Below are 144,179 nucleotides of genomic sequence, written 5' to 3'. Positions count from 1 at the left end.
TCCGAACACTTTGAGGGACAGAGTAGGTTTGGGGGACATCTAGGCCAACCAACATAACAAAGTTTTTTAAGAAAGTGTTCTGTATCCTGCTTTGGCAAGTGGCGTCTGGGGTCTTAAAAGCTTGTGAGCAGCCATCTAAGATGCATCAATTGGTCCCATCCCACTCGGAGCAAAGGAGAATGAAGAAAACCAAAGGCACAAGGAAAATATTAGTTCAAGAGACTAAAGGACCTCATAAACTAGAGACTCTACCAGCCTGAGACCAGAACTGGATGGTGCCCCGCTACCACCAATGACTGCCCTGACAGGGAACACAACAGAGTCCCAGAGGGTGTGGGAGAAAACTGTGGAGCAGAACTCAAATTCATGTAAAAAGACCAGACTTAATGGTATGACAGACACTGGAGGAAACCTGAAACTATGGCTTCTGGACCGTCTGTTAACCCCGAACTAAAAGAATTCCTGAAGCCTACTCTTCAGGCATAGATTAGACAGGACTGTAAAACAAAACATGATACAGGTGAGGAGTGTGCTTCTTAGTTCAATCAGATACACAAGACCAAATGGATGGCTCCTGTCCGGAGACAGGATAAGAAGGCAGGAAGGGACAGTAACTGGTTGAATGGACATAGGGAACCACTGGTGGTGGGGGGGGGGGTGCTGTCACATTATGGGGATTGCAACAGATGTCACAACCATATGCATATAAATTTTTTTAATGAGAATGTAGCTTGAGTTGTAAACTTTCACCTAGGGCACAATTAAAAAAATGTGAATTTTATTGCCTGGAAATGATAACTCAGTAAAGTCAATTTTAAGAAAGCATTGTCTGGATGTAGCATGGAGAATGGATTGGAGGGAGCCACAGATTAGATGCGGGAGCTCTAGGCTGGAGGCTATTGGGTTATTGGCTCCATCCAGGTGAAAGACAGTGATGGCCTGGACTGTAGTAATGGCAGTGGAAATGCAGAGGTTCTGAAGATATTTGGGATGCACAGTAGTGATGGAGTGGACATGGAAGATGAGGAAAGGAAGGAGCTAGAGATGCTTCCTGGGTTTTGGTTTATACCTCTGGTTTAGCACTGGCACCAATGTCTGAGAAAAGAACCACGAAGGGAGCCAGGTTTATTGTGGTGAGATCTGTGAAGGTCATAACTTTCGTTTCAGATGTGTTATATCCAAGGTGCCTGTGAGAAAGTCAAGCTTTTATGTTCAGAAAGGAGTTGAACCTGTATGTGTGAAAGTCAGAGAAATAAGGGCCAGAGGCATCAATTTGTGAGTCATTCGTACAGTCATTTGTTCAGTTACAGGTTTATAACGGAAGCCTTGGGAGTGGGTGATCTCACCTACGGAGAGAGAATAGAGTGGGAAGAGGTACTGGCCTGGGGTTGAACTTTGAGGAGCATCTCACCTGTAATAGGCAGGTAGAGGAAGAGGAGCAAGAAAAGCAGACTGAAAAAATAGCCACAGAGATGAGGACAACCAGAACGTGGAGTCGCTTGAATGTTATCCATTCATTACCTAGTTTTCCAGTGCATTATCTTGTTTTAAAATTTGGAGTCTTATAATGACCCTGAGAATTAGACAAAGCAGGTACTATTCTAATTTTATGGGTGAAGAAACTTGAGGTTCATTGGGTAAATGACTTTTCCAACAATCCAGCTGGTAAGTGGCTGAGCTGGGATGCAAACTCAAGTCTTCTGACTCCTAGATCCTGGGTGGCTCTGATTGTGAAGACGATCACTGAGCCACTAGAGTTCAACAGGTTTTTTAGAGTTGCTGTCTTCTGATTATGTAAGTATGAGTTATAAAAAATCGGAAGATATGGAAAAGCACAAAAAGGTAAATATCTGTAATAATTTCACGCAAAGACAACCAGCATTGTTTTTGTTATCTCTTCCTGTTGTATATGTGTATACACTGAGAACTATTCGTTTTGACATAATTGGGCACAAAGTGTGCAATTCATTTTATAACGTGATTTTAAAAACTTAGTACATTGTGACCTTTCCTCATGCCATTAAGTAATGAAAAACTGGTTTTGAATGAGTGGTATGGAGACAGAAAAGCAAATAAAACAGCTTGCCAGAAGCAAACAATGTTGAGCAGATGACTTGCAGTGCCACCCAGCTGCCCAGGCTTTTATACGTACTTTTTGCGGAAGCCAAAACATATATTCATTTTGGAAAGGAGAGTAGTGCAAGAACTTAAGTCTCCATGACAAAGATTTGTAATCCCCACCGTCCTGACTTAACCTCGGAGGGCCTGTGTTGCCTGCCTCAGCCTGATGTGATAGTCCCTGGGCCGTTTGGTGCACCTCACAGGCATGTGTTTCTAGTCTATGAGGACAGAATGAACACACTCTTCTCCAGGTCCCCAGGATGACATGCTGTCTTAGTGCTGCTAGAACAGAAATACCACAGGTGGGTGGTTCTAAAGAACAGAAATTTATTTTCTCATAGTTTAGGAGGCTAGAAGTCCTAATTCAGGGCACCAGCTCTAGGGGAAGGCTCTCTCTGTGTTAACTCTGAGGATGATCTCTTACAGTTTCTGTAGACCTTGAGTCCTTGCAGTCTCCACATGACATGTATCTTCAACTCTGTGCTTGCTTCTCTGTGCTTAATGTGCTGCTCTTTTTATATCTCAAAAGTGAGTAGGTTTAAAACATACTCTACAATGATATGGCCTCATTAGCATAATAAAGAAAACCCTATTCCCAAATGGGATTACATCTACAGATAGAGGAGTTAGGATTTCAACACATATTTTGTGGGACACAATTCATAACCCACACCATACTTCAAAGGTGAAGCCACAAATTGCCCTACTCTCAGTGGAGGGAATTACAACCAATAGGTCAGCGTGGTTGTCAGGATAGCTTCCAGGTAGGGTAAGGTTTCACAGCGGACAGGGACCCAGAAGCTACATACTCAGGTCCAGAGTGGGAGGGAAGCACATGCCCTAGAGGTCACAGAAAGCAGTGTTTTCCTGGTGCTCGGTCAGAACAGCAGATATGAGGCACACCATTCGCTTGAGTCTGCGACAGCAACCTGACTCCCTCAGGAAGCTTTCCTGAGACACGTTTTCTTAAGATGTAGTCTGTCCAGCTGTGGGATGCTGCAGCTGCTATGTCATGTGGGGAAAAGTAAACAGAATAGGGAAGCCGTGGTCAGAAGTCCTATATCCCTATCTGGATCCCTTCAGAATGAATTTTGTCCACCTCTTTCTTCACTCGCATTTTATATTTATCCAGGCAGTGGTTAAGCATTCGCCTGCTAACCAGGAGGTCAGCAGTTCAAATTCACCGGCTGCTCTTTGGAAACCATATGGAACAGTTCTGCTCTGTCCTATTGGGATACTATGAGTTGGAATCAACTTGATGGCAATGGGTTTGGCTCTCTCTCAGCTATCATATTTACTATGTCTGTCTTCTGTGTTTTATGAACTCTCAAACCAGTGTGGCCAAACTTGATACTGAATCTAGCTTCTCAACTTAGTCCAAACCTCGTTTTCCTAAGTTTATACCCAAACCTGAGCATGTACTCCTTATGGGGTTCACCTGTCCCACCTCTGCAACCCAAGTAGAGAGAAGAGGGGATCACCTGTGCTGCCTCTATGTCTCCCCTTCCCCCACTTTTGAAGTAACAGTGTATGGAATCCACCTGTACCACCCTCTCTGAATTACAGCTGCCATTGTATATGGCTTCCTAGAGCCCATTTTTGCTTTCACAGATAATTTCAGAACCAGGCGTTCACCTTCTCAGACCTTGTTATAGTGGACATATTGCTTTGGTTGGCCGCTATGCTTTCTGGTCACAAGGGGGACTCATATCCAGTACTGCCACCCTGGGCTAATGACTGCACTGCATTTCTCCAGACCCACTGATTATCCCAGCGGTGAGCAAGTGCACTAAGCAGGATCCATTAAAGACCTTTCATGATGTTTGACATGAAGATTGGTAGAGAGAAGATCACTTTCTTGTTTGGATCTTAAGCTGTGAATGTAGCTTGGGCCTGCCATTTGTCATATTTCCTGCCGCATGAGGGAGTATGTCACTTAGGAAGCTTCCAGCTTGAATAGTAAGAACATTTATCATCTCATATAACTTGAAGACTGAAGATAACAGTTTTAAAGTTAAACAGCTCAAAAATGTCATCGGTGCTTTTTCCATTTTTCTGTTCTTGCATCCTCAGTTTAAGTACGTGGTTCTTGGGTTGGTTGGCCTTCATGGTGGCAAGATGGCTGCTGCAGCCTGAAAAGCAGGAATATTAATCGAATTGGGAGGGAAGGTGGGGTTCTGGAGATATTGTAAATGTAGAGTTGGCACCTGTACTCTTTATGGGCAGGGCCTGTGTCATATCTTATGACATGTTTTATGACCTCCACAGTGAGGTGGATTGACAAAATAGCCACAGTGGACTCAAACATAGCAATGATCATGAAGACTGCAGTGTTCCCATCTGCTATATGCAAAGTCATCGTGAGTTGGAGCTGACTTGATAGCAGCTAACAACAACAACAACAGTATTATATAATGGGTGCAGAATAAACACTTGATGAATGAATGAGTGAACCAATCCTGGGTGGAGACAAGACAGACACATGGAAATACTCCTCATGTCATCTCTCAGAACAGGCCTAGCTCTGGGGCAGATAGAGACACTTTTCACCAGAAGGCACTTGAGTGGTTTATGAAAACCAAACCCGTTGGTGCCGAGTTGATGCCGACTCATAGTGACCCTACAGGACAGAGTAGAACTACCTCATAGAGTTTCTAAGCTGTAATCTTTACAGAAGCAGACTGCCACATCTTTCTCCTGTGGAGTGGCTGGTGGGTTCCAACTGCCGATCTTTGAATGAGCAGCCAAGCACTTAACTGTCACTGGGGCTCCAACTTGAGTGGTTAGGAAAGATTTAAAATGAGGTAAAGATGTTTCAGGAGAGAAAATGGCAGTTCATTGACGGGGGCAGGGAAGGTGTGCTTATTTTCTCCTTTCCTAAGGAGGGAAAGGCTCCTGAGAAGACAGAGCTGAAGGGTCGAGAGGGACTGAGGGATGGACAGTCCAGCTTTGCCACTACCAGTCAAGTTTAAGAAGCTTTTGTAAATCTGGTGAATGTGTCACCTCACTCTCCACTGAGAGCGTGAAAGATAATCTGGGAGTAGCCTTGTCCTATCCCAGGATCAGAGAGAAGAACCCCGGACAATCTACCTGGGACCTTGCCTGGCTTTGGAGTCGCAAGTGTGCATTCAAATCTGGACTCCATTCTATATCAACTGGATGGCTTTGGGCAAGTTAAACTACAGTTAACTTCAGATTGCTCTGAAAAGCAGAGGTGTCAGTTGAGTTAGAAGGGAAGGTGGGGTTACAGAGATACTGTAAATGTAGGGTTGGCACCCGTCCTCTTTGTAGGCAGGGCCTATGTCATATCCTGCTACTTATTTAACTACAATAAATATTTAAATAAGAAGTAGGACAGTTTTAAGCAATAGTTTAAACTGTAATCTCCTGAAACTACAGTTTTGTCATCTGTAAAACCCTATCTCATAAGACATGTTCATTTCTCAGAACAGTCCCTGCACAGAGTGACTAATTGGGGATGATGATAACTGATGATGATGGCAACAGCAGTGACAGTTTTCAAAGGCAGGCCTGTAAGGTCAGGAAGACACATGAAAAATTCCAGCTTTGTGCTAGAAACGCTCTGTGATTGGGAGCATAGACTAAAGTGTTCCGAAGGCCCAATTATGTGAAAGATGAAATTTGAGAACTGTGGACTAAGGGATTCAAAATAGAACACTGTGTAAATAGTAGAGGGGCTGAGGTAAATAAGAACTAAGAAGGTCAAAGGAACCCCAACAAGGTCATGTTAAGGAATTTGGAACTCTTTTATGAAAACCAGGGATCAGTACAAATAGATACTTGGTTTTGAGGCAGCCACATCTGGGCTTACATTTAATTTTGGGCCTGGCCCTTACAACCAGGTCTCAGTAGGATTTGGTTTAACAAGTATTTATCAGGTGGCGCAAACTGTTGAGGAATCAGGTAGTAACTGAAAGGTCGTTGGTTCGAATCTATTCAGAGGTGCCTCGGAAGAAAGTCCGGGTGATCTGCTTCTGAAAGTTCACAGCCATGAAACATTCCACATTCCAATTATTAATGGATGTTTGCAGCTGTTTCTTCTCATTTTGAATCATGCCACATCAGCAAATGAAGGTTCTGAAAGCTTTACTCCATCCATGTCATTAAAGTCAGTTCTACTTTGATGAGGCAGCTCTTCCCCAGTCGTATTTTGAACATCTTCCAACCTGAGGGGCTCATCTTCCAGCACTATATCAGACAGTGTTCTGATGCAACTCAAATAAAGGATTCCACTGGCCAATTTTTTTCAAAATTAGACTGTCAGGTCCTTCTTCCTGGTCTGTCTTAGTCTGGAAGCTCCGCTGAAACGTGTCTACCATGGGTGACCCTGCTGCTGTTTGAGATACCATTGGCATCACTTTCAGCATCATAAAAAAAACACAGTACAACAAACTGACAGATGAGCAGTGGACTGAGAACAGAGATCCTATCTAATAAGCACCAACATGCTTTTGTTTTTTTTTGAAAATTTTGATAAAAGATCACACAACAATTTTAAATTTGTGGGAGGTGTCAGAAGCTTCCCTTGCAGGAGGCTGGCCTGTCCATCCAAAGCTACTACTACTTTTCTTCCCATCTCCCAGGTTCAACAGAAGGCATTGGCAAAAAACAAGGCTCCAGAAATTGATAGAATACCAATTGAGATGTTTCAACAAACGGATGCGGCAATGGAGGTCCTCACTCATCTATGTCAAGAAATTTGGAAGACAGCTACCTGGCCAACTGACTGGAAAAGATTTATATTTGTGCCCATTTAAAAGAAAGGTGATCCAACAGAATGTGGAAATTGTTGAACAATATCATTAATATCACACACAAGCAAAATTTTGCTGAAGATCATTCAAGATTGGTCGCAGCACTACATTGACGGAACTGCCAGAAGTTCAAGCTGGATTGTGAAGAGGACCTGGAATGAGGGATATCATTGCTGATGTTAGATAGATCTTGGCTGAAATCAGAGAATACCATGAAGATGTTTACCTGTGTTTTATTGAGTATGCGAAGAGTTTGGATCGTGTCGATCATAACAAATTATGGATAACATTGCAAAGACTGGGAATTACGGAACACTTAATTGTGCTCATGAGGAACCTATACATAGACCAAGAGGCAGTCATTCAAGCAAAACAAGGAGATACTGAGTTTAAAGTCAAGAAAGGTATGTGTCAGGTTGCCTCCTTTCACCATACCTATTCAATCTGTATGCTCAGCAAACAATCCAGGAAGATGGCCTATATGAAGAAGAACGCAGCATCAGTACTGGAGAGATACTCATTAACAACCTGTGGAATGCAGATGGCACAACCTTGCTCAATGAAAGCAAAGAGGACTTGAAGCACTTACTGATGAAGACCAAAGACTTCAGCTCTCAGTTTAGATTGCACCTTAACATAAAACAAAAATCCTCACAACAGGACCAATAAGCAACATCAAGATAAACGGAGAAAAGATTGAAATTGTCAAGGATCTCATTTTACTTGGATCCGCAGTCAACGCCCATGGAGGCAGAGTCAAGAAATCAAATGACCTGCATATTGCATTAGGCAAATCTACTGCAAAAGACCTCATTAAAGTGTTAAAAAGAAAAGATGTCACTTTGAGGACTAAGGTGCACCTGACCCAAGCCAGGGTATTTTCAGTCACACATATGCATGCGAAAGCTGGACAATGAATAGAGGAGATAGAATTGATGCGTTTGATTTATGGTATTGGCAAAGAATATTGAATATAGCATGGGTTGCCAGAATGAACAAATTTGTCTTGGAAGAAGTGCAGACAGAATGCTCCTTAGAAGTGAGGATATTGAGATTTTGTCTCATATACTTTGGACATGTTATCAGGAGGGTCTAGTCCCTGGAGAAGGATATCGTGCTTGGCAAAGTAGAGTGTCAGTGAAAAACAGGAAGACTGTCAACGATATGGATTGACACAGTGGCTACAATGGGCACAAGAATAGCAATGATCATGAGGATGGCATAGGACAAGTCAGTGTTTTGTTCTGTTGTACATGGGGTCTGTATGAGTTGGAACCAACTCAACTGCACCTAACAACAACTGTTCTCAGTGTTCTTTCAGGGAAAAACAAACAAACAAACAGTGTTGTTCATTAGGTGGTTTAGAGTGAAGTGAATCTGGGCTTCAGTAAAGTCTGGGCATATCTTGTGGGCTGGTGGTGCATCCCAACAGAGAATTGATCCTGAGAAAGGAGTTAAGTATGAGGAGCTTGACTATACATCAGAACCTCAGGGTTAGAGTAGGCAATGGTCCTAAGTGGGACAGAATCTGTCTCTAGGATCTGCCCCACAGCCAGCCTCCGTGGGCTCATGGAGTCTTGGGGGGAAAGAGCTCTCAGAAAAATCTGGAGAGACATGGTGTACCAAGCAACCTTGCTTTGGAACTCCTCTAACAAGTATATTACACTTAATTCCCCTGCAGCCTGGGTACATTGTGACCTCCAGGGCATCAGTGGCAGTGGTGGTGTGAGAAGGAGGTGCCCAGTGGGTACAGTGGTGGCCCCAGAGACTCCAAGAAATGCTGGGGGTAGCGTTGTGAAGGTCTGGGGCCCTAGTTTTTGTATGTAGGGGAGGAACTGTGAAACATGAATGATGATTATAAATATGACCCTGCTTATATTCACAGGCTCTGTGACCTGGGGCAGTTTGGGTTTCACATGTGCTAGGGAGCAGTGTGAGCCATGGCCAGCTCCTTGTCCACAACTTAAGGAGCTGTCAGCCCAGCAAATCCCAGTGTGGTAGTATGTTGTGAGTGTAATATGAATAGTAGACAAAATCACGTTCATTTGTATGTTGTCTTTTACTTTCATTTCTTCGTGAACTGCACTGGAAGATAGTTGGAACAGAAATTGCATCCCCATTTGTTAGATGAGGAAACTGAGGCTACTTATCAAACAGCTGGTAGGTGCTGGAGGCAGGACGCCACCCTGACACTTGTTGCTCCAAATTCTCTTTCCGACTCTACCTGGATTCTGTCATAACATACACCCACAAGTCTTCTGTTTAATAAGCCTGTTTCCTTCCTAGTAAAATATTCTTGGCAAGATAGCAACGACTGTGCTCTCACAGAGACAGTAGCTCCATCATCTTTGTTGGCACAGTTTTACTATTGTGATGATTTAGTTCCTGGGTCTAAAATGCACCATATTTTCAAGGAAAACTGCGTCTTATCCCAGGAAAACCGTATACCGAGGCTATGCTACCTCCACCCAGATGATCAGGGGTACAGAAAGATAGAACGTTATTTAACTGTCTGTTTTTCAACAATTAGGTGGAAATTGAAACCATTTGAGCATGGTTTCTGGAGGAACTAAGAATGGAGCTTCTGTGGTGTTTGAGAAATAAGACGTCTTCTCCCAGGGAGGGAACTTTGTCGAGGCAGAGAGAGAGTAGATTGTTTTTAGAGAATTTGTCTCATTGTCCTCTGATCCTCTCCGCAAACAGTCCCTGGAGGGAGGGGCAGGTGTTTGGCCCTCAAATGAAACGTGTTTTTTCCTGCTTTTGATCAGGGATCTGGGTCAGAGTTCTCACCTATTGTTAAAAAATAAATTAATAAAAGAAGACCGAGTCCAAGAGTGAGGGACAGAGTCAGTATGATACAGTGCAGTGCACAATGTTTTGGAAGCTGTAGAAATGTTCTGGTTAGCAAACCGGCTCTGGGCCAGCCTCCTGGGTTCAGATTCCAGCTGGTGTAAAAGCTGCCTGCCTACACTCAGATCACTACCCAGAATTATATGTGTTTGGGCAAGTTATTTAACCCCATGAAACCTTAGTTTCTTCATCTACTAAACAGGAATAGTGACAGAACCTCTTTCTTTCAGTTGTGCAGATCAACTGATACAATATATGTAAAGCCCTTAGTACTGATATTGACATTATTATTGTCGTTATTAGTTGACTTTGAGTTGACTCCAACTCATGATGACCTTATGTATAACACAATGAAATGTTGCCTGGTCCTGTGTCATATTTGTGATCATCGATATATTTGCATCTTCCAGCACTCTATCGGACAATGTTCCGTTGTGATCCATAGATTTTCATTGGATAACTTTCAGAAGTAAATCACCAGGCCTTTCTTCCTTGTCTCTCTTAGTCTGGAAGTTCTGCTGAAACCTGTCCAACATGGATGTCCCTTCTGGTGTTTGAAATACTGGTAGCGTAGCTTCCAGCATCACAGCAGTGTGCAAGCCACCACAGTAGGACAAAGTGACAGATTGTTGTTGTTGTTATTAGGTACTGTCGAGTCGGTTCCGACTCATAGCGACCCTATGCACAACAGAATGAAAACTGCCCAGTCCTGAGCCATCCTTACAGTCATTGTTATGCTTGAGCTCATTGTTGCAACCACTGTGTCAATCCACCTTGTTGAGGGTCTTCCTCTTTTCCGCTGACCCTGTACTCTGCCAAGCATGATGTCCTTCTCCAGGAACTGATCCCTCCTGACAACATGTCCAAAGTGTGTAAGACGCAGTCTCGCCATCCTTGCCTCTAAGGAGCATTTGGGCCACACTTCTTTCAAGACAGATTTGTTCGTTCTTTTGGCACTCCATGGTATATTCAATATTCTTCGCCAACACCACAATTCAAAGGCGTCAACTCTTCTTCGGTCTTCCTTATTCGTTGTCCAGCTTTCACATACATATGATGTGATTGAAAATACCATGGCTTGGGTCAGGCGCACCTTAGTCTTCAGGGTGACATCTTTGCTCTTCAACACTTTGAAGAGGTCCTTTGCAACAGATTTACCCAATGCAATGTGTCTTTTGATTTCTTGACTGCTGCTTCCACAGCTGTTGATTGTGGATCCAAGTAAGATGAAATCCTTGACAACTTCAGTCTTTTCTCCGTTTATCATGATGTTGCTCATTGGTCCAGTTGTGAGGATTTTTATTTTCTTTATGTTGAGGTGTAATCCATACTGAAGGCTGTGGTCTTTGATCTTCATTAGTAAGTGCTTCAAGTCCTCTTCACTTTCAGCAAGCAAGGCTGTGTCATCGGCATAATGCAGGTTGTTAATGAGTCTTCTTCCAATCCTGATGCCCCGTTCTTCTTCATATAGTCCAGCCTCTCAGATTATTTGCTCAGCATACAGATTAAATAGGTATGGTGAAAGAATACAACCCTGGCGCACACCTTTCATGACTTTAAACCAATCAGTATCCCCTTGTTCTGTCCGAACAACTGCCTCTTGATCTATGTAAAGGTTCCTCATGAGCACAATTAAGTGTTCTGGAATTCCCATTCTTCACAACGTTATCCATAATTTGTTATGATCCACACAGTCGAATGCCTTTGCATAGTCAATAAAACACAGGTAAACATCCTTCTGGTATTCTCTGCTTTCAGCCAGGATCCATCTGACATCAGCAATGATATCCCTGGTTCCACGTCCTCTTCTGAAACCAGCCTGAATTTCTGGCAGTTCCCTGTCAATATACGGCTGCAGCCATTTTTGAATGATCTTCAGCAAAATTTTGCTTGTGTGTGATATTAATGATATTGTTCTATAATTTCCACATTTGAATGGATCACCTTTCTTGGGAATAAGCATAAATATGGATCTCTTCTAGTCAGTTGGCCAGGAAGCTGTCTTCCATATTTCTTGGCATAGACGAGTGAGCACCTCCGGCACTGCATCTGTTTGTTGAAACATCTCAGTTGATGTTCCATCAATTCCTGGAGTCTTGTTTTTCGCCAATGCCTTCAGAGCAGCTTGGACTTCTTCCTTCAGTACCATCGGTTCCTGATCATATGCCACCTCTTGAAATGGTTGAATATCGACTAATTCTTTTTGGTATAATGACTCTGTGTATCCCTTCCATCTTCTTTTGATGCTTCCTGTATCGTTGAATATTTTCCCCACGGAATCCTTCACTATTGCAACTCGAGGCTTGAATTTTTTCTTCAGTTCTTTCAGCTTGAGAAACGCCGAGCTTGTTTTTCCCTTTTGGTTTTCCATCTCCAGCTCTTTGCACTTGTCATTATAATACTTTACTTTGTCTTCTCGAGAGGACCTTTGAAATCTTCTGTTCAGTTCTTTTACTTCAACAATTCTTCCTTTTGCTTTAGCTGCTTGACGCTCACGAGCAAGTTTCAGAGTCTCCTCTGACATCCATCTTGGTCTTTTCTTTCTTTCCTGTCTTTTCGGTGACCTCTTGCTTTCTTCATGGATGATGTCCTTGATGTCATTCCACAACTCGTCTGGTCTTTGGTCACTAGTGTTCAATGCCTCAAATCTATTCAGGTTCGATATACTCAAGGTCATATTTTGGCTCTCGTGGACTTGCTCTGATTTTCTTCAGTTTCAGCTTGAACTTGCATGTGACCAATTGATGGTTTTCTGACTGATGATACTGAGTTTTTCCATCGTCTCTTTCCACAGATGTAGTCAATTTGATTTCTGTGTGTTCCATCTGGTGAGGTCCATGTGTATAGTCACTGTTTATGTTGGTGAAAGAAGGTATTTGCAATGAAGGAGTCTTTGGTCTTGCAAAATTCTATCATTCCATCTCCGGCATTGTTTCTGTCACCAAGGCCATATTTTCCAACTACTGATCCTTGTTCTTTGTTTCCAACTTTTGCATTCCAATCGCCAGCAATTATCAATGCATCTTGATTGCATGTTCGATCAATTTCAGATTGCAGCCTCTGATAAAAATCTTCTATTTCTTCATCTTTGGCCCTAGTTGTTGGTGTGTAAATTTGAATAATAGTCGTATTAACTGGTCTTCCTTGTAGGCATATGGATATTATCCTATCACTGACAGCATTGTACTTCAGGATGGATCTTGAAACATTCTTTTTGGCGATGAATGCAACACCATTCCTCTTAGAGTTGTCATTCGCAGAATAGTAGACTATATGATTGTCCGATTCAAAATGGCCAGTACCAGTCCATTTCAGCTCACTAATGCCTAGGATATCTATGTTTATGTGTTCCATTTCATTTTTGATGATTTCCAGTTTTCCTAGATTCATACTTCTTACATTCCAAGTTCCGATTATTATTATTCTGATTATGTTTGTAGCTGTTTCTTCTTATTTTGAGTCGTGCCACATCAGCAAATGAAGGTCTCGAAAGCTTTACTCCATCCACGTCATTAAGTTTGACTCTACTTTGAGGAGTCAGCTCTTCCCCAGTCATCTTTTGAGTGCCTTCCAACCCGGGGGGCTCATCTTGCAGCACTAGATCAGACAGTGTTCCGCTGCTATTCATAAGGTTTTCGCTGGCTAATGCTTTTCAGAAGTAGACTGCCGGGTCCTTCTTCCTAGTCTGTCTTAGTCTGGAAGCTCAGCTGAAACCTGTCTTCCATGGGTGACCCTGCTGGTATCTGAATACCGGTGGCATAGCTTCCAGCATCACAGCAACACACAAGCCCCCACAGTACGACAAACTGACAGACACGTGGGGAAGTGACAGATGGGTGGTGGGTATTATTATCATCGACAGTATACTAGTAGTTTGAGTTCATCAAACTAGACACACAGAGATATGTCGGCCTGCACAGGGCCTACCTTTCCAGAATTTTTTTGAATTTTGCAGTTGTGCTGCCTATGCAAGTACACAGCCAGATTTTTCCATCCCTGTGCATGAGCCGAAGAGGGGGCTACTGGAGTTTGGCAACTTCAGCTCCTTTTGGAGGCCCCATTTCTCCTCTCTCCCCAGGAAAGGCCTTCTCTCTGTCTCGTGTAGAGCCTGGCTGCATTTCCAGATGGCTGGGGCACCTGTCTCTTCACAGACTACACTCGAGATCCCCAGGGTGGCTGAGAAGGCCATCGAGTCCCAGGCATCCTCTTTGCAGCCCGGAGGCCCACTTCGGATCTTCTTTTCTCTGGGTAACTCAGTGCTTACCTTTGGACCATCTGGCATACCTCGTGGGAGCTGATGGGTTTTGGTAATTTTCAAGTCACTTTGATCAGAACTGTGCGCGCGCACACACACGCACACACACAATCTTTCTGGTTTTCTAAGACTCCTTACAACTCTAAAGGTTTGTACCTCGCTAGCAAAAACAGGAGGCTCCTCAGCCTGGCTTCATGACCATATGTATGCTCCCTGAAGGAACCGTGTGCATGGCCACCTGCTTGCTCCCTGCCCTGAACCTGTCCCCCCTCGCTGTTTGCCTTGGTGAGGTGCTGAGCTGCCTCATCTCTCAGCTGTGTGTGGTTATCACACTCTGGCTAGCCTAGGCTGGGCTGAAATTATAGTCCTTTATGAAAGTGAGTACGGCTTCCTGGGATCTCATCAAATAGCAGGATTATTCGTTGCTGTTATCTCAGACTCACATGTGTCAGAGTAGACTGCTTCACAGGGTTTTCAATGGCTGATTTTTCAGAAGTAGATTGCCAGGCATTTCTTCTGAGGTGCCTCTTGGTGGACTTGTACCTCCAACCTTTTGGTTAGCAACCACAGTGTAAACCAGCCCAGGACTCCAATAGCAGGTTTAGAGATGCCCAGTTTGACAAGGGGGCTGGCCAGCTGCCCAAGTTTGAGAAACTGGCAGTGTCAAAACAACAGTCAGCTCCAGGGCCTCCAGGGTGAGCCAAACTTGGCAACTGTCATTTGCCCCCAGGACAGGAGAGAACATTTGTTACGTATTTTAGAAGATTTATTTCATTTGTCATGTGTAGGTTATTTTGCCATTTTAGGCATAACCCATAAAGAAAGCGAGGCTTTAGTTTGTGTAATTACTTTGAGATTTTATTATACCATTGTTCTTAGAGTTGTTATAGAGGTTGATATAAATGTTCAACAAAGCACAGTTTGGCAAATGTGCTGACTAGGTGCTGGGTAAAATGTCTTGCCCTTGTGTATGGAATTTATTAAGAATATTTGGAGAGTGTGGTCAAATTGCTGAGCTCTTAGTTTCCAGGGTATCACAGACTCCCCCCACCAGGTTCCTGGGTGGTCCAGCTGCAATTCTGGCTGTGTAAGCTGGGGTAGTTTGAGAAGAGCTGTCCAAGGGTGTGCCTGCATAAACAAAGGAAAACAAAAGGGCAGACAAAAGGGAACCTGGGAATAGCCCAGGACTAGACCTTGAGTGGCCTATCGAGGAAGTGACCCCAGCGTACTTCCTTAATTACCGAATTACTAAAACCCAAGTCTGTATCTAAGGGCACAGTTGAAGCTGGTTTGTGCCAGTTCTCTTCATCCAACAGCAGCCGCCTCTCAGGCATTGTGCCAGGTTCTGGGCAAGGGAGTGCTAAGCAAGACAGAGTCTACCCTTTCTCTCATGGAGCTCTCAGCCTTGTCTTTTGAACCAATGTGTGTGTCCTCCTTCCTTTTGGGAAGGGAAGGCACGTGCAGAGCCCTGGGGAGGGCCTCTCCTTCCTGAGAAGATCAGCCATGACATAGAGATATAGGAGACTTGGGGAGCAATTAGAGCAATTGTGTTCTGTGACTAGGAGTCATGATCCTTTGAGTCTGTCACGTTCTACTTTGCTTCATTTTATTCTCTCGTTTTGCTAGCAATAACTGATTACCAAAATAATCAAAGAGGCTGTATTCTCATTTTAGGAAAAGAGTGAGGTTGGAGACCAGTTTGCTGATAGTGACCCCAAGCCAGATAGTCCTCTGAGCCCACACCCTCATGTGAACCAAGAAAATCCTGGGCTGTTTTCTGGAAAAGTGATGCACCCTCCAGCTCAGTTGTTCGCAGACTTTTGATTTTACCAGCAAAATTTCAGAGCAGACTTGGAAGACCGACTTAGATGTAACGCTTCTAGACTACCCCTCCCCCCCATTAACCCAATTATTTCAAGAAAGGTAAGACTTTAGTTCCAAAAAAAGCAGGAAAGACACCATCTCAACAAAGAACAATCCCTTGAATTGATCAAATTGAGCTTTACGACTAGTTTATTGTGTAATTCTTATTTTTTCAGTCTGATGGGCTGGTTGTTCTTAATTTCTTCAGTCTGATGGCCAAATATCACCTATATTTGTGGTTTGTGATTCATGGCTCTGCATGGCTTATTAGAGACACAAATGAAAATATCCATATATATATTTTTTAATTTTTATTGTGCTTCAAGTGAAAGTTTACAAATCAAGTCAGACTCTCATATAAAAATTTATAAACCCCTTGCTGTATACTCCTAATTGCTCTCCCGCTAATGAGACAGCACACTCCTTCCCTCCACTCTCTCTTTTCGTGTCCATTTGGCCAGCTTCTGTCCCCCTCTACCCTCTCATTTCCCCTTCAGACAGGAGATGCTAACATAGTATGTGTCTACTTGATCCAAGAAGCTCATTCTTCACCAGTATCATTTTCTGTCCCATAGTCCAGTCCAGCCCCTGTCTGAAGAGATGGCTTTGGGAATGGTTCCTGTCTTAGGCTAACAGAAGGTCTGGGGACCATGACCTTCAGGGTCCTTCTAGTCTCAGTCAGACCATTAAGTCTGGTCTTTTTATGAGAATTTGGGGTCTGCATCCCACTGCTCTCCTGCTCCCTCAGGGGTTCTCTGTTGTGTTCCCTGTCAGGGCAGTCTTCGGTTGTAGCCAGGCACCATCTAGTTCTTCTGGTCTCAGGCTAATGTAGTCTCTGCTTTGTGTGGCCCTTTCTGCCTCTTGAGCTCATAATTACCTTGTGTCTTTGGTGTTCTTCATTCTCCTTTGCTTGAGGTGGGTTGAGACCCATTGATTCATCTTAGATGGCCACTCGCTAGTGTTTAAGACCCCAGATGCCACTTTCCAAAGTGGGATGCAGAATGTTTTCTTAATAGATTTTATCATGCCATTTGACTTAGATGTCCCCTGAAACCATGGTTCCCAAACCCCCACCCCTGCTATGCTGGGCTTTGAAGTATTCAGTTTATTCAGGAAACTTCTTCACTTTTGGTTTAGTCCAGTTGTGCTGGCCTCTCCTATATTGTGTGTTGTCTTTTCCTTCACCTAAAATAGTTCTTATCTACTATCTAATTAGTGAAAACCCTCTCCCTACCTCCCTCTCTCCCCCCTCTCGTAACCATCTGTTTAAACTATTTCTCGAGTTCTTATAATAGTGGTCTTATACAGTGTTTGTCCTTTTGCAACTAATTTCACTCAGCATAATGTCTTCCAGATTCCTCCATGTTATGAAATGTTTCACGGATTCATTGTTCTTTACTGATGTGTAGAATTCCATTGTGTGAATATGCCATAATTTATTTATCCATTCTTCCGTTGATGGGCACCTTGGTTGCTTCTATCTTTTTGATATTGTAAACATTGCTGCAATGAACACAGATGTGCATATATCTGTTCCTGTAAAGGCTGTGGTTCTCTAGAATATATTCTGAGGATTGGGATTGCTGTATCCTATGGTAGCTCTCTATTTCCAGTTTTGTAAGGAAGTGCCAAATCGATTTCCAAAGTGGTTGTACCATTTTACATTCCCACTAGCAGTGTGTAAGTGTTCCAGTCTCTCCACAACCTCTCCAACATTTATTATTTTGTGTTTTTTGGATTAATGCCAACCTTGTTGGAGTGAGATGGAATCTCATTGTAGTTTTGATTTGCATTTTTCTAATGGCTAATGATCATGAGCATTTCCTCATGTGTCTGTTAGTTACCTGAAAGTCTTCTTTAGTGAAGTATCTGTTCATATCCTTTGCCCATTTTTTAATTGGGCTATTTATCTTTTGTAGTTGAGTTTTTGCAGTATCATGTAGATTTTAGAGATCAGGCACTGATCAGAAATGTGATAGCTAAAAACTTTTTCCTAGTCTGTAGGTAATCTTTTTACTCTTTTGGTGAAGTCTTTGGATGAGCATAGGTGTTTGATTTTTAGGAGCTCCCAGTTATCTGGTTTCTCTTCTGCATTGTTGGTTATGTTTTATACACTGTTTATGCCATATATAAGGGCTCCTAGTGTTATCCCTTTTTTTTTCTTCCATGATCTTTATTGTTTTAGATTTTATATTTAAGTCTGTGATCCATTTTGAGTTAGCTTTTGTGCATGGTGTGAGGTATGGGTCTCGTTTCATTTTTTTACAGATGGATATCCAGTTATGCTAGCACCATTTGTGTCTGACTTTGGACCATTTAACTGACTTTGGGCCTTTGTCAAATATCAGCTGCTTATATGTGGATGGATTTATGTCTGGATTCTCAATTTTGTTCCATTGGTCTATGTTTCTGTTGTACCAATACCAGGCTGTTTTTACTACTGTAGTGATATAAAACTTTCTAAACTCAGGTAGAGTGAGGCCTCCCACTTTGTTCTTTTTCAGTAATGCTTTACTTATCTGGGGCCTCTTTCCCTTCCATGTGAAGTTCGTGATTTGTTTCTCTATCTCATTAAAAAATGTTGGTGGAATTTGGATCAGAATTGCGTTATATCTATAGATAGCTTTTGGTAGAATAGACATTTTTACAATGTTAAGCCTTCGTATCCATGAATGAGGTATGTTTTTCCACTTATGTAGGTCTCTTTTGGTTTCTTGCAGTAGTGTCTTATACTTTTCTATGTATAGATCTTTTACATCTCTGGTAAGATTTATTCCTAAGTATTTTATCTTCTTGGGGGCTACTCCAAATGGTATTGATTTCGTGATTTCCTCTTCGATGTTCTTTTTGTTGGTGTAGAGGAATCCAACTGATTTTTGTATGTTTATCTTGTATTCTGATACTCTGCTGAACTCTTCTATTAGCTTCAGTAGTTTTCTTGAGGATTCCTTAGGGTTTTCCATGTATAAGATCATGTCATCTGCAAAAAGAGATACTTTTACTTCTTCCTTACCAATCTGGATGCCCTTTATTTCTTTATCTAGCCTAATTGCTCTGGCTAGGACTTCCAGCACAATGCTGAATAAGAGTGGTGATACAGGACATACTTGTCTGGTTCCCGATCTCAAGGTGAATGCTTTCAGACTCTCTCCATTTAGGATGACGTTGGCTGTTGGCTTTGTATAAATGCCCTATTATGTTGAGGAGTTTTCCTTCTATTCCTATTTTGCTGAGAGTTTTTTATTATGAATGGGTGTTGAACTTTGTCAAATGACTTTTCTGCATCGATTGATAAAATCATGTGATTCTTGTCTTTTGTTTTATTTATATGATGGATTACCTTAATTGTTTTTCTAATGTTGAACCATTCCTGCATACGTAGTATGAATCCCACTTAGTCATGGTGAATTATTTTTTTGATATGTTGTTGAATTCTATTGGCTAGAATTTTGTTGAGCATTTTTGCATCTAAGTTCATGAGGGATATAGGTCTGTAATTTTCTTTTTTTGTGGTGTCTTTACCTGGTTTTGGTGTCAGGGATAGGCTGGCTTCATAGAATGAGTTTGGGAGTATTCTATCTTTTTCTATGTTCCAAAATACCTTTAGTAGTAGTGGTGTTAACTCTTCTCTGAAGGTTTGGTAGAACTCTGCCATGAAGCCGTCCAGGCCAGGGCTTTTTTGTGTTAGAAGATTTTCAATGACCTTTTCAATCTCTTCTTTTCTTATGGGTCTATTTAGTTGTTCTACCTGTGTTTGTGTTAGTTTAGGTAGGTAGTGTGTTTCTAGGAGTTCATCCATTTCTTCTAGGTTTTTGAATTTGTTAGAGTACAATTTTTGTAGCGATCTGGTATGATTCTTCTAATTTCCATTGGGTCTGTTGTAATATCATCCATTTCTTTTCTTATTTGGGTTATTTGCTTCCTCTCCTGTTTTTCTTTTGTCAGTTTGGCCAATGGTTTATCAATTTTGTTAATTTTTTCAAAGAACCAGCTTTAGTTCTTCTTAACTCTTTCAATTGTTTTTCTGTTTTTTATTTCATTTAGTTCTCCTCTAATTTTTATTATTTCCTTTCTTCCACTCTGTCCTGTGGGATTGCTATGAGTCTGAATTGATTCAACGGCAAAGGGTTTGGTTTTTTAAAAATTTTTCTTCTAGTGCCTGAGCGTTTCTTTTGTTGCTCTCTGTTTGTTCAAGTTGTAGGGATAATTCTTTGATTTGGGCCCTTTCTTCTTTTTGGATGTGTACACTCGTTGAAATAATTGACCTCTGAGCACTGCTTTTGCTTTGTCCTAAAGGTTCTGATAGGAAGTGTTTTCATCCTCATTGGATGCTATGAATTTCTTTATTCCATCCTTAATGTTTTCTATAACCCAGTCTTTTTTGAGCAGGGTATTGTTCAGTTTCCAAGTGTTTGATTTCTTTTCCTTGCTTTTTCTGTTATTGGTTTTTACTTTGATGGTTTTATGGTCAGAGAAGATGCTTTGTAATATTTCAATGTTTTGGATTCTGCTAAGGCTTGCTTTATGATCTAATATGTGGTCTATTCTAGAAAATGTTCCATGTGTACTAGAAAAGAAAGTATACGTGGCTACTGTTGGGTGGAGTGTTCTGTGTATGTCTATGAGGTCAATTTGGTTGATTGTGGCATTTAGATCTTCCGTGTCTTTATTGAGCTTCTTTCTGGATGTCCTGTCCTTTACTGAAAGTGGTATATTGAAGTCTCGTACTATAATCGTGGAGCTGTCTATCTCACGTTTCAGTGCTGTTAGAGATCGTTTTATGTATCTTGCAGCCCTATTGTTGGGTGCCTACATATTTAATATGGCTATATCTTCCTGGTGTATTGTCCCTTTAATCATTCTGTAATGTGTTCTTTATCCTTTGTTGTGGATTTAACTTTGAAGTCTATTTTGTCAGTAATTAATATTGCCACTTTTGCTGTTTTTTGATTGTTGTTTGCTTGATGTATTTTTTTCCATCCTTTGAGTTTTAGTTTGTTTGTTTCTCTAAGTCTAAGGTGTGTCTCTTGTAGGCAGCATATAGATGGATCATGTTTTTTTTTATCCATTTTGCCACTTTCTGTCTCTTTATTGGTGCATTTAGTCCATTTACATTCAGCATACTTATGGATAGGTATGAATTTAGTGCTATCACTTTGATGTCTTTTTTTGTGTGTTGTTGAAGGTTTCTTTTTCCCACTTAATTTTTTGTGCTGAGTAGTTTAGCTTTTTATATTGTCTGCTCCTCTTATTCGTTGTTATTGATTTTGTTTCTACTGAGTCTCTGTTTTTTTCTTGTATTTTATTTTGATGAGTAGAATAGTTAGTGCCCTTTGTGGTTACCTTAATATTTACCCCTATATTTCTAAGTTTAAACCTAACTTTTATTTCTTTATATTGCCTTGTCTTCCTCTCCATATGAAAGATCTATGACTACATTTCTTAGTCCCACTTTACTATTTTAATGTTGTCTTCTTTTACGTAATGACATCTCTGTTTCCCTGTTTTGAGCATTTTTTAATCTTGATTTATTTTTGTGGTTTTCCTATTTGGGTTAACATCTGATTGTTCTGTCCGGTGTTCTAGTCTTGGGTTGATGCCTGATATTATTGATTTTCTAACCACAGAATTCCCTTTAGTATTTCTTGTAGTTTTGGCTTGGTTTTTACGAATTCCCTAAAGTTCTGTTTATCTGGAAATGTCCTAATTTCACCTTCATGTTTGAGAGATAGTTTTGCTGGATATATGATTCCTGGATGGCCTTTTTTTTCCTTCAGTGCTTTATATAAGTCATCCCATTGCCCTCTTGCCTGCATGGTTTCTGCCGAGTAGTCCGAGCTTATCCTTATTGACTCTCCTTTGTAGGTGATTTTTCGTTTATCCCTAGCTGCTGTTATAATTTCTCTCTTTTTCTTTGGTTTTGCAAGTTTGTTTAGAATATGAATTGGTGACTTTCTTTTAAGATCTACCTTATGTGGAGTTCAATGAGCATCTTGGATAGATATCTTCTCATGTTTCACAATACCAGGAAGTTTTCTGCCAACAAATCTTCAACAATTCTCTCTGTATTTACTGTTATCCCTCCCTGTTCTGGTACTCCAGTCACCCGTAGGTTATTTCTCTTGATAGAATCCCACGTGATTCTTAAGCTTTCTTCATTTTTTTAAATTATTTTTTCTGGTTTTTCTTCAAATATATTGGTGCCACATGCTTTATCTTTGAGGTCACTAATTCTGCCTTCCACTTGCTCGATTTTGGTCCTCTGACTTTCTATTGAGTTGTCTAATTCTGTAATTTTATTGTAAGTCTTCTGAATTTCTGATTGCTGTGCCCCTGTGGATTCTTGTAGCTTATTAAATTTTTCTTAATGTTCTTGAATAATCTTTTTAATTTCTTCAAGTGTTTTTTTATCTGTATGTTCCTTGGCTTGTTCTGTGTATTGCCTGATCTTCTTTCTGATGTCTTGAAGAGTTCTGTATATTAATCTTTTGTATTCTGCATCTGGTAATTCCAGGAAGGCACCTTCATCCAGAAGACCCTTTGATTCTCTGTGTTGAGAGCTTGTTGAGCTATCATGGTCTGTTTCTTTATGTGGTTTGATATTGACTGTTGTCTTGGACCCATCTATAAGTTATTAGTTTATTTTATGTTTGCTTACTGTGTCCTAGTTTCTTGCTTTATTTTGTTTTGATTTGCCCAGATGGGTTGCCTTAGTGAGCTAGCTTGATTGTTTTTGCCTTTGGAGCTCTGATGTCCTGTCACCAGATGGCTAGAACTGTTATCAGGTATATGAGCTTATGAGTTCATTCATTTTCTTGTGTGGATTCAGCTCAAGTGTCCAGGTAGCTGGTCATCAATTGTGTGATACAGTCTCTACCTAGAGGGGCAGGGGTGTTTGGTATAGGTACCGGTATCTTATTGCAGCAGGGGGCTGAGAACCGTCCCCCGAGTGTCTCTGAGGAAAGCGCGTCCCTGTTCCCAGAGCATACAGGTGGGTGGATTCTGCAGATGCACCATGGGCACCAGCACTTTTGATTGTAAGGACTGGGAGGCACCAGTTATTCTTAGACCCCTGTCAGGGGAGGCTGGGTGACCTGAGTGGAGCCACCAGTCTTTAGGCCCTTGATGTGGGTAGGTGCGGACCCTGTTTAATAGACAAAGCAGTGTCAAATATCAAACACTCACCTCTCCACCACACAGTTGAAACAGTTGCAGTCTGCCAGCAAGGGCCTATTCTCCTGAAATAGGCCCACACAGGTCCATGCAGGGGGGAAAGGTATTCAAAATCTATGGACTGTTTACGCCTGGACAGGAGCCACTTCTGTCCTGAGCTCCCCCGGCTCGTGGAACTGGCATATTATCTTTTCCCCCGATGTGAATTTATTACTTCTCCATGGCCAGGAGCATGGCTCACATTGCTCAAATGGGCCTCAGGCCCAGGGAAATCAACAGCCACTGAAGACGGTTTGGTGGTGGGGGATGCGGTAAAATATACGCAAGTACTGAGCTTTGCTGAGATCACGATTCTTCTCTGGTTCTGGTGGTGTGAGTAGGCTGTGTAGCTGGCTGCTTCTCCGTGAGTAAACTGTGTGCAGCCGAACGCCACTACCATCCTGCCACAGTCGCTCCCGGGAATGCTGCCTGAGGGATCCCGGCGATTCAGATCCGACAACTCCTCTCCGCTTCTGAAGCACCTCTCTCTCCCTCTCCTGCTCAGTCCATTTTCTAACTTTGCCTTTGATGTTCAGGGCTCCTAGCTTGTCATAAATATAATTTTTTCACTTAATTTTTGGGGTTTTGTTATAAGAGGGATTGCCGGAAGCATCTGGCTATTCTGCCATCTTGGCTCCGCCTCCCCATGATATTTTTGAAGAAACCATATGAAGACTGTTCATTTAGGAGATAAATTCGGGGAACTTCTTTAGCCAAGGACTGTCATATAGAGTCTTTGGGTTAAGAAAGCTCTTCTTACCTGAATTCTTCCAGATCCTTCAAGGTGATTGAGATAAAATCCTAAAATAGGAGGGGACATATGGACAGCCATTGTTTATGTACCTCTTAGTTGTTGAGTTTATTTTTCACAAACTCAACTGGATGAAAGAATGATGATTGTGTACCACCTGACTCAAAATTCTGGGTAGGGACACCTACCTCATTTCTGAAAAGAAATACCAAACCACATCCCTGGTGGCAGAGTTGACTCAGGAAAAAGGAATGCATAGGCGAAATTCTATTTGTTTTGTGAAAAAGAGAGAGGGGCTCCATTTTATCTAAGGCTGAGTGCCTGGGGTGAGGATAAAGCCAAGGGTGTCCAGTTAACACCACGGGCTAAGACTGGGTTCATTTCAGTGAAGTGCTTGACTACTATAATTTGCTGTCATGGAAGCGAACCAGTATACTGCAGAATGCCTCACAGGACTAGGAGGTCAAAGCAGGACTGACCAGAGCCGGAAGTGGGAGAATGGAAGCCAGGCCTTTGGATGGAGCAGCCATGCAAGACACTCCCTAAGTGGCTGCTGCAGGTAAATGTCTTCACTCAGAATCCCAGCTCCTCACTGTGGCACAGGAATAGGAGGAGGTAATGGACAACAGCCAGAAATAGTCAACATTACTGTTGTGCCAGGGTTTGAGGTAACCAAAAAGAGACACACATCACACAGACGCACTGGATGGAACAACACTCACATAGAGAGAGATAGAGCAGGGTCAGCTTCAACTGTGGATGTGGTGTCCCATGGCCAGCAAGTCACCTGTGGCTGGTGCAGGGCAGGTGTTATGTGCGTACCTGTCTTGTGCTGCAAGTGAGAACCCGTTCCCTCTCCTCCAGGAACAGATATAGAAGTGGGGTTGGTGAGGTGCCATATGGTGCTCACATGTGAGCTGGACAGAGAAAGTTACTGTGTGCCTAGAACAGGGAAGGAGACTTTTCTGATAAAGAGAAGAAAGTAGGAGAAAGAGACACCCAGTTCCCACCCTGTCTTATCAGAGAATGTTCCAGACCCAAGGCTTCTACTTAGGCAGCCTGGATGGGAGATGCAGAGGCCGAGGCAGACAGTCTTCTCAATGATTACAGTTAGAAAGGGCCTTATACAGATCAGATAAGCCTATAGGAACAAATGAGCTATACATGGTTCTTCACTCATTCACTCAACAGATACATATCTGAAGTGATAGGTGCTGGATAACATTGGGAAAGGAAATAAGAAGGGACACTTAAACTGAGGCCTGAGGATCTGGGCTGGACTGGCATGTAGGTTCAAGGCAATTTTCTTTTAAGACAGAAAATTCTAGAGTATGTTTGCATGTTGATGGGAGCTACCTAGCGGAGAAGGACAGAGTAATGGCTCAGGAGGGGGATGACTGAAGGGGAAGAGTCCCTAATAAGGTGGAGGGCAGGGCACATGAAAAGGGACTAGTCTTGAATAAAGGGAAGTTCCTTTTCAATAGGGGGGAGGTGAAGGGGAGGCTACAGAGGCTGCAACCTTTGTAGATCTGGCCATGGGGAGATTGGGGAGTTCCTAATTAGTGGCTTCTGTTTTCACAGTGAGGTAAGAGTAAAGATCCTCTGCATCAAGTGAAGATGGTGGTAAAAATCACCAAATCTCAAAGAAACGGAAACATAGGATTTATTCTAAGCTGTCATACTCATACTGTATGCATGCAGGAAAATCATTTTACCTATAAAAACAAGTGGCTCAAAGTAGACTAGCTACAATTGTTAAAAATAAATCTTTGAATTAGCTCAAAACAATAATACAATATTTGATTGTTTCATAACTTAGTAAACAGTTCGTGAATCGGGGGAGCCAGAGGTTCCCTCCATTTTTTAGAAAATGGGAAAGAATGGTCCCAAAGACTGGAGATTTCACAGAAACTTTAAATATTTTTTTCCTTAATGAATACAAGTTTCTATAGTAATTAAGGACTTAATGCTTACTGAGTTAAATTAAAAAGTAGCTGTTAAGAATTTGGCCCTCTACCCACCTTCAGCCATGAAAAAAAAAAATGAGACCTCCTAAAATTTAAATTGAGGAAGCCCAGAGTTTTTTTTTTTCATTAAATCATGAGGTAATGGTTTTGTAACTGACTACCTTTTCTAGTAGGGAAAGACAAATTTACAATGCTGTAGAGAAGTTTTTGGTAAGAAAAATAAAGTCAATGCTTTTGCAGTTTGACTTAGTCTTTTTTATGGTTAATTTTTGGCTTCATGGGTAAGAAAAAACCCTTAAAATCAAAGTAAGATGTCTGTTATTAATTTTTTTTTTCTTTCACAGTGGGAAGTAGGAGGCTTGAGGAGTGAAGAACATAGTCCTTGGGGAGAGAAGAGGGGCTTTTTAGGGAAATGCAGCATGATGGCTGTGTAACATTGGGACCTGTCTGAGGGCAATGGTCATGAATTTATAGTGACTGCCCTCTGTGTGATTAGGTGATTTCCCCTGATATCTTTGTTTTAAGATGTAGGTTCAGGAAAGGGGGATAGTTGGGCTCATTTAGGGATGTGGCGTGCTTAGGAGAGTGTGATGGAGATAAAATGAGCAAGGGAGCTGATGATAGTTGTAAGAGTGTGAAGGTTATGGTGGACTCTGAATCTAAAAGAAGGTAAGAAAGAAAGAGAGACAGATGTGGAATGATGACAAACAACAAATGGTGGGAATCAATAGATTAGAGGCCTGATTAACCGGAACAATTTTTCTCATGGAACATTTAAGCAAGTGAACTACAGGCATAGATAAAGAGTTGATCATTAATTAAAAAATTTAGAGATAGAGATTTCAAAATCTAGGTATTTGCAAAGGGGATGTGACTTGTCCAACAATTCTGCCTATCTGGCCAGGGGTTGTGAATGCGCCCACACCACTGGACCAATATCAGGAGGGAGATAGCACCCACCCAGACACTCTCAGCCACCTCACTGAACCAGTGTACAGTGAAACAGGCTCGCCCTGTCTGCTGCTGCCCTGTCCAACCGACCAAGGTGGTGAGAGCTGTCATACCCACAGATGAACAAGCTGCAATGTGTGCCTGGCCCAGATTCCTAACATATCAAAATAAAATAAAGGAGCAGGATGAAACAAATAAACATACGATCAATAATAAAGGAAATAGTACCTTAATGTCTCAGAAACAGCAGACAATATCAAAACATTAAAAAAAAAAAAAAAAAAAAGGACAAGATTCCAGCAAATGAACAGAAAAAAGAATCAAACGATCTTCCGGTACAAGAAGAGGCAGTGGAACTACCTGATATGGAATTGAAAAGACTAATATTTATGGCTCTCTGAAAGATTAGGAAAGAGATCAAGGAAGACAGACCAAAACAAGGAAAAAATAGACAAATTCATGGAAAACTCAGACAAAACCAAAAAAAAAAAAAAAAAAAACTAAAACATATCCAAAATCAAGGAAAACATAGGCAAAGCAATAGGAGAATTCAGGAAAATAATACAAGAACAAAATGCCAAAATAAAGAATTAGAAAGCATACAAAAACAGCAGCTAGAAATCCAAAAGATAAACAGCAAAATTTCAGAAATGGACTACTGAATAGAAGGTTTTAGGAGCAAATTTGAAACAATGGGAGGCAGAATTAGCTAGATTAAAGACAAATCCATGGACACCACTTTATTTGAGGAAAAATCAGAGAAAAGAATGAAGAAAAATGAAAACCTAAGAATTATGTGGGACAAATCAAGAGCAAAAATTGCATGTGATCAGAGTTTCAGAACAGGAGGAGAAAATGGAAAACACAGAGAAGATTGTTGAAGATTTGCTGGCAGAAAATGTTCCAAATATCATGAAAGACAAAAGCTGGCCATCCAACGACAACAACAAAAACCCTGGAGAATTCTACCAAACATTCAGAGAACAGTTCACGCCAGTACTAGTCAAACTATTTCAGACCACGGAAAAGGAGGTAATACTCCCTAATTCATTTTATGAAGCCAGCATAACCCTGGTAACAAAGCCGGGCAAAGACATCCCCCCAAAAAGAAAATTACACACCAATATCTCTCATAAATATAGATGCAAAAGTTTTTAACAAAATAGTAGCCAACAGAATTCAACCTCATATCAAAATAATAATACACCATGGCCAAGTGGGATTCATACCAGGTATGCAATGATGGTTCAATATTAGAAAATCAATCAAAATAATCCACCATATAAATAGAACAAAAGAAAAAAATCACATGATCATCTCAGTCCATGCAGAAAAGGCATTTGATAAAGTCCAACACCCATTCCTGATAAAAGCTCTTAAAAAAATAGGAATACAAGGGAAATTCCTCAACATGGTAAAGGGCATCTGTATCAAACCAACGGTCAACAACATTTTCAATAGAGAGAGGCTGAAAGCATTCCCCCGAGAACAGGAACAAGACAAGGATGCCCTTTGTTACCACTCCTATTTAACATTGTGCTGGAAGTTCTAGCTAGAGTAACGAGGCAAGAAAAAGAAAGAGCGTCAAATTGGAAAGGAAGAAGTAAAATTATCCCTATTTGCAGATGATATGGTTCTATACATAGAGAACCCCAAAGATTCCACAAGAAAACTCTTGGAACTAATGGAAAGATTTAGTAGAGTACCAGAATGCAAGATCAGTGTACAAAAATCAGGTGAATTTCTATACAGCAACAGAGAGAACTTCGAAAAGGAAATCAGGAAAACAATACCAATTATACAAGCCCCTAAAAAGATTAAATACTTAGGAATAAACCTAACCAGGGATGTCAAAGACCTAGACAAGGGAAACTACAGAACATTATTGCAAGAAACCAAAAAAGACCTACATAAATGGAAAAACATACCATGCTCATGGATAAGAAGATTCAACATCGTGAAAATGTCTAATCCTACCCAAAGTGATCTACAGATATAATGCAATCCCAATCCAGATACCAACAGCATTCTTTAACGAGATGGAAAAGCTACTCACTAACTTTCTATGGAAAGGAAAGAGGCCCCAGACAAGCAAAGGATTACCGAAGAAAAAGAATGAAGTAGGAGGCCTGATACTACCTGATCTTAGAACCTACTATATGGTCACGGTAGTCAAAACAGCCTGGTAATGGTACAGTGACAGACACATAGACCAATGAACAGAATTAAGAACCCAGATGTAAATCCATCTACCTATGATCGGCTGATCTTTGACCAAGGACTAAAGTCCATTAAATGGGGAAAAGACAGTCTCTTTAACAAATGGTGCTGGCAAAACTGGATTTCCATTTGTAAATCAATGAAACAACACCCATACTTCACACCAAGTACAAAAACTAACTCAAAATGGATTGAAGATCTAAACATAAAACCTAAAATGATAAAGATCATGGGATAAAAAGTAGGAACAACACTAAGGGCCTAATAAAAAAAAAAATGATACACGGCATAAATAAAATACAAACCATATCTAAAATGCAAAAAACAAAAACAGAAGATAAAGTAGATAATAGGGAGTGCCTTAAAATTAAACACACTCATCAAAAGACCACCGTAAGAGTAAAAAGAGAACCTACAGACTGGGGAAAAATTTTGGCCATGATGTATTTGACAAGGGTCTCATCTCTAAAGTCTATAAGATACTCAAATCCTCAACAACAAAGAGACAAATAATCCCATTAAAAAATGGGCAAAGAATATGAACAGGTACTTCACCAAAGAAGATATTCAGGTAGATAAAAGAGTCATGAGGAAATGCTTGTGATCATTAGCCATTAGAGATGCAAATCAAAACTACAATGAGATACCATCTCACCCCAACATTACTGGCATGAATTAAAAAAAAAACAGAAAATAACAAATGTTGGAGACGTTGTGGGGAGATTAGAACTCTTATGCACTGCTGGTGGGACTGTAAAATGGTACAACCACTATGGAAAATGATATGGCACCTCCTTAAAAAGCCAAAAATAGAAAAATCATATGATCCAGTAATCCCACTGCTAGGAATATATCCTAGAGAAATAAAAGCCGTCATACTAATAGACATATGCACAACCACGTTCATTGCAGCAGCATTCACGATAGGAAATAGACGGAAGCAACCTAAGTGCCCATCAAAAAATGAATGGATAAACAAATTATTGTACCTACACACAATGGAATACTATACAACAATAAAGAACAATGATGAATCCTTGAAACATGTCACAACATGGATGAATCTGGAGGGCATTATGCTGAGTGAAATAAGTCAATAACAAAAGGACAAATATTGTATGAGACCACTATTATAAAAACCCAAGAAAAGGTTTACATGAAGAAAAAACAATCTTTGATGGTTATGAGGGAGGGGAGGGGAAATCACTAAATAGACAAATGTTAACTTTGGTGAAGGGAAAGATACAATATAGGGGAAGGCAGCATAACTTGACCAAGGCAAAGTTGTAGAAGTTTCCTAGACACATCCAAACACTGAGTTACTGGGGCTGAGGGCTAGGTCCATGGTCTTGGGTGACATCTAGGTCAATTGGCATAACAAAGTTTATAAAGAAAATGTTCTACATCCTACTTTGGTGAGTAGTCTTGGGTTTTAAAAGCTTGTATGTGGCCATCCAAGATACATCTATTGGTTCCATCATTTTTGGAGCAAAGGAAAATGAAAAAAAAAAAAACAAAGACACAAGGATAATATTAGTCCAAAGGATAATGGGCCACATGAACCACATCCTCCACCAGCCTGAGCCCAAAAGTAGATAGTGCTCAGCTACCAACACTAACTGCTCTGGCAGGGATCACAATAGAGGGTCCTGGACAGAGCGGGAGAAAAATGTAGAACATCAAATTCACAAAAAAAGACCAGACTTACTGACCTGAAGGGACCTCTGAGACTATAGCCCTTGGACACCCTGCTAACTAAGAACTGAAGCCACTCCCAAAGTCCACCTTTCAGCCAAAGGTTACAAAACAACAAAGACACAAACCTATTGTCAAGTTGATTCTGACTCATAGCAACCCTATAGGAGAGAGTAGAACTGCCCCATGGGGTTTTCAAGGAGTGGCTGGTGGATTTGAGTTGCTGACCTTTTGGTTAGTAGCCGAGCTCTTAACCATTGGCCACCAAGCCTCCGCCAAAGATTAGACAGGCCTATAAAACAAACATTAACACACGTGAGAAACGTGCTTCTTAGTTGAATGAAGTATAGGAGACCAAATGGGCAACACTTGTCAAAAGCAAAAATGAGAAGGCAGGAAGGAACAGGAAAACTGGATGAATAGACACAGAACCCAGGACAGAAAGGGAAAGGAGGAGAGTGCTGACAGGTTGTGGGGACTGCAATCAATGTCACAAAACAATTTGTGTGTAAACTTTTGAATGAAAAACTAATGTGCGCTGTGAACTTCCACCTAAAACACAATACAATTAAAAAAGGGAGGAGGGGTGGAGTAAGCAGAGGCTGGTAGATGACAGCAAGGACGAGAGAAGAGGGTTGTATTGTGGAGTGACACGAGCTTCAAAGGAGAGGAGTTTTGCGAGGGGTATGGGGAGTGAGGTGGCAGTGGGTTGGATGGGGAGTGAGGAAAACATCTGCCCGTCCTCCAGCTCTGAGATTTGGGAGGGCAAGGCAAGGGACAGCCCCAGATGAGAGGGTTGCAGGAGAAATGGTCTTCAGGGGATGGTGAAGTTTCAGTTAAGGCAAGAAGACACAGGAAACTCTCTCAGAAAATATTGGGATGCCACATGCCACATGGAATGACAGAAGCTTGGTTCAAAAGGAAATTTGAGATTAGAAGATACATGTGACTTTATTGCCTTAATATTCTGGTACTGAAGTATTAAAGAAGGGGATTTTAGGCATGATGAGATGTGTTACAGCCTCTGGAAGTAGGACAGCAGCTGGGACCTAGAAATGTGGTCTTGAAGGCTCTGCTTAGAGACTTGGCAGTGGAGAAAACTCAGGTACCGTGGTAAATTCTGTGGTCCCTAGAGGGATGAGAGCAGGCTTCCAGGGGCCACCATCTCCAACCCCACCCAGTCCAGTGCCGCTGAGCCAATTCTGACTCATAGCGACCCTATAGGACAGAGTAGAACTGCCCCATAGAGTTTCCAAGGAGCACCTGGTGGATTTGAACTGCTGACCCTTTGGTTAGCAGCCGTAGCACTTAACAACTACGCCACCAGGTTTCCTCCACACCCATGCTAAATACCACTATCACTACCTGAGCATGGCACCCTTTCCCAGTAAGCCCAGACATGAACTTAAGCTCCTCTTCAACACAGTTCTCCAGAGAGTCAAACCATGAATTTATTCCCCAGCCCAGACTTGGGCCAACATGTTCATTTTGTGGATGAGGAAACTGAGGTTAAGAGAGGACAAAAGATTTGGCCAGGCCAGCCTGGGGCCAAAGTTCAGACTTTCTGGTCCCTACTCCATTGTTCTGTCTTTGAGCCCAGGGTCCAGTGAGGCATAGATGCCCTAATGGATCAGCAGTGGGGATGGAGCCACTCCATAACAAAGGAAAAGAAGAAAGGGTGGGAACAAGATGGTGAGGGGGAAAAAAAATTTTATTTTTTTGGCGGGGGGAGGGAAAGCATGAGGGAAAAGAGAGAGGCCACAGGGAATCCAGGCAGGCCCAACACCTTCTAATCTGCCCTTGAGGCTATGGAACCCGCCAGGCAGGGCAAACACCTTCCCTTCCCCCTCCCAGGAAGATCAGAGGCGTCATGGCATGTGGGTGGACCAGTTCACCTTCCAGGTCATTGTGTAAAAGGGAAGAGAAAGAAAGCAAAGCAGTTTGCTGATATGGGAACCACTGGGGAGAAAGTGCTGAAAAGAGCCCGCTGTGACAGAAGCCAGATCCTTTTCCTCCTGGCTGGAGATATAAGGACCCTGAGATTAAATACAAAGATACCTTTTCTGTGGGGTCTTTGGTAGTGGAAGAGGGTAGTCAGGATAGCTAAAAGGGGCTGCTTTTCTCGTAGAAATATATGCATATTTTATGCATGTTCAAAAATGAAGAGGGCTGTATCTGGGATAGATTTTTTAAAAATTTCATTGTGGTAAAATGTATCTGACAAATCATTTGCCATTTTAATCATTTTTAAGTGTGCAATTCAGTGACATTAATTACATTCTCCATGCTCTGTAACTGTCACCACTATCCATTTTCAAGTGTTCTCCATTACCCCAAGCAGAATCTCAGTACCTCTTTAGCTGTAACTCCGCACTCCCCATCCTTTCTCCCACCTTGGTCATCACTATTAAATTTTGGTCACTGTGTTTTTTTTATGTGCTTGCGCATTCTAGATATTTCATATAAGCGGGATCAGACAATATTTGTCCTTTCGTGTCTGACTTCACTCAGCATCATCTTTCCAAGGTTCATCCATACTGCAGCATGAATCAGAATTCCATTTCTCCATGGCTGAGTAATACTCTATTGTATGTACGTACCACATGTTGTTTATCCATTCATTTGTTGAGGCATACTTGGGCTGTTTCCATTTTTTGGCTGTTGTTGATAATGCTGCCCTGCATAATGGTGTACAGTGAAATACATTTTTAAAGTCTTCCATGCCCTCCACCTCTGAATAGCCTATGGATTTCTGAAATGTTCTGGTCAATGACAAGAAGCAGTCTGTGTTTACCTGGTTTAATCCAGATCCTGCAGGACCCACTACAGGGGTGCAGAACCACTGGGAGTGTAACAGCTTGGAATTACCCCAACCCCTGATCTCTAGGGCTAGCTGGATCCCTTGTTTCCTACCCTGTCCCCATCCGTTCCGTTAGCTTTCCAAATCCATTTGAAGCCAAACCTGTATCTGAAGAAAGAAGAAATCCTGGGGAGAAAGCTCTAGGATGCACAAGTCGGGGGTCCAGGTACCCTGGAATAACCCTGGGTTCTCTGTTCCCATCTGGCAAATCCTGAGCGCTCTGTGCAGCCCATTTGGCCACGCATAGGAGCTCCTTTCTTCTAAGGAGCTATATGCTTCACGTCGCATACCCTGGCCGCGTCCAGGAAGACTTTATTAAGTGGGTAGCGGGGCTGTTTCTCAGCACACAGCACTCTGGGAACTGCAGAGCAAGATGGGTGGCCTGGAAGAGATGTGTAGACGAAGACAGGGCTTCCCCCACCTACAGTCCCCCACTGAATACCCCTCCGAAGCCTGTCTCCTGGAATGTGTAGGAAGGTGACGTGGATAAGATCAAGTGTCAGAAAAGTGTGTCCTTTTCCTAGTGGCTTCATGGCAATTTTGTGAGTGGGAGGGGCTGAATGGCTGCCCCATGCCTGAGGTCTTTACATTTTGGATCCCTTTAAAAAATAAAAACAAAACGTTTAGCTTGTCAAACCCGATAAAGCAACACAGGCTTATGAAAGAGCTCAGGGATCTCCAGTTCATTCCAGAGCCACCACAGAAACGCATGGTCCTTAGCAGAGCCTGTGGGATAGGAATGACTCACAAAAGAATAGAAGTTTTAGGGCTGGACTCTAGGAGGGGCCAAAGCTCATGAGGAGTCATCCAGAGCTGGCCTCTCCTAGAGCCCAGTCTTCTAGCTGCCTGTTGTTACTGCAGCTGGGCACTGGCCCAACCCTGGGGCAGTATAATGAGTAACTGAGCTTCCTCTGGGAGGGAGGAGACAGCTGCAGTCATCTAGGCGTGGTTCTCCTGTCTGACTTGGGCTGCATAGTTCCTGGGAGGAAGGGGCAGAGGAAGGACAGCTGAGGCAGCGGCAGAGCCTCCGGATGGCTGAGCTTGATCTGATGGCTCCAGGGCCACTGCCTGGGATCACTGCCCACACCCTGGCACCTCTCAGCCCAGACTCTGGGGCAGCCAGCCCGATAGAAGAGGACTGGGGGAGCCTGGGGGAGCCTGAGGGGCAGATTGAGGGGCAGGACAGCAGTTCTGCAGAGCCAGCAGTCGCTGTCGGAGAGGGCAAGTGCAAGGGAGAGGGTGAGGAAGAAATCTTGTGTGACTTCTGCCTGGGGGCCAGCAGGGTGAGGGCAGTGAAGTCCTGCCTGACGTGCATGGTGAATTACTGTGAGGAACACCTGCGGCCCCACCAGGAGAACAGCAAGCTGCACAGCCACCAGCTGGCTGAGCCAGTGCCGGACAGGGACCTGCGCACCTGCTCGGCCCACTACCGCTCGCTGGCCGCCTTCTGCTGCCCCGACCAGCAGTGCATCTGCGAGGAGTGCAGCCAGAATGAGCACAGGGGCCACGCTGCTGTCTCCCTGGATGCAGCCCGCAGGGACAAGGAGGTGAGCTCTTGGCCTACCAGGAGAGGAGGGTGGGGGAGACAGGGTTCCCAGGAAGCAGCCGGGGCCACTGTGGCAGCTTTGGGGTCTCCCCACTTCACTTCTGTGCTCAGCTCACTTAAAAAAGGACTTTAGTCTTAGCACCTGGTTATCAGTCCAGAGTAAATATCTGTTGCCCTTGGCTCTGGAACCTGTCTCATGTAGGTCACTCTGTCCCCGTCTCCGTTGCTGTCTCTGATACCTCTACCTGTGTCTTTCTCCTTATGTTGCTAGTTTTCGTCTGTTCTGACATAGCTTTAGGTGACGTCTGTGCGGGTGTCCGAGGCTCAGACAGCATCTGCATGGTGTTTCCATCCACAATTCATAAAATGCGGACTTTGGCAGAAATTCAAGATTAAAGAATTCAGCCTTCCCCCAGTTTCTCTTTTTCCCTTTATTTAGCCAAACAAGTGACCGGTATAAAGCGCCACTCTAGAGATACTAGTGTGAAACTCGAGCTCGAAAAGTGCTAAGATAATGTTGAATTTGAAACGTACATCCAGGTATAATGTCAAACAGGGCTTAATTTAGGGAAGCATAGATGTTCCTCGCCAGAGGCCCTGGGAGGGGTGGAGAAACACCTTGCTTCCAGACTGTATTTTTATTTCCATCAGATAACGGACCTGCTTCTAGAACAGCTGGGTTTTCTTTGCCCTAAAGCTGAGAGCCTGGAGGAATTCTCGCAAGTTTGCTTTAGCTGCCATATATGTTTGTTTCTCCTGAGCACTTTTTATGTTTCCAGCAGGGAAGTGCTTTGTTTCTCATACTTGACTTCCCATGAGCACTTTTTTTCCAGTGGGCAAGTGAAGTTGACTCCTGTCCCACATTCCTTATGTTCATACTCACTCAGCTCCCTATTTGTGCTGACCTCTGCCAGCAGATCGACCCCAACTTCTTGTTGCAAGATTCCTGGGCAGCAAAAGAAAGGGGTCTCTGAGAAGGAAGATTCTTTTGAAGGGTTTGCTCTCCAGTGCCTCTCCTCCACATTCATCCTTAGATATGTAGTGTATCCAGTGTTAGTGGGAGCCGTCCTGGAAAGCTCCGTATTCCAGATGCCAGTGAGTCACCATTTTCGGCTTGTGAAGCCCCTTGCCAACTGTTTCCAGCTTCTCTAGGGCCTGCGAATGTCCTGTCAGGAGGCCACTGCCCTTCATTTCCCTACATCTATAACCATTAGGAGGGTACCTATCAACAGAGATCAAAGGAAAAGTCTCCAGAAAATTGAGGAAAATAGTATTTATGGAGCATTATGATGCTTTAAAAGTCTTTGAGTGGTGTGAATGGTTTGCCCTTGGCTGCTAACTGAAAGGTTGGTGGTTTGAACCTACCCAATGGTGACATGGAAGAAAGGCCTGGCAATCTGCTTCTGTAAAAATTACAGCCAAAAAGACCCTATGGAGCAGTTCTACTCTGACACACGTGGGATTTCCCTGAATCAGAATTGGCTTGATGGCAGCAGGCTTCGTTTGGTTTTATGATGTGCTAAATGCTTTCTGTGGATTTCTCATGGAATCCTAACAGAACTCTATGAGGTGGGAAATCATTATCTCTGCCACATTTGTGGAAGGTCATACCATCAACTAAGTCATGGAGTAAGGAATGGAAGCTTATGGAAAGCCATCCTACCAGAGAACCCCCAAATCACAGTGTTGTAACCAACTTCTCTTTTTTGGCACTAAAAACCTGCCACACGTATACTGGAAATGTTAAGACAAAGTGTCCTGCTTTTCTTCTTGGGTGTAATATCTGAATTTACAGCTGGAGAAACAAAACAGGTACATGTTAAAAGACAATCTCCACCCAACGTTGCAATAGATTGTACCATGAAATGGGTCTCCTTCCCGTCCCAGATTCTCACATCTCCCTCCTCAGAGGCAAACACTGCCTATAATTTCTTTGGCTTCCTTTCAGAAATGTCCTATGCCTGTACCAGCATATATAAAATAAGAATTTTAGACGTAGGATACCCGGCGTATTACAGAGACTTTAGGTAATCATCACTCTGAATAGGAAATAGTTGTGCAGATCCCGCCCAGAATCCCAAATTTCAGACAACTTACAGGAGAACTGTGTAAGGTCAAATCGTGACAATTGGGTAAGGGGCCCTAAGGGCAGCTTTCTAGCGTTGAAAAGCAATCATGGCTACAGGGTCAGTGCTACAGCCATTTACCCTAGATTTTTGGTGACGCCCGTGACTCACAACCCTCTGCTTCCTGGTTGGCGTAAGAGAGCTCGTGTCCTTTTAACCTGAGTCCTTGTTTTCAGCTCAGAGAGCAATTTACTCTGTAAGTGTAGCTACACTCTAGGTGGTTCCTCCAAAGCTTAGGAGCCAGAAGTGAAGTAGAGAAATACATTTTCTCTAGTGTTTTAATATTCAAGTAGAGGGAATATATTTTCTAGTTTGTTTTAATATAGCTGTATAAGCTGTGATTAATCTCTAGTCTTTGGAAAATGGCACAGGTTCTGTTCAAGATATGGCCGAGCAGCCTGTTCTACTCTTAAACATAACAAGCACCCTAATACCTTACAACATGTTTTCTCCTATTCACAATGGGTGATTGAGAACTTGACATAACTAACGCCATAACGATGCTCTAAGTAATCTCTAAAACCATTTTTTTTATTACACCAGCTGCATCGGTCTCTTCCCAAGGGGTGCGGAGCTCTCTCAGCTCCTGTGGCCTTGGTCTCTCTTTTCGTCTTCGTGCTCTTGAGAAATGGCCTTCAGCCTGCAAGGGGGCAGCTAGAAAGGCTGCCTGACACTATTGATAGACAGCTTTCTTTCTTGCTCCTTAGTCAGAGTGGACTTGGCAGAACAGTTCCACTAGCCAAGAGATTCTTACGTAAGTTTTTTTCCAGCCTGTTACAAACATACAGATTAGAGTCCGGATGTCTAACATGCATGTCTTTAGTTTAATAAAGAGTTTCTTGTGGTGGTTTTGTGATGTATAAGACCATCTGTGGGCTACTCGCTTAAAAACCCTCCCATTAGTTCTTTAGAATTAGACAGAATTTGGGAGAAATTTAACCCCCTCTGTCTCCTGTACACCAGTGTTCAATAAAGCCCTCTAACTGCTTACCTCCTTCTGTCTCAGTATTGGCTTTGCAGCAGGAGGCTCGAATCCATGATTTGATTTGTGGCAACAAATTCTGGTGCCCAAAGTGGGGCTCTTGCTGCTTGAGACTTGGTGGCCCCAGGTGGGGCTCAGACCGGTAAATTAACCCTTAAGTGGCCTCCAGAGGTTTTTTTTTTACCTCAAAAGGGAAACATTGCCTGGTCCTTATTCTCGCCACAGCACCGCCAGTCCCTAACCTCACAGATATAAGGTGAACAGGGAACAAAAGGTTTCTTGCAAGGAGCCCGAGAATCCAGCTCAGAAGACATAGATGATGGGACTGCAACCTCCACCAGGATTATTTTGAAAATATTATCACACATAACTAGGACTCCCTTCAGCCAGCCTGAGCTAGCTGGAGTTACTTGCTGAAGGTCACACTGGAGTGTATCAAAGGCTAATTACTCAGGCAGGCATGTTGGACATACCAGTTGCCATAAAATCGATTCCAACTCATGGCGATTCCATGTATGTCAGAGTAGAAATGAGCTCCAAAGCATTAAGAAAAAAAATTTTTGTTGTTGTACTTTAGGTGAAGGTTTACAGAACAAACTAGCTTCCCGTTAAACAATTAGTACATGTTGTTTTGTGACATTTGTTGCCAACCCATGACATGTCAACACTCTCCCATTCTTGACCTTGGGTTCCCTATTACCAGCTTTCCTGTCCCCTCCTGCCTTCTCATCTTTGCCCCTGGGGTGGTGTGCACTTTTAGTTTAGTTTTGTGTTATGGGCGTGTCTAATCTTTGGCTGAAGGGTGGAACCTCAGGAGTGGCTTCATTACTGAGCTAAAAGGCTGTCCGGGGGCCATACTCCTGGGGTTTCTCCAGTCTTTGTCAGGCCAGTAAGTCTTGCCTTTTTTTTTTTTTTTTTTTGGTGAGGTGGAATTTTGTTCTACATTTTTCTCCAGCTCTGTCTGGGACCCTGTATTGTGACCCTTGTCAGAGCAGTCAGTGGCGGTAGCCAGGCACCATCTAGTTGTGCTGGGCTCAGTCTGATGGAGGCTGTAGCACTTGTAGATCATTAATTGTTTGGACTAATCTTTCACTTGTGTCTTTGGTGTTCTTCATTCTCTCTTGCTTCAGATGGAGTGAGACCGATGGAATATCTTAGATGGCTGCTCACAGGCTTTTAAGACCCCAGACGCTACTCACCAAAGTAGAATGTAGCACATTTTCTTTATAAACTCTGTTATGCCAATTGAGCTAGATGTTCCCTGAGACCACGGTCCCCACAGCCCTCAGCCCAGTAATTTGGTCCCTCAGGGAGTTTGGCTGTGTCTATGGAACTTCCATGACCTTGCCTTGGACAAGTTGTGCTGGCTTCCTCCAAAGGGTTTTTGCTGGCTGATATTTTGGAAGTAGACCACCTGGCCTTTCTTCCAAGGCACCTCTGAGTGGAATCGAACCTCCAATCTTCCGGTTAGCAGCAGAGTGCATTAGCCCTTTGCACCGCCCAGAAACTCCATGGTGTGCACAGGAAGCAGCAGATGGCAGCTATGAGGGAAAGCTATGAGGGCACAAAGCAAGTGAGGTCCTGCTTAGTGAGGTCCTGCTTAGGGTCCACAAAGCTATTGATTTCTCAGTTAACCAAGCGAGCCCTTTCTGAAGCTCCCAGGGTTCCTAGGTATGCCAATGGGCAAAAAATCTTTTTTAGGTTTTGAAAGATGGGTGTTTGATCAATTATTTGTTCTAGCTTCTAGAACCCAGCTCTTCCTAATGGAGAACTCCGCACTTCCCTCTGTCTCAGGCCAGCTTCCTGAGGCCCCGTTCCTTTTAAGAGCAGCTGCTCTCGCCTGGAGGCTGCTAGGTCCTCTCCCTTTCTTGGAATCTCAGGCTGGCTTCCCTAAAAATGAGACCTCGTGTGTGTGTGTGTGTGTGTGTGTGTGTGTGTGTTGTAAGATTGGGAATTTTTCTGTGACCCAATTTTTCTTTTTGTTCTGACCCATAAAATGCCTGTAGTTCTTCTCTGATCTTCAAGCTTATCAGACATTATTGAGTTCTACCTTGGGATAAGTGCTAGGCTATACTGTCTGCCCTCAGAGAGCTTGGACTCTAATCAGGCTCCACGGAGAGCTGAATAACACGGCTGCTGCCTGTTCAGAGGAGGGAGAGGTCCAGGTGGTGAAAAGGCCAGGGTGGGTCCTTGGAGGAAGGAAGACCTGAGCTGGGCACTTTCTTAGATCTTGGAAATCTACAAGTGCCAGGACACAACACCCAGCATCAGCATTGGTTCCAGGAAGTTCTCGGCTGAATGTGACCTAGAACAATCTGTATGTAGAGTAAGAGTCCAACTGTCTGAGAGCAAAAAGTATTTGTGCCTACTTGTGGAACAGTTAACCTGCATTGTTTACAGCCCAGGAAGCCAGAAGGTAGATAATTTGAAGCTACTCAGGAAAATAATTTCTTCTAGAAATTCTAAAGAATGGCTTGGAGTCAGCATTATTTAACTTTTTTTTTTTCTTAAATATTCTACCAGGCTGTGAAGTCTGTCAACGTCAGGGGTTGTGTCTTATTTGACTGGACTGGCATGTCATATGTTCTGACCAACCCAACTGAGGAATGAAGTCAGCATCCAGGGTCCCACCTACTGAATGCAAACTCTCCACAAAGGCTAATACTGCTTGGTTGAAAATACAAAGGAGCTGATACTGTGTGGAATTTTCTTCTCTCTGCTACCTCCCTCTCCTGTTTTTATTTGCACTTCTAACCCAACTCCTGGCCACCAAGCTCTGGGTACAGCTTTTGTCCTGTAGATAGAATAAGGAACAATTGTATTAACATATTCATGTGGCCCAGCACTGGAGGAGACACGAAATGATTTGCCTCAGGTTGGATAGCCAGCAAGTGGCGGGCCTTTTGACCCCAAAATGGCATCTTTTGCACAATGTTAGTTATTACCTGGTTGGAGTAGGCAGGACTCCCCATACCCTTTGATATGTGGCTGTTTTATACCTATATGGCCACCACCCACCTGTTTCTTAGTTTTGTCTTACTACGGTGGTTTGTGTGCTATATGTCACCGGTATTTCATATACTAGAAGGGTCACCTATGGTGGACAGGTTTCAGCGGATCTTCCAGACTAAGACAGATTAGGAAGAAAGGCCTGGTGATCTGCTTCTGAAAATCAGTCAGTGGAAGCTCTCTGGGTCACAACAAAACACTGTCCGACTCACTTGCTTTGGACCTGTCATCAGGAGGAGTCAATTGCTGGAGGAGGACATTGTGTTTGGTGAATTAGAAGGCCAGAAAGGGTGAGGGAGACCTTCGGTGAGATGGATTGGCACAACAGCCAAAACCACCGACTCAGACATGCCGGTGGTTGTGAGGAAGACAGGCACCAGGCAGCATTTCGTTCTGTTGTATGTAAGGTTGCTATGGGTTGGAGTTGATGCCACAGCAGCTGTCTATCTATGTAACTGCCTGCCTGCCTGCCTGTCTGTCTGTCTGTCTCTGTCTGCCTGTCTGTCTCTCTCTCTCTCATCCATCCATCCATCCATCCATCCATCCATCCATCCATCCATCCATCCATCCATCCATCTATCTATCTATCTATCTACCTACCTACCTATCTCTCTATCCATCCGTCCGTCCGTCTGTCCGTCCGTCCATCCGTCCATCCATCCATCATCTATCGATCTAATCTACCTAATCTATCTGTCTGTGCCCATAGGCACCACTGTCCTGCTTTTGTGCAGGCCCAACACTGACCTGAGATGTGTATGTGGCTAACAACTTGGGAAACCTCAAGCCAGAGCCTGAGGCACCCCATCCTTTTCCGGGAACAGGAATAACTGGAGATACTTGTCTCTCACAGTGGCCCCACCTTTTGTCGTAATTGGGAGTGCCTTTCCTTGGGGTGACTCACTCAGAGAGTACCCCATTAGGTCCTTAGAGGTGCTTTTCTCCTTTTATGGCAGTTCTGGAGACAGGAGAGAGAAGCCTCATCACTGGGTGTCTCTGGGTGTCTCCCCACGGCTTTGGATCTTGATGGGGTAAAAAAGACAGCTTTAAAACACATTCTATATCCATGCTGTTTAGGAGCCGTCCTACAGGAGCCATTGCTGGGATGTGTTCTGTTGTGTCTTCCATTACCTTTAGACACACAGCCCATGGTTCCCTGCCACTGCCTCAAACAGGCCAGCCCTCCCTCTCCCCCACCCCACTCCCGGGCCTCAGGTCTTAGGTCTCAGATATCACTTTGAGGGCTGGGTGCTCACTGAGGCTCCCTCTGCTGCCTGTGATCAGTGACCCAGAGCTGAGTCAGCCTTACCTGCCTTTTGAAGTGTGTCTTTGTGAGGCAAGTCCCCTGCCAGCCACTTTCCTCCCCAGGGGACCTGGGATTCCCCCAGGCTTCAGTGGGAGAAGGGAGAGACATTTAATTTATGCCGTCTGAATTTCATTAGAGCATAATGACTCACAGCTTCTAATGCAGACATTAGCTGTTAAAAACAGTTTAAGCTGATCTTTTTGTTTTTTTTGCTGTCCCATGCTCTTGTGGATGAAAGCAGGAAAGTGACAGGGCCTTTGAAGTTTGGAAAAGATTAAGTTTGCGCCCTGGCACACATTTTGGCAGCAGAAAGTGCTTAGCGAGTTGCAGCCTTGGTCGGGGGGTCACAGTAGGCAGCCCGGGCACTCAGACAGGTACTTGGCTAGGCTGGTGGGGTGCTCTGTGTTCCCACCGCCAGAGATTGATAACAGAGCACCTCATGAACGCAGTCACGGAGGCCTTAGCAGTGATAATAGTAACAACGACAAGCACTGACATTTCTGGAGCCTTTACAGTGTGCCAGGCGTTATACCAAGTTCTTACTTAACACATATAATCTCACTCAATTCTCACAACAGCCCTGTGAAGTAGGTACTTTATTTATCTCTATTTCACAGGGGAAGAAATGGAAGTTTAGAGATGTTAAGTAAACTTGTTCAAAGTCTCAGCTGCTAAATAGAATAACCGGGATTCTAACCTGGCTGTTGGGCTCTAGAATCTTCTGCCACAATCTTCTGATTTGTGGGCTTCAGGGTCAGACTGGAGTCCCTGGGTGGTGCAAATGGTAAACACACCCAGCTGTTGACTGAAAACTTGGAGGTTCGAGTCTATCCTGAGGCACCTCAGAAGAAAAGCCTGGCGATTACTTCTGAAAAATCATCCATTGAAAACCCTGTGGAGCACAATTCTACTCTGACACACGCCGGGTCACCATGAGTAGGAATCCACTCAACAGCACCTGATTACTCTTTGGGGTTCAAATTCATTGACTAACGACGTGGCCTTGGATGAGTGTCTCAATTTTATCATCTATGAGATGGAGACAGTAGCTCTATTTACCTAATATCGTTGTTGTATGGATGCTATGAGGCAATCCACATAAAGTGCTTAAAATGATGACCAGCACTGTAGCCAATACTTGCTGAGTTCAGCCCTAGGAGGGTGCTGGCACCCAGTGGAAACTTTGCACCTGTGTTTAGCTTGAGGCTGGCTCCTGAGAGCAGCTCCAGAGGTCAGGTTTTCTTTTTTATGGAAGAAGGGCCAAGACCTCTGGTGGACAGTGCTGTTTGTTGCCTTTGGGGAACTTCTGGTGCACTGGGCTGCTTCCTCCTAAACATTCATTCCTCTTTCCAGGCTGAGCTTCGGTGCACCCAGTTGGACCTGGAGCGGAAACTCAAGTTGAATGAAGATGCCATCGCCAGGCTCCAAGCAAACCATAAATCTGTTTTGGTAAGTTTGGTCTGGGTGCCTGGTCAGTCTTCTGCACAGCTGGCTGCTGCAGTGCCAGCCAGACCTATGGGGCAGGGGCCCTGGGGCTGCAGGCCCAGCACTCCATGTCCATGGCTCCTTGGGGTTTCTCAGCAAATGGGAATTGTAGGTACGGTCTGCTACAGCACGGGGTTGCCTCACCTTGCTGTTGAGATTTGTTAGGAAAATAGTTTGTTTCAAAGCTGGTAAGTGATTACTTTTTATTAATGTAGAGTGGTGCCAGGACTGCTCTTGTAACAGCAGCATTCTTGTTTTTATGTTTGCATTTGCATTCTTGACAAGGAGAAAATGGTGTGTGTGGGGAGGGGAGGGTGGTGGTGTTTAGTCAGATGCATATGCTTGGCATCTCCCACCATGGAAGTGTCACCAGTACTGTGCTACACCAGTGGGGGAAAAAAGAGCTGAGTGCTGCTGGATTAAGTGGATGGTCTTTGATAAGGTCAGTGGTGTCCCTGGCCACTTAGCTTTAGTCTCCCTGGTTGATGACCACTTTCCATATAAACTCTAAGTAGACCCAAGCAGTTCCACAAATCCCTGTCATTGGTGGCAAACCAATAACCACTCAAGAGAATGTAAAACACTTACCCTAAGGCAATGAGTCAGCGGTATCATTTTTGTATACCAAGAATGATTTCTTCTACCCATTCATCTGTCTGTCCGTCCATCCATCCGTCCATCTGTCCACCCACCCATCCATCCATCCGTCCGTCCATCCATCATTTCCATCCATCCCTCCCTCCCTCCCTCCCATCCCTCCCATCCCTCCCATCCCTCCATATGTAATACATGTATTTTCTTCTTCTGGGTGTTCGCTATTAACTAGTTACTGAAAAATGAACATCTCTTTCTTTCCCACAAGGTCTCTGGGTGGCGCCAGCAGTTTGCGCTCTACTACTAACCTAGAGGTTGCTGGTTCAAACCCACCCATCTGTGCTATGGAAGAAAGGCCTGGCAATCTGTTTCTATAAAAATTATAGCCATGAAAACTCTATGGAGCAGTTCTACTCTGTAACACATGGGGTCACCATGAGTTGGAATCAATTCAACAACAAAAAATTTTTTTTCCTTCCCCACATAATCTTATGAAAGGAAGAAAAATACTTGCTCTTTTGAAGCCTTAGAAACTCTCAGAGATTGTTGCTTTCCAGGCTTAGGATAATCTAGAGAATCACATAGCGCACCCTGACTTCCAGCTCTTTAATCTTCACTTTGATTCCTACTCAAACTTGTAACTGCTGGTGACTAGGGAAGGTAACTATCCCAGTGACCACTGTGCACAAGGGAACCGGAGACGAACGGGTGCAGGCTTGTCTGAGCCTCCTGGAGGCACGATGGAGCGGGAGAGCCTGGGTGGTTGTTTTCTGACCTCAGAAGGAAGGACTCAGTGCATTGACAGGCACGTGCTCCATCCTTAGCATTTTTAGACCATGAACTTTTGGCTACTTTGATATGTTAGCGGCCTCTCCTCTCTGTAGTTTTGTCTTGTCATCCTTCAGGCAGTAAATGATATCCTTTGCACATCCCACTTACCTGCAATGAAGTAGCCTTTCTCAATGGGGAGGGTGAGGAACTTGAAGCCACATTTGACAGGCGGAAGAGTCAGCCCACTAACGTCACTGGAGCCTCCTTTCCTATCAGCCTGGGCCCTGGGTTTTGTCTTTGGGCTCATGCCTCTCAGCCTCATAGAACCTAAGTGTCATAGCCTAGAGAACCAGTGAGTTTTGCTCCTTTCCTGGGTTACCCCTTGTGTTGGTCCCCATGCTTCATCTTGCTCCTGCTTTCTGATGGTGGTCAGGCCAGGGAGTACCCAGGGGCCTCTCTGACTCACAGCAGGGCCATCTGGACCCCAAGGCCATGGGGACGAGGAGTAGGCGAGAGAGCTAGAACATGTAACCTAACGTAGAGCCTGCCCCAAACACCAATCCTCCTAAAAAAGGCTATAAGCAAAACTGGCCAGTTTTCTGAGACAGATTCCTTAGCTTTTACTTTTTTGCAATATTGAAATGCAATTTGAAATTTATAATTTAGATACAGTTTTGATTAAACCAAAAACCAAACCAATTGCTGTCAATTCCATTCTGATTTATGGTGACCCCAGGTGTGTCAGAGTAGAACTGTGCTTCATGGGGTTTTCAGTGGCTGATTTTTCAGAAGTGGATTGCCAGACCTTTCTTCTGAGGTGCCTCTGGATGGCCTTGAACCACCAACCTTTCAGTTAGCAGCTGAGAGCATTAACTGTTTGTGCCACCCAGGAACTCCACAGTTTTGATTAGTTGTCTCAGAATCCAGCCTTTATAATGACAAGGCAGCATCTCTTATTAACAGCTTACTCAGGAATTCCTGGGGAGGCATGACATCTTTCTCTTTTGGTCACCTGCTCAGCAGCACCCTGTGTATGTAGTCCCTTCTGGGTGTAGGTGGTGCCTCTTTGCTAACAGCCATCAGGGCCTAACTACTGTCCCTTCTGTGGTCCTGGCTGTGGCACTTGAGGGCTTCAGTTTGAAAGCCTGAGCTGCAGTCCATGGGCTGAAATCTCAGCTGACTGACTCACCTCCCCTGATTGCTCTGATGAGTGTGCCAGTGTCCATGGGGACAGGGTCAGGCTGTGCCTGCTGAGAAGCTGTGTCTGGAGCCATCTGGGATCCCCTACCTCAGTGCCTACTGAGAGGCTATACAGAATGGTGGTTAAAGGAAGGGCTCTGGAGACAGACTGAATCAAAACCTTAGCTGTTGATCTTGGCAAATTCGCTCAATTTTTTGGCTTCAGTTTCTTTAAGAAATGGGATCATAATTACCTACCTCTTAGGGTACTAGGAGATGATACATGTAAGCACTTACCACATGTTGGTTGTTCTTATTATTATTTTATGTAATTAAAAGTGGCCAGCCAGGCAGCAGAGGGTCCTAATTCCCAGGTGGGTGGAGGAGAGAGAGGGGCAGAATGTCAGAGGGTATCTGAGGCTATACCCAGTGGAGTCCCTGGTGGCAGGTATGCTGCCCAGGTGGTCCAGATGAGATCCAGGTAAGATGCCTCATTCTCAGGCCTTTGTTCTTCAGACCTTACCCTAAACCCACATCTGAAGATTTGAAGGCTGGTGTGGTTGCATTTTCTTTTGGAGCTTTGAGATTACTGGGCCCTTGGAAAGAAGGTCAAGTCTTGGGAAAAATAACTTGGGAAAGAATTCCAAATCCAAAACACTGTGGAAGGGGCTGCCAAGCTACCTCTTTTGTTGCCTTCGCTACTCAACGCTACCACCGCCTTTGGGCTCTTCTCGGTCTGGGCTTTAGGAATTTGGAGAAAATCTCCCATCCACCCTCTTTCTTAATTCCATGACCATAGTTGCGTCCAGCTCTGTCCAGCTATCTGAACTTCAAGGAAGCCAGTAGGTGATGGAGCAGTTGGCATAGTGGTGAAGGTACACAGAGGCTCTACATTTCTTTCTACCTGCCCCCCAGAAAGAGAGCCCCTTGCTTCCATCCCACTGCTCGTTCCTTCCTCCACCATCAGATCAAAATCTGACTGGACACTAAGCACCCTTATGTGATTGCATTATGGAGCCCTGGCCTGAGCCAGGGTCCCCAGCCAGGCACTGTTCCTCCTCTCCAGTGTCTTCACTCCTTCTTCCTATCTCCCTTCAAGCCTCAAGGCTCCTACGTGCCCTGGGCCCAGAGTTCCATCCCTAGTCCTCATCTTACCAAGGTCTCCATTTTTGTCTGGGTCTCATTCTCTCTCCCTACCTCCCCATCTTCCTTGCCAGGGGAGGGCGGTGCACCTGCAGCCTCAGCCTGAGGATGTCTGTGGTTTTGGCTCCTTTCAAGCCCTGCATATTCAGGGCTGGCCCTCTTCTTGAAAGGAGAAGCAGAAAACAGATTTCTCGTGGTTGGGCTGCTCAGAGATGTCTCACATGGAATGAGGGTATGTGGGGGCGGTAAGGGAGACTGAGACAGGCAGAGACTGGGCTCTGGGCTGTAGGTGGGGATAAAAGGGGTATGAGCAAAGGACATTGTATCTAAGACCTTTATATTAAGCTTAACAAAATAGTTAGTGTCTGTGTAATGCAGATGAACTACTTATCAGGGACAGCTGTCAGCATCAATACTTAAGAATTACTAAAGAGAAGAGGAAACACATTAGCGCGGTCTGACTCTGTAAGCGTAATCTTTATTGAAGGCTTTTGTAAAAATTCTCACCCCCCACACACAAGGGTCATCATGCAAATCATTAATATTTGTCATACTGGTTTTGTTTTTTTGTTGTATCTGCATGTGGCATCCCACTCTGCACAGGTGTGCGCATCGGCGAGTTCCTGAGGGCCATGGCCATCTGCACACACCCTGGGTAATTTGTGGGGACTTTGTACCTGGTCGAGACACTGTCAGTTGAGATCTGCTTTCAGCTCTGATGGACCCAGTGCTCAGTTTAAGAAGGCAGAGTGAAATACTAAAAAAGCTAATTTGTGCTATACAGATTGGTATACACGAAGTCAAAGTATCAGTTTACTGCGAGAAAGGTAACTACCAACTGAACTGAGTAAATACATCTCCCTGGTAGGACAACTGATGTCAGGAACCTGAATAACAGCCCCAGCCTGCCAGAGCTGGAGGGATCTCAGAGATCATGCAATTCACTCTCTCATCAGATGGATGAGGAGACTAAGTTAACTCTTGGTAAATGAGTACTTACACCCTAGAGAACAGATGCTGCTGACCAGCCCCAACTCATGATGACCCCATGTGTGTCAGACTAGAACTGTACTCCATAGGGTTTTCAAATAGCTAATTTTTTTGAAGTATATCACTAGGCCTTTCTTCTGAGGCACCCATGGGTAGACTCAAACCTTCAGCCTTTTGGGTAGCAACCAAGTGTGTTACACCCTGGAGAATAAATTCTTTTTGAAGGAATCCAGAATTCATGTGAGAATAAAAGCTTCCTTTTGCAGTAGAAAACTGGTCTCCAATTTATGTGTTTCTGACACTTATGTTGAGTTCTAATAAAGTTGGACACCTCGCTAACAGGTTCCTGGCTCTCTCTGTCCCTCCCCACCAGGTGTCGGTCTCGGAGGTGAAGGTGGTGGCTGAGGAACAGTTTGGGGAACTCCAGGCTGCTGTGAAGAAGGCCCAGGCTGAGGTGATGCTCTTCTTGGAGGAGAAGGAGCAAGCTGCTCTGAGCCAGACCAACGGCATCAAGGCCCACCTGGAGCACAGGAGTGCAGATATGGAGAAGAGCAGGCAGGAGCTAGAGAGGGTGGCTGCCATCAGCAACACCGTGCTGTTCCTGGAGGTAAGGCGGGTAGGGCAAGCAGAGGAGGCAACTGTGTGAAGGGCCCCAGGAGTAGCCATGCTTACCTCAACCTGTGTTAGAAATTTGGCTGTAGAGTCAAAGACAGCCGGGTGGGGATGACAGATTATAAGCAACAATGGAATCGTTTGGGATAAGCGGGGTGCCTGGAGAGCTGTGGGAACAGAGAAAAGCAGGTCCTGAGTCAGCAAAATGAAGGAGAGGGAGACTTGAACCAAGTCTTGGAAGATGAATAAGATTCAAGAAGGATATTGCAGGTGGAGGGAACAGCATTGCAAAGGCAGAGAGGTTTGGAAAAGCATAGCTAATTTAGGAAACGAAGGCACTTCAGCAAGGGTGGAGCACAGAATGCTGGAACGTGAGGCTGCAGGACCAGCCAGGCATCCACAGTTTATGACCAGAATGTTGTTGTTGTTGTTGTTAGGTGCCAATAAGTCGCATATGACTCATAGAGACCCTACTTACAAGAGAACGAAACACTGCCTGGTCCTGTGCCGTCTTCACAATTGTTTCTATGTTTGAGCCCATTGTTGCAGCCACTGTGCCAGTCCATCTCTTTGAGGATCTTCCTTTTTTTCACTGACCCTCTACTTTACCAGGCATGATGTCCTTCTCCAGGGGCTAATCCTTTCTGATAACATGCCCAAAGTACATGTGACACAGTCTAGCCATCCTTACTTCTAAGGAGCATTCTGTCTGTCTGCACTTCTTCCAAGACAGATTTGTTCATTCTTTTGGCAGTACATGGCATATTCAATATTCTTTGCCAACACCATAATTCAAATGCATTAATTTTTTTTTTTGGTCTTCTAAATTCATTGTCCAGCTTTCGCATGCACGTGAGACAATTGAAAATGCCATGGCTTAGGTCAGGCACACCTTGACCTCAAAATGACATCTTTGTTCTTTTCTTTTTTGAAGTTAATAATCAAATTTTTAAAAATTGTATTTTAGATGAAGGTTTACAGAACAAACTAGCATCTCATTAAACAGTTAGTCCACATATTGTTTTATAGCACTGGTTAACAACCGCACAACATGTCAACACTCCCGCTTCTCAGCCTGAGTTCCCTATTACCAGCTTTCCTGTCCCTTCCTGCCTTCTCATCCTTGCCCCTGGGCTGGTGTGCCCATTTAGTCCTGTTCTGTTTTATGGGCTCGTCAAATCTTTGGATGAAGGGTGAACCTCAGGAATGACTTCATTACTGAGCTAAAAGTTTGTCCAGGGGCAGTCGTCTCGGGGTTTCTCCAATCTCTGTCAGGCCAGTAAGTCTGGCCCTTTTTGTGAGTTAGAATTTTGTTCTACGTTTTTCTCCGGCTCTGTCCGGGACCCTCTGCTGCAATCCCTGTCAGAGCAGTCAGTGGTGGTAGCGGGTCAGCACCTAGTGGTACTGGATGCACCCCGGTGGAGGCCGTGGTAGATGTGGTCCCTTAGGCCTCTGGACTAATCTCTCCCTTGTGTCTTCAGTACTCTTTGTTCTCCCTTGCTTCCAAAAGGGTGAGACCAGTGCAGTATCTCGGATGGCTGCTCACAGGCTCTTAAGAACCCAGATGATTCTTACCAAAATAGAATGTAGAACATTTTCTTTATAAACCGTGTTATGCCAAATGAGCTAGATGTTCCCCAAGTCCATGGTCCCCACAACCCTCAGCCCAGTAATTTGGTCACTCGGGGAGTTTGGATGGGTCTATGGAACTTCCATGACTTTGCCTTGGACAAGTTGTGCAGGCTTCCCCAGTGTTGTGTATTGTCTTGCCCTTCACCAAAGTTACCACTTACCTATTGTCTATGTGGTGTTTTTCCATCCCCACTCTTCCCCTCCCTCTTAGCCATCAAAGATTGTTTCTTTCTGTGTGTTAACCTTTTCATGAGTTTTTATGGTAGTGGTCTCATACAATATTTGTCCTTTTGTGATTGACTTATTTCATTCAGCATAATGCCCTCCAGACTCATCCGTGTTGTGAGATGCTTTGCAAATTCATCACTGTTCTTTATGGTTGCATAGCATTCCATTGTGTGTATGTACCATAGTTTGTTTATCCATTCATCTGGTGATGGACATCTAGGTTGTTTTTTTTTTTTTTTTTTTGCTATTGTGAACAGTGCTGCAATGAACATGGGTGCACATGTATCTATTTGTGTGATGGCTCTTATTTCTCTAGGATATATTCCTAGGAGTGGAATCACTGGGTCATGGTATTTCTATTTCTAACTTTTTAAGGAAGCTCCATATCATTTTCCAGAATGGCTGTAGCATTTTGCATTCCCACCAGCAGTGCATAAGAGTTCCAGTCTCCTTGCAGCCTCTCCAACATTTGTTATTTTCTATTTTTTTTTCATTTGTGCCAGTAAAGCTGGGGTGAGATGGTATCTCATTGTGGTTTTGATTTGCATTTCTCTAATGGCTAGTGATCATGAGCATTTCCTCATATGTCTGTTGGCCGCTTGAATGTCTTCTTTGGTGAAGTGTCTGTTCATTTCCTTTGCCCATTTTTTTAAATTGGATTGTTTGTCTTTTTGTGTAGAGGTGTTGGATTTTCTTGTAGATTTTAGAAATTAGACCTTTGTCTGATTTGTAATGGCCAAATTTTTCCCCCCAGTCTATAGATTCTTCTCTAGTTACTCTTTTGGTGAAGTCTTTGACGAGCATAAGTGTTTAATTTTTGGAAGATCCCAGTTATCTAGCTTATTTTCTGGTGTTTGTGTGTTGTTAGTTATGGTTTGCATCCTGTTAATGCCTTGTATTAGGGCCTCTGGGGTTGATCCTATTTTTTCTTCTATGATCTTTAGAGTTTTTAGATTTATATTTAGGTCTCTGATCCATTTTGAATTAGTTTTTGTGTGTGGTGTGAGGTATGGGTCCTGTTTCATTTTTTTTGCAGATGGACATCCAGTTTTGCCAGCACCATTTGTTGAAAAGAATGTCTTTTCCCTATTTGATGGATTTTGGGCCCTTGTCAAAGATCAGGTGACTGCAGGTAGATGGATTTACATCTGGGTTCTCAATTCTATTCCATTGGTCAATGTATCTGTCATTATACCAGTACCAGGCTGTTTTGACTACCATAGCTATATAGTAAGTTCTGAGGTCAGCTAGTGCAAGTCCTCCTACTTTCTTCTTCTTCAATAATGCTGTACTTATCCAGGGCCTCTTTTCTTTCCATATAAAGTTAATTATTAGTTTTTCCATCTCTTTAAAGAATGTTGTTGGTATTTGGATTGGGATTACATTGTATTTGTAAATTGCTTCAGGTAGAATTATCGCTTACACAGTGTTGAGTCTACCTATCCATGAGCATGGTATGTTTTTTCATATATGTAGGTCTCTTTTGGTTTCTTGCAGTAGTGTTTTGTAGTTTTCTTTGTATAGGTCTTTTACGTCCCTGGTTAGATTTATTCCTACATATTTTATTTTTTTAAGGGCTATTATAAATGGTATTGTTTTCCTGGTTTCCTTTTCATTGTTCTCTTTATTTGTGTATAGAATCCAACTGATTTTTGTATGTTTATCTTGTATTGTGCTACTCTGCTGAGTCTTTTTATTAGTTCCAGTAGTTTTCTTGTGGAGTCTTTTGAGTTTTCTATGTATAGTATCACATCATTCACAAACAGGGACTGTTTTACTTCTTCATTACCAGTTTGGATGCCCTTTTTTTCTTTTTGTTGCCTTATTGCTCTAGCTAGGAGTTCCAGCACAATGTTAAACAGGAGTGGCGATAAAGGGCATACTTGTCTTGTTCTTGTTCTCAGGGGGAATGTTTTCGGCCCCTCTCCATTAAGAATGATGTTGGCTGTTGGTTTTGTACAAAAAACCCAAAACGAAACCCGTTGCTGTTGAGTCGATCCTGACTCAGCAACTCTATAGGACAGAGCAGAACTGCCTCATAGAGTTTTCAAGGAGCACCTGGTGGATTCAAACTGCTGACCTTTTGGTTAGCAGCTGTAGCACTTAACCACAACAGCACCAGGGTTTTGTATACATGCCCTTTATTATGTTGAGGAATTTCCCTTCTATATATGTTTTATTGAGAGTTTTTATCAGGAATGGATGTTGGACTTCATCAAATGCCTTTTCTCCATTGATTAACATGATCATGTGATTTTTTTCTTTTATTTATGTGGTAGATTACATTGATTGGTTTTCTTATGTTGAGCCATCCTTGTGTACCTGGTAGAATCCTACTTGGTCGTGCTGAATTATTTATTTATTTATTTATTATATGATGCTGAATTCTATTAGTTAGGATTTTGTTCAGAATTTTTGCATCTATATTCATGAGAGATATTGGTCTGTAATTTTCTTTTTTTTGTGGTGTCTTTGCCTGGTGTTGGTATCAGGGTTATGCTGGCTTCATAGAATGAATTTGGAAGTGTCCCTTCATTTTCTATGTTCTGAAATAGTTTGAGTAGTACTGGTGTAAGCTCTTCTCTAAATGTTTGGTAGAATTCTCCACTGAAGCCATCTGGGCCAGGGATTTTTTTGTTGGTTTTTTTTTTTTTTTTTTAGTACTTTTTCAGTCTCTTCTTTTGTTATGGGTCAGCTCAGATTTTCAACATCATTTTGTGTTAGTTTGGGTAAGTAGTGTGTTTCTAGAAATTTGTCCATTTCCTCTGGGTTTTCACATTTTTGGAGTATAGTTTTTCGTAATACTGTGTTAAGATCCTTTTTATTTTGGTTGAGTCTGTTGTAATGTCCCCCATTTTGTTTCTTATTTGGGTTATTTGCATCCTCTCCTCTTTTCTTTTGTTGCTTTCACCAGTGGTTTGTTGATTTTGTTGCTCCTTTCAAGAACCAACTTTTGGTTTTGTTGGTTATTGTTTTTCTCTTCTCTATTTCATTTATTTCTGCTCTGATCTTTATTATTTCCTTTCTTCTGGTGGCTGTGGGCTTCTTTTGCTGTTCTCTTTGTTTGTTTGAGTTGTGTAGCTAATGTTTTGATTTTGTCCCTTTCTTCTTTTTTGATGTGTGCGTCTGTTACTATACATTAACCTCAGAACACTGTCTTTACTGTGTCCTGTAGGTTTTGGTATGATGCGTTTTCATTCTCATTTGATTCTAGGAATTCTTTGATTCCATCTTTGATTTCTTCTATATTACCAAGTGGTTTTCAAGCAGGGTGTTATTCAGTTTCCATGTTATTGATTTTTTTACCTTGCTCTTCCAGTTGTTAATTTCTACTTTGATGGCATTGTGATCAGAGAAGAGACTTTGTATTATCTCAATGTTTTGGATTTTGTTGAGGGCTGCTTTGTAGCCTAAGATGTTGTCTGTTCTGGAGAATGTTCCATGTATGTTAGAAAAGAATGTGTACTTTGCAGCTGTTGGTTGGAGTGTTCTATATATGTCTATGAGTTCAAGTTGGTTGATTGTGTTCTTTAGACCTTCTGTATCTTTGTTGAGTTTCTTTGTGGATGTTCTGTCCTTTACCGAGAGTGGTGTGTTGATATCTCCTACTATTATTGTGGCACTGTCTGTTTCTCTTTTCAGTGCCGTTAGAGTTTGTTTTATGTATTTTGGAGCCCTGCCATTGGGAGTGTAAGTATTTATTATGGTTATGTCTTCATGATGGATCATCCTTTTAATCATTATGTAGTGCCTTTCTTTGTCTTTTATGGTGGATTTTGTTTTAAAGCCTATTTTATCTGAGATTAGTATTGCCACTCCTGCTTTTTTCTGGTAGCTGTTTATTTGATATTTTTTTTATATCCTTTGATTTTTAAAATAAATTTACATCTCTGTTTTACGTTGTGTCTCTTGTGGACAGCATATTGATGGATCCTGTTTTTTAATCCATTCTGTCACTCTGTCTCTTTATGGGTGCAATTAGTCTATTTACATTCAGTGTAAATACTAATAGGTACGAGTTTATTGCTGTCAAAAAAATTTTTTTTTGTGGTGCTGATGTTTTCTTTGTTCCTCTTACTCTCCGGTGCTGAATTCCTTTTGTCTGTGTATTTTTTTTTCATTTCTTTTGTTTTTGTAGACTTTGTTTTTACCGAGACTATGTTTTTCTTCTTTATTTTGATGAGTAGGTTTGTAAGATGCCTTTGTGATTACCTTGCAATTTACCCTTATCTTCCTAGGTTTGAAGGAGTCTATTATTACTTGGTATCACCTTGCCTTCCTCTCCATTAGAAAGTTCTATACTTACTCCATTTATTCCCCCTTTTATTGTTCTCACCTTGTTGTCATTTACAGATTAACCTCTCTGGTTCCCTGTTGTTAAGGAATAGTCCCTGAGAGTTCATTTCCCAGGTTGGTATCTGGCTGGTGTGATCTTGCATCCTAGATTTAGGCTGCTGTGACATTTTTGCTTTTTAACACATCAGAGAGGTCTTTTGCATCAGATTTACCCAGTGCAAGGTGTCTTTTGATTTCCTGACTGCTGCTTCCATGGGTGTTTATTGTTGATCCAAGTAAAATGAAATCCTAGGCAACTTCAACATTTTCTCTATTTATCATGATGTTGCTTATTGGTCCAGTTGTGACAATTTTTGTTTTCTTTATGTTTTGGTGTAACCTATAATGAATGCTGTGGTCTTTGATCTTCACCAGTAAGTCCTCTTCACTTTCAGCAAGCAAGGCTATGTCATCTGCATATTGCAGGTTGTTAATGAGTCTTACTGTAATCCTGATGCCGTGTTCTCTTTCATATAGAACAGATTTTTGGATTGTTTGCTCAGCATACAGACTGAGCAAGTATGGTGAAAGAATACAACCCAGACACATACCTTTCTTGACTTTAAAACAGGCATTAGCCCTTTGTTGTGTTTGAACAACTGCCCCTTGGTCTGTGTAAGGATTCCTCATGAGCACAATTAAGTGTTCTGGAATTCTCAGATTTCACAATGTTATCCATAATTCGTTATGATCCACACAGTCAAATGCCTTTGCATAGTCAATAAAACACAGGTAAACATCTTTCTGGTGCTGCCTGCTTTCAGCCAAGATCCATTTGACATCAGCAATGGTATCCCTTCTGTATCCAGCTTGAGATTCTGGCATCACGCTGTTGATGTACTGGTGCAACCATTTTTGAATTATGTTCAGCAAAATTTTACTCGTTTTTGATGTTAATGATATTGTTTGATTATTTCTGCATTCTATTCAATCACCTTTGTTTGGAATGGGAACAAATATGGATCTCTTCTAGTCAGTTGACCGGGTAGGTGTCTTCTAAATTTCTTGGCATAGACAAGTGGTTTCAGCATTCCATCCATTTGTTTAACAATCTCAATTGGTATTCTTTCAATTCCTGGAGGCTTGTTCTTTGCCAGTGCCTTCAGTGCAGCTTGGACTTCTTCCTTCAGTACCATCTGTTCTTGATCATATGCTACCTTCTGAAATGGTTGAATGTGGACCAGAACTTTTTGGTACAGTGACTGTGTGTATTCTTTCCATCTTCTTTTGATGCTTCCTGCTTTGTTCAATATTTTGCCCATAGAATCCTTCAATATTGCAACTTGAGGTTTGCTTTTTTCTCCTGATCTTTCAGCTTGAGATGCCAAGCATATTCTTCCCTTTTGGTTTTCTAACCCCAGGTCTTTGCACATGCCATTATAATGCTTTGCTTTGTCTTCTGGAGCTGCCCTTTGGAATCTTCAGTTCAGCTCTTTTACTTTCTGATTTCTACCTTTTGTCTTAGCTACTCTATGTTCAAGAGTGAGTTTCAGAGTTTCTTCTGACATCCATTTTGGTCTTTTCTTTCTTTCCTGTCCTTTTAATGACCTTTTGCTTTCTTCATATATGATACCTTTGATGTCATTCTACATCTTGACTGGTCTTCGGCCATTAGTGTTCAATGCATCAAGCCTTTTGTTGAGGTGGTCCCTAAATTCAGGTGGGATATACTCAAGGTCGTACTTTGGATCTCGTGGATGTGTTTTAAATTTCTTCAACTTCAACTTGTACTTGCGTATGAGAAGTTGATGACCTGTTCCACAGTCGGTTCCTGGTCTCGTTCTGATTGTGGATATTGAGCTTCTCCATTGTCTCTTTCCAAGGATGTAGTTGATTTGATTCCTGTGTATTCCATCTGGTGAGGTCCATGTGTGTATTTGCTGTTTTTGTTGTTGGAAAAAGGTATTTGCAATGAATAAGTTGTTGTTCTTACAACATTCTATTATGTGATCTCTGTCGTCGTTTCTATCACCAAGGCCATATTTTCCAACTACCCATCCTTCTTGTTTCCAACTATCTCATTCCAGTCATCAGTAATTATCAGTGCATCTTTATTGCATGTTTGATCAATTTCAGACTGCAGAAGTTGGTAAAAATCTTGATTTCTTCATCATTGGCCTTAGTGGTTGATGCACAAATTTGAATAATAGTCATATTAACTGTTCTTCCTTGTAGGTGTATGGATATTATCCAATCACTGGCAGCATTGTTCTTCAGGATAGATCTTGAAATGTTCTTTTTGATGATGAATGTGATGCCATTCCTTTTCCATTTGTGATTTCTGGCATAGTAGACCATATGATTGTCCAATTCAAAATAGCCAATACCAGTCCATTTCAGCTCACTAATGCCTAGGATATCCATTTCATTTTTGACAACTTCCAATTCTCCTAGATTCATGCTTCATACGTTCCACATTCCGATTATTAATGGGTGCTTGCAGCTGTTTCTTCTCATTTTGAGTCTTGCCACATCAGGAAGTGGAGGTCCGGAAAGCTTTACTCCATCTATGTCATTAAGGTTGACTCTACCTTGAAGAGGCAACTCTTCCCCAGTTGCATTTTGAGTGTCTTCCAACCAGATAGCCTCATCTCCCGGCATATATTAGACAATGTTCCACTGCTATTTATAAGGTTTTCACTGACCAGTTCTTTCAGAAGTAGACTGTCAGGTCCTTATTCCTAGTCTGTCTTAGTCTGGAAACTCTGCTGAAACCTATCCACCATGGTTGACCCTGATGGTATTTGGCATAGCTTCTAGCACCACAGCAACATGGAAGGCACCACAGTACAACAAATAGGGGAGTAGTGGATGACCAAAATAACTTGTTCTTTACCATGAAATCTTTATGCCAGTGATCAGGTGATCATATCAGTTGTGTTTGATAAGCCCTGATGGCAGTAGTATGGAGGGCTGCCTGGTAGGATTAGACTGGAGACCTTCCGCCTTTCAGAGAGCGGTGTGTACAAGGGTGATTGAAGGAGGTTCCTGGAGCAGGTGGGACTTTTTGATTACAATGTACCATTATACAGTAAGTGATGCCCCATTAGAACCACGTCTAGAGAACATGGAGTCTTGCAGGGAAGGAGCACATTTATGGGTGTGAGTACCATCACCTTGGACCTGTCACTGAGTGTTATTAGCTGCCATCAGATCGTCTCCCCATTCATGGAGACCTATGCACAATGGAACAAAACTCGGTCTTGTCCTTTGCCATCCCCATGATCATTGTGGATGACACCATTGTGATCCATAGGGTTTTCATTGGCTGATTTTTGAAAGTAGATAGCCAAGCCTTTCTTCTTAGTCTCTGTCTTAGTTTGGAAGCTCAGCTGAAACCTGTTCAGCATCATAGCAACATGAAAATTTCCCCTGACAGACAGGTGGTGACTAGGTATGTGGTGTATTGGCTGGGAGTCAAACCCAGGTCTCCCACATTGAAAGTGAGAATTCTACCACTGAACCATCATTGCTGTCTGTCACTAAATAGTCATGTGGCTTTTAGAAAGTCACTTAACCTCTTTGGGGATCAAATCCTTCCTTTATGAAATGAGCAAGTTGAAGCAAGTAATTTCCAAGACTCCTCCACCTTCTAATATGTATACATACAAATAATTTTTCTCGATTCTATTTTTGAAAAAACTCCCTCCTAGCTACAACAAACTTAAATCTTTATTGTGGAAAACTGTGAAAATACAGAAAAATATGAAGGAAAAAAAATTACCCATAATCCTTCCACTCAGAGATAACCATAATTTGAGAAGTAGACTGAGAAAGGGACAAAAATACTGACAGAATGTCCCTCTTTCTGTCCATTCCTTTGCTTTTCAGTATCAAAACCCAAAGACAGTATGAATAATGAAACATTAGACTTCCTTCGTTGTGGGTTTTCCCAATAGTGCCTAGCCAAAGAGTATATATATATTTTTTTTGCTGTCTTTTCTCCTTTTATAACTTCATTTTTAACATAAAAAAAACTAATATGTATGACATATTTTAACAGAAGATAATTTATTTATTAATTTTGGGGAAAGAGAATTTATTTTTCCCCAAATCATTAGTCAGTTGAACCAATACTGCTCATTGAAATAATCCATCCTTTCCTCCACTGATTTGAAATGCTGCTTTTATTGTGTATAGTGCTCGATTTATATACAGTATTAAAATATTTATCTATCTTTTTCTGTATCAACTCTCTGGTTTGTTTTTCCTTCCGATTCATTGATCTGTCTAACCATTTTGGTATAGCTGTTTTCGTAGCTAGGTTTTCTACTTTATCCAGTTTGCTCTTCAATGCTTCAACAATATTTGAATTTTTATATTTTAGCATCTGAAAGCAGTTTTTCCTGATCACCATGTTGCTTTAAAACTTGAGTGGTTTAATGTGTTTATCTGTTTGAAAACCCTTTGCAAACTCCAAGGCAGAGTATAAGAATTACAGAAAATTACTTATAGCATTGAATTGATAAAGAAAAGGCAGTGCTCTTGTCAGAAGACTTGCTTGTGGTCTTCAGAATGCTGTAATCAGCTCCTCTGTTCCTACTGTGGCTTGTGTTTAAAATAGCAAAGTACCAAGGGACTGTTATCTGTGTCTCATTTATATGAAATATCTCTAATAGGCAAGTGCATAGAGATAAAAGTAGATTAGAAGGTGCCATAGGCTGGGGAGGGAGAGAGAGTTGTGGAGTTTTTGCTTAAGGGGATCTGAAGTTCTTTTTGGGGTAATGAAAAAGTTTTGGAAGTAGCGGTGATGGTTGTACAACCTGGTGACTGTAATTAATGAGCTGTACACACGAAAATGGTGAAAATGGTATGTTTATGTTTAATATATTTCACCACAATACAAATTTTTTAAAAAAGCAACTTGACAATAAAAAAAAAATAATGCCACCTCCATTTGGGGTGTTGGTAAAATGTGTTCTTGTTCCATGTCCCCACTCTGGGCTGTGTAACAGAGCTGTTCATGGGTGTCTGGTAGCTCTTGGTTTCTGACAGCCTGCTTTTCCAGTTTAAAAGATAAGTGCTTTCTAGGTTGTCAGATGCTGAGCTGGACACTTGGCATACACTTTCTTTGTGAAGTATATATTACTATAAATCCCATTTTGTAGATGCAGAAACTGACATAAGGAGGAAAGAAAACCAATTTAAGAAACACAGAAGCCAAAACAGCTCTGCCATGTTTCCTTTTCTGCAGGAATACTGCAAGTTTAAGAACACAGAGGACAGTGCCTTCCCGAGTGTTTACATTAGACTGAAGGATAAACTCTCTGGCATCCGCAAGGTCATCACGGACTCCACTGTACACTTAGTCCAGCTGCTGCAGAACTATAAGGAAAAGCTCCAGGAATTTTCCAAGGAAGGTGAGAAGCATTCTGGCCCATCAGCTGTGTTAGTTGTGTTTCTTGGAGTGGTTGATGGGAAGACTAGAGAGAGCAAGGGAAGGGAGGGCAAAATCAGGGCAAATATCTCATTTTTCAAAGCCATCCTTTGGCCAGTCCATGTTACTAATGAACACTTATCTTGATCTTATTTTACACCTGAGTCCCAGAGAAGGCGAATTCAGTATATCCTGCAGGAGACTAGCATTTGTAAGTCTAGCTTCTCAGGTGGCTGATGCATGTACTTCTAAGTGAAAGTCAGTGAGTTTGGGATCTTTTTCAGTTTATTTTGCTTCATCAGCGAGAGAAATATGGTCCATTGAGCATGGTTCTCTGAGATGTTACTGAGCTCTGGCCCCTCCTTCCCCCGGAAACCCTGAGAAGGCGTCTGGCAAGTCCTGCTCTTTAGGTTCTCCTGACCACCTGGACAGGTGTACATTCACAACTCTTTGGTTTTCTAGAGGAGTATGACATCAGAACTCAAGTGTCTGCCTTCACTCAACCCAAATATTGGATCTCAAAACCTGAGCCCAGCAGCAGAGAAGAGTTCCTCCAGTGTAAGTTATATGAACAGCTTCTCCTTCTTCAACCACTGAGGTCGTTGTAATGCTTTACTGAGACAATAACTGCCATTTTTCACGTAGGTGACAGGTTCTTGCAATCTCTTGTCTGTCCCTAAATGATAGGCTTTTAAAATTCGTTATGTTTTTAATTTTCATTTTTAAATAATTCTAGACTTACAAAAAAGTTGAAAAAATTTGACAAAGAATTCCCTTTCATGCAGCTTCTCCAAACGTTAACACCTTATGTAGCCACGGTACACTGATTAAAAAAACAAACAAACAAACAGGAAATTACCATTAATGCATGCTATTAATTAATATATACATAATTTTTTTCAAATTTCACAAATTGGTCACCAGTTTTCTACCAATGTCCTTTTTCTGGCTGAAACTTCAATTTAGATTACAGATGTCTTCATGTCTTCTTAATCTCCTCCAGGCTGGGGCAGTCCCTCAGTCTGTCTTTGTATCCCAAGACCTTGATATTTTTGAAGAGTCTGTCTAGTTACTAAATGATACAGTTTTGAGTCTGGCTTGGCCATAATCCATTTACCTTGCTTTTATGTACTATTGGCCTGGTCTGTTAGCATTATTAAAAACACTGTATTTCTAAGAGTTGCTGATAGCTGTCTTTGAGTCAGCCCCCCCAACTCATGGTGACCCCATATACAATGGGATCAGACAGTTCTGATTCATAGAGTTTTCATTGGCCGATTTTAATAAATACTTCATTATAATGAACAATTCCATGAGGTTTCATCTCCTAAAAGGGAATGATGGTGTAATCAGTGCTCATGTTTATGACATTTGGCTAATTCATCTTTTTGGAACATGCTGTTGAATCCTGCTTCTGCTTGGTTTCTGGTGGTAACCATTGGCTGGATACCTTCTGGACCCCTTTTCTCCCTGGTCATTATTTAGGACCTAAGGTTTTGATGACTATCTCCTATTCTTCACCCAGCTCCTATTTTTAACCCAGAACCTTTTGGCTTCCACACAGTTTCCTGTATTTATTCTTTTGAGAGAAGCACGTTTATATTTTTATAAACAGATATAACTAATACAAGAAGCCAAATACTCCTCATTCTTAGCATTAAAATGAAAATTAAACATACGCTTTTATAATCCCATTTCTTTTATACTACAAATGTCTTTTTTGACACGTAATATTAACTTTTCTGAGTATTATTACGAACTGTTAGCCTTTTATATACCCAGCTTGTTTCAATTATCAAAGCTTTGCTGCTCAGATTGTCAACTTGGCCAGTCAGAATCACTTTCAAGCCGGCCTTTTTCTCCATTAAGTATCGCCCTTGACATTCTTAAAAGCATTGTTTCTCTTGACACTAAAAAAAAAAAAAAAAAAAAGCTTCTGGGCCCTTGTTGATTTTTTTCTGGCCCCAAGACATAGAACCACTTACCCTCCAAGGAGACCTGGATCCTCTTAGAGAAGAAGGATATTATTGTTCAAAACTTGGCTAAAGGTTGATGTAAGAGTTGGTGGTAGGGCAAAAGTGCCAGTGCTGGCACTACACTTCCAGTTACCCAGCGCTGCAGGGCACACGCCTTCGCAGCTCCTGAGCTCATGCTCATTTCTGCTTTTTAACTTGTGTCCGTCTTTTCTTCCAGGATGTGGTCTTACTGACCTCTAAGAATTTCTCTTACATAAACATAAAGAAGTTAAGGAAACTCTGTGTTAAATGAAAATAATTTTAATTACAGGATTTTTATAGCCTTTAATATGCTAATCCATTTGTACATTGATCCATCAGATATAAAGTATCAAATATCCACTTTTTCGCTTCTCTGTTCAGCTGCCCATGCAGAGCTTCTTTCTCTGACTGTAGTTACCTGTAGTTTTGTCACATCTCACAAGTTAAGAAGACACCATCCTTCAGACTGCCAAATAGGCAGATGCCAGCTGCAAGTTTGGGAGACCACCTGACACCCTCACTTCTGACCTAATGGCTACAAATTTGGGGTTTTCCCAATATGCCTTCATGGTGCCAGCTGCAAACTTGGAGGCCTCCCCTGGGCTCCCTCACTTCTAACCTGCTGGCTATAAATTTGGGGGTTCCCTCTGCCCCTTCAGGATGCCAGCTGCAAACTCAGGGGTTCCCAGCCCCTCACTTCTGACCTTCTGGCTCCCACAAGTCCTTTGGGTTCAGTAATTTGCTGAAATAACTCATAGAACTCATGGAAAGTGCTATACTTATGATTACAGCTTAATATAGCAAAAAAAAGGATATAAACAAAGAGATGCATAGAGCAAGATCTGAGACAGTTGCCAACTCAGAACTTCCATGTCCCAAGGGGTGCACTCCCCTCCTGTGTCTTTCACCAACCAAGAAACCCGTGGGACTTCCGTGTCCAGATCCTTTTTTGGCTTTATTACATAGCCATGACTGATTCCATCAGCCCTCCTCCGTCCTGTGAGGTCAGCTGATACCAGGCCAAGCAGTGGTAGTGGTCTTTCTGGTCAGGCCAGCCCCCACTTGTTAGCACAAACCCCCAGCTGTGGTCTAGAGGTCTGGATAACAAAGGCACCTCGGTTACTCAGGAAATTCCAAGGTTTTAGAGTTATCTCCCGGAAACCCCGAGGACAAAGCCTAGCTGCCTCGTGCTAATGTAAATGTTTACCCCACGATTTGGCATATTAATTTATCTGAACATCCTTCTCAGGATAGAGTCCCACACAGAATATAGAGCTCATAGATGAGGAGGAAGAGCAGCACTAAACACACACTCAAGTAAATTATTACAAATTGTGATGAGTGCCAGGAAGTCTAAAAATCCAGAGTGTACTGAAAGAATAAAACAGGGAAGGATATGATTCAGATCGGGCAGTCATAAAGTCTGTGAGGACACGAACCCTCCACTGCAACCCAAAAGGATAAGGAGGAATCACTCAGACAAAGAGTAGGGCAAAGACTATGTCATTGAGGGAATAGTCTGTGCTAAAGCCCCAGAGTGGCTGTAGTGTTGGGTAGGTCTGTGGTCACTGTGGCTGGAGTGTGGGGGCCAAGGGGGAAGGACAGGAGATTAGGCTGGGGACACAGGCAAGGGCCAGACATGCAGGGCCTTGTAGACCAGGGTGAGAGGATCCCGGTTTTATCTTCAGAATGAGGATTTTAAGTTGAGGTGACATGACTCACCTTAGCTTACACCTTTAGACAAGCACTGTGGGTCTGTCCTGGAGAATGTATAGAAGGGGCAAGAGATAGCTAGGTAGATAGGGCAAGGCCAGTAAGGAGCCTCTTGCTCTAGCCTGGGTGAGATCTGGCGGGGACTTAGTGGGTTGAAGCCATGTGGCTGGAGAGGAGTAGGTGGAGTCTGCAGGACTTGCTGTTGCTTCTGTGTGTGGGGAGAGATGGTGAGTGAGGATGAGGACAAAACCAAAAGAGATGCCAAAAGGACTTTCTTGTTTTGACTCAAGCAATTGAGTGTATGGAGGCGCTGTTCTCTGGGATGAGGGAACACGGAAGAGAAAAATGTTTGGGGGAACGTTCAAGAGTACACCATGCTAAATATGCGTCAAGTATTTAAAAAAATGAATACATCAGACATGAGTGTATATGTGCCTATTTCCCCAAACCCTTTCCAACACTGGATAAAATAGTGCCTGGCCTTCAATACATATTTGTTGGATGAATTGATGAATGTTATTTCTTAATTCAGTTCAGCAAACAATGCAGTTATTGCCAAGCAGTTTGAGCTTCAGAAAGGAAGAAAGTGGAGTGACCATTGTTCTTCATTTTCTGGTTTTTGCCCATCTGGTTTGGACAAGGAACAACAGCCTGGGCCAACAGAGAACAGGGAGAATTGGTGTTGTCTCACACTTTGGAGATGGCTGGGTTTCTAGTGTTCTCTGTGATTCAGCAGTCAGTTCCTAACCCCCTCTCCCTGCCTTCTATATCTCCTCAGATGCCTGGAACATCACATTTGACCCGGAGACAGCACACAGGTATCTCCGGCTCCAGGAGGACAACCGCAAGGTCACTAACACCACGCCCTGGGAGCACCCCTACCCCGACCACCCCAGCAGGTTCGTGCACTGGCGGCAGGTGCTGTCCGAACAGAGTCTGTACCTGCACAGGTACTATTTCGAGGTAGAGATCTCTGGGCCAGGCATCTACGTTGGCCTGACCTACAAAGGCATCGACAGGAAAGGGGAGGAGCGCAACAGCTGCATTTCTGGGAACAGCTTCTCCTGGAGCCTCTGTTGGAATGGGAAGGAGTTCCAGGCCTGGCACAGTGACACAGAGACCCCCCTCAAAGCCAGCCCATTCCAGAGGCTGGGGATGTACATCGACTTCCCAGGAAAGACCCTCTCCTTCTATGGCATAGAGCCTGGTGCCATGACTCTGGTTCACAAGTTTGACTGCAATTTTTCCGAGCCAGTCTACCCTGCCTTCTGGCTTTCCAAGAAGGAAAACAGCATCCGGATTGTGGATCTAGGAGAAGAACCCGAGAAGGCGGCACCACCCTCAGTGGAGGCCACTCCCTAGACTCCAGGATCCATGTCCCATACCTTTGCTAGCCACCAAGATGGGGCAGCAGCTTGCATTTGACAGGGGACTTGAGGGTATTAATAACCAAGGGTGTTAATCAGTCAGCCAGCAGTGAGAGCTGGCGTTTCAAACCACAGGGGTCTGTGAACCAAGAGAAGGGTCTCAGCTGCTCCCTTCTGCTCCATGCAGTACTACTCTGTACCTTCATAGTTAGCCTCAGGCGCCTCCTCCAGGAAGTCCCCTCCTCATCTTCCAGTGACATTCCCTTGTCTGCCGAGGTAGACATCACACTGTGCCCAGCACTGGTAGTGAGGAATCTTCAGCACGACTCCAGAGTTTTCAGAGTAATCATAATAAACTCCTGACTTCACTGGGTACCTCCTATGTGTCAGACACTGTTTAAGGCTTCCTATGCATCAGCTCATTTACTCATCCCAGCAACCCCATGTGTAGACACTTACATCACCCCATTTTGCAGGGGAAATCGTGGTCCAGGGTTGGTAGCAAACTAAGGTCACGTGGTCAGTTAATGGCAGATCTGGGGTTCGGGTTGAACCTCTTGGCCATACTACCGTCCGGTCGTGGATATTGTGTGTAAGGCAATGAACCACATGAAAAGTATATGTCTTAGAAACGGAGCGCAAGCCTGCCTCTGACGGCTTGCAAGTCCCTGTGCCTGCACCTCGTCTGACAGAGCCATCCTTCTGTGCAGTGGCCGAGAGCTCACGACCACCCAAACCCAAAACCAAACCCTTTGCTGTGGCATCTATTCTGACTCGTGGCGACCCCATGTGTTACGGAGTAGAAATGCTCCATAGGGTTTTCTTGGCTGTAATTTTTACAGAAACATATCACCAGGCCTTTCTTCTGCAGTGCTGCTGGGTGGGTTTAAACCACCAACATTAGGTTAGTAGCCAATTGCAAACCGCTTGCACCACCCAGGGACCTTTTCACTACTGCGCAGATCAGCTCATTCTGTTTTTGAACAGCAAGGACTATAAGAAACTTCTTATCTGATTCCAATCTTAGTCCCTTTGACCTCTGGGGAGGGGCCTCAGTTCTCTCCTGAAGTCACGAGGACCGCGAGGACTTGTCTGGCTTCTCCTGCACAGGACAGCTCTTCAAGCCTTGGAGGGCAGCCCTCACATCCTCCCTGGAGGTTATCTTCTTTTCACACTCCATTTTCCACTTTCTTTCGTGATTTCCAGACTTTTCGTCCCCTGATCATTTCATACTCTCTTTCGATAGATAAATAGCTAGGATTCTTCAAGGTTTCGTCAAATTACAAACCAAAATACAAACTGTCTTTAAATGGGTTCCTGAGGACATAACTGAAGTTTCTGGTGGGACATCAGCAGAAATACAACTTCCAGATCTTTTCCTGCAACCTGTGTCAACCCTGTCTGTCCCTCTTCTGCCAGTATGACAATCCTACATCAATAGTATGTTTCTTTAGCATCACTTGACTTGCTTCCAGAGTTCCCATCCTGTCTGATGACATAGAGTGTAGGATTTAAATGTATTTTTACCTTAATTTCATCCCATCATTGCTGCTTGCTGAGAGAGTTTAGACTCATAGTTCTGCATCCAATTTATTAGCTGTCCATACAGGCTGGGTGTTATGTGCAGAACTGGAGTAAGTTCTTCTTAAATCTTAATCTTCTTGATAAAAATACTGAGTAGGGTAGGGCCAAATACAGGAGCCCTGGTGGCGCAGTGGTTAAAAAGAGAATGAGGTGAAGAGAAATGGTTTTAATTTTACTTGCTTCTTTTAAGTATACACAAAATACACAGTTATATCTGTTTTTATTTGGGACCACCAAGTTTCTCTGCAAAACTCTCAGAAAACTTTGTATTAGACTTTGCCTAAGGGAGCCCTGGTGGCTCATTGGTTTAAGTGTTCAGCTGCTAACTGAAAAGTTGGTGGTTTGAATCTACCAGCTGCTCTGCAGAAGAAGGATGTGGCAGTCTGTTTCTGTAAAGTTACAGCTTTGGAAGACCTGTGGGCCAGTTCTGCTCTGTCCTATAGGGTCGTTGTGAGTTGAAATCAGCTCTACGTCAATGGGTTTGGTTTTTGGTTTAGGACCAAATACAGAGCCTAAGCTCTTTGGGTTTAATTATTCAGTAAGTTCTGCATTGGTAAAGCCAGTTGCCATTGAATTGATTTCAGCTCATGGTAACTCTTTGTGTTTCAGAGTAGAACTGTGCTCCATAGGGTTTTTATGGCTATGACCTTTTGGAAGTAGATCACCAGGACTTTCTTTGAAGGTTCCTATTATGAACTGAATTGTTTCTGCCAAAAATATTTGTTGTAATTCTTAACCTCTATGCCTAGGATATAATCCCACTTGAGAATGGGTCGTCTTTTTTGTGTTAATGAGGCAGGATTAGTGTAGGATGTCTCTTGAGTCAATCTCTTTTGAGAAATAAAAGAGATTAAACAAGCAAGCAAGCTAGTAGAGTTGGGGGAAGAGAGATGCCAAGCCACATGAAGATTGCACAGGAGCAGAAGCTCAAGGAGACAAGGATCTTCCCCAGATCCAGCAGAGAAAACAAGCCTTCCCCTAGAGCCAGCACCCTGAATTTGGACTTCTAGCCTTCTAAACTGTGGGAAAATAAATTTCTGTTAAAGCCACCCACTTGTGGTGTTTGTGTTATACCAGCACTAGATGACTAAGACAGTGCCTCTAGATGAATTTGAACAGCCAACCTTTCAGTTAGTAGCTGAGCACTTAACCTTCTGCATTGGTAGAATTGTACAATAATGTCCCTTTATCCACAGGACATGATGAAGGACTTTGCCAGTATGTGGTGGAAATCAAGATACGTTATGTCTGCATGTCCTTGATCTAAATGTCTAATAATGCTCTCAAAAGAGAAAATGAGGTCGACTTGGCCTGCCTTGTTTTACTGAACCCGTGTGTGGGTGCTGGACAAGTTCTTTTCTAAATGCTCAAGAGATGTTTGATGAACTATTACAGAATTCCGCCTTGGGTTAATGTCAAGTTTACTAGTTTGTTGTTTCCAGAATATCTTACTTCTCTTTTTGAAAATCAAGATAGTTCTTTCTCTTCCCTGTCCTCTGCCATTCTCCCTAATTTCTCAAAGATCACTGCCTGGCTTGCAGTCACATTGGTAAATTGTGTCAAAGTCCTAAGATGTAATTTGTTAGGGCAGAATACTTGAACTCATACAACAGACTCATTAGGTGTCTCCTTACTGATCTTGAACTTCATGTCCCTGTTGGCTCTTTATGTCCATTAATCTTCCAGTTTCAAAACCTTTGTTCTAGATATAAAAGAGAGAAGCAAAATAAGAGTTGGGTATATTTGCTTTGCTTTAGTTGTTGCTTCAAGCAATGGGCCTATATTTTTCTTAGCTTGAAAACTGAAAATACCCTAAATAAACAAATACAAAAAAATAAGAAAAATGAAAAAGAGAACAAAGGTCCGTTTTATATTCCCCGGCATATTCCCCAAGCTGTGTAAATGTGCTCCTCTCTTCCTTATTTACCCATCCTTATTTTTTTACCTCCTCTGCCATTGTGTACACTCATTTTGAAAAAAAAAAAAAAAAACAACTCATCAAGAGCTCTCTCTGGTGCCAGATTGTTTTATTCCATCACTAGACCGTTTGTGACTGCACAGTCCGAATGCATTTTAGCCACTGCCTAACTGATTCTTGTCTCAACTTTTTGAAATACAAATACATATTGGATTCTCTCGCAGACATTTGAGTAAATTCCCACATTCTCCTAAGATTGATGATGAAATGATGAGATAGGTATGTACACTGGCCCAATCATAGAGCTCTTATTGCTCTCTCCTGCATGTTTTTGGAAAGACTCTCCTCAAATTGAAGCAACTCAATACGTGGTATAATGTGTAATGTACTATTGCTAGGTGCTAAGGTATAGTGACCCACAAAAAGATGACTTAAAGTCAAGTGAAAAAAATCACATGTGAAGAGCTAAATAGGAATCTACTTTTCAAAACAATAATAGATGAGGCAGTGCTTGAAATGGATTCCTTATTCCCATGTCCTGGTGTGCTGCTTCTAAATTAACTCTTTCTCGGGTCACCTTCAGTGACTGACTCTTGTCTGGTATCACTGACAGACCAATCTCTGATTGCTCACCTTCTCTATAGCCTCACAGTCCAGAGCCCCACTCCAGCCTCATTTGCCTCAGACAGAAGCCTGTAGAAAAGGTGGTGTGCACACTTCCTGCATGTCACAGGTTGTTAATGAGTCTTCCTCTAATCCTGGTGCCACATTCTTCATATAGTCCAGCTTTTGGATTATTTGCTCAACATACATATTGAATAAGTATGATGAAAGGATACAACCTTGACGCACACCTTTCCTGATTTTAAACCACACAATATCCCCTTGTTATGTTATCCATAATTTATTATGATCCACACAGTCAAATGCCTTTGCATAGTCAATAAAACACAGGTAAACATCTTTCTGATACTGTCTGTTTTCAGCCAAGATCCATCTGACATCAGCAATGATATCTCTTGTTCCACATCCTCTTCTGAATCTGGCTTGAATTTCTGGCAGTTCCCAGTAAATGTACCGCTGCAGCCACTTTTGAATGGTCTTCAGCAAAATTTTACTGGTGCGTGATATTAATGATATTGTTCAATAATTTCTGCATTCTGTTGGATCATTTTTGTTTGGAATGGACACAAATATGGATCTCTTCCATTCAGTTGGCCAGGTAGCTGTATTTCAAATTTCTTGGCATAGATGAGTGAGAGGTTCCAGCGTTGCATCTGTTTGTTGAAAACACCTCAGTTGGTATTCCTTCAATTCCTGGAGCCTTGTTTTTCACCAGTGCCTTCAGTGTAGCTTGTACTTCTTCCTTCAGTACTATCGGTTCTTGATCATATGGTACCTCCTTAAATGGTTAAATGTTGACCACGTCTCTTTGATACAGTGATATGTATTCCTTCCATCTTCTTTTGATGCTTCCTGAGTTGTTAGGTGTTTTGACCATAGAATCCTTTAATGTTGCAACTCAGGGCTCAAATTTTTTCTTCAGTTCTTTCAGCTTGAGAAATGCCAAGTGTGTTCTTCCCTTTGGTTTTCTATCTCCAGTTCTTTGCATGTGTCATTATAATACTTTGTCTTCTTGGGCCGCCCTTTGGAATTTTCTGTTTAGCTCTTTTACTTCATCATTTCTTCTATTTGCTTTAGCTACTGTATTTTCAAGAGCAAGTTTCAGAGTCTCGTCTGACATCCATTTTGGTCTTTTCTTTCTTTCCTGTCTTTTTAATGACCTCTTGCTTTCTTCCTGTATGATGTCCTTGATGTCAGTAAAACAGGAAAGGGCAGAAACTAACTTAGGGGACTGGCATGAATGCCTCAGGCTACTTGTAGCCTGGATATTTAAGAAATCTCCAGACATCTCTGCCCCAAGCCTTCTCCTGGGAGATGTTTATCTCTACTGGACTTGCGTCCCTCACTCAGAAAGACTTGCCTGCCTTTTTGGGTACCACCAGGGTCACTTCTCCCCATTGGCCTGTCCCACCTGGCATTTTTACCCTCTGCGCAGTGTCCTGCCCACCACCCAGGCCACATTCTAAAACCAAACTAGTTGTGGCCAAGTCAACTCTAATCCATTGTAACTCCACATGTGTCAGAGTAGAACTGGGCTCCGCAGGGCTTTCAGTGGCTGATTTTTCGGAAGTAGATTACTAGACCTTTCTTCTGAGCCACCTCTGGATGGACTTGAAACTGAACCCTCTCATTAGCAGCCCAGTGTGTTAACCATTTGCACCACCTGGACAACTCTAACACCAGATTTCCAATGGTTTCAACTTTCTAGGCTGTGTCTAGCACAAGGCTCAGCCCTCCGCGAGCCCATAGTTCCAGTGAAGAGGTCATGGGGATGGTAGGAGTCAGAGCTGCTGTTCTCGGCCCCTCTGGAGCACTCCTCACTCTTCTATTCCAGGAGACTACCCCTTGCCAACAGAAAAGGAGGGGCTGGGTATGGGAAAGACATCCTACGGCTCCCTGCTGTTTGAGGGGGATCACTTGCGGGGGGGCGGGGGGAAGGGCTTGGAAAATGAACCCTGAATGATGTCTGTAGTCCAGTCTATTTACTACTCTCAAAGGCCCAGGTGAGATGCCGAGTGTGTGCATACATGTGTCTGTGGGAGGGCAGTGGTGGAAGTGGGAAGGAGAGGGAGCTCACCTATGTTAATGAATGTAATCTGTACACTACAACACTGTGCAGGGTATGGGGCTCAGAAAGTTTTGAGGAGATTGTCCAACACTACACAACTATTAAGAAGTAGACATGGGATTAGAGCTAGCCTTTCTGACTCTCAAGTCTTTTCCCTCCCCTGCGTGACATAGTCTGCCTTCGAGGTGGAATAAAGACTGAGTTGGGTGGGAAAAATTATGTCATTGACCTATGTCAGACTCAAAGATTAATATCCTGATTTATCTGATTTTGTAAAACAAGCTATTTTAGCCTAGAGCACTTGTGGGGGTAAAGTGTTCCCCCTTATATATACAAATGCTCCTCCTTGCCACTTTCCTTTGCCTGGCCTATCTGAGAGATTAGATGTTAATCCCATCTCACCTTTTCTCCAAATACTTCTTCAGATAGAAGTTGAGTTGTTAGAATTGATCTCATGCCTCAAACCTGATTCAACATGCTCCCAATCCCTTTGTACAACTACCTCTGCCAACCAACCCCCTGATCAATCCATTGCTTTTCTCTAACTTGGCCTGGTCTCCAGATGGGGCACTAGACATGCACACAGTATGACAAACCATTTGGTTTCCTCTAGGGTAGTAACAATTATAACAATAACAATAGCAGCGACAACTGGTCTCATACATTATATCTAATCTTACAACAACCCTAAAAAAAAACAACAAAAAACCTCACCAAACCCATTGTTGTCGAGTTGATTCTGATGCATTGCAACCCTATAGGACAGAGTAAAACTGCCCGCATGGGTTTCCATAGAGCAGCTGGTGGATTTGAACTGCTGAACTTTCCGTTAGCAGCCAAGATCTTAACACTGTGCTACCAGGGCTCCACTACAACTCTGTTGCTGGGTGGAAACCCTAGGTTCTGCTCGGCGGGACTCGTCTCAGCCAATAAACGAGAGATCGAGGTCAGAGATCAGAAAGGTGCTTTTGTGTCGTGCATGGAAAGGAACAGATGGGACTGCTGCTGCCAAGACTGCTCAGCAAGGGAGAGAGGGAAGGTTACTTTTATGAGATTGGTAAGCAGGAAGTTCATACAAGTTACATCAGCAACATTCTTAATCATGCGATGGGGTTTACATATAACTTCATGCATTTCGTGTTCAGAAAATGGCCGTTAAACTCCACCCGAAGGCAGGGAAGTTACTATGTAAGAGGTACTTAATGAGCTAAAAGGTTATCCAGAATGTCAACATGGTTTCTAAACCAGTTTCCACTGATTTCCTCTAGTTCTGGGCAGCAGTTAAGGAAAGGGGAGCCAGGATGTTAATGTAAAACTATGGGGCTTGTCAAGTAAGGGAACCAAGATGTTAACGTTAAGGTACAGGGCCTGCCAAGCAAGTTGCTCGAGGAGGGGAATTTTCCGCAGCCTGAGGACTGCTGTCTTAACCTTAGAAAGGGTGTTATTATCTTTATTACCCACCTTATCTCTTCCATCCTCTTCAGTAAAATGGAGAATTGAGACTCAGAGAGGCCAAGTAGCTTGCTCAAGATCCTATAGCTTCTAAGTATCAGAATCAGTGTTTGAACTTAGTCTTATCTGAGGTAGGATTGTTTCAGTATGTCTTCAAAACTCTTTCCCAAGCTGTCCGACATTTGCATGGGCATTTTGGCTGCCGTGTGTGGCAAGTAGGGTTGCTGTTGTAGGTAACAGTCTCTTAAACATTTTTTTTCCAATTTAGCAGTATACCTTAATTAGCTATTTTGCAAAATTTCAAACCTATAGAAATACTGAAAGAATAGAACAACAGACACTCATATACTCTTCACCCACAGCTACCAATTATTAACATTTTATTACATTTACACTCTGTGTGTGTGTGTATGTGGGCATATATATACACACACATATATGTATACATACCCCCACCCCATGCCTGTCAGTTTGTTGTACTGTGGGGGCTTGCGTATTGCTGTGATGCTGGAAGCTATGTCACCGGTATTCAAATACCAGCAGGGTCATCCATGGCAGACAGGTTCCAACTGAGCTTCCAGACTAAGACAGACTAGGAAGAAGGACCTGGCAGTCTACTTCTGAAAAGATTTAGCCAGTGAAAACCTTATGAACTGCAGCAGAACATTGTTTGATATAGTGCCGGCAGATGAGCCCCTCAGGTTGGAAGGCACTCAAAAGGAAGAGCTATCTCCTCAAAGTAGAGTCAACCTTAATGGCGTGGATGGTGTCAAGCTTTTGGGTCCTTCATTTGCTGATGTAGCATGACTCAAAATGAGAAGAAACAGCTGCAAACATCCATTAATAATTGGAACATGGAATGTATGAAGTATGAATCCAGGAAAATTGGACGTCATCAAAAATGAAATGGAATGCATAAACGTTGATATCCTAGGCGTTAGTGAGCGGAAATGGACTGGCATTGGCCATTTTGAATTGGACAGTCATATTGTCTACTATGCCAGGAATGACAGCTTAAAGAGGAATGGCATTGGGTTCATCATCAAAAAGAACATTTCAAGGTCTGTCCTGAAGTACAACACTGTCAGTGATAGGATAATATCCATTTGCCTACAAGGAAGTCCAGTTAATACAACTGTTATTCAAATTTACACACCGACCATTAAGGGCAAAGATGAAGAAATTGAAGATTTTTACCACCTTCTGTGGTCTGAAATTGATTGAATGTGCAATCAGGATGCACTGATAGTTACTGGAGATTGGAATGTGAAAGTTGGAAACAAAGAAGGATTGGTAGCTGGAAAATATGGCCTTGGTGATAGAAATGATGCCAGAAATCGCATGATAGAATTTTGCAAGACCAACGACTTCATTGCAAATACATTTTTTTTTTAACCAGCATAAACAGTGACTATATAGGCGAACCTTGCCAGATGGACAGAATTCAAATCGACTACATCTGTGGGAAGAGACAGTGGGAAAGCTCAATATCATCAGTCAGAACAAGGCCAAGGGCCGACTGCGGAACAGACCATCAATTACTCATATACAAGTTCAAGCTGAAACTGTAGAAAATTAGAACAAGTCAATGAGAGCCAAAATATGACCTTGAGTATACCCCACCTGAATTTGGTGACCATCTCAAGAATAGGTTTGACACGTTGAACACTAATGACCAAAGACCAGATGAGTTGTGGAATGACAGCAAAGACATCATACATGGAGAAAACAAGAGGTCATTAAAAAGGCAGGAAAGAAAGAAAAGGCCAAAATAGATGTCAGAAGAGACTCTGAAACTTGCTCTTGGATGTTGAGTAGCTAAAGTGAAAGGAAAAAACGATGAAGTAAAAGAGCTGAACGGAAGAATTCAAAGGGCAGATCGAGAAGACAAAGTAAAGTATTATAATGACAGGTGCAAATACCTGGAGATGGAAAACCAAAAGGGAAGAACATCATGCTTGGTAAAGTAGAGGGTCAGCGAAAAAGAGGAAGACCCTCAACAAGATGCCTTGACACAGTGGCTGCAACAGTGGGTTTAAGCATAACAAGGATTGTGAGGATGGTGCGGGACCGGGCAATATTTTGTTCTGTTGTACATAGGGTCGCTATGAGTCAGAACCAACTCGATGGTACCTAACAACAACAATGTATACGTACTCACAAATATAATACACATACACACATAGTATGTAGATATACTTTTGGTGGAACCTTTGGACAATTACTTGCAGACACTTCTCCCTGAAGTATGCCAGCACTTGACAATGCTTTTTAACCATTTTCTGTGGACTCTTGTCTTCCTGGAGCAGCTGTTAATTTAAATATTGTGGATGTCGATGCTCATATAAGGAAGTATATGTCATCTTTAACCCCAGGTTTGAAGATTTTGTCTTTATCAGAATAGTCCCATTGTTCTCAACAATTGGTTTGCTAATCAAATAAACTTTTGAACTTGTAACATAAATTTGTACTAATAACACTTTTGTCTGTATTGCATATTGAGCTTTTACAGAAGATATGATTCAAAAACAGGATTTTGCTATTTAAGATGTTTGAAATGCCACTGAGCCCCTGTTATCTTCGTGGGTCGTAACTGAGAGCAGAAGGGAGTCTTCTGTTTGGACCGACAGGCGTATGTGTACTCATAGGTGTGGTTCCATTGACCCAAATCATGACTCTGAACATATCATAAGTCTGTCAAAGGGTAAAGATCTCACAACACACATAAGACTTACATTTTCATGTAATTATCCTTTTAAAGCACACACACACGGTTTCTTTACATGTATCTCAATGTATGTATAAACACATTTGCAGTGGACATTGTTTGACTGCTCAGAACAATGATCATATGATAATGATGATAACAATAGGACAATAGTTAGCATTTACTGAGGGCTAAATAAGTACCCCACGACCATCTGTTTCTTCTACTGTGGTGGCTTGTGCATGGCTGTGATGCTGGGAGCTATGCCGCCAGTATTTCAAATACCAGCAGGGTCACCCATGCTAGACAGGTTTTGGTGGAGCTTCTAGACTAAGACAAAGTAGGAAGAAAGGCATGGAGTTCTATGTCTGAAAACTAGCCAGTGAAAACCCTGTGATCACAGCAGAATATTGTCCAATATAGTGCCGGAGGATGAGTCATATAGGTTGGAAGGCAGCATCTTGAAGATAGTGCAAGACCGGGTAATAGTTCGTTCAGTTGTGAAAAGATCTCTGAGTCAGAGCTGACTCTACAACAGCTAACAATCACAGCAACACATATGGGCCAGGCAATCCGTAAGCTCTTTGCGTGTGTATCTCATGTGGTCCTCACAACAACTCGGCGAAGTCAAAACCACTGTTATGTCTCTTTTACAGACGAGGGACCTGAGGTACAGAGGGTTAAGGGACCTGCCCACATTTACGTAGCTAGTAAGCAGCTGGGCTGGGGCTCAAACGCAGGAGTCTGACCCCAGACCGCTGTTCTTAACCGCTGAACTGTACAGCCTCCAAGGTGTATGAGCGGGTGTGTGCTGGAGGCTGAAAGTCCCCAGATACATTCTCCGGCCCGGGGAAACCTTCTCTGCCAAGGACTGGCTCACTGCACCTCCCAGGTGTATGAGCGGGTGTGCGATGGAGGCTGAAAGTCCCCAGATACATTCTCCGGCCCGGGGAAACCTTCTCTGCCAAGGACTGGCTCACTGCACCTCCCAGGTGTATGAGCGGGTGTGTGCTGGAGGCTGAAAGTCCCCAGATACATTCTCCGGCCCGGGGAAACCTTCTCTGCCAAGGACTGGCTCACTGCACCTCCCAGGTGTATGAGCGGGTGTGTGCTGGAGGCTGAAAGTCCCCAGATACATTCTCCGGCCCGGGGAAACCTTCTCTGCCAAGGACTGGCTCACTGCACCTCCCAGGTGTATGAGCGGGTGTGCGATGGAGGCTGAAAGTCCCCAGATACATTCTCCGGCCCGGGGAAACCTTCTCTGCCAAGGACTGGCTCATTGCACCTCCCAGGTGTATGAGCGGGTGTGCGATGGAGGCTGAAAGTCCCCAGATATATTCTCCGGCCCGGGGAAACCTTCTCTGCCAGGGACTGGCTCATTGCACCTCCCAGGTGTATGAGCGGGTGTGCGATGGAGGCTGAAAGTCCCCGGATACATTCTCCTCCGGCCCTGGGAAACCTTCTCTGCCAGGGACTGGCTCATTGCACCTCCCAGGTGTATGAGCGGGTGTGCGATGGAGGCTGAAAGTCCCCGGATACATTCTCCTCCGGCCCTGGGAAACCTTCTCTGCCAGGGACTGGCTCATTGCCGAGCTTTCTGCTTAGCATTCTGAAGCAGCTAAATAAATTCATATTAAACATTTGTGTTTTTACTTTTAGGATGACTTAAGAAAATGAATATAAACATGTTCAGGATCATGGTGATAACCACCTTATAGTCTAACACATAAAAACATGAGAAGTTTACATCTAATTATATATATATATATACAGGTACCATTACCATAAAGTAATTGAAGCTTAACACCAGTTTCCACTATATATGTATATATAAACCCTGGTGGCGCAGTGGTTAAGAGTTCAGCTGCTAACCAGAAGGTCGGCAGCTCGAATCTATCAGCTGCTCCTTGGAAGTCCTATGGGCAGTTCTACTCTGTCCTATAGGGTTACTATGTGTCGGAACGAACTCGATGGCAATGGGTTCGGTTTTTGGTTCGATTTCATATATATATGTGCACACACACACACACACACACACACATATACATATATTTTTCTTTGAAAAGGGTCCGTATATTATATATGTTTGACTAACATCAATGTTGTCATTCTGGAAATGAGATTACCAGCTCTTACAGAGTATACAGCAACTGCCTCCACAGAAGCGGTGCCAGGTTTAGGAGATTTACGGTAAAGCCATGTTTCCAAGGAGGTCAGTACAAAAAGCCACACTTCTACCGGCAGTTTCTGGGAGAGATGAGCTTTCCACCCATTGCAGTGTTTTATGTTTTCTCTGGGAGATGTTTATAACAGAAAAGGCTCCATTGGGGTATTTATCAGTCTCTCCTGTTCCCCTGGAGTTTTGGTGGAGTTGCTGATGGGCAAGGATAAAATGAGTTTATCATCTTGGCATCATGGAAAACCTGGACTCGAGGTTCAAGAATGCCCCGTATTTTAGTTGTGAGAAAAGAAATGACTTGGTTCCTGTGTGCCAGAAGTGTGAAACGTGTATCTTGGCCTGGAAAATCTTCTCTACCAAAGAGTGGTTCCGAAGGATCAGCGAAGTATCGCAGAGGTGGTTTCTAGTTAGCGTTCTGAAGCAGTTAAATAGCTTGTATTTGTTACACTATTTTCAAAACATCCTTCAGACCACGCAGGGGAAAGATTTCATCTACAGCAGGACCCGCATCCACCTCAGCAAGAAGGAAGGAAAAATTGTGAAGTCCTCCTTGAACCAAATGTTGGATAAAACGGTGGAACAGAAGATGAAGGAAATCTTGTGCTGGTTTGGGAGCAGCACCCACTGGACGAAGGCAAATTATACTCTTTTGCTGCTGCAAATGTGTGACCCCAAGTTACTGCTCACTGCTGCCAATGTGGTCAGGGTCCTGTTTCTGAGAGAGCGGAGCGCTGTCGTAGGTAAGCAAGGCCTCAGGTAGAGACCCGAGGGCCCTCTAAGACCAGAACACAAGATTTCAGGAGCCTGTGAAGGAATCAGAGGTGTAGATGAGTTTCGGTAAATGGGCATCTTCCAGAGTGCAGGAGAGGGTTCCTTCTGACACCTTGTCTTGACACCTGATCCTGTTTACCAGAGGAGAAATTGCTGATTGCTACTTCCTTCTAGAAAGATTGTGAAATGACAAATGCAGAAGGAAGTACAAGCCTTTAACTGTCAAGCATTTAAAATGGATTTCTGTGTCCCTTTGGCCCAGAAACGGCTGGTGCCCTGCCTGTGACCACTGAGTGTCAGGATGGCTCCTGCATGGGGGATTGGCTCTGCCCTGGGAGGGAGGCAGACGGTATCAGTTACCGTCAGGTCAACTCCGACTCATGGCGACCCCGTGAGTGTCAGAGGACAACTGTGCTCCATGGGGTTTTCAGTGGCTGATCTTTCAGAAGTAGATTGGCAGACTGAGGTACCTCCGGTTAGCAGCCAAGCACATTAACTGTTTACAGCACCCAGCGACTCCTGGGAGAGGTGGCGAGGGAAGCTATTACATTGTTTTGCCCTTTAGCTGCACTATATAGAAACCAATGGAGCCCTGGTGGTGAAGTGGTTAAGAAGGGCCAAAAGATCAGCAGTTCGAATCTACCAGCTGCTCCCTCGAAACGCTTTGGGGCAGTTCTACTCTGTCCTATAGGGTCACTATGAGTTGGAATCAACTTGACAGCACACAGCAACAACATTCAGAAACCAGGCCAAGAGGTTCAAATTTAGGGCTTTGTTCATTCATTCCACCATATTTCTTGTTTATGCACAAGTTCAAGCCTTGAGGTGGGGTTTATCCAAGCCCTTTATCCTCTGCCATTGAGTCAGTTCCGACTCAGAGTGACCCTATAGGACAGAATAGAACTGCCCCCGTAGGGTTTCCAAAGCTGTAAATCTTTACGGAAGCAGGCTGCCACATCTTTCTCCTGTGGAGTGGCTGGTGGGTTCAAACCACTGACCTTTGGTTAGCAGCCAAGCGCTTTAACTAGTGTACCACCAGGGCTCCCTTAGGCAAAGGGGGTTTTCTGAGAATTTTGCATAGAAATTCGGTGGTCCCAAATAAAAACAGATATAACTGGGTTGGTCCATTTTATGCATATTTAAAAGAAGCAAGTAAAAATAAAACCATCTCTCTTCACCTCTTTTTCTTCTACACGTCTGCTTAAAGAGAAAACTTGTCTTGGTCTCTTGTTTTTCAGGGCTCGATCAAAACACCGCAGATGTGTTTTTCTTCCCCGAGAAAGACTCCAGCTCCAAGTCTGAGCCCTCACATGTTTACTGGACAGTCAAAACCAGGCAAACATCCTTCCCTTTGTCCAAAGCCCCAGGGAAAGAAAGTTGGGCTGAAAATGTGGGAGGAAGGGCACCAGTTATTGGTAAGTTAGCTTTTAGTGAGAAAGCTAATATATATGAGCCTGGGAAGTGCCAATAGAGTTGGAGGGCCTGGCAGGACGATAGCATCTGGGGATGGCAGATTTGGGGAACTCACCTTCATTTAATGCCCTCCGCTTGTCGTGTTCTTTCATATTTATTTCCTCATTTAGTCCTCACAGCTGGTAAGGGGAAACACAGTATGAAAATTTGTCAGCACGAGCTTCACCTCTCTGCCATGTTGTCTCCCAGAGACACCTAAAAATATAGATCAGAAGGGAAACTCTGAAGGGTTTCCTTTGAAGTCTCCGTTCGCACAGGCCACAGTCCGCCACCTGGTTCCTGAGCTCTTGCACGATGGGCTCCTCGAATTCACCCTACCAGTAGTTATTTCTGCAGTATTAGAATCAGTCTTGAGGAGGAAATAAAAGCAATGGGGAATTTGGACACTGAACTCATGCCCCACCTAACCTGGATTTTGAGGCAAAATATATACATAAAATAATTATAGGAAATGCAAAGTATAGATTTCAAAAAACAAAACCTTTTACATGGAACATTTCTAACTTCAAAACGAAGAGACTAGAATAAGCACCCTGTACCCATCACTCAGCTTTGGTAATTATCAACATTTTACCAATCTCATTTCATTCCCTCTTTTTAAATTGTTTTGAAATTTTTCTTGCTACAATATTTTAAAGGAAATCCCAGACGTGAAGCCATTTCTGCTGCACATTGCAGATTGTGATGCTATGGGCATCTCCTTGAGCTGAGAAGGCTGAGAAGTACTTGTATGTCTGGTTCAAGAGTTCTATCTTCAAGTAGCAGAAGAAATGACAAAAATGTCTGATGAGCTTTATTTGGGGGCAAAACTTTTGGTGAGGACTTGCTCTTGGCCTGGGGTCACTGCAGAGACACTCCAACAATGCATCTTTCTCTGGCTTCACTCTAGAGGGGCAATGGAAGAGTTCACTTCAGTGTATTTCTGAGATGAATAGGCTGTTTTCCAGAAAAACAGGTGTGCCCAAAGCGGGCGGCCTTCCCTTTGATCAGCTGATTGACCTGGATGCTGTTAGAGACCTGTCCTCGGGGTTCAGCCAATACCGGGACTTCATCCGCCACCTGCCCATCCACGTCTCCAAGTACATTCTAAGTATGTTCATGTGGAGGGGGAATTCCTCAAGAGACCTCTCGTTTCAGCCCGGTGCTGAGGTCCCCGGGTCTATCTTTTTTTTTTTTTTCTTTCAGGTATGCTGGATAAAAACACCCTGAACAAATGTGCCTCTGTGAGCCAGCACTGGGCCGCACTGGCACACCAGGTCAAGATGGACCTTTCGATGCACGCATTCATTCAGAGCCAGGTGGCTCTCTTACAGGTACTTCCCATCTAGGAGGCAGAGACCTGGAGACCAGTCTCATTCCCATGTAGAGGCTGGCCTGACCACAAGCCTTTCAGTCCCCCAGTCCACCCTTAGCTGGCCTCCTGCTTCTCGCATTTGGTGCTTCCTAAGCTTTAGCAGTGACTTCCTTTTTGTTGGGACTCCTTGTTAATCACCACTTATTCTTCCATTGTCTGTGCATCTAGCAGAAACAACATGCATATAAAACTCAGGAACAGAGAGGTAGAGCTGCTCCGAAACCTCACAAAGTAGAGAATTTTTTTCCAGATAGCTATATTGCAGCCTAGACAATAAGAAAATCTTGAATGTGTTTCTGGATCAGCCTCATATGGTACACGGACGTTTGTTGTTCTTAGGTGCTGTTGAGTTCATTTCGACTCACAGCGATCGCATATGATGGAGTAGAACTGCCCCACAGAGTTTTCTAGGCTGTAATCTTTATGGGAACAGATCACCCAGTCTTTTTCCTATTGAGCTGCTGGATGGGTTCAGACTGCCAACCTTTCAGTTAGCAGCTGAGCACATAACCATTGTGCTACCAGGTTTGTAAGGCCGCAAAGTGTACTTTTAGGTTTAAATGCATTTTTTCCCTATGCAGTAATCACCTTTGGTATTTTTATTTCTGTGTTCCTTGCCGGAATGCTAAACCCTAAACCATGTATTCTTAGTAACTTGGATTTTTCCCAGCAGAGGTAGATGAGAGAGAACAGGAATCGGGCACTGGGAAGCAGGCTGTGGCCTGGAAACCTGTCTCTTGCTGTTCTCCACCCAGACATTTGGTAGTAATTATCCTCAGTTCAGTCTGTACACACTGCCGGCACAATTGGCCAGGATTGGGCCTGCCTTCCTTAGCCAGAGCTTACCCAAAAAAAAAGCTATGTGTTAAAATGTGTCCCGCCAAAATATGTGTTGGAATCCAACCCCTTACACCTGTAGCTGTAATCATGTTTGGAAACAGGGTTTTCTTGTTATGTTAACTAGATCATATCCGAGTAGGGCAGGTTCTAAACCTAGTCACTTCTGAGTTATGAAAAGAGCAGATTAGACACACACGCACACGCACACGTGCACGTGAACACACATGCACACACACGCACACGCATGGGGTGGGAGGGAGACAGATGCCATGTAAGAATAGCCAAGGAACAAAGCAATGCCTGGAGCTACCGAAAAGGAAGGAATTGACGTGGCCTAGACCCTGGTTTGGACTTTTAGCCTCCAAAACTTGAGAAAATAAATTTCTGTTCTTTAAAAAGCCACCTAATTTTGATATTTGTGTTATAATAGCACTAGATGTATCTTTTCAGATCTTGCTGAGAACTAGCTTTTTCCCGCTCCTCCCGGAGTATTAACCAAGAATAGCCATTTTCTGTTTGTTTGTTTTCAGGGGTCCTACACTAGGGGCATAGATCCTAATTATGCCAACAAGCTTTCTATCCCAGTTCCTAAAATGGCAGATGATGGGAAGCACATGCGTGTGAAAAACCAGAAATGGAAGCTGAGAACAAAGGTAGGTTTCGGTGGCATCTGGGGCAAGCAGCTATGAGTGTCATGTTCTTATTGGCCATGAAGGTTAAATACAGACTCAGCTCTCCCATAAGGACATAGGATCGTGAAAGGCAACATTTCCTAAGGGAGACCTGAGCTCTGGGCTGCTACCTACAAGCTGTGTGGCCTTAAGAAAGTTACTTCCTCTCCTCCAGCCTCAATTTCCTTATCTGATTTAGTTGACCTATCAGGGTTCTTCCTTACTTTAAATCCCATGATCATGTTCTTTGTCCATGCTACCAAATCAGCTAGTGGAGAGTTCAGAGGCAAGGAGCAATGTCAGCCATAGCTGGGATTCTACTCAACACATATCAGCCCGCATATCAAGAGCAGGCTGCTAAGGAACGAGAAGGACACGTGGAAGGGCCACGACTGGTCCAAAATGTCCAGGGCCTAGAATAAATTAAGCTTTCCCATCTCTCACTTTCAGGTTCACCCTGGTTCTGTGATGGAAGGGGAGAGTTTACTTAACTATAGATCTCCCCACTCATTCGTGGGCAGTAGTGAAGAAGAATAAATGGAAGACTCTTTAATCTCTATGCTCTGTTCACTCATGTATGGTAATCATTCCTAAAAACATGTGCCCCTACCTCCTTTTTACATTACCTTACTGACCCCTCCTCTTTGCTCAAGTTTCTTCTATGCTGAAGTCAATCTAATTGGCTTAAAAAGGATGCTTAATGAGGGGTGGTCTGATTGTAGTTTCCCATAAGGAAGTTGCGTGGCATAAATTTGAATCTTAGAAACAGAAGCGTCCTGAGAGACCATTTAGCTCATGTGTATGGGGGTTAGGCAGGTCTCACAAATGAATGAGGTGGGCTGGGTGTGGCCAGCAAAAAACTAGGGGACTGTGCTGAACTGGAGCGACCACTCCCGTCTGAAGGGAACACTTGCTATCCATCTGCCACGTGAGTCTGTGAACCTCCACCTGCCAGGCCATCTGAGCTTGCAAGAGAAGATAGAAACCTGGATGATCACGTGAAAACTCTTGCTTTTCTTTAATGGTGACAACCAATTAACACCATTTTTAAACACCATGTGGACCAAAGAAGACACATTTGTGGGCCTTGTTTGACCTGCAATTTTTTTTTTTTTATTAACTTTTATTGAGCTTCAAGTGAACGTTTACAATTTGACCTGCAATTTTGATCTCTAAGATAGTTGGTTCACTCATTTCATAGATGAAGAAACTGAGCCTCAGAGAGGTTAAGATCTCACAGCCAGTTGAGTGACAGAGATGTGCTCCTTCCAAGTTTATTGCTTTTTTAAGTATAACAAAATACTAATAACACCCTTCTTCCTCCTTGGGTCATGTAGTTAGCCTGTCATAAAGGATGACAGTGTTTGACATTCTAGGAATTTATAATTTAAGAAACAGGAGAGTGAAACAGGTCAAGCAGTATGGGGACTAGAAGAGAACATGTGAAGCGGTAAGATTAAGCAGTTCAGGAGTATGCTGGGACGAGGTGAGGTGAGTGCTCTTAGGGATGGTAATCATACTGAGTACTCTCTACAGAGCTAAATCACTATGCCAGGCAGGGTGCCAAGGGCTTTATATACATCATTTACTTGGTCTTTACCATGTGTCAAGAAGGTGTCATTGCTTCCGGTTTACGGATGCAGAAATAAAGGCTATTATGTTAAAAAACTTGCCAAAGTTCTCATAGGTGGTCAGTGGCAGGGATGGAATTTGAATCTAGGTCTTTTTCTTTCCAATGACTCCACCATGTGATTTCTAAGACTCTCAAAATTTAGGAGATGAACAAGGGCCAAGGAATTCCATTCTGAGCAATGAGCAGCCAGGAAAGCCTCACTAATTCAAGATGGGATATGGAGAGATGTTTGGACAGTAGAGGGAAGGAGGAAAGTTGATAGATTCTTATAGGGAGAGACTTCTAGGTAGGCATCACTACTTGGTTAAAGGTTAAGAAAGAAAGAGGGCATTCCAAGGAAGAGTCTAAAGGCATGGAGGAGAAGGCTCAGGTTTGGAAAGAGATTTAGGGAGAGAGGCCCCCAGAAGAATTCCTAGATGCAAATGTGATGTTGTGGTCTTCTTTTCTTTCATGATAAACTCACCCTGTTATTTCTTTCCTGCTAGTATAGCATGACTGTTATTTCCTACTATTTGAGAGTAGGAAGTATGATTGAGAAGAACAATGGAATGGTGAGTCCCAGTTCAGTCACTGATGCCAGAATTTAACACGCCTGACATGCCATAAAGTGTGTGATGGAGGAAGGGAAAAAGAAGGGAGGGAGGGAGGAAGCAAGGAAGGAAAAGGAAGGTTTGAGAAGGGGAGGGAAACAGCCTGTTGAGACCTGATGAAATTTATCTCCCCTCTCTGGGTCCCAGATCTTTATCTGTAAAATGATGAGAATATTTAGTTTGGCAAGTGATCTACTTTGCACAGCAACTGTAAGGACAAATTAAGGTTGCTGGCTGTGAAACCTTGGAAAAGCAAATGCATAGAGTGTGTAGCAGTAATTTCACTTATGGCTTGACTTCCCATGAGTACTATCAGGTACACATAAACACGAAAACCTTCACTCCAGTAAAAAGATCAGTCAACGGACACTTGTGACTTTATTCATACCCTTTGTGAGCTGGTTAGGGAGAAGCTGTGCCATGACAGACATTTGTAATTCAGCATTAAAAATCTGTGAAATCAGAATAGATAATGCAAAGAGGTGATAGAAGAATTTGGGCCCTTGACTTAACATTTTCTAACTCACTGACCACTTTAGCTTCTGCTCATTGGCCCCTCTCCATGTAGCAGCAGCCACAGCTTGAAGAACAAGAATACGCAGACCTTTGTGCCCTTGCCTTAGGAGACTCTGGTGGGATGTGCATCTGGGACCCTGAGTAAAGTTGGAACTGTATTTTCACTCCAAGTATTTCATTTTTAGACTGACTACAACCTGTGGACTGCATACCAGAACCAGGAGACTCTGAATGTCCAGATGGAGGAGAGAAATGTCTACTGTGGGACCTACAATATCCGGATTCTTTCTGACACGTAGGTACTGGGGTCAGGACCTAGGTCTTCAGAACCGTTGAATTACTAACACTGATGTCTTAGGATTCCCCTGATCCTTGTTTATATGGAAGGGTAATCCTCTCCGCACCTGAAGTTCCACACCAGACTAGTATGAGATCTCATTTGGAGAACAGGTGTTTGATTTTGTACCATCCTCAGCAGTGGGTGAAGGACACTTCCTTCTTATAATTTTAGGTATACTGGCCAGTAATCTTTTTCACAGTTCACATATCTGTAATCTTTCTTTTTTGAACCATTTTTAATATTTTATTATAACTTTAGAACTAACATATGACTATTAGGAAAAAAAACTTCCAGATACCAGGAAAAAGCAAAGAGCTCCTGTAATCTTATCACCTAGAGGCAACCATTGTTAATATTAGTGTATATCCTTCTAGAATTTTTTGAATATATAAACATTTTAAATAGAAATGACATCATATACATATTTCTGTAACTCATTTCAGCAAAATGCTGCAGATACTTTTCCATGCTAATATGAAAACTGTGTTTATAATGATTGCATAGTATGACGTTATTTGGATAGGCCATAAAAAGACCTTTTAATAATCAACTTTCTGCCATACTTTAGGCACAGGACCTTACTCTTTATTCACAGGACATTGTAAATGCCATCTCTACTTTTTGTCCCTGAATCTTACTACCAAATTGCACCTTGATAGTTTTTTTTGGGTACTAGACCTATAGGGGGAAGACAGGCGGATACAGCAGAGGCAAAATTAGATTTTTATGGGTAGTAAGGAGATCAGGGCTGTTTTGAAGAGATGGTGACTGAACTCTAGATATGACAAATGAGACAAGGACAAAAGTGTCAAGAGTTGCTCCTCATATTTAGAGTGACTACACATCCCTATTCATGTGGAACCATCACGCTTTACTTTGTGTTCCTGGGGTAGTTCATAATAGTGTCTCTTTTCATCAAAGGTATATCAATTTGGACAATAAATAATTTGGTAACCTTTATCATATTTTACCTATTTGCTAATAATCCTATGGTTGAAAAATTAAATCAACTAGCCCTGCTTTATTGAACTATAAGCTCCTTAAAGTCAGGTCCATATCTTATTCATTTTTGTATTTTCCGTGGTATCTACTAACACAGGACTTTGAACATAATACATGTTCATTGGATTTTGGTTAAAAAGAAAAAAAGGACAGCAGGATATGCAGTGAATATAAGGCTTTCCACTGTGTTCTTCTGAGATCTTCTGTGAAAAAAGGTGTCTGTGATCAACTAAGTTTGGGAAATACCACACACTCTGAGCTGGAATTGATTTGACGGCACTGAACACCACCACCATCTATTCTCTCTAAGGAATTTAGCATGCATTAGCAGATTAAACACTCTGAGATCTGCATTAAATGAAGATATTTAAGTGTGTTTAAAATCATATTCTTAAACCCATTAGACTAGGCAGCTTCTTTCTAAGAACATCTATTAACAATTCCGAGAGTATGTGTTCTGCCAAACAGTTTTAGTAAACAACATTCAAACAGAAGAAAAAATTCACTTTTAGGCACATCAAAAGAGAAGCAGCTGTTGGACTTCTCCAGTTTTCTTGAAACATATTCTGAGTACACCCCTACCGTGGTAAATTCAATTCAATCCCTTTCAGTGGGTGTATATTGAGGGCAAATCGGGGGCTATATATTGGCTGTACGCCATCCTATGATTAAGATGTCATGGAGTCTGCCCTTGAAAGGCTCATGATACACTAGGAAAAACAGATTTTTAAAACTACGAATAATTCATATGTAATGTGTTAAGAGCTGTGATCAAGGTGTGCATGTGTGTTGGTAGAGTGTTATGGGAACACAAATTGGGAAATAATTACTTTGGCTTAGAATAAAGTGGGGCAAAAAAGGCTGTAGAGAAGCAATAATCAGTTTGATTCAGGGCACACTAGTGTAGTGGTGGCATCTGAATTCTCCAGGAACTATCATTCAAAACCCTTAGTATTCCCCCTTGTGGAAGAGGCCTCCTGGGGCTTGCCTGGGCTGTTTATGATACTTCTCGGGTTCATAGGCCTGATTAACGTCTTGTGGATACCAGTGACACAGTATGACCAATGACCAAAGAAAATCCTGAAGCGGTGACAAACAAGTGGGATCTATAAAACAGAAATGGGCCCCATGACCAATTAAACATTCAGGAAAAAAATAGAGCCACATCCAGGTTATGAGCATGGGCTGCTGGTTGCTGCCAGGGAAGGCTACAGCAGGCATCTTTGCAGAACGCACCAGGGCCATCAACACTCGGCCTTGCATTCTGCTACCTCCCTTGTTGGAAAGCCCCGAATTTTCCATCACACCACTGCTGCAGGAGAAAGCCATGGCACTAAGTCATTTTCAGGAAGGATGCTAACTCTCATTTCTTGGATAATCCTGTTTCCTGGCAACTCAGGTGGGACAGAAACAGAGTCATCCATTATTCTGGGGGAGATTTGGTAGCTGTGTCATCAAATCGGAAGATCCAGCTTCTGGACATCATCCAAGTAAAGGAGATACCCGTCGAGTTCCGTGGACACGCTGGGAGCATCCGCACCCTCTTCTTGTGTGAGGAGGAAAACTTTCTCCTGAGTGGGAGCTATGACCTGAGTATCAGGTGAGTGACCCAAGGAAGTCATGATCCCCATCCCCTCAGGGCCTGAAGTTACTTTGTGGAAGAGCATGCATGCTCTTTCATTTTGTGTTTATTGAAGAGTTATCCTAAGTAATACTGACTTCTAGAGTGGCCTATAGCATTTTTTTTTTTTTTTTGGTCAAGGTAAAAACCAAGCAATTGTATATTGTTGAAGGTTGAATGAGACAGATTTATTACAATTATCAGATCTATTTTTTCATATATATTTTTTCATCTTTTTTTATTATTGTACTTTAGCTGAAGGTTTACAGAACAAACTAGCTTCTCATTAAACAGTTCAGACACTTGCTGTTTTATGACATTGGTTAACAACCCCATGACATGTCAACACTCTCCCTACTTGACCTTGGGGTCCCTATTACCAGCTTTCCCATTCCCTTCTGCCATCTTGCCCTTGTCCCTGGGCTGGTATGCCCCTGAAGTCTTGTTTTGTTCAGCCTGTCTAATCTTTGGCTGAAAGAGCCTCAGGAGTGACTTCATTACTGAGCTAAAAGTGTGTTTGGGGGCCATACTCTCGGGGTTTCTCCAGTCTCTGTCAGGCCAGTAATTTTTTTTTTTTGTAAGTTAGACTTTTGTTCTACGTTTTTCTTCAGCTCTGTCTGGACCCTCTATTGTGATCCCTGTCAGAGCAGTCACTGGTGGTAGCCAGGCACAATCTAGTTGTCCTGGACTCAGTCTGGTGAAGGCCGTGCTAGATGTGGTCCATTAGTCTTTTGGACTAATCTTTCCCTTGTGTCTTTAGTTTTCTTCATTCTCCCTTGCTCCCAAAGGGGTGAGACCAGTGGAGTATCTTAGATGGCCGCTCATAGGCTTTTAAGACCCCAGACACTACTCACCAAAGTAGAACGTAGAACATTTTCTTTATAAACTATGTTATGCCAGTTGAGCTAGATGTTCCCAAAGACCATGGTCCCCACAGTCCTCATCCCAGTAATTCGGTCCCTCAGTGAGTTTGGCTGTGTCTATGGAGTTTCCATGACCTTGCCTTGGACAAGTTGTGCTGGCTTCCTCAGTATGGTGTACTGCTTAGTCTTGACCAAAGTTACCACTTACCTGTTGTCTATTTGGTGTTTTTCCATCCTCATCCCTTTCCTCCCTCTTAACCATCAAAGATTGTTTCTTTCTGTGTGTTAACCTTTTCATGTGTTTTTATAGTAGTGGTCTCATACAATATTTGTCCTTTTGTGATTGACTTATTTCACTCAGCATAATGCCCTCCAGACTCAACCATGTTGTGAGATGCTCCACAAATTCGTCATTGTTCTTTATGGTTGCATAGTGCTCCATTGTGTGTATGTACCATAGTTTGTTTATCCATTCATCTCTTGATGGCCATCTAGGTCGTTTCTATCTTTTTGCTATTGTGAACAGTGCTTCAGTGAACGCAGGTGTGCATATGTCTATTCAGTGATGGCTCTTGTTTCTCTAAGATATATTCCTAGAAGTGGGATTGCTATATCATATGGTATTTCTATTTCTACCTTTTTAAGGAAGCACCATATCGTTTTCCAAAATGGTTGTACCATTTTGCATTCTCACGAGCAGTGCATAAGAGTTCCAATCTCCCTGCAGCCTCTCCAACATTTGTTATTTTCTGTTTTTTTGATTCATGCCAGTAATGCAAGGTGAGATAATATCTCATTGTGGTTTTGATTTGTATTTCTCTAATGGCTTTTTAATGGCTAGTGATAGTGAGCATTTCCTCATGTGTCTGTTAGCTGTTTGAATGTCTTCTTTGGTGAAGTGTCTGTTCATTTCCTTTGCTCATTTTTTAATTGGATTATTTCTCTTTTTGTTGTAGAGGTGTTGGATTCTTCTGTGGATTTTAGAGATTAGACCTTTGTCTGATTCGTAATAGCCAAACATTTTTTCCAAGTCTACAGGTTCTCTTTTTACTCTTTTGGTGAAGTCTTTTGATGAGCATTAATGTTTAATTTTTAGAAGATCCCAGTTATCTAGCTTATCTTCTTGTGTTTGTGTGTTGTTAGGTGTGGTTTGTATCCTGTTAATGCTGTGTATTAGGGCCTCTAGAGTTGTTCCTATTTTTCCTTCTGTGATCTTTATAGGTTTTTGTTTTATATTTAAGTCTTTGATCCATTTTGAATTAGTTTTTGTGTATGGTGTGAAGTATGGGTCCTGTTTCACTTTTTCTAGATGGACATCCAGTTTTGCTAGCACCGTTTTTTAAAAAGACTGTCTTTTCCCCATTCGATTGACTATGGGTCCTTGTCAAAAATCAGGTGACCATAGGTGGGTGGATTTACATCTGGGTTCTCAATTCTGTTCCATTGGTCAATATATCTGCTGTACCAGGACCAGGCTGTTTTGACGACCTTAGTTGTATAGCAGGTTCTGAGGTTAGGTAGTGTGAGTCCTCCTACTTTATTCTTCTTCCTTTTCCATATAAAGTTAATGATTAGTTTTTCCATCTCTTTAAAGAATGTTGTTGGAATTTGGACCAGGATTACATTGTATTTTTAAATTGTTTTGGGTAGAATTGTCATTTTCACAATGTTGAGTCTACATATCCATGAGCATGGTATGTTTTTTCATTTATGTAGATCTCCTCTGGTTTCTTTTGGTAGTGTTTTGTAGTTTTCTTTGTATAGGTCTTTTACATCCCTGGTTAATTTATTCCTAAGTATTTTATTTTTTTAGGGGCTATTATAAATGGTGTTGTTTTTCTGATTTCCTCTTCATCATTCTCTTTATTGGTGTCTAGGAATCCAACTGATTTTTGTATGTTTATCTTGTATCCTCCTACTTTGCTGAATCTTTCTATTTGTTTCAGTAGTTTTCCTGTGGAGTCTTTTGGGTTTTCTGTGTATAGTATCGTATCATTCGTAAATAGGGACAGTTTTACTTTTTGATTACCAATTTGGATACCCTTTATTTCTTTTTCTTGCCTTATTGCTCTAGCAAGGACTTCCAGCACAATGTTGAATAGGAGTGGTGATAAAGGGCATCATTGTCTTGTTCCTGTTCTCAAGGGGAATGTTTTCAGCCTCTCTCCATTAAGAGTGATGTTGGCTGTTGGTTTTGTATACATGCCCTTTATTACATTGAGGAATTTCCCTTCTAAATCTATTTTATTGAGAGTTTTTACCAGGAATCGATGTTGGACTTTGTCAAATGCCTTTCCTGCTTCAATTGAGATGATCGTGTGATTCTTTTCTTTTATTCATGTGGTGGATTATGTTGACTGATTTCTCTAACGTTGAGCCATCCTTGCACAATCAGTACGAATCCTATTTGGTTGTGGTGTATTATTATTATTTGTTTTTTGATATGATGCTGAATTCTATCAGCTAGAATTTTGTTGAGAATTTTTGCATCTATACTTATGAGAGATACTGGTCTGTAATTTTCTTTTTTTGTGGTGTCTTTGCCTGGTTTTGGTATCAGGGTGATGCTGGCTTCTTAGATTGAATTTGGAAGTATCCCTGCCTTTTCTATTTTTGAGTAGTTTGAGTAGTACTGGTGTAAGCTCTTCACTGAATGGTAGAATTCTCCAGTGAAGCCATCTGGGCCTGGGCTTTTTTGTTGTTGGGAGTTTTTTTCAGTACCTTTTCAACCTCTTCTCTTGTTATGGGTCTGCTCACATTTTCAACATCATTTTGTATTGGTGTGGGTAGGTAGTGTGTTTCTAGAAAATTGCCCGTTTCCTCTAGGTTTTCAAATTTGGTGGAGTGTAGTTTTTCATAATACTCCATTATGATCCTTTTTATTTCAATTGACTCTGTTGTAATGTCCCCCATTTCATTTCTTATTTGGGTTATTTGCATCCTCTCCTCTTTTTCTTTTGTCACTTTCACCAGTGTTTTGTTGATTTTGTTGCTCCTTTCAAAAACCAACTTCTGGTTTTGTTGATTCTTTCTATTGTTTTTCTCTTCACTATTTCATTTATTTCTGCTCTGATCTTTATTATTTCCTTTCTTCTGGTGGCTGTGGGCTTCCTTTGCTGTTCTGTTTCTATTTGTTTGAGTTGTGTAGCTTATGTTTTGATTTTGTCCCTTTCTTCTTTTTTGATGTGTGCATCTATTGCTATACATTGACATCAGAGCACTACCTTTGCTCTATCCTGTAGGTTTTGGTATGATGTGTTTTCATTCTCATTTGATTCTAGGAATTCTTTGATTCCATCTTTGATTTCTTCTATTACCCAGTGGTTTTCAAGCAGGCTGTTATTCAGTTTCCATGTAATTGATTTTTTCCTTGTCTTCTCATATTTAATTTCTATTTCGATGGCATTGTGATCAGGGAAGAGACTTTGTGTTATCTCAGTGTTTTGGATTTTGTTGCGGGTTGCTTTGTGGCCTAAGATGTGGTCTATTCTGGAGAATGTTCCATGTGTGTTGTAAAAGAATGTGTAATTTGCAGCTGTTCAGTGGAGTGTTTTGTATATGTTTATGAGTTCAAGTTGGCTGATTGTGTCATTTAGATCTTCTATATCTTTATTGAGTTTCTTTCTAGATGTTCTGTCCTTTACTGAGAGTAGTGAGTTGAAGTCTCCTACTGTTATAGTGGAATTGTCAATTTCTCTTTTCAGTGCTGTAAGAGCTTGTTTTATGTATTTTGGGGCCCTGTCATTTGGTGCATAGATATTTATTATGGTTATGTCTTCATGATGGATCATCCTTTTAATCAGTATATAATGCCCTTCTTTGTCTTTTATGGTGGATTTTGTTTTAAAGTCTATTTTATCTGAGATTAGCATTGCCACTCCTGCTCTTTTTTTGGTAGCTGTTTGCTTGATATATTTTTTACGTCCTTTGATTTTTAATAAATTTACATCTTTGTTTCTAAGGTGTGTTTCTTGTGGATAGCATATTGATGAATCCTGTTTTTATTTTACCCATTCTGTCACTGTCTCTTTATGGGTGCATTTAGTCTATTTATGTTCAGTGTAATTATTGATAGATATGAGTTTATTGCTGTCACTTTGTAGTTTTTTGTTTGTTTGTTTGTGGTGCTGAAGTTTTCTTTGTTCCTCTTACTCTCCTGTGCTGAACTCCTTTTGTTGTGGATTTTTTTTCATTTCTTTTGTTTTCGTAGATTTTGTTTTTAGAGACCTTATGTTTTTCTTCTTTATTTTGATGAGTAGGTTTGTTAGCTTTCTTTGTGGTTATCTTGAAATTTACCCTTATGTTCCTAGGTTTGTACCAGCCTATTGTTACTTGGTATTGCCTTCCCCTCCTCTCCATTAGAAAGTTCTATACCTACACCATTTATTCTCTTTTTTATTGTTCTGATGTTGTTGTTATTTACAGATTAACCTCTCTCGTACCCTGTTGTAAATCTTTTGGTTTTGAATAGTTGTTGAGAAGTCATATCCTAGGTTAGTATCTGGCTGGTGCGATCTTGCTTCCTAGATTCAAGCTGTCATCTGATGTTGTTTGTTCTCAAATCAAAAGACTCCCTTTAATAATGCTTGTATGTTTGGTTTGGTTTTTACATATTCCCTTAATTTCTGTTTATCTGGAAATGTCCTAATATCACCATCCTATTTGAAAAAGAATTTTGCAGGATATATTATTCTTGGCTGGCATTTTATTTCTTTCAAAGTTTTATATATGTCTCCCTATTGCCTTCTTGCCAGCATGGTTTCTGCCAAGTAATCAGAGCTTAGTCTTATTGTTTCCCCTTTGTATGTGAATTTTTGTTTTTCTTGAGCTGCTCTCAGGATTTTTTCTTTATCTTTGGTTTTAGCGAGTGCGATTATGATATGCCTTGTCATTTTCTTTTGGGGGCTATCCCATGTGGTGTTCATTGAGCTTCTTGAATGGACAGCGTTTCATCTTTCATGATATTAGGGAAGTTTTCTCTCAGCAGTTCTTCAATGATCCTGTCTGTGTTTTTCTGTTTTCTCCTCATGTTCTGGAATTCCAATCGCTCTCAAGTTTTTGCTTTTGATTGTATCCCACATAATTCTCAGGGTTTCTTCATTTTTGTTTGTTCTTTTTTTCTGATTTTTCCTCAAAGTGGTATCCAAGTATTTGTCTTCAATTTTGCTGATCCTGTCTTCCATTGTTTCAAACCTGCTCTTCAGACCTTCTGTGACACTGTCCATTTCTGAAATCTTTCCATTTATCTTTTAGATTTCTAACTGTTGTTTTCATATGATTTCTAGTTGTGAATTTATTTTGACATTTTTTTCCTGTATTATTTTCCTGAATTCTTCCATCGGTTTTTCTGACTTCTCCATGAAGTTGTATATTTTTTCCTCATTTTTGTCTGCTTTTTGCTTCAACTCTTGGATAGCTCTGAATATTAGAGATTTGAATTCCCTATCAGGTAGTTCCAGTGCCTTTTCTTCGACTGGTGTTTTATTTTTGGACACCTACTGTTTTTTTTTTTTTTTTTACTGGGACCATCCTGTCTTATTTTTTTTAATATGTTTTGATATTGTCTGCTGTCTTCAGGACATTCAGTAGTTATTTTCTTCATTTTATTGATTGTAGATTTGTTTGTTTCATCCTGCTTTTTGTTTTATGTGGTTATGTCTGAGCAGGTGGGCTATGTGTTCTTTGTTTGCTCATCTGTGGACACGATGTTTTTCACCTCCTTGTCTAATGGGCAGAGTCAGCTGCTCAGCTAAGGTACAGCATGGTAGGTCCAGTTGAAGGAGAGGGGCTGGGATGGGTTGTTTGTGGTGTGTACTGGGGATGACAGGGTAGGCCTAGGGGTCAGTGCAGGGCAAGTTCTGGTAGGTCATGCCTGTGCTGCTCAGTGTGCAATGTTTAGCACATGGTGCAGATAAGCAGGAGGGAGTGCAGAGGTTGTGAAGTGTGGAGCTATGTTGGGTATGGGAAAGAACAGAGAGAGAAGAGAGAAATAGGAGCCAATAAAAAGTGCTGAGGGAACCTGCTGTTGGAGTGGAAAGAAGAGAAACCTAGAAACGAAGAAAAATAAAAAGGAAAAAAGAAAAAAATAACACTAATGCTCCCAGGGATCCTAAAGTGTGGCTGTGCAGACTAGGAAAGTAGCTGCTAAGCAGGGCAATACAGCCTGGCTAGAAATGGCAGGGATGCCACACAGTGCTAGGTATTCAGGAGGCAGGAAAAGAAGGTAAGTAGAGAGAGACGAGAAACTGAGAAATGAAAAACAAAAAGGAAAAAAGAGAAAGAAAACAAACAAAAGTCTTCAGGGATCCCATCAGCATGGTGGCGTTGACCAGGGAAGCAGTTTCCCAGTACAGCGGTGCATCACAGCCTGTCAAGAAGAAGCAAAGATGGCACATGGAGCCAGGTGTTCGAGAGAAAGGAGGGGAAGGAGGTGAGAAGCAGGGAAGGAACCGAAAGAAAGCAACGCCCGCAGCAAAGAAATGGCACTGAAGGAGCTGGCCGGCGTAAGCAGGACGAATCCAAGTGGCATGGAGCCAGTGCCTCCAGGCTGAGTGACCTCGGCCTGCTGGGAAGTGACAGAACCTGAGCAGGGGGAAGAACGGTGAGGGGTGGGAAAGCGTGTATCATGGGTTAACGGTGCTCTATCTCCTGCTGGGAGGTCTATGAAGCTGTGTTCCCAGACTCCCTGTCCCTGATCTCTGACAAGAGTCCAAGATGGTGAATCTGTGCTGAGTTAGCTGTGAGGGAACCTCTGCTCATGTCTCTCCATGGTCTCTATTCTCTGTCAGTTTCTTTTTCCTTTTGGTGCTTGGCTGAGTTCTTTATCTCTTCATTTGATATCAGGGTTCCAGGGTTGACGTTTGTCTCTGTTTTACCTAGTTTTTCAGGTCCTTGCTGTGGAGGCATGGCGTGGTGCTTCTTTCTATAGTGCCATGTTGGCTCTGCCTCTCAGGTGTATTGCCTAATTGAAGATTACTAACAACATACCTTTAAAAAACTCATGCATGTTGGCACCAGAAGATACAGCCAATGAATCAGAAAAAATTTCTTTTTTAAGATTCTTGGATGAAGAAATAATTTATAATTTTCTTTATAGATTCCTTCAGGGGAAAGTAGTTTTTTTTTTTTGGTGGGTATGAATTATAGCACACATGCAAAATAGTGCTTAAAATGTATGTATACACATTTTTTAAACAATATAGTAAACGCCCATGTACCCATTACTCAGGTTAAGAAATGGAACTTGACCACTCTGCAAAGCTCCCTGTGTGCCTTTCCCTTATTGTTTCTTTCTTCCTCCTAACCAGTGGCAATGTTATATTAAACTTTTTACTAATTATTCCTTGCATTTCTTTACAGTTTTTACTACCCGTTTATGTATCTCTAAATACATTGATTACTTTTGCCCATTTTTAACTTAATATAAATGGAATTGCATTTTAAAAATTAATTTATGACTTTATTCTCACACTGAATTTTTTTTTTTTTTTTTTTTGAGATTCATCCATTTGATATAAATGTTGTTGTTAGGTTCCCTCGAGTTAGTTTCAACTCATAGCAATCCTATGTACAACAGAATAAAACACTGCCCATCCTGCGCCATCATCACAATCATTGCTCTGCTTGAGCCCGTTGTTGCAGCCACTTTGTCAATCCATCCCATTTGTTTTCCTCTCTTTCACTGATCCTCTACCAAGCCTAATGTCCTTCTCCAGGGACTAGTTCCTCCTGATAACATGTCCAAAGTATGTGAGACAAAGCCTCACCATCCTTGCTTCTAAGGAGCATTCTGGGTGTATTTCTTCCAAAACAGATTTGTTTGTTCTTCTGGCAGTCCATGGTATATTCAATATTCTTCATCAACATCATATTTCAAAGGCATCAATTTTTCTTCAGTCTTTCTTATTCATCTTCCAGCTTTTGCATGCATATGAGGTAATTGAAAATATCGTGGTTTTGGTTAGGCATGCCTTAGTCCTTAAAGTGACAACTTTGGTTTTTAACACTTGAAAGAGGTCTTTTGCAACAGATTTGCCCAATGCAATATGTTGTTTGATTTCTTGACTGCTGCTTTCATGGGCATTGTTTGAGGATCCTAGTAAAATGAAATCGTTGACAACTTCAATATTTTCTCTGTTTATCATGATGTTGCTTATTGGTCAGTTGTGATGATTTTTGTTTTCTTTATGTTGAAGCGTAATCCATACTGAAAGCTGTAGTCTTTGATCTTCATCAGTGAGTGCTTCAAGTCTTTTTCACTTCCAGCAAGCAAGGTTATGTCACCTGCATATCGCAGATTGTTAATGAGTCTTTCTCCTGTCCCGATGCCATGCTCTTCTTCAAATAAGTAGCAGTAATTAATTTACTTTTAGAGAGGCTTAGTATTTTATTGGATCAATGTATCATAACTATTTATTCTTCTGTTGATGAGCATTTGCATTGTTTCTAGTTTTTTATTGTTTTGAAGAATGTTGCCATAGACATTCTTGGATATATCTTTTGGTGCCCAAGTGCGTGAGTTTTTTAAAGGTATATTATTAGTAGTGGAGTTTCTGGGTAGGAGTACCAAACTCTTTTCCAAAATGGTCTTACTAATTTACACTTCCATCAGCAGGGTGTGAGATACAAAGAGTATTGTCCGTCTTTAACATTTTTGCCGGTCTGATGGGTATTAAATAAAACCTCACTATAGTTTAAATTTTTTAACTTCTCTGATCACTAACGAGGTTGGACTTTTTTTGTGTGTTTTGGAGTCATTTGTACTTCCTCTTTTTTGTGAAATCCCTGTTCAGTTTTTCTCCCATTTTTGTGGTCATTTGTTTATCCTAACTTACCGATTCATAGAATCCTTTATGTTTTCTGGATACTGATTTTTTTTTGTTTGTTTATTTTTGTGTTGCAAATATCTTCTTCCAATTTAAGAGTTGTCTTTTCAATGTGTGTGGTGTCTTTAATGAACAGAAGTTCTTAACGTTAATGTCTTGTAATTTCCTGATGGTTAATGCTTTCTGTGGCATGTTTAAGGAATCTTTCCCCATCTTAAAGTCATAAAGACATTCTCCTGTATTGTTTTTTAAAGAGTTTTTTTGAATTTTATTTTAATGGTTTTGCCTTTCATCTGTAGGTCTACCTGAAATAGATTTTTGTTATGGTCTGAGGTAGGAATTTCCTCCATTTGGGCACCCAATTATCTCACCACCCATTTATGGAAAAGGCGGTCCTTCCTCGCATTAGTCTTCGCTGCCTTCTTTGTTACAAGACAAATCTCCAGCTATTTCTATTTCTGAGCTCTCTGTTCTATTCCATTTGCCTGTTTGACTATTCTTGGTCAATACCACACTATCTTAATTAGTTTTTAAGACTTATATCTGGTAGGGCAAGTCTCTCTACCAGCCCCTCATCCCATTCTTCTTCTTCAGAGTGTTTTGATTATTCTTGGACTTTTGCATTTCCATCTAAATCTTTTTTTCTTTGTTTTTAGTTCTTTTCAGATCTCAGATGCAGAGGCTTAAGTTGATTATACTCCTCAGTTCATGTAATATTATAATCATTGGTGTGTATAAGGCTCTGCTCTTGTTTTATCTATCTATATGTCTGTCTCTCTGTCTATGTATCTATCTTTCCATTCATCCATCCATCTATCCTATCTCTATTTTTCACTCTTATTATTTTTCCCCATGATTATCATTCTAATCTTTTAAAATGTGTGCCTTTTTGTTTATATGTGTTCTTTCAAAATGTGTGTTGATGTATTTTGTACATGTATTTATAATTCAGAAACCCTGGTGGCTTAATAGTTAAGAGCTACAGCTGCTAATCAAAAGGTCAACAGTTTGAATCCACCAGGTGCTCCTTGGAAACCCTATGGGGCAGTTCTACTCTGTCCTATAGGGTTGCCATGAATTGGAATCAACTCAACGGCAACAGGTTTTTTAGTTTTTATTTATAATTCACATACATGGTATTGCCTTAAATATCTCTTTAATCATTGCACTCCACCCATGTTTAAGAGATCCATCCATGTTATCACGTATGTGCCGAAGTTGTTGTTTTAACTGCCCTGTGGTACTCTGACACCTGTGTACACATTTTACTTACTTGCTTTCCCAGTAACGGACACTATGCTGCCTCCAAATAATGCTGCACTGAGCAGTTTCATATATGTCCCTTCAGGACACTGTGAGGTTTCTTGGGGATTGGTACTCAGGAGAGGACTTGTGAGACGTGGAGTGGGCAGTATTTAACTTGACTAAGAAGTGCCAGATTGAAGTCCAGAAAGATGTCATGGGTCTACACTCTCGCCAGCAGGGATGCTATCTCTTTACTTCCCTGCCTACATTTGGCATCATCCAGCTTTCTAATTTTTGCCAGTTAAATATGTATAAAACCATGTCCAGGTGCATTTCTCTAGTCATCAATGAGTTTGCTTATTAGCTTTTAGGGTTTCATCTTCAATAAATTGCCTGATTATATCCTTTGCCCATTTTTCTATTGAGGACATCTATTTTTTAAATTGTTTTTCAGTCCCTTGTATATTCTAGATATCAATCCCTTATCAGTTTTAACATTGCAGATATCATTTATTCTTTTCATCAGTCTATTAACTTTGTTCATAATGTCCTTTGTTGAACAAGAACTTAATACTGATGTAATAAAAAATTTCAGTTTATCAATTTTTCTGCCTTATGTCTGTGATCCTTCCCACCTGTAGGTCACAAAGATATTTTCCAACATTGTTTTTTATTAATGTTATCATTTTGCCTTTCACATTCAGGTTTTTAATCTATTTGTAGTCCAACTTTGTATGTGGTGTTAGGTAAGGTTTCTATTCATTATTTTTAAATAAAGTGAGGAGTTTTCCTCACAGGAGCTACTAAATATCTTGCTATTTCCCTCATTGATTTGTGAGCAATCTTTATCACATGGTAATTATTACCCATATATACGTGAGAATGTCTCTGAGCTCTCTGTTCTATTCCATTGGTCCATTTTTCTGTTCTTGCATCAAAACCACCCTGTCTTTTAAATTGTTTTTTTTAATTGTTTTGTTTTTAGCTATGCATCTAGAGAATGCTTTAATACATGATGGTAGGGCAAGTCCAACTCCTCACTTTTCTTTTTTTATGTAACTTAGCTATGGTATATGCTTTTTGAGTTTTTGGGAAAAGTTTATCAACTTTTCAGAAAAGCCAACTAGAGCTTTGATTGGGGTTGCATTGACTTCATTGACTGATTTGGGGAACACATTCAGTCAGATCATCTTCTTTGTCCTTTCCTTCAGCTTTAAAATTTTCTTTATAGAGTCCTCTTGTATTTTTAGTTAATGCTTATAAGCTTTATAATTTTATTGCTATTATGAATGATATCTTATCTTCATTTATATTTTGAACTGGTTATTGCTGGCATAGAGAAATGTTATTGATTTTTGTAGGTTGATCTTGCACCTAGCCACCTTACTAACCTCTGTTATTAGTTCTAATTTAGTTTCCTATTTAGTTCTATGTAGGTAATCTTGTCAACTTCAAATAGTGACGATATTTATCTTCCTTTCTAATAGTTACACTACTTTTAATTTTTATTTCCTTATAACTTTACCCAGGTCTTCCAGTACCATGCTAAATAGTATCAGTGAGAGTGACCATCTTTATTATGTTCTCTTTCTTAAAGGAAATAAGTCTACAGTTTCTCCATTAAGCATAATGCTTCTTGTATGACTTTGGTTTATACATTTATTAAATCAAAGAAGTTCTTTCTATTCCTAATTTTTAAAAAGTGTTTATCAAATACCTTTTCTGCATACTTTAAGAAAGTCAACCTGGACACTTGGTCTGTCACAATGCTAGAAAAAGAAATTCAAAACATGCTTTTTCTCAGACCACTGGGGCCTCATTAAATGCAGTGTAAGTGCATGGTAGGCTCTGACAAGCTGCAGTACTAGTAAGGCTGTGGGACCTTCAGGAATATTAGAACCAACCAGTTGCCATTGAGTTGACCTTTTGGTTAGCAGCTGAGTACATTAACCAAGGACTCCAGGAATGTTAGAAGGGAAAGCTTAACACATCCAAAGGGGAAAAAATTATTAATAATTTATTATGTGCCAAGCCTCACAATAACTCTTTGAGGTAAGTACCATTATTATCCCCAATTTATAGATGTGGAAACTGAGGTACAGAGTAATTCAGTAACTTACCCAAGACCACACAGGTAGTAAGTGATGGACCTGGGTCTGGATCTCAGGCAGCCTGGCTCTGGGACCCACACTATTCCACTATGCCATCTCACAAAAGCAGTCTGTCTGAAGTGGAAGTTTGTATCAACGATAGCTGAGAGCTTGAAGAGACATTTGCTTATTAGAAGATATCGTGACTTACACATGTTCCCATATATCTCTATGATATGCTTTAGAAATATATATAAAATATTTTGAATCTAAGTGGCTATAGTGAATTGGTATGTTGTTCTTGTTTGAAGGTCAGCATTGAATCAGTGCCCTGAATTTTAAGTCTGGTGGCCATTCCATGGACCTTTCCACCTAATACCAACAACCACTCACCAAGCATTTTCTACCTGTTAGTCACTGTTCTAAAGTTACACGCCTTAGTATCGGCAGTATTGTCGTGGAGGCTGTCCTGTGCATTGTCGGGTGTTTATCAGAGCCTGTGGCCTCTACACTAGATGCCAGTAGCACCGTCTTCCCACTGTGACATCCAAAAATATCACCAGACATTTTCAAATGTCTCCTGGGAGGATTGCCTCTGGTTGAGAATCACTACATTAGTGCATTTAATTCTTAAAAAAAAACCTCATGTGATAACTACTATTGTTATCATTTCCATTTTATCAATGAGGAAATGAAGCTTACATAGAAATTAAGTGACACCTAATTGGTGTTACAGCTGGGATCAAATGCAGGCCTCTGACTTGAAGCTTAACCATGAAACTTTGATGCCTTCCAACTAGCTATAGATCTAAATGAATTGTATACAGTATGATCCCTTGGGGCCTCAGAAATTCTCAAGAACATCTTTTTGACCTGATTCCTGCAGATACTGGGATCTGAAAAGTGGAACTTGCATACGAATCTTCAATGGCCACCAAGGGACAGTCACTTGCATGGATTTATATAAGAACAAGCTTGTATCTGGAGCAAGAGATTGCCAGGTGAAAGGTGAGAAAGAAATACTTTAAACTTTCTAAGAAGTTTCCCCAAATCCATGAGTTCCCAAATGTTCATGGGCTTTGGCCATTTCTATAGGTATTAATTTATTCTTTTATTCATCCATATTCATCAATCCATTCATTCTCTGTGTTAGATATAGAGGAGAAAAAAATGAATATGATATGGCTCTTTAGATATGACTGTATATTCCCTCAAGAGGCTCATAGTCTCCTAACAGAGAGAGATATGAAAATATATAAATGGAGAATATAATAACTTTATGAATGATAACAGCTGCCATTTATCGAGTACTAACTTTATGACTCCGGTGGCATAGTGGCTAAGCGTCAGCAGTTCAGATCCTTCAGGCGCTCCTTGGAAACTCTGTGGGGCAGTTCTACTCTGACCTATAGGGTCGCTATGGGTTGGAATTGATTCGACGGCAATGGGTTTGGTTTTTTTTTTTTAACTTTGTGACAGGCACTGTGATGGGTGCTTTACATCCATTAACTTACTCAACCCTCACAAGAACTCCGCAGGTGGATGCAGAGGATCCCGTTGCCATTGAGTCGGTTCTGAAACTCACAGTGACCCTGTAGGACAGAGTATAACTGCCCTGTAGGGTGTCCAAGGCTGTAATCTTCACCAAAGCAGCCTGCTGCATCTTTGTCTCCCAAGAAGTGGCTGGTGGGTTCAAACTGTCAACCTTTCAGTTAGCAGCGGAGCGCTTAACCACTGCTCCACAAGTACACCTGGATGCAGAGGCATTCTAGTTGATTCACTTCCAAAATTCAGAGAGGAAAACAACTTGCCTCCAATCAAAGCTGCTTTTTGGTTGAGTTGGGAGTTGAACCGAGGGCTGTCTAGCTCTAAATCATGTGCTCCTAACCACACGCAGATTTCTAAGGCACCAAAGAAATGAGAGTAAATGAGGGAAAGCTCCACTGACAGGGAGCTATTTGAGTATAGTTTTGAGGCTTACTAGTTTTACAGGCAGAGAGGAGGGAGCCGTTAGGGCTTTCCAAGCACAGAGAACATGCACAGAAAGATGAAAGAAAACAGTGTATCAGAGATTTTCCAGTTGTTGGTGTGGCTGGACTGCAGTGTGTGGTGTTGGCAGTTAGGCTGGTAAGTTAATTTGGAGCCAGAGTATAAAGGGCTTTCTGCATCATGGTAGGAGGTTGACCTGTATCCTACAGGACATGAGGCGCTACAAATGCGTTTTAAGCTGGGGATTGATGTGATTAAATGTGTATTTTAGAAAGATAACTCTAGTGATAATGTGGAGGAAGGGTTTGGAGTAGGGTGACTATCTGGAGGCAGCAGACAAGTTAAGACACTCTTCAGTCTAGAGAACTGTGCTGCTGTCTCCAGAACATCTGAGAACAGGCAAATGGGAAGAAACTCAGATGGATGAGTTTACGTTAGATGGCTCAGACTAGAGGAAGATTTCTAGAAGGAGATTTGGCAGGATTTAACCATCAATTCCACCACCTGTCTGTCAGTGAAGATGACTCAGGACCAGGCAAAATTTCATTCTGTTGTACATGGGGTCGCCATGACTTGGAGCTGACTCACTGGCAATTAACAACAAAAAAACCATGAACTGAATATGAGAAGTGAGAAAAATGATGAGGCCAAAACTTTTAATTCAGGCCATTGTGTGTATAGAAAGGCCATTAAAGGAAATAGGGACTATAGGGGAAGACCAGGTATGCTGAGGAATAAGGGAGGAGGTGATAGGTTCAATTTTGGGCATGCTGAGTGTCATAGAATATTCGCCCTCCAAAGATGTCCACATTCTAATACTTGGAACCTATGACTATGTTATCTTACATGGTGTCTTAGTTATCTAGTGCTGCTTTAACAGAAATACCACAAGTGGATGGCTTTAACAAAGAGATATTTATTTTCTCATAGTCTAGTAGGTTACAAGTCCAAATTCAGGGGAAAGCTTACTCTGTCTCTTGGCTCTGAAGGAAGGTCTTTCTCGTCAATCTTCTCCTGGCCGAGGAGCTTCTCCGGCACAGAGACCCTGAGTCCAAAGGATGCGCTCTGGTCGTGGTGCTGCTTTCTCGGTGGTGTGAGGTGCCCAGCTCTCTGCTTGCTTCCCTTTCCTTTTATATCTTAAGAGATAAAAGGTAGTGCAGGCCACACCCCAGGGAAACTCCCTTTACCTTGGATCAGGGAGGTGACCTGAGTAAGGGTGGTGTTACAATCCCACCCTAATCCTCTGGACATAAAATTACAATCACAAAATGGAGGACAACCACACAATGCTGGGAATCAGTGGCCTAACCAAGCTGACGTATTTTCGAGGGGACACAATTCAATCCATGACATTCCACCCTTTGGCCCCCCAAAAATCACATCCTTGTAACATGCAAAACATATTCACCCCGTCATATCATAGCAAAAGTCTTAGCTCCAAGTCCAAAATCCAAAAATTCCTCTTCATCTGTGAAATCTAGAATACAAGTTATATGCTTGCAACAGTACAATGGCAGAACAGGCACAAGCTAGAGATTTCCATTGCAAATGGGAGTAACTGAAGGGAAAGAAGGAGTAACAGGCACCAAGCAAGTCAACAGACACATTACATTAGCCTTCAAGGCTTTGAAAATAACCTTCTTTTCTCTGAGACAATTTATGCAATAACCCTGCCTCCAGCCTCTAGGTATTAGCCACAATCTCCAGATTCTGAGTGGCAGCCCCTTGGCCTTGGGCTTCAGCTCTGCCTTCTAGGCCCACTGGAACAGCAACTCTGCTCCCTCGGCTTTAGGCGCACCATTCTCCTAGTCCATCTGAGTGGTGACTCCACCCTTAGAAACACCAGAGGCCATGGCTGTATGCTTTGAGACCCATGAGGACATGGCCATACCTTTTGAGACTGAGGCAGCTCGGCTTCTTGTGTTGTATCTTCAGGTTCTGTTTCCTGGTTTCTTGGCCTTTCAGCTGCTCAAGCCTCATGCCTGCATCTGCCCTGTTGGGGCAAGTGTTCCAAAGCTCTGTAGCTCCACTGATAAGTGCCTGGTGGCACCCCACTCCACCAAGAAGCCTCCTGCACACAGGTGCTCAGCCCTCTGGTTCCATGGGTGGGAAAGCCTAGCTCCACTGATAAGTGTCTGGAGGCCTCCTACCCCACCAGGAAGCCTCCTGAGCACAGGCACTCAGCTCTCTGGCTCCATGGGTGGGCTCTAGCACTGTCCGGCGCTGGTCTCCTGGTTCTCCAGCTGCTGGTTCTCTGCTGTTGCCAGCTCTCTGCTGCTGCAGGTTCTCTGCTGCACTGGTCCTCTGCCACTGTTGAAACTCTATCCATTCACAGTTTCGAAACTGCTTCCACATTTTAAGTATCTGTTACAGCAGCACCCCACTCTCAGTACCAAATTCTGTCTTAGTTATCTAGTGCTGCTTTAACAGAAATACCACAAATGGATGGCTTTAACAAAGAGGAATTTATTTTCTCACAGCCTAGTAGGTTACAAGTCCAAATTCAGGGTGTTGGCTCCAGGGGAAGGCTTACTTTGTCGGCTCTGGAGAAAGGTCCTGGTCCTCAATCTTCCCCTGGCCGAAGAGCTTCTCAGACGCAGAGATCCCGTGTCCAAAGGACGTGCTCTGCTCGTGGTGCTGCTTTCTTGGTGGTATGAGGTCCCCAACTCTCTGCTTGCTTCCCTTTTATCTCTTAAGAGATAAAGGGTGGTGCAGGCCACACCCCAGGGAAACTGCCTCCACATTGGATCAGGGAGGTGACCTGCATAAAGGTGGTGTTACAATCCCACCCTAATCTTTCAACATACAATTACAATCACAAAGTAGAGGACAACCACACAATACTGGGAATCGTGGCCTAACCAAGTTGACACATATTTTTGGGGGGACACAATTCAATCCATGACACATGGCAAAAGGGACTTTGCAGGTGTGATTAAATTAGGTTAAGGAGATCACCCTCGATTATCTGGGTAGGCCCAATGTAATCACATGGGCCCTTAAAAACAGAGAAACTTTCCTGGCTGTGATCAAAGGGAGATGTGACTATGAAAGAATGGTCAGATTAATGCTATGTTGCTGATTGTGGAGATGGAAGAAGGGGGCCATAAGGTAAGGAATGTGGGTGATCTCTAGACACTGGAAAAGGCAAGGAAATGAATTTTCCTTCAGCACCTTCAGAAAGGAACACATCCTTACTGGTACTTTGTTCTTTAGTCCTGTAAGATCCATGTTAGACTTCTATAGGATAATAAATGTGTATAGTTTTAAGCCACTAAACTTATGGTAATTTGTTTTGGCAGCCATAGGAAACTAATACATTGAGTATGAGATTCCCGAGAGCATCCAGGTGAGGATTTCCAGCAGGCAGACATAGGTGTGGATATACCCAGCTGGGGCTCCAAATATGTTGGCTTAGTATTTTTCAATTAGAATTAATGGTGGAAGTCACAAGTGTGGATGACATTTCCCCAGAAAAGCAGGAGGAAAGAGTGAAAAGAGTCTAAGTAGGCAACTGCATAGAGCCAAAGTTTATTATGTGTTACCAGAGGCAGGTTCAAGGGGGCAAGGGGTACTTACTGCTTAAGAGGCACTGGGTTTCTCTTCAGGGTAATGGAAAAAAATTGGAAATGAATAGTGGATATTGTTGTTGTCCTTGTTAGCTACCACTGAATTGGCCACCAACTTGTTGTGACCCCATGCAAAACTATAGAAAACACTGCCCGGTCCTGTGCCATCTCCATGATCTGTTTCAGATTGAACCATTGTGATCCATAGGGTCGTGGATGGCTGATTTGCAGAAGCAGATTGCCAGGCCTTTTTTCCTCATCTGTCTTAGTCTGGAAGCTCCACTGAAACCTGTTCAGCATCATAGCAACATGGAACTCTCCACCTACGGATGGTGACTGTATGAGGTGCATTGGCCAAGAACTGACCCTGGAGTCCCTGGGTGGTGCAGTTAATAGGCTTGCTGCTAACCAAATGGTTGGTGGCTTGAGTCCACCCAGAGGCCCCTCAGAAGAAAATCCTGGCAATCTACTTCCAAAAAATCAGCCACTGAAAACCCTATGGAGCACAGTTCTACTCTGACACTTATGGGGTCACCATGAGTCAGAGCTGACTCCATGGCAACTTGGCACAACGTAGCGAATGCAATTAATGTCACTGAATTGGACACGTAAAAAAGGCTGAAATGAAAAATGTGTATGTGTGAAAAGAGAAGAGAAACAAGGGACTGAAGCCACTGCATGTTAGAGGAAGGCGAAGGAGAACATGTGGCAGAAGGACAGTGAAGTGGTGTTACACACTCAAACACACAGACCTGCTTGAGGGATTTTACTTCCTACATCTGCTCCCTCTTCTACCTGACTGAATACCTAATTACTGAGAATGCTTTGAGGAGTGGAGCAGAAAGGATAAAAAACATCTGGGTGAGGTTTGGCAATGGAAGGGCAGACAAGATCTTCAAGCCTGCTGGGAGAGTACCAGCAGGGCTGGGACTGGAGTGAGGCCCCTTAGGTCCTTGTCTAAGGCCGAAAATTTAAAGGTCCACCCAAGAGCTCAGTAATCAATATAAATTTTTTTTTATTTCTTTTTTTTAAATTTAATTTAATTTTTGGTGAAAATATATAAAGCAAAACCCACTCCTATTCCACAGTTTCTAGACATAATGATCAGTGACATTGGTTCCCTTCTTCACGCTGTGTCAGCATTCTCGTTATCTCTGTTCTAGTTGTTTCACTTCCATTTACTTAATCTCCCTGCCCCCAACCTTCTCATCTATGCTTTAAAATAGCTATTGAAATACAGATAACTTTTTAAAACGCAATTCTCAAGGGTGACAATCTTTACTCTTTGGGCTAAGCTGTTATTTAGTTTAAAGGTGACTTCAGGGAATAGTTTCAACTCAAGGTTTGAAGAGCAACACAAGGCCATAGTCTCAGAGGCTCCTCCGGACTCAATAGGTCCAGTAAGTCTGAATTCTTTAAGAATTTGGAGTTCTGTTCCACGTTGTTCTCCCTTTTTATCAAGATTCATCTACTGTGTCCCTGATCAAAATATTCAGTAGTGGTAGCCAGGCGTCATCTAGTTCTGGTCTCAAGGTAGAGAAGGCAGTGGTTCATGGAGACAGTTAGTCCTGTACTCATGTAGACAATTAGTCCTGTAGTCCAGTTCCTTCTCTGATTCTTAGGTTTTGTTCTTTTTATTTGTTCCAGACAAATAAAGACCAACAGTTGTATCTAAGGTAGCTGCTCTTCAGCTTTTAAGACCCCAGACACTACTTACCATGCTGGGAGGTAGAACAAAAGCTTTAAAAATTATATTATGCCAATTGGCAGGAGAGCAGTGGGGTGCAGACCTCAAAATCTTGTAAAAAGACCAGACTTAATGGTCTGACTGAGAGTAGAAGGACCCCGGATGTCATGGTCCTCAGACCTTCTGTTAGCCCAAGACTGGAACTATTCCCAAAACCAACTCTTCAGACAGGGATTAGACTGGACTATGAGATAGAAAATGACACTGGTGAGAATTGAGCTTCTTAGCTCAAGTAGACACATGAGACTATGTAGGCAGCTCCTGTCTTAAAGGGAGATGAGAAAGCAGAAGGGGACAAAAGTGGGCTGAATGGACATGGGGAATACAGGGTGGAGAGAAGTGTGCTGTCTCATTAGGGGGAGAGCAACTAGGAGTATACAGCAAGGTGTATATAAATTTTTATATGAGAGACTGACTGGATTTGTAAACTTTCACTTAAAGCACAATAAAAATTATAAAAAAAAAGAATTCTATTATGTCAGTAGATTGGATTGTCCTACACCCCCAAACCAAAACTAATCCCATGAGGTGAATGCTTATTAATATTAGGACAAGATAAATATTTTAATAAAAGTCAAAATTAATGTAGAAAATCCACAATGAACAAAATATCATTTACCTTACCCTCATCCTCGCCCCCACCACTGGCCTGCCTGTGTCCCACCTGCCTGAGTTACAAAATAGAATGAAAATGAGACAATTAGAGGGCTGAAGGTAACACTCCCTCCCCCTACTTTTAAAATTCTTTAAACCAGGGTTCCTTTTCCTTACCAGGGAATCTTATAATACAACTTTCAATTCTCCTATTGCTAATTTGATAAAAGGGTCAAGAGGTATATGTAGTAAATAAGTGAAGAAAAACACACTTAAATAGTTAGGGTTAACCTAGCTTAAGAGCATGGCCTCTGGATCCAGAGTCCCTGGGTTCAAATCTCAGCTCTGCCACTCAGCCATTTGTGTGATCTTGAGCAAGTTAATGGATCTCTCTATGCTTCAATTTTCTCATCTGTAATGTGGGAAATAATAATTGTACCTGCTTTGTTAAGATGATGAGTTATTACATACAAAGCACTTTGGATGGTAGCTGGCTCATTCTCAGTGCTATGTCGATAGTAGTTATTGTTGTTATTTTGTCTTAGGCTGCTCATTCTGTTGCCTGAAGAAGAAGGTAGTTTGGAGGCTGAGGAAGCAGATGTTACTACCGTCATCCCGAATACATCGTGCCCACCTTCACCTTCTTTCTTCTGTTCTCCCGGCGCCCATGCGTTCTCGTATCTACCGCAGTGGTTTTAACGCAGTTTACGTAGAAACAGCATTAGGCTCGCCCCCTCCATGACAGTTTCTCAAATAATAAGTCTAAAAGTAAGATTCCGAAATATTAAAAAATGTAAATAGACCTCTTTCTTTTCTTTTGCAGATAGTAGGTGAGGGTCAGGAGAACAGCCTGTGGGAGAATGATTACTTAAACACAGGCTATGGTTTTCCTGAAATCTACTTAGTAGCAAGTGTTGTTTGGGCTTGAAACCAACTAGTTACCATGAAGTTAACGCCAACTCATGGCATCCCCGTATGTGTCAGAGTAGAACTGTGCTCCATAGGATTTTCAGCGGTTGATTTTTTTAAAAGTAGATCGCCAAGTCTTTCTTCTGAGGTGAGAACTTGAACCTGCAACCTTTCTGTTAGCAGCTGAGCACTTAACCGTTTGCACCATTCAGGGACTCGTTTCAGGCTTGAGGAAGAGACTTATTGGAGACAGCTGTTCAGCATTTGGACCCAATGCTGAGTCTGAGGGTCACAGCCAGGTCTTATGCATTGCTGGCTATTGAGGGCCTCTGGTCAGGTGCTCTCTGCTGCCGGTGGATGGAGCTGTTGGTGAGCCTGAGGAGAGCCCGGCCAGGGGAAGGCCTCTTGGACTCTGACTTGATAGGCTCTGCTAGTCTTTGCTTCTGGGATGGGGAGCAGACTCAATTGTAATCATCCCCATCCTCTATTCCTCCCCTACACCCCATCCCTCTAGTGTGGGATCTAGACACAGGGAAGTGCCTGAAGACGTTTAAGCACAAAGACCCCATCTTGGCCACCAGGATCAGTGACACCTACATTGTGAGCAGCTGTGAGCGAGGGATGGTCAAGGTGTGGCATGTTGCCACGGCCCAGCTGGTGAAGGTGAGAGGGTAGGGCTGTAGGAGACTGGTGGTCTCCCCCATGGAGCTCTCCAGGCCATCCTAGAGTGACTGAGTTACGGTAGACAGGAGGGGCAGACGTGAGAGCTGTAGTGAAAGACCGACAAAGGAGGGTGTTCTGGGTTGTGGTGGGTCAGGGATCCCCACCCACATTGTGACCCATGTTGTCATAGGGCTGGTAGAGCAAGGCTGCCGTCTGACTGAGCACAAAGTATAGGCCCTGGGGCCTTTTTAAGAGCAGAAGAGGACAACTACCTTTTTCTCTTCCAGAGTATTCCAGCCTGGTGCTGAAATGGGGCAAGGGGATGAACAAAGCCATGCTTTTTTCTCTTTACTCTCTGATGAGGAGAAAACATTGGCTATCTTGAAAGTGATTAAATGTTCACAAAAAATAGTGTTGCTGGATCTGAACTCCCTGATCCTTGTGCGTGGTATTGAGATACTGTTTGTGCCAGGAACATAAGCTCTCAGTAAGAAGCTGCTGGCCTGGCTTCTGGACTTTTCCCACCAATCTTGTTGTCACTGTGGTCTAACCAGCAGTGGCAGGCACAGGGATGCCCCAGGTGCCCTCCCAGGGGTGGTGAATAATTGCTCATCCTCTGCCCTATTTGCAGAAGATGGTAGTTTCTGACCCTGTCTGATGGTCCAGGAGGAGGGGGCCTGCCCCAGTCATAGACTCATCAGGAGCAAGGCCTCTTCCTGATCACATTCCTCCTTTACTGGAGAGAGAGAGAGCTCTGGTGAGAAGGAGGTGTGGACTCCACTGGTCTTAGAGCAAAAGTGAAATCAGCTCAGGTAAATAGCAAGTGAGTGGCAGACATGGATTGCCTGAGTGTGGATTTGGGATGCATCTAAAGAAGCCTCCAGCTTAGGCCCTAGGAGGCGGTCATAATCTGAGTGGGCTGAAACCAGTGGCATCCTTTCTTGCAGACTCTCAACGGCCACGAGGGAGCGGTGAAGTGCCTGTGCTTTGACCAGTGGCATCTCCTCTCAGGAAGTGCTGACGGCCTAGTCATGGCCTGGAGCATGGTGGGAAAGTACGAGAGATGCCTCATGGCCTTCAAGCATCCCAAGTAAGTGCTGGCGAGGCCTTGACTGCTGACCTCCATGCTCTCCCCTTTGCCGACACAGCCGAGGCTCTGTGCTGTGCTGGCCTCTTTTCCTTTCTGTGCCTCACTCATTTCTGCTTTCCTCCTCTCCCACCTGTTACCAATTTTTCCCACCACCCTCTCTGCTCAGCCATCTCCTCTCCTGCCCTCATTGTTTCTCTCAAGAAATAATAATAGGTGTGGTGATTGAGAAGTTATTGAAACTTTATCCTTACGACAGAAGTGATAAATTTATGCCTGTTACCTACCAAACAATGCTAAGTCTCGTAAACTTTAAGTTCCTGGAACTGGTCTTTGTCCCAGTAAGCTTGTGTTCATAAAAGCTTAAATTATACAAATGCCAAAGGTTTAAAAATAACCAAGGGCTTAAAAAAGGAGCTTAGAAGGCTGTGGGCTACAGGCTGTTCCAGGACAGCAAATGGATTTCACTGTACACACCGATTCAAATTTAGTGGTGGTGTCTGCTTAGACCAAGCGAGTATCCTGAGGTCCCTCCTGGGCTTCTTTGGAAAGGGTATTGTGGTTCCTTACCATATTTTTTACACAAATAATGCACACCTTCTATGTTTGTTTGCCAACCGTGCCCCCCCCCCAGGTGTTTTGTTAAGTGCGCAATGCTAAATTTTTACAGCAACATTAAAAAAAAAAAAAGGGCATAGTGGCACTTATTAAAATATTTCACGGGGGGAGGGTGCAGTTGGCAAACAAATGTAGAAGGTGTACGTGATTTGCGTAAAAATACAGTAAAGATGTTACCATGGTCAAGACTTTCCAGGCTGTTCTACGCCACTAATGTACTGCATGAATAATTCTTCCCCTAGTGCATTATAAGAAATTCCAGGAAACTAAATGGTATTCTAACTGGTAAAACAAGTAAGTAGATTTTCTAGAGCATCTATTAGGGGATAGCTATTTAATAATGTATGGCCTAGATTTCCTTATATCCTCTTAGTAGCCTTTTAAGCAGGCACACTGGCATTGTTGGGGGCATAAGGGGATATAGGTGTGTATGTGTATATTCCCTGTGGTTTATCTCTGTGTTATCAACAGGTGGATGCAGGGAAGAACCTATGTTCAGTGATTTATCCAACTCCTAGGTGATTATCAGTGAGCTTCGCAGCATGTCATCTGGGTTATTGAGCCTTGACCTCAAAGATGGAGTCAAACTTAATGATGCCACCTAAAAATTGTAACTATAAGTTTTTCAACTCTTCCAAACATGATTCCATAGGTCTTAGTTTAGTTGTAAGAAACCAGTTTGTTCCTAGCAGTTTGGTTGTCATTCCTTGTTGTTGTTAAGCTGGCTCTGACTCACGGCAACCTTATGTATAACAGAGTGACACATTGCCTGATCCTGCACCATCTTCATGATTGTCGGTATGCTTGAGCCCCTTTGTTGCTGCAGCTATTGTGTCAATTCATCTCATTGAGGATTTCCTCATTTTTGCCCATCCTCTGCTTTACCAAACATGATGTCCTTTTCTAGCTATTGGTCTTTCCTGAGGATGTGTCCAGTGTAAGCAAGCCAAAGTCTCGCCATCCTCACTTCTAAGGGGCATTCTGATTGTACTTCTTCTAAGACTGGTTTGTTTGTTCTTCTGGCAGTCCATGATGTATCCAGTATTCTTTGCCAATGTCACAGTTTGAATGCATTGATTCTTCTTCTGTCTTTCTTCTTCTGTGTCCAGCTTTCACATGCAAAAACTATGGCTTGGGTCAGGTACACCGTAGTCATCTTTGCTTTTTAAAACTTTAAAGAGGTCTTTTGCAGCAGATTTTCCAAATGCAATGCATCTTGACTGCTGCTTCAGTGTGTCTTGACTGCTGCTTCAATGAGTGTTGATTATTGATCCAAGTAGAGTAAAATCCTGACAACTTCAGTTTTTTCTCCATTTATCGTGATGTTGTTTATCAGTCCAGTTGTGAGGAATTTTTTTTTTTTTTCTTTAAGTTTAGGGGTGATCCATATTAAAGCTGTAATCTTTGGCCTTCGTCAGTAAGTGCTTCAAAGTGTCACTTTCAGCAAGAAGGGTTGTGTCATCTGCATATCGCAGGTTGTTAATGAGTCTTCTTCAGTCCTGATGCAGTGTCTTCTTCATATAGCCCAGCTTCTTTAATTATCTGCTCAGTGTACAGGTTGAATAAGTAAGGTGAAAGAATACAACTCTGCTGCATACCTTTTTCAGTTTTGAACCATGCGATATCCTCTTGCTCTGTTTAAAAGACTGTCTCTTGATCCATGGACATGTTCTGCATGAGAACAATTAAGTGTTCTGGAATTCCCATTCTTCATAATGTTATTCATAATTCGTTATGATCTACACAGTGGAATACCTTCCCGTTGTTGATAAAACACAGGTAAACATCTTTCTGATATTCTCAGCTTTTGGCTAAGATCCATCTGACAATAGGAGTGATGTCCCTTGTTCTATGTCCTCTTCTGAAGCTGGCTTGAATTTCTGGCGGTTTCTTGTTGATGTATGGCTGTAGTAATTTTTTCATTATCTTCAGCTAAATTTTGCTACCATATGACATTCATGATATTCTTGGATAATTTCTGCATTCTGTTTGGTCACCTTTTTCTTTGAAATAGGCACAAATATGGATTTCTTTCAGTCAGTGGGTAGCTGTCTTCCAAATTATTTGACACAGACGAGTAAGCTGTGGTATGAGACAACTCCACTCAGAACAGCCCCAACATACATTTGGCTCTTGATACCTTGCTCAGTCACAGCAAAACCATAGGCACCTGGAGGACGTGGTCACTGCTCTTGCTTGTATGTGCCCCCACCACTCACCTGGACCAGTTCTGTGTATACGTAAGTGCTCAATAAATATTTTGAATTGTTTGGTACCCACTAACCAACCGAGGGCACTGGGACTGGGTAACCAACCCACTGCCGTTGAGTCAAATTGCTTGATAATGAGGACTAATTTGATGAAATGCCTTCCTGGAGAGTTCTAAAGATTGGACTGATCTTTTGGATATGGCATAGGTAAGGCAACAGATATAGTTGCTGTCTTTCTTTTGGTGGAAGAAGGGCTGGGGAAAGGAGTCTCCCTTTTGTTCTCTTGAGCCAATATTTTTTCAACCAAAATTAAAATTTTGCATATAGTGTGGGAAAGAAGTGAGATAAAGGAGGAAATTAGAGTATACAAAGTAGGGCTGACAGGGGTGCTAATCCTTAGGAAAGATTCTGTACTCTGCAGTGTTTTAAAAAAAAATTTTTTTAAACACCTTTATTCTTCAATGTTTTTTTTACCACAGCTGATGTTGTAATTAGGTTTTTTTTTGTTTTGCAATTTCTTTAATTACATAAAATTTATCATTAAAAAATGTACAGTTCAGTGGTTTTTAGCATATTCATACTGTCATGGAATCATCAGTACCATCTAACTCCAGAACATTTACATCACCCAAAAAAGAAAGCTTGTACCTGTTAAGTGTCACTTCCATTCCTCCTTCCCCCATCCCCCTAGCAACCAAGAATTTACCTTCTGTCTCTGTTGATTGGCCTATTCTGAATATTTTATATAAATAGAATCATATAATATGTAGTCTTTTGTGTATGGCTTCTTTCACTTAGCATGATGTTTTCAGGGTTCCCCACATAGTTGCATGTATCAGAGCTTCATTCCTTTTTGTGACTGAATAATATGCCACTGAATGGATATCCATTCATCCTTTGGTGGATGTTATATTCTACCATATGGCTACTGTAAATAGTACTGCTATTAACATTCAAGTAGATTTTTTAAAAATAATTTTTATTGTGCTTTAAGTGAAAGTTTACAAATCAAGTCAGTCTCTCACACGAAAACCCATGTACACCTTGCTGCACACTCCCAATTGCTCTCCCCCTAATGAGACAGCCTGCTCTCTCCCTCCACTCTCTCTTTTTGTGTCCTTTTCACCAGCGTCTAACCCCCTCCATCCTCTCATCTCCCCTCCAGGCAGGAGATGCCAACATAGTCTCAAGTGTCCACCTGATCCAAGAAGCTCACTCCTCACCAGCATCCCTCTGCAACCCATTGTCCAGTCCAATCCATGTCTGAAGAGTTGGCTTTGGGAATGGTTCCTGTCCTGGGCCAACAGAAAGTCTGGGGGTCATGACCACCGGGGCCCTTCCAGTCTCAGTCAGACCATTAAGTCTGGTCTTAGGAGAATTTGGGGTCTGCATCCCACTGCTCTCCTGCTCCCTCAGGGGTTCTCTGTCGTGTTCTCTGTCAGGACAGTCATCGGTTGTAGCTGGGCACCAGCTAATTCTTCTGGTCTCAGGATGATGTAGTCTCTGGTTCATGTGGCCTTTTCTGTCTCTTGGGCTCATAATCACCTTGTGTCCTTGGTGTTCTTCATTCTCCTTTGATCCAGGTGGGTTGAGACCAACTGATGCATCTTAGATGGGTGCTTGCTAGCGTTTAAGACTCCAGACGCCACTCTTCAAAGTGGGATGCAGAATGTTTTCTTAATAGATTTTATTATGCCAATTGACTTAGATGTCCCCTGAAACCACGGTCCCCAGACCCTTGCCCCTGCTAGACTGGCCTTCAAAGCATTCAGTTTATTCAGGAAACTTCTTTGCTTTTGGTTTAGACCAGTTGTGCTGACCTCCCCTGTATTGTGTGCTGTCTTTCCCTTCACCTAAAGTAGTTCTTCTCTACTATCTAATTAGTGAATACCCCTCTCTTACCCTCCCTCCTTCCCCCCTCTCGTAACCACAAAAGAATGTTTTCTTCTCAGTTTAAACTCTTTCTCAAGTTCTTATAATAATGGTCTTATACAATATTTGTCCTTTTGCAACTAATTTCAGTCAGCATAATGCCTTCCAGGTTCCTTCGTGTTATGAAATGTTTCACAGATTCCTCACTGTTCTTTATCGATGCATAGTATTCCATTGTGTGAATATACCATAATTTATTTATCCATTTATCTGTTGATGGGCACCTTGGTTGCTTCCATCTTTTTGCTATTGTAAACAGTGCTGCAGTAAACATGGGTGTGCATATATCTGTTCGTGTAAAGGCTCTTATTTCTCTAGGATATATTCCAAGGAGTGGGATTGCTGGATCATATGGTAGTTCTATTTCTAACTTTTTCAGGAAGCGCCAAATTGATTTCCAAAGTGGTTGTACCATTTGACATTCCCACCAGCAGTGTAGAAGTGTTCCAATCTCTGCACAGCCTCTCCAACATTTATTATTTAGTGGTTTTTGGATTAATGCCAGCCTTGTTGGAGTGAGATGAAATCTCATTGTAGTTTTTTTTATTTATTTTTATTTTTTTTATTAACTTTTATTGAGCTTCAAGTGAACGTTTACAAATCAAGTCAGTCTGTCACATGTAAGTTTACATACATCTTACTCCGTACTCCCACTTGCTCTCCCCCTAATGAGTCCGCCCTTCCAGTCTCTCCTTTCGTGACAATTTTGCCAGCTTCCCACTCTCTCTATCCTCCCATCCCGCCTCCAGACAGGAGATGCCAACACAATCTCAAGTGTCCACCTGATATAATTAGCTCACTCTTCATCAGCATCTCTCTCCCACCCACTGTCCAGTCCCTTTCATGTCTGATGAGTTGTCTTCGGGGATGGTTCCTGTCCTGTGCCAACAGAAGGTCTGGGGACCATGGTCGCCGGGATTCCTCTAGTCTCAGTCAGACCATTAAGTATGGTCTTTTTATGAGAATTTGGGGTCTGCATCCCACTGATCTCCTGCTCCCTCAGGGGTTCTCTGTTGTGCTCCCTGTCAGGGCAGTCATCGATTGTGGCCGGGCACCAACTAGTTCTTCTGGTCTCAGGATGATGTAGGTCTCTGGTTCATGTGGCTCTTTCTGTCTCTTGGGCTCTTAGTTGTCGTGTGACCTTGGTGTTCTTCATTCTCCTTTGCTCCAGGTGGGTTGAGACCAATTGATGCATCTTAGATGGCCGCTTGTTAGCATTTAAGACCCCAGACGCCACATTTCAAAGTGGGATGCAGAATGTTTTCATAATAGAATTATTTTGCCAATTGACTTAGAAGTCCCCTTAAACCATGGTCCCCAAACCCCCGCCCTTGCTCCGCTGACCTTTGAAGCATTCATTTTATCCCGGAAACTTCTTTGCTTTTGGTCCAGTCCAATTGAGCTGACCTTCCATGTATTGAGTGTTGTCCTTCCCTTCACCTAAAGCAGTTCTTATCTACTAATTAATCAATGAAAAACCCTCTCCCCCCTCCCTCCCTCCCCCCCTCGTAACCACAAAAGTATGTGTTCTTCTCAGTTTATACTATTTCTCAAGATCTTATAATAGTGGTCTTATACAATATTTGTCCTGTTGCCTCTGACTAATTTCGCTCAGCATAATGCCTTCCAGGTTCCTCCATGTTACGAAATGTTTCACAGATTCCTCACTGTTCTTTATCGATGCATAGTATTCCATTGTGTGAATATACCATAATTTATCCATTTATCTGTTGATGGGCACCTTGATTGCTTCCATCTTTTTGCTGTTGTAAACAGTGCTGCAGTAAACATGGGTGTGCATATATCTGTTCATGTAAAGGCTCTTATTTCTCTAGGATATATTCCAAGGAGTGGGATTGCTGGATCATATGGTAGTTCTATTTCTAACTTTTTCAGGAAGCGCCAAATTGATTTCCAAAGTGGTTGTACCATTTGACATTCCCACCAGCAGTGTAGAAGTGTTCCAATCTCTGCACAGCCTCTCCAACATTTATTATTTAGTGGTTTTTGGATTAATGCCAGCCTTGTTGGAGTGAGATGAAATCTCATTGTAGTTTTGATCTGCATTTCTCTAATGGCTCATGATCATGAACATTTCCTCATATATCTGTTGGCTACCTGAATGTCTTCTTTAGTGAAGTGTCTATTCATATCTTTTGCCCATTTTTTAATTGGGTTATTTGTCTTTTTGAAGTTGAGTTTTTGCAGTATCATGTAGATTTTAGTGATCAGGCGCTGATCAGAAATGTCATAGCAAAAAACTTTTTCCCACTCTGTAGGTAGTCTTTTTACTCTTGTGGTGAAGTCTTTGGATGAGCATAGGTGTTTGATTTTTAGGAGCTCCCAGTTATCTGGTGTTTCTTCTACGTTCTTTATAATGTTTTCTATACTGTTTATGCCATGTATTAGGGCTCCTAACATTGTACCTATTTTTTATTCCATGATCTTTATCATTTTAGATTTTATATTTAGGTCTTTGATCCATTTTGAGTTAGTTTTTGTGCATGGAGTGAGGCCTGGGTCTTGTTTCATGTTTTTGCTGATGGATATCCAGTTATGCCAGCACCATTTGTTAAAAAGACTGTTTTTTCCCCATTTAACTGTTTTGGGCCTTTGTCAAATATCAACTGCTCATATGTGGATGGATTTATGTCTGGATTCTCAGTTCTGTTCCATTGGTCCATGTATCTGTTGTTGTACCAGTACCAGGCTGTTTTGACTACTGTGGCAGTATAACAGGTTCTCAAACCAGGTAAAGTAAGGCCTCCCACTTTGTTCCTCTTTTTCAGTAATGCCTTATTTATCTGGGGCCTCTTTTCCTTCCATATGAAGTTGGTGATTTGTTTCTCCACCTCATTAAAGAATGTCATTGGGATTTGGATCGGAATTGCATTAAATATATAGATCGCTTTTGGTAAAATAGACATTTTTATAATGTTAAGTCTTCCTATCCATGAGCAAGGTATGTTCTTCCACTTATGTAAGTCTCTTTTGGTTTCTTGCAGAAGCATACTATAGTTTTCTTTGTATAAGTCTTATACATCTCTAGTAAGATTTATTCCTAAGTATTTTATCTTCTTGGGGGCTACTGTAAATAGCATTGATTTGGTGATTTCCTCTTCAATGTTCTTTTTGTTGGTGTAGAGGAATGCAGCTGATTTTTTTTTTTAATAATTTTTATTGAGCTTTAAGTGAACATTTACAAATCAAGTCAGTCTGTCACATATAAGCTTATATACACCTTACTCCATACTCCCACTTACTCTCCCCCAATGAGTCAGCCCTTCCAGTCTCTCCTTTCGTGACAATTTTGCCAGTTTCTAACCCTCTCTACCCTCCTATCTCCCCTCCAGATAAAAGATGCCAACACAGTCTCAAGTGTCCACCTGATAGAAGTAGCTCACTCTTCATCAGCATCTTTCTCCAACCCATTGTCCAGTCCCTTCCATGTCTGATGAGTTGTCTTCGGGAATGGTTCCTGTCCTGGGCCAACAGAAGGTTTGGGGACTATGACTGCCAGGATTCCTCTAGTCTCAGTCAGACCATTAAGTCTGGTCTTTTTATGAGAATTTGGGGTCTGCATCCCACTATTCTCCTGCTCCCTCAGGGGTTCTCTGTTGTGCTCCCTGTCAGGGCAGTCATCGGTTGTGGCCGGGTACCATCCAGTTCTTCTGGTCTCAGAATGATGTAGGTCTCTGGTTCATGTGGCCCTTTCTGTCTCTTGGGCTCGTAGTTATCGTGTGACCTTGGTGTTCTTCATTCTCCTTTGATCCAGGTGGGAATGCAACTGATTTTTCTAAGTTTGTCTTGTATCCCGGTACTCTGCTGAACTCTTCTATTAGTTCCAGTAGTTTTCTGGAGGATTCCTTAGGGTTTTCTGTGTATAAGATCATGTCATCTGCAAATAGAGATACTTTTACTTCTTCCTTACCAATCTGGATGCCTTTTATTTCTTTATCTAGCCGAATTCTTCTGGCTGGGACTTCCAGCACAATGTTGAATAAGAGTGGTGATAAAGGGCATTCTTGTCTGGTTCCTGATCTCAGTGGGAATGTTTTCAGGCTCTCTCCATTTAGGGTGATGTTGGCTGTTGGCTTTGTATAAATGCCCTTTATTATGTTGAGAAATTTTCCTTCTATTCCTATTTTGCTGAGAGTTTTTGTCATGAATGGGTGTTGAACTTTTTCAAATGCCTTTTCTGCATCAATTGATAAAATCATGTGATTCTGGTCTTTTGTTTCATTTATGTGGTGGATTACATTAATTGTTTTTCTAATGTTGAGCCATGCCTGTATACCTGTTATGAATCCCGCTTGGTCATGGTGAATTATTTTTTTGATATGTTGTTGAATTCTATTGGCTAGAATTTTCTTGAGGATTTTTGCATTTACATTCGTGAGGGATATAGGTCTATAACTTTCTTTTCTTGTGGTGTCTTTACCTGGTTTTGGTATCAGGGATATGCTGGCTTCATAGAATGAGTTTGGAAGTATTCCATCCTTTTCTATGCTCTGAAATACCTTTAGTAGTAGTGGTGTTAACTCTTCTCTGAAAGTTTGGTAGAACTCTGCAGCGAAGCCATCTGGACCAGGGCTTTTTTTTGTTGTGAGTTTTTTGATTACCTTTTCAATCTCTTCTTTTCTATGGGTCTATGTAGTTGTTCTACCTCTGTTTGTGTTAGTTTAGTTAGGTAGTGTGTTTCTAGGATTTCTTCTAGGTTTTCAAATTTGTTTGATTATAGTTTTTCATAGTAATCTGATATGATTCTTTTAATTTCAGTTGGGTCTGTTGTAATATCACCCATCTCATTTCTTATTCAGGTTATTTGCTTCCTCTCCTGTTTTTCTTTTGTCAGTTTGGCTAATGGTTCATCAATTTTGTTGAGTTTTTCAAAAAGCTAGCTTTTGGTCTTGTTAATTCTTTCAATTGTTTTTCTGTTTTCTATTTCATTTAGTTCAGCTCTAATTTTTATAATTTGTTTTCTTCTGGTGCCTGTGGGTTTCTTTTGTTGCTCTCTTTCTATTTGTTCAAGTTGTAGGGATAGTTCTTTGATTTTGGCCCTTTCTTCTTTTTGGATGTGTGCATTAATTGATATAAATTGGCCTCCGAGCACTGCTTTTGCTGTGTCCCAAAGGTTCTGATAGGAAGTGTTTTCATTCTCATTGAATTCTATGAATTTCTTTATTCCGTCCTTAATGCCTTCTATAATCTGTTCTTTTTTGAGCAGGGTATTGTTCAGTTTCCAAGTGTTTGATTTCTTTTCCCTGCTTTTGCTGTTATTGATTTCCACTTTTATGGCCTTATGGTCAGAGAAGATGCTTTGTAATATTTCAATGTTTTGGATTCTGCTAAGGCTTGCTTTATGACCTAATATGTGGTCTATTCTAGAGAATGTTCCATGTGCACTAGAAAAGAAAGTATACTTGGTTGCTGTTGGGTGGAGTGTTCTGTATGTGTCTACAAGGTCAAGTTGGATGATTGTGGCATTTAGATCTTCCATGTCTTTATTGAGCTTCTTTCTGGATGTCCTGTCCTTCACTGAAAGTGGTGTGTTGAAGTCCCCTACTATTATTGTGGAGCTGTCTATCTCACCTTTCAATGCTGATAGTTTGTTTTATGTATCTTGCAGCCCTGTCATTGGGTGCATAAATATTTAATATGGTTATGTCTTCTTGGTGTATTGTCCCTTTAATCATTATGTAGTGTCCTTACTTATCCTTTCTGATGGATTTAACTTTAAAGTCTATTTTGTCAGAAATTAATATTGCCACTCCTGCTCTTTTTTGATTGTTGTTTGCTTGATATATTTTTTTTCCCATCCTTTGAGTTTTTGTTTGTTTGTGTCTCTAAGTCTAAGGTGTGTCTCTTGTAGGCAGTATATAGACAGATCACGTTTTTTAATCCATTCTGCCACTCTCTGTCTCTTTATTGGTGTATTTAGTCCATTTACATTCAGGGTAATTATGGATAGGTATGAATTTAATGCTATCACTTTGATGTGTTTTTTTGTGTGTTGACAGTTTCTTTTTCCCACTTGATTTTATGTGCCGAGTAGATTTTCTTTATATATTGTCCTTTCCTCATTTTTGTTGTTGTTGATTTTGTTTCTGCTGAGTCTGTTTTTTTCCCTTGTATTTTATTTTGATGAGTAGGATAGTTTGTCTCCTTTGTGGTTACCCTATTATTTACCCCTGTTTTTCTAAATTTAAAACTAACTTTTATTTCTTTGTATCACTGTATCTTCCTCTCCATATGCAAGGTGTATGATTACATTTCTTAGTCTCTCTTTATTATTTTAATGTTGTCTTCTTTTATATAATAACATCACCATTACCCTGTGTTGGGCTTTTTTTTTTAAATCTTGCTTTATTTTTTTGGATTTCCCTGTCTGGGTTGACTTCTGGTTGCTCTGGCCAGTGTTCTAGTCTTGGGTTGATACCTGATATTATTGATTTTCTAACCAAAGAACTCCCTTTAGTATTTCTTGTAGTTTTGGTTTGGTTTTTACGAATTCCCTCAACTTGTGTTTATCTGGAAATGTCTTAATTTCACCTTCATATTTAAGAGACAGTTTTGATGGATATGTGATTCTTGGCAGGTAATTTTTTTCCTTCAATTTTTTTAAATACGTCACCCCACTTCCTTCTTGCCTGGATGGTTTCTGCTGAGCAGTCCGAGCTTATTCTTATTGGCTGTCCTTTGTAGGTGACTTTTCATTTATCTCTCGTTGCTCTTATAATTGTCTCTTCATCTTTGGTTTTGGCAAGCTTGATTATAATATGTCTTGGTGACTTTCTTTTAAGACCTACCTGATGTGGAGTTCGATGAGCATCTTGGATAGATATCTTCTCATCTTTCACGATATCAGGGAAGTTTTCTGCCAACAAATCCTCAACAATTTTCTCTGTATTTTCTGTTATCCCTCCCTCTTCTGGTACTCCAATCACTCATAGGTTATTTCTCTTGATAGAGTCCCACATGATTCTTAAGGTTTCTTCATTTTTAAAAAATTATTTTATCTGATTTTTCTTCAAACATATTAGTACCAAGTAATTTATCTTCGAGTTCAGAAATTCTAGCTTCTACTTGCTCAATTCTGCTCCTCTGACTTCAAGTACAGTTTTTGTTTGAGCACTTGTTTTCAATACTTTTGGTTATGTATACAGTAGTAGAATTGCTGAGTCATATGGTAATTCTATGTTTAACTTGTTGAGGAAATGCCAAACTGTATTCCATAGCAGCTGCACCATTTTGCACTCCCACCAGCAGTGTATGAAGGCTCCCATTTCTCCACAACGTCACGATACTTGTTATTTTCTGTTAGCTGTTTTTCTTTCATTTTTTTTTAAATGGCCATTCTAGTGGGTATAGTGGCCATTATACCCACTAGAACGACCGTTAAAAAAAAAAAAAAGATACTAGTGTTATCGCCTTTTGGTTTTGGTATGCGTTTCCCTAATGACTAATCACGTTGAAGATATTTTCAGGTGCTTGTTGGCCATTTATATTGATTGGGCTGTTTGTCTTTATGTTGTTGAGTTGCACAGATTCTTTGTATTATTCTAGATACTAAAATGTTATCAGATGTATGATTTTCAAGTATTTTATTTTGTTCTGTGTGTTGTTTTCAACTGTGTTGATAGTGTCCTCGGTGTGCAAGATTTTTAATTTTTATAAAGTCCAATCTATCTGTTTTTTTTTTTTTTTTTAATTGCTTACTTGTTAGGTCAAATCTAAGATACTGTTGACTAATTGAAGGTGATGAAGATTTACACTTACATTTTCTTCTAAGAGTTTTATAGCTTTAGCTCTTACATTTAGGCCTTTGGTCCATTTTGGGTTAATTTTTGTATGTGGTTTGAGGTAGGGGTACAACTTAATTCTTTTACGTGTGGATATCCAATTGTCCCAGCACCATTTGTTGAAAATACTGTTTTTTCTTCTATTAAATTGTCTTGGTACCCTTGTCAAAAGTCAGCTGACAATAGAAGTGAATATGTAGGTTTATTTCTGGACTCTCAATTCTATCCTATTGATCTATGTCTGTCCTTGTGCCAGTGCTGTACTGTCCTGATCACCATTGTTTGCAGTAAGTTTTGAAATTGGGAAGTATGATTCCTCCTACTTTATCCTTATTTTTCAGGATTATTTTGGCTATTATGTGTCCCTGGAAATTCCATATGAATTTTAGAATCAGCTTGTCAATTTCTACAAAGAATTCAGCTGGGATTCTGATATGATTGCATTGAACTTGTAGATTAATTTGGGGAATATTGTCTTCTTAATAATATTAAGTCTTCTACATAGTCCTTGAGCATAGGATATTTTCCCATTTATTTAGATCTTTCTAAAAATGTTTTCAACAACATTTTATGGTTTTCAGTGTAAAAGTCTTGCACTTTATTGGTAAAATTTATATCTAAGTATTTTATTCTTTTTATGCTATTGTAAATGGAATTATTTCCTTGATTTTATTGCTAACATATAGAAATACAACTGATTTTTGTATCTTGATCTTGTATCCTGCAACTTTGTTGAACTTGTTTTATTAGCTCTTATGGTTTATTTTATTTTATTTTTTGGTATGGATTCTTTCAGATTTTCTGCATATAAGATCATATGTCATCTGCAAATAGAGCTATCCTTTACGTGTTTCTTTTTAATGCCTTTTGTTTATTTCTTTTGACTAATTTCCCTGGCTATAACCTCCTGTACAATGTTGAACAGAAGTGGTGAGAGCCAACTTCCTTGTTCTTGTTCCTGATCTTAGGGGAGAAGTATTTAGTCATTCACCATTAGGTATAATGTTAGCTGTGGGATTTTCATAGATAGCTTTTATCAGGTTGAAATAGTCCCCTTCTATTCCTAGTTTGTTGAGTGTTTTTTAATCATGAAAAAGTATTGGATTTTTCAAAAAGCTTTTTATGCAGCTATTGAGATGATTGTGTGTTTTTTGCTTTTTATTCTGGTATATAGTGTATACATTGATTTTTGGATGTTAAAATCAATTTCGCATTCCTGGGATCAATCCCACTTGCTCATGGTGTATATTCTTCTTTTACACTTTTGAATTTAGCTGCTAGCATTTTGTTGAAGATTTTTGTATTTATATTCATAAAAAATATTGGTCTGTAGTTTTCTTTCCTTGTGATATCTTTGTCTGTCTGGCTTTGGCATCATGGTAATGTTGACCTCATAGAATGAATTAAGAAGTATTCATTCCTCTTAATTTTTGTAAGGGTTTGAGAGAGATTGGTGTTAATTGTTTAAATCTTTTGTAGATTTCACCAGTAAAGCCCTGTGCTCCTAAGATTTTCTTTGTTATAAGTTTTTACCTGTTATAGGCTTGTTCAGATTTTCTATTTCTTCTTGAATCAGTTTAATAGTTTGTATGCTTCCAGGAATTTGTACATTTCATCTAGACTATTTAAATAAAAAAAAAAAAAATTTTTTTTTTTTGTATTTAACTTGTTGGTATGCAATTGTTCATTATATTCCCTTGTAATTTATATTTCTGTAAGCTCAATAGCAATGTTCTCTGTTTCATTCCTGATTTTAGTAACTTGAATTCCCTCATCAGTCTAGCTAAATGTTTGTCAGTTTTTTCAGCTGAAGGTCTGTTGGTCTCTTCAAATAACCAACTTTTGGTTTTGTTGATTTCTGTATTGTTTTTCTAGTCTCTATTCACTTATTTCCACTCTTTGTTATTTCTTTCCTTATACTCGGTTTAGGTTAGTTTGTTAGTTTTTTCCAGTTTCTTAAGGTGACATGTTGTTGCTTAGAGAACTTTCTTCTGTTTTTAATATAGACATTTGATGTAAATTTCCCTCTGATTACTGTTTTCACTACATCCCATAAGTTTTGGTGTGATGTGTTTTCACTTCAAAGTATTTTATAATTTATCTTCTGTGTTTTGTGTGGCACAATGATTATTTAGGAGTGTGTTGTTTGATTTTCACATATTTATGAATTTCCCAAATTTTCTTCTTTTATCGATTCTAATTTAATTCCACTGTGGCCAGAAAACATACTTTTTATGATTCCAGTCTTTCAAATTTATTAAGACTTGTTTTGTGGCCCACTATATGGTCTGTCCTGGAGAATGTTCCACATGCACTGGAGAAGAATGCATATTCTGCACTCGTTGGGTGGAGTGTTGTGTATGTCTATTAGGTCTAGTTAGTTTATAATGTCGTTCATGTCTTCTATTTCCTTGCTGATCTCTGTCTAATTGTTCTGTTCATTATTTAAAGGGAGTATTAAAATTCCCAACTATGGTTGTTGAATTGTCTGTTTCTCCCTTTAATATTGCCAGCTTTTGCTTCAAATATTATGGGGGCTCTGTTGTTGGGTGCATATGTATTTATAATTGTTATGTATAATTGATGGATTCACACTCTTTTACCATTCTATAATGTCTTCTTGTGTCTCTAGTGACAATTTTGTCTAAAAGTCTATTTTGTTTGATATTATTATAGCCCTCCAGCTCTCCTTTGGTAAAGAAGGTATTTCTGCTATTTTGCTATTTGTTTTCTATATAATTTATGTCTTCTCTTTTTTTTCTCAGTTCCAATGTTAATACCTTTTCTGTGCGTTTGATTGATTTTTCTAGTGCACTGTGTTGATTCCTTCAATTTCCTTTTCCATATATTTCTTATTAGTGGTTACCACAGAGATGATAATTAACATACATTAATATAGGGTTGCTGTGAGTTGCGATCAACTTGACGGCAGTGGGTTGTCCTTTTATGTTGTAGTTTGAGTTGATACTAACTTAGCTTCAGTAGCACACATTATTTCTGCTCCTATCCAGCTCTGTCCCCCCTTTTATATTGTTATTGTCACAGATGAAATCTTTTTACATTGTGTGCCTATCAACACAGATTTTTAACTATTGCTTTGTGTTGCTGCGTTTTAAGTGATATAGGAAAAAAAGAGTTACAAACAAACAAAAAATACATTTATGTTGTCTTTTATATTTACCTATGTAGTTAGCTTTACTGATATTTTTTATTTCTTCTTGTGGATTAGAGTTCCTGTCTAGTATCCTTTCATTTTAGTCTGAAAGATTCCAAGTAGCATTTCTTGTAGGGCTAGCTCTGCTAGTGATGAATTCTCTTAGCTTTTGTTTATCTGGAAGTGTCTTAATTCTCCTTAGTTTTTAAGGATAGTTTTGTTGATTATAGAATTTTTGGTTGACAATTTTTTTCTTTCAGTCTTTGAATATGTCATCCCACTTCCTTCTGACCTCGGTGGTTTCCGATGAGAAATAAGCTATTAATCTTATTAAGGGTCCTTTGCATGTGACGAGTTGCTTTAAAGATTTTCTCTTTGCCTTTGACCTTTGACAGTTTGATTATGATGTCTGCATGTGGATTTCTTTGAGTTTATCTTACTTGGAGTTCTGTGAACTTCTTGGATATGTATATTAATGTTTATCATCAAATTTGGAAGTTTTCAGCCATTATTTCTTCAAATATTCTTTTTTTCCCTTTTTCTCTTCTCTTTCTGGGACTCCCATTGTAAGGATGTGTTTCACTTTAGGGTATCCCACAGGTCTCTAAGGCTCTGCTCAATTTTCTTCATTATTTTTCTTTCTGTTCCTCCTACTAGATAATCTCAATTGACCTCTCTTCAAGTTTGCTGAAACTTTCTGCCTGCTTGAAACTTCTGTTGAGCCCCTATTGTAACATTTATTTCAGCTGTAATACCTTTCAACCCCAGAATTTCTAACTATTTATTGACATTGACATTCTCTATTTGGTGAAATATTGTTCTCATACTTTAGTTTTTTTGGACAATATTTCCTTTTAGCTCTTTGAAAATATTTATAATACCTGATTTAAAATCTTTGTCTAGAAGCCCAATGACTGGACTTGCTTAGGGACAATTTCTACTATTTCCTTTTTTCTCTGTGTGTAGGTCATATTTTCTAGTTTCTTTGTATGCCTCATTATTTTTTGTTGAAACATGGATATTTTGGATATTATAATATGGCAATTCTAGAAATCATATATTGCCTTCTCCCCAGTGTTTGTTGTTGCTGCTGCTTGTCGTAGTTTTTGTTGCTTGTTTGTTTAGTGACTTTTCTGAATGAATTCTGTAAAGTCCCTGTTCCTTTAGCTTGGTGGTGAGCTAATGACTGAACAGAGATTTCCTTGAACACCTGGAACCAACATATCTCCCCAGTCTTTGCCTAGGGGCTCTGTGTGCCTATGGAGGCAAGCTTTCAACTCTCAGCCAGGCAGTTTACAACTCTGCCTTGGCCTTCACTTTCTGTTTGCACAGAGCCTCAAGGTGAGCCAGGGCTGAGAGCTCAGCACCTCTGTGGTCTCTCCTACATATGTGCACAGCCCTGCCCATGCACATGATGATTTAGATTCCCAGGAATATGTCTGAGCTTTTCAAAGCTGTGTGGACATTTGATTTCCCAGTCTTTCCTCCCAAGCTTTTTGGCTAGTATATTGTTCGGCCCCCACTGGTATCTCTTGCCTCAAGCAGCAGTGACTAAAACATTTGCCTATAAGTGTTTTCAGCAAATGTCTTCCAGGCAGCAGTTTTAGCACTAGATGAGTTCCTACTCATATGAACAAATAAAGACAAGCCTTTTTAGCCAGTCTCCCAGGAACCCACCAGACAGATCCAATATTTCTTTGTAAATGAGGTCTGTTCTGTGGGCAGTTATTTTTATGGCCACTGCTGGGCTGAGGAGCAGAGAATGGGACTAATGTCAGTTAAAATGCCACAAAGCTCCCTGTTATTATGAAGATTTAGCCATTTTTATTGAATAAGTGCTGCCAGGGTCACTGTAAGCTTTTGGTTGGTTTATTTCTAGAGTCCTGAAAAAGTTGGTTCTGACCGTTTTTAGCAGGTTTTTTGTTGCTTTTATGGAGGGGAGGAATTTTGGAGATCCTTACTCTGCCATTTTCACTGATGTCACCCTCTGCCATGTCTTTTAATGAAGAAGGAACATAGAAGGAGACAAATGACTTATTTCTAGGACAGAGATAAACCCTGAAAGGAGACTGGGCTATGCTAAGGTCATAATAACCACCCTTGTGCAAGTTCCTGGGCTAATTTTTTTTGTGTGTGTGCTTCAGGTGAAAGTTTACAGCTCAAGTTAATTTCTCATACAAAAATTTGTACACATATTATGTGACATTAGTTGCAATCCCTGCAATGTGACAGCACACTCCTCTTTTCCACCCCAGGTTTCTTGTGTTCATTCAACCAGTTCCTGCCACTTCCTGTCTTCTCATCCTGCCTCCAGACAGGAGTTGCCCGTTTGGTCTCGTGTATCTGATTGAACTAAGAAGCACACTCCTCATGAGTATTATTTTTTGTTTTATATACCAATATATAATACCAATCCACATTAAGTCGATTCTGACTCATAGCGACCCTATAGGGATAGAGTAGAACTGCCCCATAGTTTCCAAGGAGCGCCTGGTGGATTCAAAGTGCCAACCTTTTGGGTAGCAGACATAGCTCTTAACCACTACACCACCAGGGTTTCCTTTTGTTTTATGTTGTTGTTGTTAGGTGCCGTCGAGTTGGTTCCGACTCATAGCGACCCTATGCACAACAGAACGAAACGCTGCCCAGTCCTGCACCAGCCTTACAATTGTTGCTATGCTTCAGCTCATTGTTGCAGCCACTGTGTCAATCCACCTCATTGAGGGTCTTCCTCTTTTCCACTGACCCTGTACTCTGCCAAGCATGATGTCCTTGTCCAGAGACTGATCCCTCCTGACAACATGTCCAAAGTATGTAAGATGCGGTCTCGCCATCCTTGCCTCTAAGAAGCGTTCTGGCCACACGTCTTCCAAGACAGATTTGTTCATTCTTTTGGCAGTCCATGGTATATTCAATATTCTTTGCCAACACCACAATTCAAAGGCATCAACTCTTCTCCGGTCTTCCTTATTCATTGTCCAGCTTTCACATGCATATAATGTGATTGAAAATACCATGGCTTGGGTCATGTGCACCTTAGTCTTCAGGGTGACATCTTTGCTCTTCGACACTTTGAAGAGGTCCTTTGCAGCAGATTTACCCAATGCAGTGCATCTTTTGATTTCTTGACTGCTGCTTCCATGGCTGTTGATTGTGGATCCAAGTAAGATGAAGTCCTTGACAACTTCAATCTTTTCTCCATTTATCATGATGTTGCTCATTGGTCCAGTTGTGAGGATTTTTGTTTTCTTTATGTTGAGGTGCAGTCCATACTGAGGGCTGTGGTCTTTGATCTTCATTAGTAAGTGTTTCAAGTCCTTTTCACTTTCAGCAAGCAAGATTGTGTCATCTGCATAATGCAGGTTGTTAATTAGTCTTCCTCCAATTCTGATGCCCCATTCTTCTTCATATAGTCCAGCTTCTTGTATTATTTCCTCAGCATAGAGATTAAATAAGTATGGTGAAAGAATACAACCGTGATGCACACCTTTCCTGACTTTAAACCAATCAGTATCCCCTTGTTCTGTCCGAACAACTGCCTCTTGATCTATGTAAAGGTTCCTCATGAGCACAATTAAGTGTTCTGGAATTCCCATTCTTCGCAGTGTTATCCATAGTTTGTTATGATCCACACAGTCGAATGCCTTTACATAATCAATAAAACAAAGGTAAACATCCTTCTGGTATTCTCTGCTTTCAGCCAGGATCTATCTGACATCAGCAATGATATCCCTGGTTCCACGTACTCTTCTGAAGCCGGCCTGAATTTCTGGCAGTTCCCTGTCGATATACTGCTGCAGTCGTTTTTGAATGATCTTCAGGAAAATTTTGCTTGTGTGTGATATTAATGATATTGTTCTATAATTTCCACATTCGCTTGGATCACCCTTCTTGGGAATAGGCATAAATATGGATCTCTTCCAATCAGTTGACCAGGAAGCTGTCTTCCATATTTTTTGGCATAGATGAGTGAGCACCTCCAGCACTGCATCTGTTTGTTGAAACATCTCAATTGATACTCCATCAATTCCTGGAGCCTTGTTTTTCACCAAGGCCTTCAGAACAGCTTGGACTTCTTCCTTCAGTACCATCGGTTCCTGATCATATGCCACCTCTTGAAATGGTTGAACATCGACTAATTCTTTTTGGTATAATGAGTCTGTGTATTCCTTCCATCTTCTTTTGATGCGTCCTGTGTTGTTTAATATTTTCCCCATGGAATCTTTCACTATTGCAACTCGAGGCTTGAATTTTTTCTTCAGTTCTTTCAGCTTGGGAAACGCCGAACGTGTTCTTCCCTTTTCGTTTTCCATCTCCAGCTCTTTGCACATGTCATTATAATACTTTACTTTGTCTTCTCGAGAGGCCCTTTGAAATCTTCTGTTCAGTTCTTTTGCTTCATCAATTCTTCCTTTTGCTTTAGTTGCTCGATGCTCAAGAGCAAGTTTCAGAGTCTCCTCTGACATCCATCTTGGTCTCTTCTTTCTTTCCTGTCTTTTCAGTGACCTCTTGCTTTCTTCATGGATGATGTCCTTGATGTCATTCCAGAACTCATCTGGTCTTCGGTCACTAGTGTTCAGTGCGTCAAATCTATTATTGAGATGGTCTCTAAATTCAGGTGGGATATACTCAAGGTCATGTTTTGGCTCTCATGGCCTTGCTCTGATTTTCTTCAGTTTCAGCTTGAACTTGCATATGACCAATTGATGGCCCGTTCCACAGTTGGCCCCTGGCCTTCTTCCGACTGATGGTATTGAGCTTTTCCATCATCTTTTTCCACCCAAACCAAAACCAAACCCAGTGCCGTCGAGTCGATTCCAGCTCATAGCAACCCTATAGGACACAGTAGATCTGCCCCACAGAGTTTCCAAGGAGCACCTGGTGGATTTGAACTTCCGACCCTTTGGTTAGCAGCCGTAGCACTTAACCACTACACCACCAGGGTTTCCGTTTCTTTCCACAGGTGTAGGCAATGTGATTTCTGTGTGTTCCATCTGGCGAGGTCCATGTGTATAGTGGCTGTTTATGTTGGCAAAAGAAGATATTTGCAATGAAGAAGTCATTGGTCTTGCAAAATTCTATCATTCAATCTCCGGCATTGTTTCTGTCACCAAGGGCATATTTTCCAACTACTGATCCTTCTTCGTTTCCAACTTTTGCATTCCAATCAACAATAGTTATCAATGCATCTTGATTGCATGTTCGATCAGTTTTAGACTGTAGCAGCTGATAAAAATCTTCAATTTCTTCATCTTTGGCCCTAGTGGTTGGTGCGTAAATTTGAATAATAGTCGTATTAACTGGTCTTCCTTGTAGGCATATGGATATTCTATCACTGACAGCGTTGTACTTCAGCATAGATCTTGAAACGTTCTTTTTGACAATGAATGCAACACCATTCATCTTCGAGTTGTCATTCCCAGCATAGTAGACTATATGATTGTCCTATTCAAAATGGCCAATACTAGTCCATTTCAGCCCGCTAGTGCCTAGGATATCGATGTTTCTGCGTTCCATTTCATTTTTGATGATTTCCAATTTTCCTGGATTCATACTTAGTATATTCCAGGTTTCGGTTATTAATGGATATTTGCAGCTGTTTCTTCTCATTTTGAGTCATGCCACATCAGCAAATGAAGGTCCCGAAAGCTTTACTCCATCCATGTCATTAAGGTTGACGCTACTTTGAGGAGGCAGCTCTTCCCCAGTCATCTTTTGAGTGCCTTCCAACCTGGGGGGCTCATCTTCCAGCACTATTATCAGACAATGTTCCGCTGCTATTCATAAGGTTTTCACTGGCTAATGCTTTTCAGAAGTAGACTGCTGGGTCCTTCTTCCTAGTATATCTTAGTTTGGAAGCTCAGCTGAAACCTGTCCTCCATGGGTGACCCTGCTGGTATCTGAATACCGGTTTCATAGCTTCCAGCATCACAGCAACACACAAGCCCCCACAGTATGACAAACTGACAGACACGTGGGGGTTTTGTTTTATAGTTCAGTCTAATCTTTGTCTGAAGAGTGGGCTTCGGGAATGGTTTTAACTCTGGGTTAACAGAGTGTCTGGGGGCCATAGTTTCGGGGATTCCTCCAGTCTCTGTCAGACCATTAAGTCTGGTCTTTTTACTAGAGTTTGAGTTCTGCTCTGTACTTTTCCCTCACTCTGTCAGGCTGTTATGTTCCCTGTCAGGGCAGTCATTGGTCATAGCTGGGCACCATCTAGTACTTCTGGTCTCAGGCTGGTGGAGTCTCTGGTTTATGTGGACCTTTTGTCTCTTGGGCTAATATTTTCCTTGTGTATTTGGTGTTCTTCATTCACCTTTGCTCCAAGTGGTTTGGGACCAATCGATGCATCTTAGATGGCCACTCACAAGATTTCAAGGCCCCAGATGCCACACACCAAAGTGGGATGCAGAACATTTTCTTAATAAAATTTGTTATGCCAGTTGACCTAGATGTCCCCTGAAACTATGGTCCCCAGGCCCCAGTCCCAGCTACTCTGTCCGTCAAAGTGCTTGGATGTGTTCAGGAAACTTCTTAGCTTTTGCTTTGGTCCAGTTGTGCTGACTTTCCCTGTATTGTGTATTGTTCTTCCCTTCACTGAAGATGATCCTTGTCTACTATCTAGTTAGTGAATTCCCCTGTCCTTCCCTCCCCACTGAGGAAACCCTGGTTGTGTATTGGTTAAGTGCTATGGCTGCTAGCCAAAATGTTGGCAGTTCGAATCCAGGTGCTCCTTGGAAACTCTATGGGGCAGTTCTACTCTGTCTTTTAGGGTCGCTATGAGTTGGAATCAGCTTGATGGCAGTGGTTTTTTTTTTCCCTCCCCACCCTCGTAAACATCAAATAATGCTTCTGTGTTTAAACCTTTTCTTGAGCGCTTATAATAGTGGTCTCATACAATATTTGTCCTTTTGTGATTGATTTTTTTCACTTAGCATAGTGCTGTCCAGATTCATCCATGTTGTGAGATGTTTTGCGGATTCATCATTGTTCTTTATCTTTGCATGTATGTACTATAATTTGTTTATCCATTCGTCTGTTGATGGGCCGTGGGTTGTGTCCATCTTTTTGTTGTTGTGAACAGTGCTGCAATGAACATGGGTGTGCATATATCTATTCAAATGGTGGATCTTATTTCTCTAGAATATATTACAAGGAGTGGGATTGCTGGATTGTACGGTACTTCTATTTCTAGCTTTTTAAGGATGCGCCAAATCATATTCCAGAGTGGTTGTACCATTTTACACTCCTACCAGCAGTGAATAAGTGTTCTAGTCTCTCCGAAACCTCTCCAACATTTATTATTTTGTGTTTTGGATTGGGGTGAGATGGTATATCATTTTAGTTTTGATTTGAATTTCTTTAATGGCTGATGATCGTGAGCATGTCCTCATGTGTCTGTGAGCTTCCTGAATGTCTTCTTTAGGGAAGTGTCTGTTCATTTCCTTTACCCATTTTTTAATTGGATTAGTTGTCTTTTTGTTGTTGAGGAGTTGCGCTATCTTGTAGGTTTTAGAGATTAGACCCTTATCAGATATGTCGTAGCCAAAATTTTTTCCCCAGTCTGTAGGTTCTCTTTTTACTCTTTTGGTGAAGTCTTTTGATGAGCATTGTGTGTTGTCTTTCTCTTCACAGACGATCCTTGTCTACTACCTAGTTAGTGAATTCCCCTCCCTCTCCCAGTTATCTCGTTTCTCTTTTGGTGCTTGTGCATTGTTAGTTGTGGTTTGTATACTATTTATGCCATGTATTAGGGCTCCTAGCGTTGTCCCTTTTTTTTTCTTCCATGATCTTTATCATTTTAGATTTTATATTTAGGTCTTTGGTCCACTTTGAGTTAGTTTTTGTCTGTTATTTTCTTTTTTGTGGTGTCTTTACCTGGCTTTGGTATGCTGGCTTCATAAAATGCGTTTGGGGGTATCCCTTCATTTTCTATGCTCTGAAATATCTTTAGTAGTATTTGTGTTAACTCTTCTCTGAAAGTTTTGTAGAATTCTCCAGTGAAGCAGTCAGGGCCAGGGCTTTTTTTTTTTTAATTAACTCTTCAGTCTTTTCTTTTGTTATGGATTTAGTTCTTCTACCTCGATTTTGTTAGTTTAGGTAGTGTGTTTCTAGAAATTTGTCCATTTAGTCTAGGTTTTCAGATTTGTTGGAGTACAGTTTTTCATAGTATTCTGTTATGATCCTTTTTATTTCGTTTGGGTCTGTTGTGATATCACCCATCTCATTTCTTACTTGGGTTATTTGCTTTCTCTCCTGTTTTCGTTTTGTCAGTTTGACCAGTGGTTTGTCGATTTTATTGATCTTTTCAGAGAACGAGCTTTTGGTCTTGTTGACTCTTTCAATTGTTTTTCTATTCTTTATTTCATTTATTTCTGTTCTAATCTTTATTATTTCCTTTATTCTGGTGCCTGAGGGCTTCTTTTGCTGCTTTCTATTTGTTTGAGTTGTAAGGTTAATGTTTTGATTTTGGCCCTTCTTTTTGGATGTGTGCATTATTACTGTAAATTGACCTTTGAGCACTGCTTTTGTAAGATGTTTTTTCATTCTCATTTGATTCTATGAATTTCTTTATTCCGTCCTTGCTTTCTTCTATAACCCAGTAGTTTTTGAGCAAGGTGTTTTCAGTTTCTGTGTATCTGATTTTTTTTTTCCTTGCTTTTTCTGTTATTGATTTCTACTTTTATGGCTTATGATCAGAAAAGATGCTTCGTAATATGTCAGTGTTTTGGATTCTGTTAAGTCTTGCTTTGTGGCCTAATATGTGGTCTATTCTGGAGAATGCTGCATGTGCATTGGAAAGAATGTATATTGGCTGTTGTTGGGTGGAGTGTTATGTATGTGTTTACAAGATCAATTGGATCAATTGTGGCATTTAGATCGTCTGTGTCTTTATCGAGGTTCTTTCTAGAAAGTGGCATGTTGAAATCTGCTGTTATTGTGGAGCTGTCTATTTTGTGTTTCAAAGCTGTTAGAGTTTGTTTTATGTATTTTGAAGCCCTGTCATTGGGTGCATATGTAATTATTATGGTTATGTCCTCCTGGTGTACTGACCCTTTAATCGTTAGGTAGTGTCTGTCCTTATCCTTTGTGGTAGATTTTGTTTTAAAGTCTATTTTGTCAGAGATTAATATTGCCACTTCTGTTTTTTGGTTGTTGTTTGCCTGATATATATTTTCCATCCTTTCAGTTTTAGTTTGTTCGTGTCTTTGAGTCTAAGGTGTGTTTCTTATAGGCAGCATATAGACTGATTGTGTTTTTTTTTAATCCATTTTCCACTCTGTCTCTTTATTGGTGCATTTGGTCCATTTACATTCAGTGTAGTTTAGTGCTGTCATTTTGATGTATTTTTTTGTGGTGTTGACAGTTTCTTTGTTCCACTTAATTTTCTGTACTGAGTTGTTTTTCTTTATGTATTTTCTTTTCATCTTTTTTTTATTATTGTTGATTTTGTATTTGCTGAGTCTTTATGTTTTTCTTTTTTATTTTGATGGGTAGATTTGTTAGTTTCCTTTGTGGTTACCTTAAAATTTATCGCCTTAACTTCCTCTCCATATGGAAATTCTATGACTATACTATTTAGTCCCCCTTTTTAATTGTTGACATCATTTACATATTAACTTCTCTGTTTCCCTATTTTCAGTCTTTTAGCTTTGACTTATTTTTGCAATTTCTTTATCTATGTTGATATCTGATTGTTCTGTACTGTGTTCTAGTCTTGGGTTGTTGTCCGATATTGTTGGTTCTTTAGCTGAAGGATTCCCTTTAATATTTCTTGTAATTTTGTTTTGGTTTTTACAAATTCTGTTAACTTCTATTTATTTGGAAATGCCCTAACCTTGCCTTCATATTTGAGAGACAGTTTTGCTGGATATATAATTCTTGGCTGGCAATTTTTTTTCTTCAAGGCTTTATATATGTCATCCCATTGCCTTCTTGCCTGCATAGTTTCTACTGTGTGGTCAGAGCTTAAAATCTTATTGACTCTCCTTTGTTGGTGACTTTTCATTTATCCCTAGCCATTCTTAAGATTCTATCTTTATCTTTGGTTTTGGCCAATTTGATTATAATGTGTCTTGGTGACTTTCTTTTGGGATCTACACTGTGTGGTGTTCGATGAGCTTCTTGGATAGATATCTTCTTATCTTTCACGATATCGGGGATGTTTTCTGTCAGCAAATCTTCAACAATTCTCTCTGTATTTTCTCTTATTGGGGGGCTGTTCTGGTACTCCAGTCACTCGTAGGTTTTTCTTCTTGATAGTGTCCCACATAATTCTTAGAGTTTCTTCATTTTTAAAAATTGTTTTATCTGATTTTTCCTCCAGTAAATCGGTGTCAAGGGATTTATCTTCAATCTCACTAATTCTGACTCATTGCCTCAGTTCTGCTCCTATAACCTTCTATTGGGTTGTGTAATTCTGATATTTTATTGTAAATCTTTTGGATTTCTTTGCTGTCTCCTTATGGTTCCTAGCAGTCTGTTAAATTTGTTACTCTATTCTTGTATTGTTTTCCTGGATTTCTCTATTGCTTTGTCTGGGTGTTCCTCGGCTTGGTCTGAGTTTTGCTTGATCTCCTTTCCTGATCTCTTGAAGAGCTTTGTATGTTAAACTTTTGAATTCTACCTCCAGTATTCCAAGACCTTCTCTTCTTCTGGAAGATTTCCTGGTTCTTTGTTTTGGTTGCTTGCTGGAGCCATCGTGGTGTGCCTCTTTATGTGATTTGAGATTGACCATTGTCTCTGAGCCATCAATAAGTTACTGTATTTATTTATTGTATGTTTGTTTACTGTATCCTAGCCTTTTGTTTTGTTTTGATATGCCCAAGTCTGCTGGGCCTGTGAGCTACTTTGGTTTTTGACATCCTTGAAGCTCTCACATTCTGTCAACAGGTGGCTAAAGCAGCTACTAGGTATGTGAGCCCAGGAGTCTGTTCACTTTTCTTGATAGATTCAGCTCAGGTGACTAGGTCATCAGTCACTGAGTATGTGTTACAGGCTCTCAGCTACAGTCCTAGATGGGAAGAGCTGCGTAGAGGTGTTTTGAGCAGGCACAAGTATCTGGCTGTGGTAAGGGACTATGTGCTGAGCAAGGCAGAGGGCTGTGGTCTGCACCTGAGTGCCTGGGTGGAAGGCATGGACCTGACTCCTGGAGTGTGTAGGTGGGTGGGTTTTGCAGCTGGACTTTGGGTACCCAGTGCTGTTGACTGTAAGGACTGGGAGGCACCACTTATTCTTGGACCCCTGTCGTGAGTGGCTAGATGGAATGGGTGATACTGCCAGCCCTCAGGACCCTGATTGGGTGAGTGAGGACCCTCCTTAATTGGTAGGCTGGTGTCAAATGTCATGAATGTGCAACTCCCCCTTGGCTATTACAGTTGAAAATAGGCTTCAGGTATATGTCCTGTTATTCTATGTTAATGAGGGACTACACTGTTGAATCAGCTCACACAGGGAGAGGCAGGGGTGAAGGGCATTAGATGCCCATGGACCTCTTATGCCAGTGCCTAGCAAAGGGCCAGTGCCTGCCCTGAGTTCCCGACTTAGGAGGCATGGCGATTTTTTAAACCATGAGGCTGGTTTGGTAGTGGATAGTCTTTAGTTCCTGCTTAGGGAACGTGGCAGTTGTTGAATACTGCCAGGCTTGTCTTGGAGTGGAGTGGGTAGGAGGGTGAGTGAGGGGAAACTGGCACTTCTCTATTGCAGAAGTCCCAGAGGGGGAAGGGTTATTTTGACCCCCTGTGGTAGGTTAGATGCATGCACTTAACTTTCACAGATCCAGAATTGCTTCCCTCGGCTCCGGAGGCTTATGCAGACTCTCCGTCACCTGTTCTCTCCCAATGTGCGAAATATGTCCTGAGACTACTTTTCACCTCAACCTGCATGTGCCAGCTGGCTACCTCACAAATGGCACTTCTTCACTGCTTCTGAACTGTCTCTCCCTCCCGCTGCTGCTCAGTCCAACTCCTCAACTTTGTCTTTGATGATCAGGGCTACTAGATTGTCATATATAATTGATTCACTTGTTTTTTCAGCTCTTTGTTGTAAGAGGGACCACAGGAAGCATCTGACTATTCTGCCATGTTGGCCCCACCTCCTATTTTTTTTTGGATACCTTAATTAATTCAATTCTTACAGCAATGCCATGAGGCAGAAATTACTACCCCCTTTTACAGAGTACAGAGCCCTGGTGGTGCAGTGGTCAAGAGCTTGGCTACTAACCAAAAGGTCAGCAGTTTGAATCCACTAGCTGCTCCTTGGAAACTCTATGGGGCAGTTCTACTCTGCCCTATAGGATTGCTATGAGTCAAAATTGACTCGATAGCAATGGGCTTGGTTTGGTTTTGGCTTTTTACAGAGGCAGAAACTGAGGATTCAGAGGTTAAGTTTCTTTATCAAGGTTATAAGGTCAGTAATTGGTAAAATCAGGTTTTGATCCTAGGTTTTCTGATCCCAAAGCTTGTGTTTTTAATCACTAGGCTATAATAATATAGATTGAACTGCCAAATGTCACAGGAATCTATGAGAAGTATAAGCCCAGCTTAGTAAGATCAAAAGAGGTATACAAACAGGCAAACCCTTCTACCACAGGGCATTTGTCATGGATTGAATTGTGTCCTCCCAAAATATGTGTCAACTTGGTTAGGCCATGGTTCCCAGTATTGTGTGGTTGTCCTCCATTTTGTGATTGTAATTTTATGTTAAAGAGGATTAGGGTGGGATTGTAATACCCTTACTAAGGTCACATCCCTGATCCAGTGTAAAGGGAGTTTCCCTGGGTGTGGCCTGTACCACCTTGTATCTTACAAGAGATAAAAGGAAAGGGAAGTGAGCAGAGAGTGGGGGACCTCGTACCACCAAGAAAGCAGCACTGGGAGCAGAGCACGTCCTTTGGACCCAGGGTCCCTGTGCCTGAGAACCTCCTCGACCCAGGGAAGATTGATGGCAAGGACCTTCCTCCAGAGCTGACAGAGAGAAAGCCATCCCCTGGAGCCGATGCCCTGACACTGGACATGTCGCCTACTAGATTGTGAGAGAATAAATTTCTCTTTGTTAAAGCCATCCACTTGTGTTATTTCTGTTACAGTGGTACTAGATGACTAAGAGAGCATCTGTCCCTGTTCTAGATTGCTCTATAGACAGACTGAGATATGCTTGGGGCACCATAAAGCTATTATATTTCCATCTTGGAAAAAAATTAAACTTTGTTGGACTTTCTTATACTTATTTTTATACTAGTATGAATAATTTGTTTACTTATGAATGATGTGAGGAGATTTCAAGCCACATTGGCTTCCTTGCTGTTTTTTGAACATGCTGAGTAGGCTCCTGCCTTTCAGGATCTTTGTTATTTGTTTTGTTGGTGGTTGGAGCCTTGAAAAGTCTTTGTCCAGGCCTGGGATATGACCAAGGCTAAGGCAAAATGGTAGAGGGTGGATGACATTCTTTTAACACACTATAGCAATGACCGTGCTCTGACAACATGAGCAGACAGTCACTTTTTCAACCAGTATTTACAAAAGGACTGCTATGGGCTAGGCACTGTGCTAGATACTGGACCTGCAATGACGAATAAGATATGGGCTGTGCCCAAGAGAATCTGACAGCATATCTGAAGTGTGTGTATGTTGTGTGTGGAGATGATTTTATGGGCAAGATAGTAGGTGACCTAAGCCACGGATGGACTTAGATGGGGAGAGATCAATGGACTTGGTTTGCATATAGGCTCTAAAACATCAGTGGTATCAGATTCAGCTTTTCAGTGTCATTACCAGGAATAGGGTAATTATACTTGTCAGACTTCAGCGTTCTGCATCCAAAGTCCTACTTGGAGCTATTTTAGGGAGGATTATTTTGGAAATATCTACCTATCCTCTCCTTTTTCCTGCTGGTCATTACAAAAGAACACTCATACATTTCAATTATCCTGGGTCCAGTTTTCCTTAACAATGTTTCTGTGGAAAGAATGAGAAACCACTAATTTAAGATCAAAAAAGAAAATGTTTGAATACCAGGTTTTTGCTAGATATAATGGTGACCATTTCCCCTGGTTTTGTTTCTTTTGTACATAATATTACTATTTTATGAAGAAATAAAAATATTAAATAATTCTCATCATGACTTTTGTTAGAAGGAATCAAATTGCAAAAGAAAAAACATAAAGCTATATATCTTAGACAAAAATAATCTGACACAAGCCTCTTCGCCTTGCTACCTGTGGCACCATGACCAAGAAGAACACCTGTGGAATGGGAAGAGGTAGTATAGCCACATCTTGAAAGCTGATAGCTTACATCCGGAATTATCACAAGATGGCAAATATCACTTCAGTTGCCACCACTGCCTCTCAGCCACACACAAAATACTCCAAACTACAAACAAATCCAAGCAGTTTACCAGAAGATGGGTACTACCTGTTGCTCTGTTCTCTTCCAGGGAGGTCCTCCATGTGTCCCTTCTCTTCCTCCGAGTCATCAGTGCCTGTGCAGATGGCAAGATTCGTATTTACAGTTTCTTAAACGGGAACTGCCTGAAGGTGATGAAAGCCAATGGCAGAGGTGACCCTGTGCTGTCCTTCTTTATTCAGGGAAACAGGTGGGTGGTAGGTATGGAAGTCAGAACCATGAGCAGTTCTGTTTCAGATGATTTTTTTTCTCCTCTGGGACACCAGCTGTGGATTTGCTGAGAGAAGGAAAGAATTGGCAGGGCTCCCCTCTGATTTGGGCTGTAGTGGAGGATTAATTTCATAGGGGATTAATTTGGCTCATTTGTCTATGCCAAGAAATTTGGAAGACAGCTATCGGGCCAACCAACTGGAAGAGATCCATATTTATGCCGATTCCAAAGAAAGGTGATCCAATTGAATGAGGAAATATCAAACAATATCATTAATGTCACACACAAGTAAAGTTTTGCTGAAGACCATTCAAAAGTGGCTACAGCATTATATTGAAGGAGAACTGCCAGAGGTTCAAGCTGGATTCAGAGGAGGACATGGAATGAGGAATATCATTGCTGATGTCAGATGGATCCTAGCAGAAAGCAGAGAATAATCAGAAAGGTGTATTTTATTTACTATGCAAAGGCATTTGACTGTGGACCATAACAAATTATGGATAACATTGTGAAGAATGAGAATTCCAGAACACTTAATTGTGCTCATAAGGAACCTGTACACAGATCAAGAGACAGTCATTTGAACAGAACAAGGGGATACTGCATAGTTTAAAGTCGGGAAAGGTGTGTGTCAGGGTTGTGTCCTTTCACCATACTTATTTAATCTGTATGCTGAGCAAATAACCTGAGAAGCTGGACTTGTATGGTGAAGAACGTGGTCTCAAGATTGGAGGAAGATTCATTAACAACCTGCGTTATGCAGATGCCACCACCTTGCTTGCTGAAAGTGAAGAGGACTTGAAGTACTTACTGATGAAGATCAAAGACTGTAGCCTTCAGTATGGATTATACTTCAACATAAAGAAAACAAAAATCCTCACAACTGGACCAATAAGCAACATTATGCTAAATGAAGAAAATATTGACGTTGTCAAGAATTTCATTTTACTTGGATCCACAATCAACACCTGTGAAAGCAGCAGTCAAGAAATCAAAAGACATATTGCATTG

General features: G+C 41.6%; 1 protein-coding gene across 1 annotated transcript; it reads left to right on the top strand.

The window, feature by feature from the left end:
* Positions 1-34,492: 34,492 nt before the first annotated feature.
* On the top strand, positions 34,493-112,929 carry FBXW10B (F-box and WD repeat domain containing 10B). Its single transcript, XM_064270367.1, is given in 16 exon segments — positions 34,493-35,067; positions 43,843-43,938; positions 49,025-49,258; positions 60,653-60,818; positions 61,298-61,393; positions 65,324-65,905; positions 78,663-79,184; positions 80,454-80,630; positions 81,578-81,867; positions 81,870-82,001; positions 83,413-83,535; positions 86,478-86,587; positions 89,034-89,234; positions 103,165-103,286; positions 111,601-111,749; positions 112,697-112,929. Coding segments are annotated over 16 exon segments (3,663 nt in total). The 5' UTR covers positions 34,493-34,551; the 3' UTR covers positions 112,844-112,929.
* Positions 112,930-144,179: the final 31,250 nt, after the last annotated feature.

Source organism: Loxodonta africana, chromosome 18 (genome assembly GCF_030014295.1).
Source record: "Loxodonta africana isolate mLoxAfr1 chromosome 18, mLoxAfr1.hap2, whole genome shotgun sequence".
Taxonomy (NCBI): Eukaryota; Metazoa; Chordata; class Mammalia; order Proboscidea; family Elephantidae; genus Loxodonta; species Loxodonta africana.
The sequence above is the reverse complement of the archived record's forward strand: the minus strand, read 5'-3'. Positions and strand labels throughout refer to the sequence as shown.